The following is a 139,726-nucleotide window of genomic DNA, read 5'->3' on the forward strand; positions in this document are numbered from 1 at the left end:
CTTGTGTATATAGGTCTTTTCTCCAAATGCAAAGTCACGTTACAAGCCATTACACACTACTAAAAAGGCTGGACGGCTGAACATTTACTTGCTTCACTTATAGCGGCAGTAATAGCTACATTTTTCATTTGTCACTTGAGATTTTCTCACAATCGGGAGGGGGGGGGCGGGCAGAGATGGACTGAACAGGAGGGGATGGATTGAATCATGGATGGGTGCGTGTTACCGTCGAAAAAAACTTGCCGCAGTAGACCTTTGTTTTACCGTTGACGCTCAAATCTGAACAGGTGAGCAGCTGACGCCCACTCTGCGGCCGTGGCCACTCGCGTTGCATCACAAAAGTTGGCAGAACTATTTAGAGTAAAGCCCAGAGGCTTCAGCTTTGTACGTCCGTCGTCGTCCTCTTTCCATCCTCGCCACCCCATAAAACCCAAGCGCGCTCAAGGGAGTGCCTGGCCCTAAATCTCTCTTCCCCCCCCCCCCGAGATGTAGTGGGATCTAATGTGAGCGCTCATGTCTCTCGACGCCTGTTAACTCCTCCCCAGGAGACCCGGTACCAGCTGCTGCAGCTGCGGCCGGCCCAGCGGGCCTCCTGGATCGGCTACGCCATCGCCTACCACCTCCTGGAGGACTACGAGATGGCTGCCAAAATCATCGAGGAGTTCAGGAAAACGCAACAGGTGGGACCGGTGGGACCCGTGTGCCCCCCCCGCACGGCGAAAGCAACTCGCGCTCGGAAAGCGCTTTGAAGGAACGAAGCCGTATGTCCATAGCCCTGGAGTACATCAACGCCGCCACCGATGTCGTAACAAACCGACTGATTTGGGTTATCCTCTAGAACAGTGGTTCTCAAACTTTTTCTACTAGTATACCCCCTCTTGGAGTATATAGAGTATTTATTCTTTCAGCGGAGTACCCCCTTCACTAGAACAAAACAGTTTAAATAAATGATGTAATGTGCGTTCTATTTGGCAGTGTAAACATTAACATTAAAAGGGTGAAAATACTCACAACTTGGTGAGAAACATGGGCCTGTGCGTCATGCAACTTTTTGCTAATTTAAAGCTCCAAAGTTACCCCTGCAGAACTCCAAAGTACCCCCAGGGGTTCCCCCATTTGAGAACCACTGCCCTAGAATTCTCGACATCAATGTACAAAATACTGTTATCAGCAAACAAAGAGGTCTTGCAGTCCTCCCTCTCTACAGATTTGTTAAACACAACCCACGTACGCACTTGCCGCCTGTTCTCTGGCGTGCTTCTGATAAGGCCTGCCTGCATCCTGTCTTTATGCCGTCGGCACGGCAACGGGGAATACAGTTCGGAGGGCTGTGGTGGCACCTTTCCTGTCAACTGCAGTCTACCCCCTGACGCCGTGGCTGTTTGGATGTAGATCAACGACCGTCTAAATATAGACGTGGCTCCGTAACGGTACACATGTCTGAAGGCTTCACCGAAAGTCAGGCATTCAGGAAAAAGCTGTCATGCAGACAACAAACCAAAAGTCTGGCGAGGGATTTCTGCAAAGTTGCTCTTTTGTGCGGCACACTGCCACACACACATCCTCTTCTCTTAAGCCTTTCACTAAATACGTTAAAGTATAATCGATAACCTGAGAGGTAAACAGTTTAACATTGACCGGATGCCAATAAACAAAGTGTCCGTATTAACATGTAAACACACATTCATGAATGCAGTGTACTCATGTATCGTACAATTCATAACCCAAACGGACTGCATTTATACAGCGCTTTTCTAACCAGTGCCCACCCAAGGCGCTTAACAATATTGCTTAATATTCACCCATTCATGCACACATTCGCACACCGACGGCGGTGTCCACCACGCGAGGGCGACAGCCAGCTCGTCGGGAGCAGTCAGGGTGAGGTGCCTCGCTCAGGGACACCTCGACAATCGAACAAGCCACCTTCCGGTCACCGGCCAACCCGCTCTACCTCCTGGGCCACATGCTGCCTGCGAAACGAATGAAGGGGATCTCCTGTAACCTCTGTGTCTGTCTGTCTGTCTGTCTGTGTCGTGGTGGTCCAGACGTCTCCGGACAAGGTGGACTACGAGTACAGCGAGCTGCTGCTGTACCAGAACCAGGTGCTGCGGGAGGCCGGCCTGAACAAGGAGGCCCTGGAGCACCTCTCCAACTACGAGAAGCAGATCTGTGACAAGCTGGCGGTGGAAGAGACCCGAGGTGGGTCCCCGTTCCCCGTTCCCCCCCCCCCCCCCGCTGGTCCCTCGGCAACGCAGGGATCGGACTGCACACCGTTTTAGGCGTTCTTTTGTCTTTCTCGATCGGCCTCACCGTGCTGGCACCGCTATATTGATTTCTTTCTTCTGACAAATGCAATATTTGAAGTCCCTTTGGACTCTGCTAAAGCGTCTGCTAAATGCCCTTAATGTAAAGTGTACGTCTTGTAGGAGTTTTCAAACAATGCGGAAACACTCAATTTGACCCCACTATCCCAACGTTTTGAAATCTCATGCAACGCTGTTAACGGCAAAATCTGGTACGACTTGGTCCGTATTCCTGTCGTCTGATCCCGGCATAAGACTCTTAATCTTAGCCAGTGGGGTCTGTCACACACGCTCCCTGCAGATGTGTTTTCCTTTTTCACCGAGTGCATGCAGACTGGCCGTATTGATCCGTAAGCTCTACGATGACGTGGGCTTCAGTGTGACCCCAATCAATATTTTGGCTTTGTTTGACCACCTTTTCTCTCTCCAGTGGTGAAAACACCTTGCAGGATGGATCTCCTTCATCACTATTTTTAAGCAGGCTGTAAGCACATAATTGCATAATCTAGAACTAGATTATTTACACCTATAATCTATAATTATAATACATTTGTATTCTCGTAGTTAAGCGTCCATGCATCAATGTTTTTCCGACTTGGTAGCTCGAACGCACGTAGGCCGGAGATTACGCAGCACTGCACACTGCACATGTTTGCGATGATCTCCGCCTGTGTAGTAAATTAGTGATGTATCGGATCGGCACCGATATGGCACCGATACCCGATATTGTATTTTAGGCCGCATCGGAGGAATTTCCGATACGGCTATCGATATCGGAACAACTCTAGCGATTACTCAGACCTCCTGCTCCGTGCCGGTACGCTGAGATGCGTCGGCAGTGAAGAGCAGCTCCAGTGTGCTCACCTCCTCCTCCTCCTCCTCCTCCTCCTCCTCCTCCTCCCTGTCTCTCGTAGGGGAGCTGCTGTTGAGGCTGGAGCGCATGGAGGAAGCCACAAAGGTTTACCGCCACCTGCAGGAGAGGAACCCGGAGAACTGGTGCTACTACCACGGCCTGGAGAAGTCCTTGAAAGCAGGTACGGCACATCCACGCACATAGACACGTGTTGCCTTCTCCACGGCATCGCGTTTGTATTGGAATGTTAATCATTTGTGTCCGGCAAGACTTCATTGGCGAGAATATTAAAATATAATCCTAATTGATATCGATCTTTTGTTTTGATTTCGATTTTCCATTTTACGGGTTAAGATGTAGAAATATTTTTGCTATTTCTTGTGTTTTTTCAGAAACGGTTGACGAGAAACGGAAAATCTACGAGGAAGCGTGGGAGCAGTATCCCAAAGGACTGGTTCCCCGCAGACTACCCCTCAACTTCCTGTCTGGTGCGGCCAATCAGATGCTCCGAACCCTTTTCCCATCAGGCCCTTAGGCTAAACCCTTTTCCCATCAGGCCCTTAAGCTAAACCCTTTTCCCAACAGGCCCTTAGGTTAAACTCTCTATTCCCAACAGGCCCTTAAGTTAAACTCTATTCCCAAGCTTACGCTGTCCGTCCCTCTGTCGGTCCGTCTCTCTGTCCAGGCGTGAAGTTCCGGGAGTGTCTGGACCGGTACCTGAGGCTGAACTTCAGTAAAGGATGTCCGCCCGTCTTCACCACCCTCAAGTCCCTCTACCACGACAAAGAGAAGGTGCGTTTACCATCGGCCGCCTCAGTTACCTGGGGATGAAGAACTTACTTTTCAGGACGCTTCGGACAGCAAAATATTTGATTTAATGTATAGAAATTCCTTTTCAATTGACTAGTCATTATATAAATAGGGTTTTTATCATCTGTATAGAATGGTATATTATGATTGGCATTTCCACGACACCTGGTCACAATGTTTATTTCTTGCAACCATGCTACTCCCATACAGCCGTGGGGACCCACATGACCTTTGACCCTGTCACCTCCTCTCTAGGTCGCAATAATTGAAGAGTTGGTGGTTGGCTATGAAACCTCATTAAAGGGCTGTCGAATGTTCAACCAGAATGGTGAGTAGAAGAGCAACAGCCTTTTTTTTTTAAGACTATTTTCTGCATTTTATGTTCATGTTTTAATGTACGTACTTATTGTATGTTTGTACGTCCTGGTACTTGATGTACATACTTGTTCTATCTTATATGTCCTTGCACTTAAAAATAGTATCTGGCATTGTGTGGCGAATTATCCTAGCTATTTTTGTTTTATACAGGGAATGGGTACAATTACAATTAGGGCATTTAGCAGATGCCTTTATCCAAAGCGACTTACATCGGTTAATACACACATTGACACACCGACGGCAGTCAACCATGCAAGGCGACAGCCAGCTTGTCAGGAGCAGTTAGGGTTAAGTGTCTCGGTCAGGGACACATCAACAGTCGGCTAGGAGGAGCTGGGGATTGAACTAGCAACCTTTCGGATACAAGACAACTGCTCTACCTCCTGAGCTAAGCCGACCCTAAACCTAGGTATTTGTTAGCCTTAGACTAAAGCCCAGAAGCTTCAGCTGGTTGCTTGGTTCTATGAGCATCCTTACTGTACCGACAGCGACACATAATTTCTCTTTTGACCAATGTACTTATTGTGAGTCGCTTTGGATAAAAGCGTCTACTAAATGTAAATGTCTACACGGTCAACATTTGAGATTTTTTCCAAGCTGTCCTCTGATTGGCTGTTCCAGACGGCGGTAAGGAAGAGCCCCCGACAACGCTCCTGTGGGTGCAGTACTTCCTGGCGCAGCACTACAACATGGTGGGCCAGCAGACACTAGCCCTGGAGTACATCAACGCCGCCATCGAGAGCACGCCCACGCTCATAGAGCTGTTCGTCATCAAGGCCAAGATCTACAAGGTACCGCTCGCCCAGACGGCTCGCACGCGACCAGGCATAGAGTTGCTCCGATACCGGTATCAATGCCAGTATCGGATGTTTCAGCCGTTGGAAGGATCGTGCGAGATGTATATGTTTCAGAAAGCTGAGGGTTCACGTGGGCTGTGTGTCGGATGATTTCGCTTGTTGATGAACCATGACTAGAGTTGTTCCGATACCAGTATCGGAGGTCTTTGCGATACCAGTATTGGAGGTCGTTCCGATACCAGTATCGGAGGTGGTTCCGATGCCAGTATCGGAGGTCGTTCCGAAACCAGTATCGGAGGTCGCTCTGATACAGCTTAAAATGCAGTATCGGAAGTTCCTCGGATCCTGGCTAAAATGCAGTATCAAGTCTATGCGCCGATCCGATACCTTCATGTGACCAGGTAATTTACTACACAGTCAAAGAACATCAAATGTGGTGTTATGCTGCGTTTGTTAATGGGCAGAGGTGGAAACGTGTCAACTCCGACCTGCATGCTCTGAGCTGGCAACTCGGAAAAACATTGATGCATGGACGCATAACTACAAGAATACAAATGTATTATAATAATTATAGATAATAAATGTAAATTATCTAGATCACATTTAGTATTATCACAGTAAGTGAACCAACTATACATAGCTGTCGTCGTAAGAGAACCCTTCACTAAGAACAAGTAATATTAGTAGTTACAATGCTAGATGCTGTATCAGTAAATACTCGGAATCGGCCGATACTAAACTTCAGGAGTCGGAATTGGTATCGGGAGGGGAAAAAATGCAGGCCTAATAGAGTCCAGGCGTGGTGCCAGAATTCAGGCTTGAGCTTGGCCATGTATGTTGTCAAGAAAAGTGAAAATAGGTGAGCGGTGCCTTTTTAAAATGTCTAGTCAACACGTCAACCTACCTGACCTTTTGATTGACAAGTCTTCCACCAACTAGGCGTAGTCTTTATAAGGAAGTCTTTTACCTTTGTATGTTTGCACTGAGGATGGTCTGAATGGGACTGAGAACGTTTTGCACGCACTTTGGGTAGCACGTTACACTTTTATGCAATAAAAACGTACTGTTGCATCGGCTACATGGTGTGCGAGTTCCAGTCCTTTAATTGTCAAGAAAGGCAATTCTCTATTGTGTCTTCGAATGTATTTGATAATTTCAGGCACCGATAATTTCACTTCCTATCAGCCCTGAAAATGGTATCGGAACATCTCTACACGCAACAACGTAACCGCGGCCTCGATCGCGAGTACAACGCCCCCCCCCCCCTCCTCCGAATGTTGTGTGGTGACCTCTGACCCCTCTCCTCAGCACGCCGGGAACATCAAGGAGGCTGCCCAGTGGATGGACGAGGCCCAGGCGCTGGACACGGCCGACCGCTTCATCAACTCCAAGTGTGCCAAGTACATGCTGAAGGCCGGCCTGGTGAAGGAGGCCGAGGAGATGTGCTCCAAGTTCACCCGGGTGAGAGTCGGGGTCCCGCTGCTGGCCGCGCGTGAGACGCTTACGAGGGCACGCCTTGGATTAAGGCATTAGAGGGGTCGATGCTGCCGAAAGACAGCCCACCGTACAGATTCAGGGTTGTGTTTTATTTCACCTCGTCAGGTACACAAGAGTTAAGTTCTTGGGCTTGGTACCTCGACAGTCACATTACGGAGAAGCGATACTACAAGATGAAGATGACAAAATAAAAAATGAGTTAAAATATGTAAAGGATAAGGAGCAGCATCGCAAACAAGTAGTAGAGAAACTAAATAAGTAGAGAAACTAAAAAGGTGATGATAATAAAGTGTAAAGTGTCTAGACTAAACCGTCCTTTTATTGGGATAATTGTGAAACTGATATGTTTTTCGACAAACGAAAAATATTATTTATTTTTTCGATGAACAGAAAATATTATCATGTATCATTCATAATTAAATACATTTTGATTTGTATACAAAATGCCAATGAAATTTTTGTCAAAATAATGGGAATCAAGGTCCGTGTTTATAACCCTGGATCGGCTTTGTCAATGCCCGTAGGAGGGAGCGTCCGCGGTGGAGAACCTGAACGAGATGCAGTGCATGTGGTTCCAGACGGAGTGCGCCCTGGCCTACAAGGGCATGAACAAGTATGGAGACGCCCTGAAGAAGTGCCACGAGATCGAGAGGGTAAGGGAAAAACCCCCGCTCTCCTCATTAGGCCTGAACGAGGGGAGAGCTAGAGAGCACGAGACCGTTATAGGCGAAGGATTCCCTTTTATATTCGGTCTAAACCAACGCTGAAGAGCCTGGCATCGGCCGTCAAATTGGGAGTCAACCTGCCTGCTTTCATTCCTGCATTTAGCAGTCCCTCCAGAAAAACGTGATTATGCGATTGCATAATTCAACGCATAATCAGCCAAAGTCCGCATATTCATGCAGGGGCCGTATTTTTTCAAATATGCCACACTTTCACCGCATAAATTGCAGATTTCCGTGCAAAATATGCGGGGCTTGCATGATTTCATAATCCCCGCATTTTCGTTGCAAAAAAGTCACATATATCTTGGCAGAAATTTGAAAAATGTTGCGTTTACTTCACACAAGAGCAGCCATTTCCCCCTGTTGCCATGGGAACGTTATGAAGTGAAGTAATTACGCGACGTGAACGTGAAAGTTCCCGCAATTTTTGCAAGTTCCCGCAATTTCATCGCATAAAATTGCATAAACATGCCGCATATTTCATCGCATTTTTTAAGAAAACGTGCCGCATAATCAAGGATTTTTGGCAATCACAACAATCACAAAAAAACGCCGCATTTTTCCTGAGGGACTGATTTAGCTTGGCTCCAGTCTGTAATACACAACGGATCCTCTAACAATTGTCTCCTGTGGTGAATGTTGCTTATCTAGCCATCATAGGTCTAGGTGGACGTATGAAATCACCCCTTTTAATATTTTAGGTCTGGTCCTGCCTAACCCTCCTCAACTCTTCCCCCCCGCTCCCCGTCCACAGCATTTTGTGGAGATCACGGACGACCAGTTTGACTTCCACACGTACTGCATGCGTAAGATGACGCTGCGCTCGTACGTGGACCTGCTGAAGCTGGAGGACCTGCTGCGGCAGCACCCCTTCTACTACAAGGCGGCGCGCACCGCCATCCAGATCTACCTGGGGCTCCACGACAACCCGCTGACCGACGACAGCAAGGAGATGCAGGCCGACACAGGTACACCCCCCCCCACCCGTTGGAGTAGACCCCCGCCACTCAGACTTAGGGCTGGGCGATTAAACGAAATTCGATCTCGATTTCGATTTTGGCGTCAAACGATCACAAAATTAACATCATCGAGTTTTCGATTTATTAATTTTATTTTTATTTTTTAAATGTTTTATAGAAAGTGCAGAACAGCTGGATACATATCTGTACATTATTTTAGATTTGAACATTTTCTTTTGGACTATTTTGTGTATTTTTTAAGGCGAAATTTCAAAGTTCTCAGTGGCAAAGTGTTTTTGAGAGAGACACGCTGAATAAATGCATCATGTTTTCGAACTCAAAGTAATCGTTTGAATAATCGTGATTTCAATATTGACCCAAATAATCGTGATTATGATATTATTACATAATCAAGCAGCCCTACTCAGACTCTCTTCTTCTGTGGCAGACCAGTTTATTATTTTTCTAATATACCAGTTCATAGAAATCTGCACAGAAAAAACTTTGAGATCACGCTTTGACTTCCAATTACGTCAAACATTATCCCTTGTAGTAGCATCTGTTGTGGACACTTTGGGGAACAGGGTGAGATCTGCTCTGAGATCTGTTGGTGGCCCTATGGTCGATGAGATCTACAGAGTATCCCTAGGCTGATGCTGTGAGCTCAAAGAGATAGTGGTGTGTGGCATATGGAGGTTGTATATCCTCTAAGGCTGTTTTACGGCTCAATAATTATATAAGAAATATTATCGCAATCTAAATATGGCCTGGTGCAATACATCCAAATTGCAGGAGCGGGGATTTAATAAGGGTACAATATGTAAATGGATAACACCATTATAAATTAAGTGCTCTAGTGCTGCTGAGATGACCTGACCTACAATTATTTTTCATCATGTCACATCATGTTAAAAAAAAAATCCCTTCAATTTTAAATTGTGTCCAAAAAATGATCATTCCCTTATAAGAGTTGCTCTTATTGCTATCACTTTATCTGTCAAAATAATTGCAACAGAATAATTTTTACCTTTTATCTTTCAGTACTACCCTTTTCAGGACATGGGTTTGTCTTATGTAAGAAGCATGAGAAACTCCTCTTACAAGGGCTTGATTCAATTTTATTTGGATAGCCATTAATCACCGGTAGAGTCTCCAAGGGCTTAACAGGCTGTATATTTATGACACCCCCCTGACCTCCCAGAGGGCAAGAAAAAAACTCCCTTAATCAGCAAGGAAGAGATCTAGAGAAGGAACGCACAGTGGGGCATCCCTCCTTCAGGGGATGATCAGGAGGGCAATGGGGGCCACAATTGACTTGCATACATACAGGCAAAACATTTTAAATCTGTGATGGGGTGCTGGCCGGTCAACAGTAAGGAGAGTTCAGGCATTCAGTCGTACTAACCAGGTTGATGAGGGTGTACAACTGTGAAGGGAAGACAGGCTCTTGTCACTGTACAGACATGAGACCAACACCACCAGCAGCAGCAGCACTAACAGGTGGTTCTTCCCTGCCACTCCAGCCAACCTGTCGGACAAGGAGCTGAAGAAGCTGAGGAACAAGCAGAGGCGGGCCCAGAAGAAGGCCCAGCTGGAGGAGGAGAAGAAGACCGCCGAGAAGGAGAAGCAGCTGAAGAACCAGAAGAAGAAGAAGGAGGACGACGACGAGGAGATCGGAGGTCCCAAGGAGGAGCTCATCCCCGACAAGCTGGCCAAGGTGGGTGTGTGTTTGTGGAGCGCAGTTGATAAGCCATCAATGGCTACACCGGGGCGGCAGTGGCTCAGGATGTAGAGCGGGTAGACTTGTAACCGGAAGGTTGCTAGTTCGAGCCCCGGCCCCTCCTCCTCCTAGAGTGTCGAGGTGTCCCTGAGCAAGGCACCTCAGCATAACTGCTCCAGGCTAGCTGGCCGTCGCCCGGCGTGGTTGACACCGCCGTTCTGTGTGTGAATGTGTGCATGAATGGGTGAACGTTAGGCAGTATTGTAAAGCGCCTTGAGTGGCCGCTGGTTAGAAAAGCGCAGTTTAAATGCAGTCCATTTACCATTTACAGTGTTTTGGCCACTTCTTGGAAACGGTTTCCACCGTGAATCTGTGTGGAGGTCCGTTCCATAACACTATGCTGTGATCTGTTTGCAGGTAGAGAATCCCTTGGAAGAGGCGGTGAAGTTCTTGACGCCACTGAAGCACCTGGTGAGGGACAAGATCGACACGCATCTGCTGGCCTTCGAGATCTACTTCAGGAAAGGTACCAGACTTTTCTTTTTTTACCCATCTGAACTTGTCTGGAGCGCAGGCTCCATTAAGTCAGTGTTTGCCCTTGGGGGTCCAACCATTACTACCATTTAAATAAATGAGGTTGCGCTCATTTCAATGTTTCCGGCATTAATGCGTAACTTCGTAAGCATTCGGGCAGATTCACATCCACAAGGCCTCACCAGGGTTCCAGGTCTGAGAGTAGGGCTTAGTATTATTATTACTGCACTGCAAAAACATGTAAATACTTTGGAACTGCTCGAGCTTTTACTGAGATGTCTGGTTTGTTTTAAAGACTCCACCGGAACAGCGCTATGCTGCTATCCATCTCCGTTTGAACATCGTCACTTTATATAACCTGTGCCTTCAGTCACTCGCCCAGGTTCCGTTCCCTCTTCTGAAGGGAATCCGCTGACTGTAACTCTTGTGGTGTCTTCCTCCCCCTTCAGAAAAGTACCTGCTGATGCTCCAGTCTGTAAAGAGGGCCGTGGCCATCGACCGGGACAACCCCTGGCTACACCAGTGTCTAGTGCGCTTCTTCAAAGGAGGTGAGGGGGAAGGCTTTGCCTTGACTGACTCCCCCGCTGAAAGGTGCTGGGTTCGATTGCCCCACAGTCTACCCCCTGGGGGTCCTTGGGCATTGATGCCGCACCCCTGTGACACAGATCCGAAACCAACACCTACTGTGCTTTGGATGAAAGGCTTTGCTAAACGACAGCACAGCCCTGCCAGCGCCACACTCTGCTTGAAGCCCCGTACATGTAGGGCAAGTTATCGTTTCAGGTACTCGACAGCTCTGTTCGTATTTAATAAGGTGTGTGTGTGTGTGTGTGTGTGTGTGTGTGTTGCAGTGTCGGAGAGCACAGACCTCCCTGTGGCCGTGCGCACGGTGCTGAAGCAGGAGATCACTCGGCTGTTCGGCGACAGCAACGCCAGCAGCTTCAACCAGGAATACCTCTCCAAGCACTCCAGCTCCATACCCCACCGGGTGGCTGGTAGGTGTCTCACTCACTCTAACAGTCTCACTCTCTCACTCACCCACTCACTCACTCTAACACAGTCTCACTCACTCACTCTTAATGCAGTCTCACTCTCACTCACTCACTCTAACACAGTCTCACTCTCACTCACTCACTCTAACACAGTCTCACTCTCTCCCTTACTCACTCTAACACACACTTATTTACACACGCTCACTTGCTCACTCACTCACTCTTAGACACTCACTCACTCTTTAACACACACTCACTCACTCTCATACGCGTTCTAATGCTCACCCTCTCTAACACACTCACTCACTGTCTAACACACACTCACTCACTCTCATATGCGTTCTAATGCTCACTCACTCTAACACACCCTCACTCGTTCTATAACTACTAGGATTGAGTGAACAGTGCCTTGGTCGTTCTCATTAACCTGCTGTATCCATTCTCCCGTTAGCTGCTAAGATGATGGTCTACATGGACCCCTCGACTGAAACCAAAGCGATGGAGCTGGCCACTGCCATTGACGAGTCCCTCGTCAACAGAACCATCGTGGTGCGTCTGCATGTCCACACACACACGACACACAATACACAACAAACTGCACACAACGCACCGACAATCGCTACCAGACTTCGGGATTCGTTCAGTTCAATAGAGAATCAGAAAGACAAAAGTATAGGTTTATAGCAATGCAATGTTAATGACTGAGGATGATTGTATGTCCTGGCACTAAAATAGTACACAGCATCGTGTAGTGTCTTATCCTAGCTATCTTTTGTTTTATACGGGGAATGAGTTAACCTAACAATTGTTGGCGCTTGCCCCTTGGTTCTATGAACATCCTTACTGTACCGACAGTGATATAATGCTGTTTCTTTCTTCTCACAAATGTCCTTATTGTAAGTCTCTTTGGATAAAAGCGTCTGCTAAATGCCCCATTAATGTAAATGTGTAATCAACGTTCTCTGTTGAACACCCAGTCCAATGTCTGACTCTATCTACAGCTGGCATGTCGTAGCTCTGGGTGTCACAACAACAGAGTGGGAGTAAATGACTGTGAGGGCTTGCGTTCGACTTCTTGTTGCAGCACAACTAACCAAACAGGAATCTCTAAACGCAGATGTCCCCTGAGGCAATAGGCTTTACCAGAGCTCTGTGGGGGGGGGGGGGGCGAACATTTTGAGGAATCAACTGCATGCTGGGTTGAGTTTGGAAGGATAAATCCAACGGTTGAGTTAGCGTTTTCGAATGTGGGCGGATCATGTGGGTCACGAAACGGTAGCAGCTATCGGGATATTGGTGGATATTCGCAGATTTATATTTAGAATAAAAAGCTAGAATACTGGAAAGAGCGTCCGATGAAATACTTGCATATTGTTTCGCCTATTAACCTCTTCATCCCGAGAGGACCCAGATCCGGGCCACCTTATTACTTCACATGCACAGCGATCTTCCTTAGATTCCATATTATAGCACTATTATCATGCACTTCTGCACTCAATCTGCCAGCTCTCCTTCCTACCTCACGTACAGCATACAAAAGGTGCAAGCATACATTAAGTACATTAAGTGCCAGGACGTACAGAATACGATGTGTGTGTGTGTGTGTGTGTGTGTGTGTGTGTGTGTGTGTGTGTGTGTGTGTGTGTGTGTGTGTGTGTGTGTGTGTGTGTGGGGCTAGGGGGGAGGCTATGCAAAGTGTAGATGACCTCTGAACGAGGGAGTGTTCTGCGGACGCGGGAGAGCGGCTCTGCGGTCCTGACGTCGGCAGGGAGCCCGTTCCACCGTGTAAACGATCATGTCCTCACCCCCCCCCCCCCCCCCCCCCCCCCCCCCCCCCCCCCCCCCAGATCTGCACGGACGTGCTGGAGAGCCTCGGCAACGGCGTGCTGGGCGACTGCAAGGAGCGCGCCGAGGCGTACCGCACCGCGTGCCACAAGCTGTACCCCTACACGCTGGCCTTCATGCCCCCCGGCTACGAGGAGAACGCCAAGATGGCCAACGGCGACACCGGCATGGAGACGGAGGAGCTGACCAATGAGATGTGAGCGACGGGTGCTGGCGCCGGGTGCTGGCGGCGGCGGCGGAGGAGGAGGAGGAGCACGTTTTTCTTTTACAGCCTGGCACTGAGCCTTGGGGTCCACCGACCGATGGCCGTTAGGAGGAGGAGGAGGAGGAGGAGGAAGCTGAAGAGATGTCGCTGCTCTCTGGCTCGGCTGGAAAGGGTGGACCCCCGGGAACGCTTGGCTCTTTTTCACGTGGTGAAATTCAGGACTGTGTGTGTATCTGTGTGTGCGTGTGTGTGTGTGTGTGTGTGTGTGCGCGCGTGTGTGCGATGTGTGTTTGTGTGTGTGCGTGTGTGTGTTTGAACAAAATGGGAGGGGGGGGAGAAAGAGAGAGGGATGTGACAAAACAGCTATTTGATTTTTTTTTTGTTTTTTGCTTTATTTTTTTATTAGTTATTTTTTAAAAATAGCGCGTACAAACACACTGAATATCGGGGGGGCGGGGTGGGGTGACAGACAGCTGACGTGACGAATGAGGAGGATCTCGCGGTCTTTGCCCTCGGGAGATCCAGAACCACCAGAACTGCAGCCACTACTTCTGAGTCAGCTTTAACAACACTTCCAGACACACAGACACCCACACACACACACAGAGACACACGCACACAAACTCTACTGCGACCAGTGTTCCCTGCATTTTAAAAAAAGAACGTGTTATTTATAAAGGAAAAGAACAAACAATACTGTACTCTCTGGGACAATGGAGCCCCAGGTCTCCAGGGGGAGAAGACTCGTGGTTACTGAGGGTCCAAACCCCAACCAGCGCGGACACACAGCCGTAAGGAAGGGGTCTGGCGCCCCCTAGGTGTGGTGCACGGTAGCACGGACAGGCCTGCAAGAATACTGCCCGTTGGTGGCTGTGTCCCACTACTGACATGCGTATGGCCGTGCCCCTCCCACCTTCGTCACCTTCCCACCGTTCCTTGGTCCAGCGTGTACTTGGGAGGGGGGGGTCTGACTCTGTAGATCTGTGTTTATTTTTCACCAGAGCTATACTCCATGGAGCATAGCTTCTTGTGTACCGGCACTGCACACGTGGAGAGGGGGGGATTTGGGAGGGGGCGGGGGGGAGTGTGTCGTGCTTACTTCCACACTGTCACTGCTGCCATGTGTTTGTTCTGTTTATTTGGGGTTGTGTTCGTTTTTTTTTTTTTTAGATCTAAAAGGGTTGGATAGATCTGAGCAATACTACAGACACTGTGTAGTCCATAATGGAATGAATAAACTCATGTACTTGATGCTTATGATTTCTTTATCCGTGTAAAATGGATTGGACGGAAGAGTCTCTTCAGGATGAGCGGCGTTGTTCTCTTGAGTCTGTTGTACAAAGTCTTTGTTACCAAATTTAATTTTTAATTGAGTGCATGAAAACGACCTCGCATCTCCCCATACCCCCCTCAGAGGCCCTGTGAAAGATGAGCCCGCACTCCATCCCATCCCCGACGTTCTGTTGCCCACGGTTACAGAGGATACGAGTCTACAAGTAGCACCATGAACCCACCCCCCATGTCTGTCTGTCTAGGCCCCGCCCCTCAACGTCTCCTGTTCTTTTGAGATTTTTTCCCTTTTTAATCTGTCCTTTTTATTTTTCCTCTTAATTTTTTTGATTCTAATGTGAAGGGTGAAATCTGGGATGGCGTTGTATGATTTCTCTGATTTTTTTTTTTTTATATTAAACCGGACAAAACTACTTTTTTTTTTTCTTTTCATGATTTAGCTATTCCGTTGTCTCCTGCAAATTCATCTCGTCATGTTTATTCCTGACTTCCATGGATTTTAATCTGAAATCGATTACTAAATTATCAGTCATGGCATATTCATCGGTTTTAAAAACAATCAAGATTACATTCAAAATTTGACTTGCGCCTATGCAATAATCAGGAATAGATGCCAAACGTTACAAATACATTAAACACAAAAGTAAACCCTTCATCTGAACAAATATTTAACAGGAAGCGTTTCGTTCATCATGACTCCAGCAGCCAATGGGAAGAGTGTACATGATGCGCAGGTGTGCGTCTTTTGAGTCTGAATATCAATTAACGATAATTTACGACCAAGTCCTGCCCTACCCACACAACAAAAAGTAGGCTAAAGATGATGACATTGTGAGTCACAGCCATGAAATAAACGCCATGCTACAATACAATTCAAAGTAATATAAGCCTATTTTCCTTAATCTCTTTTGAGACTAACTATTCTCGGGTTAGTTTTTTTTAACTGCTATGGAGATATCTTCTGAGATCATGCTTTCCTGTGACTCCTTTCAAATCCACTTTTTCCTTCTGCAATACATTTTCGATAACCATCCCTGACATGCATGACCTCTTTCCATCTAGAATTGGAACACAATTGTTCATAACCTCCCTATGGCGGCTGGACTTCAGTCCCACAGAGGTTCATCGAATCTCAACATACTAAAGAAACCAGCCTCATCGTCGCTTCAACACCCCCAGTCACCACATATTAACACCTACCAGATATTCCCCAACTAGTTAACTAGGCCTACTGGAAACTTTGATACTGTGGCGTTGTTGGAGGATCAGTTGTGTAAACCATTTCAGAATAAACACATTTTTGGTTCATTTTTTGCGAGCTTTAAGTATGAGTTTTTGATTCATTAGGAGTCATTAACACTGAAGTCAAACCCCCACCAAAATCCAAATGTCTTCTGCTGAATGCAAATTTCAAATATAGGACTTGTAAAATGTAAATATGGGGCTTGTAATGTAAACGTGATGCTTCTCATGTGTCTCATAGGTCGGTGTGACGTGAAAACACCTTGAGGGGTAGACTGTGATGACGTTAAATATTGCACATTAGTCTAAACATATGCATTTAAGTTGGGAGGCAGTGGGAGTCCCCTCCCACTACTAGATCCAGCCCCACCCTCACCACTTGCAATCGTCTCCTTGCAGTCGAGGGACGGAGTGCCAACTCCTCCACAACTTAGTTTTGTCTGCACCTCAGCCAACTCAGCTGGGAAAGAGAAACCGACCACGCTTCAATAGTTATTTTTATCACACACATTTTCGTCTTAAGAAGAATGGAGTCGTCGCTGGAGTTCTCCAACTCGTTCAGCGGCGCGTCCTCGTCGCTGCCCGCCCGCAGCAGGACCTTTAAGGTGATCGTGATCGGGGACTCCGGGGTCGGGAAGACCTGCCTCACGCACCGCTTCTGCGCCGGGGAGTTCCCCTGCCGACCCGACGCCACCATCGGGGTGGACTTCCGAGAGAGGATCGTCGACATCGATGGAGAGAGAGTTAAGGTAAACGAACCAAAAAAGAAACAAACTTGTGATTTGATATGTCACTTAATTTGCAAGGTGCCATGTAAGGCGTAATTTTGCATCCATTGACCTTTCTTGTTTGGTTTACAAGCCTTTACTTTATATTCAAGGTATGCTCTGTGAGAGGGGAAGTAAGTAAGTACATCCTTGGCCAACAGCTGGTTATGTTTTGCAATAGAATGTTAGCCGTAGTTTTGCATACATCCACCTTTTTGGTTGTTTTACAAGCGTTTACTTGGTGTCAAAGTTCACCGTTTGGTCAAAGGGCTCTTCGCCAACAGAGAGTGTGACATTGGTGAGAAGATGCAATAAAATAATCTGAAAACTTTGTATTTATAATTTTCTGGAGGCGATTACTTCGGTGCTCCATACTCGGTGTGTGCAAACAAGCCTTCCCAAAGTGTTGGGCTTTTGATTACTTTTGATTACATAAATAGAGTGCAACTGGAAACGAAAACACGTGGGTGTGCTGTGTATGCATGAGAATGCATAATGGTGCTGTTCTTCACGATGTTTGGTAAAAAGCACATGATGGAGGAAGTAAGTCATACACACAGAGGAAGCACTTTTTTACTTCCAGGTTTACATGGAGGGAAAAGGGGGGGTTGAATTAAAAGGACAATATTGACTCAGATTGACCCAAACGGTTGGTATGTAAATGGAAACCAAGTATTTGTTCATAGTGGGACCCGAGGCCTTGTGCGATACAAAATGTTTTATCCTGGTAGCCTGTATCAATGATCTGGTGGCAGAAAAAACGGCGTTAAACTGTGTGTGTGTGTGTGTGTGTGTGGTGTGTGCGTGCGTGCGTGTGTGTGAGGATTGGTCTGGCCAAGCTTTTGTTTACACGTTTGTGTACAGTCAGCCAACAAACATATTGTACATTGCGTGCCCGTACGGCTATTTAAACGTGTCAAATATATCACTTAAAGGAAAACAGACCTATTCATCATAGAGACCTATGCATATTGACGTGTGTGTTTGTGTTTGTGTGTTTCTGTTTGTGTGTGTGTGTGCACACTATGTGGTTGAGTCCAACATTTAAAAACAAAATCGTCTCATCTTCCCCCCCCCCCCCCCCCACAGCTCCAGATGTGGGACACAGCTGGGCAGGAACGCTTCAGGAAGTCCATGGTGCAGCACTACTACCGGAACGTCCATGCGGTGCTCTTCGTCTACGACGTCACCTACCCGGCCAGCTTCAGCGGCTTGCCCACCTGGGTGGAGGAGTGCCGGCAGAACTCCCTGGGCCAGGACATCCCCAGGTGAGCGTCTGACCTACGCTGCAGTTACGCTGTTGGACTGTTCATTTTACCGCCACCAGGCTGCTGCGGAATGAGATTATATTATGTTCGGCTTGAAAGATGAGTAACGGCAACACACTGAGGCCGGCATGTGGCTCAGGAGGTGGAGCGGGTCGGCTGGTGACCGGAAGGTTGCTGGTTCGATCCCCGGCTCCTCCTAGCTGGGTGTCGAGGTGTCCCCGAGCGAGGCGCCTCAGCATAACTGCTCCCAACGAGCTGGCTGTCGCCTTACATGGCTGACTCCGCCGTCGGTGTGTGTTACTGTGTGCATGAATGGGTGAATGTTAGGCGATATTGTGAAGCGCTTTGAGTGGCCACGGGTTAGAAAACTGGATATAAATGCAGTCCATTTACCATTTATATTTTACCACCACCAGGCAGCTGTGAAGGAGATGACGTTATATTTGACTTGAACTGTAACAAGACAATGAAACGGCAAGACATTTAAATTGACATCAGGGGCATTTAGCAGACGCTTTTATCCAGAACCACTTACAATATGTATCATGTGTCCTTCATGAAATGAATAACCTGTGCAGAGATGAGGAATCTTTTGTGATTTCTTGTAAAACGTCAAAAACATTTTTAATCGGCGATGGGCGGCTGGCCGGTTAACTGTAATGAGAGTCCCGGCTTTCAGTCGTAGTCACTGCGATCCGCCAGGCATCCGGTCGCAGTCACGGTCACCGCAACCCACTCCAACGGACGGACTAACGAATTCTGGGGGCCGCTCTCCTCCCAAGGTTCCTGGTGGGAAGCAAGGTGGACCTGCGTAGGCCGGGGGGGGACAGCCAGGTGAGCCGGGAGCAGGCGCTGAGGTTCTCCCAGACGCACAACATGACTCTGTTCGAGACCTCCGCCAAGAACCCCCAGGCCAGCAGCTGCAGCGCGGGGAGTCGGGGGCGGAGCGGGGCCCCGGAGGAGCCCTACCACCAGGACACGGTGGAGTCCATCGTGACGGCCGTGGCCGCCCGGCTGCGGAGGCACAGGAGGCTGCCGGAACAACTGCACTCCAAGGGAGGGAACAGCTCTTTTAAGATCCCGGCGGACAAGAAACCTCTGGAGAAGGGGCGCTGGGCGTGCACCTGCTGAGAGTGAGAGAGAGTGAGAGTGTGTGTGTGAGAGTGAGTGTGTGTGTGAGAGTGAGTGAGTGTGTGTCTGAAGGAGAGGGAGGGAGTGTGTGTGAAGGAGAGTGAGTGTGTGTGTGTGTGAGTGAGTGAGTGTGTGTGTGTGAAGGAGATTGAATGTGTGTGTGAAGGAGATTGAGTGTGTGTGAGTGTGTGTGAAGGAGAGTGAGTGTGTGTGTGTGAAGGAGAGTGAGTGTGTGTGTGTGAAAGTGAGTGTGTGTGTGAAAGTGAGTGAGAGTGAGTGAGTGTGTGTGTGTGAAGGAGATTGAATGTGTGTGTGAAGGAGATTGAGTGTGTGTGAGTGTGTGTGAAGGAGAGTGAGTGTGTGTGTGTGAAAGTGAGTGTGTGTGTGAGAGTGTGTGAGTGAGTGAGTGAGTGTATGTATGTGTGTGTCTAAGAGTGAGTGAGTGTGCGTCGAAGAATCTTAATTTGTAATGATTTCAAATGAAATGTTGTACTGTGATTTTTAGCTTTTAAATATTGACGTTATTAACTTTTTTATGTTTATTTTTTTCCGTTTTTCCATGCTCTGTGTAAAATAAAATACCATGTATACGTGTATAAAACATATCTCTTCTTCTCCATCATGTCGCTCAATAGCACGACTGCAATAAGTGAGAAATCCAAGGCCCCAGGTTCTATGGCTTTCTGTATGACCCCGATGCGAGCTCCACTAAACACATTCTAACAAATGCAACAGAGCACTTGTTGCTGTGGCTTTTAAAAAGAGCTTCGTACGAGACTGCCGGCTTGTCGGAAACCAACCTCCAACTATCCTATATGTTTGTATATAAGTAAACGTGACGGTTTTACAGAGGATTTCTTACATCCTCCGTCAAAATGTTTGTCATTCAGGGAAAAATAGACAATAAAGGTTTATATTGTTGCAATGCTGCCGAGGCAGAGCATCAACTGACGCTCATTAAGTGAGATGCTTCACATTTCCTCGAGCGCGGAGACGTCAGCCGGCGTCGTAGTCTGAGCGGCCCGCCGGTTCGGTCTGAGCGGAGAGGAGTTCTGCGAAGTCATGCATGCTTGTGCATCGCTGCAGTGGGAGATGCAGACGGTATCACATGTGTTTTCTGTGAGTGTGTCTGTCCGGCGGATGATTAAGGGTGGTCACATGACAACGTCACACTTCCCAATGTGGCACACGATGCCGTGCAGTACGTGACGTGTGTGTGTGTATGTGCACATGTGGTATGAGGCTGCAGTAAGTTAGCACAGGGCCGTCACATTCACCAGCTAACTGGTAAAGTTTTCCTCCCTCCTTCCTTCCTGCTGGTCTTCTTTTTAGAGCAATTGGTCTGCATTTACAAACATGGGTTTTTCCTTTTTAATTTGTGTAATTCTTATTTTAATAAGTAATTATGTGTGTATGTTGGGGGGGGGCGATAAGTAAGTGTGTGTGTGTGTGTGGGGTGTGTGTGTGTGTGTGTGCGCGTGTGTGTTTGTGTGTGTGTGTGTGTGCGTGTGTTTTGGGGGGCGGGACAACTAATCTAGCAAGGAGGCGCTCCCTGGTGTACCTTATTCCTACAGATAGGGGGCGCCAGATATCACAGGATAGAGGGTGTGTGTCTGTAGGTCTGTCTGATAGGCTTACATTAGAATATGAACAGCATTAAAATGGTAAAATGAGCAAATAAGATGTTAAGAAGGTAAAGAAAAGTCTACCATCAACAATCACTAATAATGAAAGAAATGCTAAACATTAAGATTAAAGCCGAAAGGGAAATAACAGTTTAGAAATAGAATCCATATTTGTGTTATTCTTAACCGTTATCTCTCCTTCCACTATTACCTATTTATCTAACATGTAATTAGTATAAAGTGAAATATGAATTGTATTTAACAGACATTGAGTGGCATTTCCATAAAATATAGTAACGTGGGTCTGATGTTGTGATCTGCGTTGCATGCTGCTCTCTGATTGGCTATATAGAGTCACAGGTGCGCCAATTGGGTGTGGAGCCAATGAGGGCACAGTTAGACAAAATACCGACCGAAAATGCAAACAAAAATAAAACATTAACAATACAAACATGAAAAAAACATATATGCACGAAGTATTGAATATATGCATTGTTTTCCAAAAAGTTTTCCTCTTGATTTTGCATCGTTGATAAACTTTTAGTTGTAATGTCTCCTTAGGGGATGGGCAGATGACGTAGGGGCGGAGGGGGGTACATAGGGAGGCATCGTACATTTCGTTCCATTCACTTCACCTCTCACTCAGCGAACCTCCTGCAGCCAGCGACCACGCTTCTCCTCGACTCCACACACTGAACCCAGCAAACATGTTCTGCAGGCGGGCATTGCAGCGATTCGGACCCCTGACGCAAAGGGCAGCCAATCCGTCGGTCAGAAATGGTGAGTAATGCACTGTGCAAAGCTGCCGCTGTTTATTGCGATTGGTTAATTAAGCAGCGTGGAAGATGCAATGGGCAATTGAGCCATGCATTTGGCATATTAATGCTCGTAAATTTCTATCAAATTTGAACGATATATATTTTAAAGTAGACCACTTGGAATTGTTGCAATGTAATTGCTTTACGCGTGTAAAGTGACTGTTTACAACTGAATGTAGATGTTTAGAAGTGGTGCTACGTTCCAACTAAAAGGAGGTGTGTCCTAGCGCTTCGGGAACACCGAGTTCTGCACAAAATGTTTCCAACGCCTGCAGAGTTCAGTTTAATCATTTAAGCATTTCTAATGTGTTTCAGATGAATTCAGTAATTTGGGTTGGGTAATTGAATATTGAGGCCTGGCTTTCTATCTAATGCGACCAATAATCTGAAGTTCAAGTTCTTTGTCTATACAATATAGGCCTCATGCAAAGTAACATTAGGCCTAATGCAAAGAAACGGTAGCCCTAGCCTTTTGGAGGTGAGAGTCAATCCATACATTGAATTTTAAAATGCATTCATGAAAGTGTAGTTTGCAGCCTACAGGGAATATGAAGTGGACTTCACTCCACGTTGCACGTTAACCTGCCCGCACGCTGTCTAGAGGTCGCCCCCCTGTGCCCCCTGCTGTGTGCAAGCTCCTGCCCCCCTGCTGTCTCAGAAGATGGCAACCTATGTGACGTAATTTAACGGGCCCTATAGGTTCTGCTCAGCTGTCTGCGCGCAGTATATCCAGCCGTTGCATAACGCAAGACAAACTGCCTCTTCCAGCTCTGCTCTGGCCCTGCCTCCCAGTCAGTGTTCCTGCGAACTCTTCCACGTACAAACTTTTTTCTTTTTTTACAGCATTTTCTTGTGCGCCACTTGTTGTGGGTAATTTAATTGGTGTATAGTATTGCACACGTCGACTTGTATGCAAAGTGCTGATAATTGGAATTGAGGGCAACCCTTTTGGCAGCCTCTTGTTTAAATTGACTGACAAGCTTTCAAATTCGTTTTTTTTTTTTTTGTTTTGCTCTACGTTAACCTTGTCTCAGGGATTAGATGATTACCCTTTATAAATACTCCACTTGGCCATGGCCGTGGTTACACTGCTGAGTCACAGGAATTAGTACAGTAAACGCATGCAGTGGCTTCTAACGTTGCTCCCTCGGAATCTGTGACACTTGTTCTTTGCATTCCTGGTGACAGAGAAAGAGCAGGTGCTTTACTGGCCTGTACATTGTGTTCTGTCATGCTTTGCATGATAGCATACATGGGGGACACGTGACCTTCTACACGCATAGAACATGCTTAAAAACACCATGTATCTATATTGGACTGACCTGTCAATGTGAGGCAATAAAACAATTATTTGAGCTGCTGTTGAAGCCTAAGACATTATGGTCTGCACATTGCAACTTATGTGCTGTACATGCCAATTACTGCAGGTGTGGGCAGCAGGCTTTGGTGTGACTGTGTTGACCAGTCTAGGTAAACAATCGCGTGGGTTTGGATCTTCCAAGAGATTACACAATGGCGTGGTTGTATTTATGGCGTGCTCCCCATGCACCACTGGCAATCAGATTAAATCTGATCACTCGGCACACAGGCTGCGTGTTGTTTCGTAGCACAACACACGGAACCATGTGGGCCAGCATAAGTCGGTGGAAGCGCCTTCCTCTCACCTTCACCTGGTTCGTGTTTGGTCTCAAAGTGCAGCATGCCTTGTCTGTAGTGCAGGGGTTCAGTTACTTAAACCTGTGGAAGTCAAGCCCTGCCACTAATGATGGATAGTTCTTGTTTTGAGACGTGTAGGTCTAAATAGCTCACATCAGGAAGTGTGCGTGTTTGTGTTTCTGCGTGTGTTTACATGGGGTGGAGGGAGGATATAATTGGGGACAATTCTGTGTTGTGCTTGGCTGCTCGCAAATCTTTCCGTCTCCTGTGTGTCCAACAAGAGGGCACTGTAAGAGGATTATGGGATGGGGGCTGTGTTGACTCCGAAGCGATGCACTCTCATTTTGTTATGTATACCAAGGTCTGACCATGGGAACTGAAATGTAAAGGACAGGTTTCTGATGGTCCATAAATCTAGCATCACATATTTTTGCTTTGAATTCCAAAATACTAAAATGTGTCTGAAATCGCTACCTTGGAAGAATCCATTTGAAGAATCCATCCATTCAACTGTTCATCCATGACAGAACAGATTGTGTCAGGAATGCTAATCCTTGTAATGTGTTCATATTAATCATCTAATTCTTGATCTTATCTCTCCTCTCAGCGGTTCCCGTGCGACACATGGCCTTCGGCATCCCCGGCTCGTCCAACATGGCGTACTTTGTCATGTGTGGAGGCGGCCTCACAGCGGCCATGGTCTATGTAAGCATCACATCAGTTCTGCTAAAACTCCATCACCTAGTTGCGAGTAGTGTTTCTAAATGAGTCTGTTTTGGTATGCAAACTTTTTCCGGCTCATGTATAATTATGAAGAATAGGTTTGAATTATGCACACAAACCCAAGGTGCTGTCTAACTAGTGTAATGGTGTTAATGTGTTGTGCAAACATGAATCTTGTCGCCTTTCTCTCATGCTCTAGTGCCGTTAAAGTGAATCCAAGGTCCATCAATCGTGGCCTAAACATTCATAGAACGCTCGGTTCAATTTGATTCCTGTTGGTCACCATCTGACGTTTACATGTGCTGTTAGGGTTGTCTATACATTAGATAAAGTTGGCATAAGGGTCACACAAAAATTATAATAGGTTGGTATGACTGATCACCCTTGATGAGTGTCAACAATGACCTTTTTGTAAAATGGTTCTAGTTTCCCTAAACCCAAGCATGTCCTGCTCCCAGTAAACGACACTTTGAGCAGGGCTCGACCAACATGAAGCGTTTATTAGCCATCTCTCTCTCTCTACAGCCTTTGAGTTTTGCTCAAGCTTGTCTGGTGAGAATAACTAGTTACGTCATCGGGCAGACATTTGAGCAGCATGTGCTTCAATGCTTGCTTGGTGATCTTACCTATTGTAGTGTTTGAATGTGAGATGTAAATAATAGTATGTATCTGTGCACCTGAACAGGCCTACAAGACAGTGAACGGAGACAGCGAGAGGTACAACGACAGACTGGCAGAGATTGCCGCCCCAAAAGAAGGTGAGTGAACAGTCATCAATCTCTTGGTCATATTTTGGTGAGGTAAGCTTTTTGTTACGTTCTGAACCAAATCTCACCAATGTTTGACGCAATAATATCCAGTCGTACTTTGTATTGAAAAGGAACAAAAAAATAAGCATGAAAGGGCTATCTCTCTTCCATGTTTACTCTACGTGCTGTAGGAACCCAATTGGCATGCAGCACAAAAGCTTCTTATCAGAGATGCGTGTGACGAAATTGTATTAAAGAGTTTCCAACATTTCGAAAAACTTGCGGGTGAAAAGAATCCCCTAAAATGGTTTGAGACCGATGAGGTGCTCATCTCTCACGCGCTGGCAGGTTAAACCGCCCACATACCGGGCTTGCTAGACTGGGCACCTTGAATAGATTAGTCTGGCCTGTCTGATCTGCTCTGCATCAGCCGTCTGTTTGTCAATGGACTCAGTCTGGGGCCGCAGGGAGACTGGCTCTGTGCCCCGACCAGCTAAGTAGTTGTGGGCCCGACACACTCTAAAATAGCTGGGAGACTGGTTGAACTGGTCAAAATTAGAGCTGAAATCCCCTATTGACTTAAATTCAAGCTTTTGAAGCCACAGGAGTTACTTGTGTAGGTTGCAAGTTAACTTGCCATTATGATGGTGACCCTCAAGGTATACTTTGTGACAAATAAAGAAACTTTATAAAAATGTAAAATTAGTTGAATACTGCAATGTGAATTCAGTCTCAAACATTCTTTTTTTTCTATCCCACTCAGTTGACTTTTAATCTATGAGTTCAAGCTTGCGTCTCACTTTAATTGAATATTTCAGTTGAACATGATGGAGACTGGTTGTAGTTCCACCTGCTGCCTTCACTTTCAATCATTTTTCATACTTTATTACGTGACCCGCTTATTTTGGCTTCGGTCAAGGCAAATTAGCTTCACTTAAGCTGAGAGTTAACAGTTTAAACTGTTTAATTCTCTCAATCAGTAATGATCCGTTGCGGCTTAGTAGTTGAGAGGATTATCATTTGACCCTCAGTGTTTGATCCTTGTCACCCTTAGGCGATTAGTATGCATGGTGACTGACTGCAACGTGTTGGTTTATGTCAAGTCAACGAAAGCAAATTTTCCAGACGCTAGCAACCTGTTGCTGACGCTAAAGTTCTTGGCCGTTGTCAGTACAACATTCCCATAAGCAAAGATCTGTTAGGTGGAACTTTGCTACTGGAATAAAGTAATGTGTCTTTAATTTAATGTGCTAATTAGTTTGGCTAGTGCCTCCAAAGTTTACAAAATGGTTTCATAAAAATATAGATCCATATCGATCGTTAATGCTAGCGACTAACAAAACTCTTAGATATTTGATATATTTGGATTATACCTAGCGGGGTTTCAATGGCTCAATTGATACAAAATCAGAGGGTTAACTTTCCGAAATACCCAGTTCCTCATCTCGCCACTTGTTTTCTCCTTCCTTAGCAGCTCCAGAGGCTGAGCCCACACCAGTAGCTCCAGAACCCGCCGTCGAGGCCGTCGCAGTAGAGGCCGTGGCCGTCGAGGCCGTCGCCGTCGAGGCTGAACCCGCAGCAGTGGAAGAGGCGGTGCCCGCCGCCGTCGAGGTGGTAGTGGAGGCTCCAGCGGCCGAGGCTGTGTCGGAGACCGCCGCCGAACCCGCCCTGGAGGTCGTTGCCGTTGAGGCCGTCGCCGTGGAGGAGGCCATTCCTGAAGCAGCCGCTGTCGTTGAAGAGGTAGCGCCGGCGGAGTCGGTCGTGGAGTCCGCTGAGCCCGCGGTGGAAGAGGCCGCCCCCGCCGCCACAGAGGTGGCTGACTCGGTCGAGGTCGTCGCAGAGGCAGCTCCGGTGGCAGTGGAGGAGGCGGCCGCCCCAGTGGAGAGTGAGGGTACAGTGGTAGTAGAGGACACCCCTAGCCCTGTTGAGGTCGCCCCCGAGGCCGAAGCCGCCGCTACCGTCGTAGCAGCAGCCTAAAGCTCTGGCCTCCCCCAGTAGTGCTGTAGTTAGCTGTGCTGTGTTTTCCTAAACTCTCTTCCCAACAAAGATGGAGTGGGGAGGGGAGTCCCAAGAGCAAGGGGCAACTTGTAGTCACGCACGCCGAAATGCATGCCCGCTGCTGAGATTCTGTCTGGTAAAAGGGCCATTTGAATGCCTCACTCTCGAACATCTTTTAAAAAGATGGTTTCAAGTACTTTACTGATTTAAGTCTGTGCCTTACTATGGGCCGAGGACGAAGGCCTACTACCCCCTGTTGTCTTTGAAGTTGTTGGGAGTTGTGAGTTATGTTCCTTTGCAATAGGAGTCTTAAGCCAACCCAAATGCCAGTTCCTAGTGTTATCTGAACTGGTTCACTGATGGGAGGGTGTAAAACTTCGTTTTAGATGATATTTCATTGTTCATAAATGTGTATTCCTGAGTCATGTTTAACTTGCAATTAGTTCAACGTCTGTCAGTTATTCTGTTTGAATAGCAATCACATTTTCTAGAATGATTCACTCCAATTTGAATATGATTGTTCATTTCATTAATCATCCAGCATCATCACCCCTCATTCTCAATCTTCGTTGCATTTTTGTACTTGGAACTTTGACATGCTAAGTGGATGATGAGGAAGTTATTCAATAAAGAATTGCAAATAATTGTGGTCTTAAATTGCTTAGTTTCAAATTGGTTTAACCTCTTTCTGATCACCTAATGCCTTCCCTTAAAATCCAAGTTTGAGGTTTTCATCAACTCTTTTGAAATCGTCAACCTGGGATTTGATTTAGATTTTTGCAAACGACGGCATGGGAATTCTAAAATGTATGCATTATACTTCTGGATTTTGGAGCTTTGTGTTCTGCTTGTTGTGCCTCAATTATACATACGCATAATGGCTCAATTAACTTAAGTAATACAGATGCCACCATGTTATGCCTGTACATTAAGCAATAATTGACTTTTTTTCATATATACAAGGCCCTAAACCACATGAATTTCTGTTGCATAAACTGACAGCCATTTTAGGTCAGACAGGCTTTGTCTGAGGTTGTGTAGGGTTAAATTGCAGCATTGCACTTTAAATCATGCCAGTCAATTTCAGACGGGCATTCCTCCCTTTCTCCTCCCCCAGGCTTCCTCCCAGGTCTTATCACTGCTGTGAGGGCCTGGGCCGGCTCTACAGCTGAGATCGCGGCCGCTTCTGTGGCTGAGAAAAGCGCCGTGGATGTTCTCCGGCCCGTGCAAGAAAACAATCGGGTCCTACAGGCATCAAAAGTCCTTGTAGAACAGCAGGAAGTAGATGCTGAAGGTGCTCTTAACGTTGAGATGCCTGCCGACGCAACTGGTCTCTCGGGAGTTGCAGGAACTCCCTATGCGGAGGAGGTGAGACCCGAGGAGGTTACAGCGCCAACGGTGGAGGAGGCGGTGGTATCGGAATCTGAAGCCCCTTCAGAGGAGGAGGCTCCGGCGGGGAAGGAGTCTCAGCCAGAAGAAACAGACGAGGCTGAAGAGCCCGCTGTCGAGGAGGCCCTGGACCTCGTAGCATCCTCTCAGGGAGAGGCCGGAACTCTGGCCGGGGACGAAGCTCCAGCAGTCCCCGAAAAGGAGGCCCCTAGGGAGGAGGGGCCCGACGAGACGGGAGCGTTGGGAGAGGAGTCTGCGCTGATCGGGGAGGCGACGGGCCACCCGGCAGAGGCAGACTCCGGATCCGATGTGGAGATTATTCAAGCTGTTGTTGAGCCACTGTTGACATCGGAGGCCCCAGTGAAGGATGCCGGGCATTGCGTATCCTGCCACGCTTCTGATAACGCCGGAGAGGGAGTGGCGCCACCTGCTGGGTTTGAAATAGAAGTGCAGCAAGTGGTCGACGGTGACAGTGGGGAATCCATGGATTTAGCAGAAGCTACTGAGGGAGTGTCTGCTGTGGACGGACAACGTAAGATGGACACACATATGTTGCACACATGGTTTTCTGTGATGATAGGAAGCCTTTTTGGGCACCTTCGTATACAACCTGATGCATTCACATTCGGAGACAAATCCAAGTGATTGGACCATTTTCCTCAATCACCTATCACATTATGCGCATTGGTTATAACACATTAAAGAGTTCCAAAGTTTTTATAAATAACAAGTCGGTTGTAGGACTCAAGTCGAAATAGTTTAGGGGGACAGAGACTTTAATATGAATTAAATGGAGCAGAAAAAATGATTACACATGTCTTATAAAGATCCACTCATTGTCAAATGTTCACGGTATCTAACATTAGCCCTTCATTGGTATAATTGATTATCCCACCTATCCTTCTCTTGTGTTTTGCAGTGGCTGAGAGTTTGACGTTGGTGTCAGCCGAGTCGTGAGAGCAGGGGGGTGAAGTTATCTCCCCTGACCGGTCCTCTTTCCATGATGGGTCCAGCTTGGTGGAAAAACTGAGATATGCTTCTTTAGTTATCGTCTGCCTCATAGCATAATTGCCGAAGTCATATTAAGGCCACATTGTGATATTTAACCGAGCTCTACCATGGACCTATAAAGAAACGCTACTCTCCTAATGCTGTCGATTCCCTGTGCCTCATTGGCTATATCCTAAGCCAATCAGAGCGCTTTTTACATTCCATATTCACTATCTGCCTAAGTCATTGACTTGGGCATTTTTGACACTAAATACAACATTAACCTTAAAATCTGACTTAGGAATTATGCTATGAGGCTAAGGACATAAGGTTGAATGGTATCCTTACTTTCCTCATGCTGGCCCTGTTGTGTTGATGGGAGGGCATCTTGTTATGGTTTTACCACATCTTCAACATGTTAACACATTAACACATATTTTTGTGATAGATTGAATATTATATAATGCAGTTTATTTTCAAAAGTAGACGTTGGTGTCAGGTCAAAAAGTGTTACATTTCGATTCATATTCTAAGAAATAAGAAATTGAAGGTAATTTATATATATATTTATCATATAAATACAATGTATATATCCAAATACAGTATATGTTTATTATTGTATTATTTATTATAGATTTGTTTTTCGTTAATATTACATTGTGAAATATATGCCTAATAGCTTGGCGTCACATATGTTTGTGTTGAATAATATACTTTTATATATTTGAAGTAATCGAATAGACCTATTAAATGTCAAGGATGAATCTGAATTTCATTACTAATGCAGTCATCTTAACTTCTTTGGATTGAGGTCTATAGGACCATGGCCTATATTTTTGTATATAATTTGGGAAGGTTTAATAAACAATACCATTGTGAAATTAAATGTGAGATATAACGTCACCTCCTTCGTTTAATCTTTCATACCAATGACAATCTCAAGGGCAGGCCTACGTAGAATCAAATTATATGAAATATTTGATATGAAAGGTTTATGAAGCAGATATAAATGGATCAAAGAAACGAGAGAGGACACGTTAAGATACAAAGGTTAAGGAATTGCATCCTAGATTCATAGATGTCGTTTTCAATTGGTGGACTATTGATTGACAAACAATAAGCCATTACCGGAACCACAAAGTCATTTACATTCAGGGCATTTAGCAGACGCTTTTATCAGAAGCGACTTAGAATAAATTTATTCGTCAAAATAATTAAGATTAACGTGTCCATCATTTTCCATGCATGTCCACTGAGAACAACGGGAATCAATGATGGAAATATAGCAGGAAACCGTGTTACAAAGAAACGTCTACAACGCGCTAGAGACGTGGGGGCCCAGGGTACTATAATAAAGACCTTATAATGACTTGTGCGTGGTGACGTCACGACTGTCGCTCACCGGGATGAGCGTGTCACTGATCACTGACTGCAGTGACCTGGATCGATCATCTCTCACCAGAGGACCTCCTCCTCCCCCGCCTCAAACGTGCATACTTTACATGCTGAGGGGGTTAGTGATACCGTTTCAACCACAGCCTTCCTCCTCGTTGTTGTAAAGTCCTTCCAGGGCACTCCCTAGGAGGCGATGTCGCGGTCTTTATACTCAGAGATCACCCTGGTGTGGACGATTCGGTTCGATTCCCGGTGGCTAGGCTAGCTCCTGACAGCTCAAGGGTTGAACCTCGACGACCTCGGAGATTAAAAGTTTGAAGCGCTGAGACTCCAGAGTAAAAGGGATTTTCAAAGTAAAAGGCGAGGGTGAGTTCACGCATCACTACACACCATAGTTCAACCCGTCACTAGCTCCGTCTGTTCTGCCTGTAATATATAAAATGTCGATAATATATCGATTCCTGCCCTGGTAAGGCTTAGGCTACGTTAATGTCCCCAGTCCACTCTGTCGCTTAAACCAGGGTTCCCAACCCGCGGTCCGCGGACCGGAGTCCGTTAGACTCGTTAGAACCGGGCCTTGAAATATTTCTAGAAAAGCAAAAAATAAATAATAATAATTTGTGTTTGCACTACTTTTGTGTTTATTTAGGTTTCAGGTGACTTTTCTTGTGTTTCTCTTACAAACCGTATTTGTTTTTATGTTATTGGATTGTTGAAGGGAGCCTGAGAATTAAGCATTTCATTGCTGTTGCTTTAATTGTTGTGAATAGGAAAAATAAACCATCTTAGTAAACAGCATGATGCATCTTAAAATGAAGGCATTAAAACTGACTATCGGTCCTCCAAATTTGTTTATGAATATGCTGGTCCATATAACAAAAAAGGTTGGGACCCCATGGTTTAAACTGTAGTTGATCTGAGTCCATGCGGTGAGTGACATGTTTGCTCTGTGTGTTGACCCAGAGATGTGTGTGTGTGTTTGCGTGGTTTATTTATTTATTACTGTGTCACTGTCCTCTGACTTTCAGTACGATGTTCATCTCATTGGTTTGCTACCGATTGTTTGACCTGATGTCCAAAGTGTTTAACATAATGTGGTTTAAACACATATTCCACACTTTCCTAGCGCAGGACCCCTGCAGTCAGACCTTTATTCTGTTTATAATGGACCTTTGATCTTCAAACGGGCCAGAGGAGCCAGTCTGGACACAATGAGGTGACTTTGTAGAAGCCAAGCCAAAATAAAACAGTGACTGAGCAGTTGAGTACAACCTTAGTTGCAGCAGTTCAATCCAAAGACCATGAATGTTGGTTAAAGTGCTTGAAGTTATGCTGACACACATGACAGAGTTTTCTTGTGGGGACAATGTTTGTTACAGAATAAGCCTGACATTTTGCCATTCAAAACCGTGTCCGAGCATGACTGTGGGTGACTGTGAGGCCTTTGTTATAGTCGTTCTGCTTTTCTCAGCTCACGTTATAAGCAAGGAGTGGTAAAGTGACTCCTATGATTCACTATGTTATATTTGATTAGAACCTTTGCTATATTGCACGTTTGTTTGTGTGGTTACAAGCTAGTACTTGGGATGGAAAGGGAAGGTGTGTGTGTGTGTGTGTGTGTGTGTGTGTGTGTGTGTGTGTGTGTGTGTGTGTGTGTGTGTGTGTGTGTGTGTGTGTTCCACTAATATTATTAAGGTGGGTCAAAGTAAATTACTCTTAAATTCACATTTGGGATTCTTTTAATAGCAACTTGCCAGTGAAATTGAGCAGTGAGCGTTGAAGCCAAATGCCACATGTTGGTGAATCTTTAAGTATGTTAATATGTGATGTTGGTTGTTTCATTACTATTGGTCGAGCCAAACGGTAGGGCGGGACAACAGTCCTCAGTCTCTTGAAACAAAAGCTCTGTTGTCAAATGAACATGTGATTTGGTGTGGGTGTGTGTGTGTTCCTGCACACACACACACACACACACACACACACACTTAGTGTCATGTGATCCGAGGGCAGGGCTAAAGCTCAGAGAAGTGCTGAGTTTCTCTCAGAGGTTCCTTACACCGCATGGAGTGAGTAGGCAGACAGCGTTCAGTCAGGCATCAGGGCTGGAGGATAGTGACTGCTGGAGGACAGACAGACAGACAGACAGACAGACGGATAGCTACGCTAAGGTCTGAGGCAATGTGTGGGAAGCTGCACGCCACAAACGACAACCTCTAACAGAGAGAAGGAAAGATCAGTGTCGGCATGGAGTTGAAAAAGGATTTCCTCCACTCCCCTCACTCTCACACAGTCTCTCCCTGCCATGGTTTTTATGGGATGTATTCTCTGCTGGAGGACCGGCCACCGAGCACGGCCTCGACTCAGCAGGTCTCCGGAGGAAGCGTGGCCTCGTCGGGGGAAAGTTTGCTCGACGGCGAGATGATTTGGCAGTTTCCAGTGTGGTCATGAGGCTCTGTGACTCACACACACACACACACACACACACAAACACTCGGAGCAACAACATTCACCATCCTGCTCTGCTGTCCGCCCTCCTTCACCCCCGGTAAGAACCGAGCCAAACTACAGTCTTCAGGGCTTCTTATCAACCTCGTCTTTTCCGCCTCACGACCCCACTATCCAAGGCTTCGGGTTTACTGCTTGATGAGAACGTTTGACATAATGACCAGTGACTGATGGGTTAGTGTGATACCGAGGTGCAAGGGTCACACGCATGCGGGTGAGTCTCACTCCTTGTCTCCTTATCCATTCATTGTTGTTAAGTTAGCCGTTTGCCCAGTTAGCCCAAATGTGAGTGTTTGCGTTCTACCGGTTCCTACAGTGGTTTGTGTGCAGCCCTGTCGCCCATCCGGTTCGACCTGTTAGCATGCATCTGAAAAGACGTTGCTATTGAAAGTCCACACTCTTTATGAAAAACACGTGTGTTCGGGATTTCCTCGTTTCTGTTCTCCTTTTACTGAATGCTTATTTGATAAAGATGGGGGTGGGGGGGGGGGGGGGGGGGGGGGGATATTTGTAGCGATATGCACCACAAAGCAAATGTCTGTCTGTCTGTCTGTCTGTCTGTCTGTCTGTCTACCTTCCTTCCATCTTTTACTGAGTGCTTATTTGTGCACGATATAGATGGGGGTTAAAGAAATGAAAGGACAATAATAAGCATTTGTTAAGACAGATATGCACCCCAAATCACACATTAGCATGTCTGTCTGTCTTTCTTTCTTCCTTCCATCGTTCCTTTGGAGCAGGCCAATACCCGACTCCATTGTGATGAGCGTCTCGGGAACAACGACACAACCGCGTTCATTGTTGTTGTGCCACGTCTGCTGTTGGCAATCGGTTGGCACAATGTGACACCTGACTTCATACTGTGGTGCACACACAAACACACACACACACCATCCTCAGTGTGGGTTAGGTCAAACGACAGTGGGTGTGGTGGAATGGTGGCTCCCTCCAGGCTCCTAATGTGAATATGGATGTCTTTGTTGTGATTTGTAGTCTTAGCATACCGTAACCTAACCTGTTGGACCTGGATTTCCAAATGTCCGATAAACATTAGTAAAATACATATTTTTAACATTGGTGTAGGGAGCTGTCGTATCAAATCTAGACATGCCTTTGTGGTTGCGTACTTTGTCAAGATTATTTTCTCATGATCTGTCGCTTGTGAATATTCTTTCCCTGAACCTGCTGCTACTTTACAGCCAGTCGAGTCAGTTTTATGTCCACTCGATCTCCACACCCCGTTCTGCTGGGAAGGGCGTGTTCTGGTTAGTCAACATGTTTTGGTAGCTTTGCTATTAACATCATGCTATGCTATCATTTCATTTTGCTCAATGCAGTTGGGCCAATATAGGCCAAAACCTCTACAGAAACGCCTTGTGCACAGTCGATTCAGACGCACACCTAAACCCACACAAAAAGCCCTCTTCCTATTAAAAGAGCGTACAGTTCAATAGATCTGTGGCGTCTGATGTGTGTGACTAAATAATTAAACGGAGGGGCTATTCTGGAACCGATCCGCTCCCTCGCAGAGAAGGAAATACCGGCTCAGCCCGACACATAAATTAACCAGCGTTCAGAATTAGAGTGGGACTCGACCCCGCACCCACCTGGCCATGCTGTGCTTTGGTGATAGACTCCCTCATTCGCTTTTTGTCTCATTTTCAGCGTCTTATCCGTCTAACCTCCCCTGCTCCTAGCTCCCAGGTCCGGCCCCCTCTTGCCCGCCTAAACAGCCCAGAGACAGATCAAACCTATTTCCTGTGCCACTGTTGTCATGATTTCTACCCTTCTGTGTTGTAGTTTCGTTGGACTTGTATGTGTATGCTCTTAATTCATATATACTGCCTTTTCTGTAAAAGGGACACAATTATGGAACTCCACTGCCGGACCACTTGAGCATTTGACACCTTCAAAAGAAAAACAAAATTGTGGCTAATTCAACAACAATCTTGTTCGCATACTTAGTTTTTTACAATGTGCTCTCTCTGTATGTCTTCTTTTTTTTTCATTTTATTTTTAATAATGTTAATCTGGATTATTATTTTCAACCAAAAGTGTCGGAAATTAGCTTTGGCTAATAACACTATGACGCAAACGTCAGATGACTGGCTCCAGCTGATCTATGTTTCTGTATCTGTCTTCAAATAAACCTTGAATATTTATGAGGGCATCTGTGTGGCTGGTTGTTGTTGGTTGATCCATCTGGTTTCCTGTTAGTCACTCATCTTCCCATGTTGGCAGACTGGCCCTTCCTGGAGACGGGGTAAGGCGCTTGGGACCTTGGGAGAGAGGGACAGAGCTAGGCGGGGTGGAATGTTAGTTTCCTGTGCTTCGAGGAAGGTTGCTCTGTCTTCTTACGAATAAGAAGGGGTGTGTGAGTCTGTTGTTATCTCACTGTTTGATTCATGGGGTCATGAGTCTTGTTTCAGTACATAGAGGTGCTAATTTCAAGATCTTATCCAGTCTTTTGTGCAAGGAGAAAAGAAGAGGTGTGGCAAATTACGGCATGAAAGCCGACTAAAGTGTGTATTAGATTAGGTTATTATATTAAGAAAAGGTTACATCAACTGATTCTAATAATGTAAACACACAAAGGCAACCCTTACTAAATAAATACAAATATGAAAGGTTTGTTTTGGGAGGTTGTGAAATGATTAGGAATCAAGGAAGATAAGAATCTGGATTCTTAAATGAATACATCTTTTCCAACCCCTACAAACAAGGCCAGTTTGTTCAGATGTAGATCTCACTTCCTGATATTCACAGGTGTCACATGGCAAGGAGGTATGGCCATGTAGGCAGGTCATTCAAGGAAAAAGGAAAAAACGAATGAAAGCACATACACCATGATCACCAGAAGAAGGGTTGAAGCTGTGCTTGCGAACACTGTTTGCCTCCTTGTTTTTCTTGGGGGACAAGTCAAGATGCATCAATGTGCACACCAGTTTCAATGGATCGTTTTTACCACCCAACTTGTGTACCAGATATGTTGACTATATGGGTGACTGAATGAATATAGGTTACCCTGACATGCACAAATTATTGTGGCAATTTCCTTGATCGAAGAAGACTCAGATGAGTTGAATGAGATCAGATTTTTATTGCGGGTAATGCTGCTGTTGTCCCTTGGATTTCTCTGGATCAACGCTCAAAGTGTGTGAGGAAGTACAAGATACTTAGAGACTTGTCTTCCATCTCATGATTAGAATTCCAAAATGTGTTTAAGTTATCAGGATCTACATTACTCCGCTGTCACAGCCCTATCTAACACGTCCCATATATTAAAATGTGTAGATGTGGGTATGGACGTCTGTATATATTCAACGTTTCCAATTCACTACGCCTATCAATGCTTGGATTTTGCTAACCCGAGCTTCATTGGTACATAACATTGGTGGGTGTGGAAATTCTCTCTCTGTGTTAACATGGGAGTGAACCAGTGTCTCTGGTTTCCCCCCCGATGCAAAACACATGACATCCCTGCATGTGACGAGGGGCACATGACCTTGGCATTCAAGGTACAGCCCTTGTGTCTATAGGGGCTCACTCTGAACAGACATAAAGGATTTTTTCACATCTAGTGTTGTGTCTGACTTGCATCTGAATTTGAATGTGATTCGTCGGTCAGAAATGTGACCGTGTGTCTTTAAATGTCCACTCCCAGGCCTGGCTCAACTCTCCAGAGAGCCACAAGGTGGAGCCGCTAGGTCAAACTCCAGCGTGGGTGGTGTCCTCTAGGGTCCTGGGTGGAGGGTGACGGGGGAAACCCCCGGCGGAGCATGCTACAACCATGGAGGAACAAGGTGGAGGTAGGAAGGAACACACACACACACACACACACACACACACACACACACACACACACACACACACACACACACACACACACACACACACACACACACACACACACACGCACACGCACACCGTTCTACTCATTTGGTTAACACATTGACTGTACAAAGCCCAGAGTCTTAAAGTATTTAGCATTTTGAACCGGCATATGACTTCCATAATGAAGGAGCTGATCTGATTCAGAGTCGACTGTACCGGTCGACACAACAGCGTTATCCAATCTCTGATGTACTTGAGTGGAGAACTAGATGGAGACTTAACGGACACAGTAGATACCAGAGCTCTCTCCACTGTCTGCCAGATTAGTCATCAGATACCAAATGTAATTCCATGGCTGCTCTGTCATCCCATCTGCCATCCATCCCTCCCTCCGCTCATTTTCTCTTTCATTTGTCCTCCCCCTCCAGTCAGGGCCCAGCCCGCTGGGGATCCAGGGGGGGGCCAGGGGCCAACGCTGCTGGGGGCCCTCTGGGGGCCCTCTGGGGGCCAGCCCTGCAGGGGGTGCGGAGCCCGGCCGTCTGATGGGGGTGTTCCGTGGACTTGATGCAGGGAAGTGTCCGAAGATGACGCAGGTTAGATTCTCCTCTTGCTTTCTCGTTTGCACCGACTTTTTGATTGCCATCCGTCCCTGATTTGTGTTTTCTCTGATCTATCGGGGGTGTCGCCGACGGAACAAAATCTGGGGAACTTCCACATAATCTAGGTGGTGTACTTTTTAATTTGATGGAATACGTTTAAGGTTGCTCTTGTGTAATATTGATTTTATGTAATATGAATCCTTTTTTTCCAATGGTGTTTGAGCTGTTCTCGGGCGGGGGGGGAGGGGGTTCTGTTTACCTGTGTACTGGCACTGCAGTATGGTTTGGGCATGGGAGTTCAAAACTGTGTGGTGTGAAGAGTTTGGCGTTTACATACAATTTCTTTTGCATATGCAATGTGTGATCTATTATTCACTGGTGCAGCTCAGCAAAGTGATTTTTTATTTTATTTTTAAATGTTGCCGTTTTTATAACTTGAGGGGAAATGACCGAAGTGGTGTCAGGAGGATAGTTTGCTCTGTAACTGAGTTCCATGCAGTGGAGGCAGTGGCACATGCTTGTTATTATGAGGCCAATATAAGCAGTAAGGCTAACTTAACGCATATAGGAATTACCCATGTGTGGGTAATGGAATGTATACTTTACCTTTTTATTTGATACTTTCCCTAAACTGCAATTTAAATGTAGAATTTTCACAGCCTGTGCTGACTTGTCATCAAATAAACATTCTTCAAAACTGATTTGACAGAAAATGGTTAGTAGCAGTACTGAATGGCAAACAACTGGCGTTACCTCCGCCTGGCCGACGCCGCCACCTAGTGGACATTCTGGAGTACTCCTATATCGTTATGAAACTGGAGGCCTACTTTATTTTGATCAATGACAATGGCACTTCCTGTTGGAAATCAATTGATGCTGGATCAGTTTTGATTGGCAATCCCAAAATATTGTTATGCGACTGAATTATGGAGGAAAAGCAAGTAGCAAGTATTAAAGCAGGCAAGGAATCTAGTATGCATAGTTGGGATTTTGTTTTCGATACATTTTCCTTGTTATTAGTAGGAAGAAAAGCCAGCATTTGATTTCCTGGGTAAAGCAGTCGTATCTATTTGTGTTTTAGCTTCCTATTATTGTTATGATTAAGAAACATCTGTACTAAAGTGACAGAACATGGAAAATGGGACCATAAAGGTCATCTTGAAAATAGCTGGAAAATTACACAATCCTGTCTTTTCTCCTCAAAGCAAAATTCATGAAGACCAGTTGTTAAAGGTTTAAGTTGGTTGTTTGAATGAAAATGCAGCACATTAGTAACCAATGTGCTTTTACCTTGCATTAATCGACGGTATACGTTATCCATATTTTATCTACTTTCTTGTTTTGATTCTTATCACGCTATTGGTTCCCTTTTCAGATTCTGATTTTCTGATTTGTTTCGGTATACATGTTAGACTTTGATATTTGCCCTTTTGACAACTTCTTTATGAGACTTTTGGTTCAAATTGATATCATTGACCAAAATATCATTGATGAATTCAAAACAAACAATACTATGACCTAAATGACCCGAGGTTAAAATAAGCGAACCAATTAATAATGCAAGGCTAAATGTGCTGTTTGTGATGTGAACAAAACGTTTCAGTATTACATTTTATATAAAAAAATATCTCAAGAGTTAGCAATGCCTCTTTAAAGTTATAATACTTATGTCTGTAAAATAATATTGCAGTGTAGTTATATAACCTCATCTATAATTATACGGTTGTAGAAATTCTTTGCTTTAAGGTCAAAGTACCCTGGCCCCTATAGAGAAACTTATTACATTTTTTAATAACACACAGAGACCAATGTGGTCAAGAACAAGTCGCAAAGTGGTGTTGACCTTCTGACGCAGATAATTGCTTCACTTCAGATCTTATCACGCATCTCTAGTTCCCTAAAAGGATTCCTCTCTTCCTGTGTGTGTTTGTTGACGTCCTTCCACGCAAGAAGTAGAGCGCTGCAAGGATTTCCTGTGTAGGGCGGCGGAAGGATACCACTCTGCCGACGCACTCCGGCCGAATCCGAGGAGATTTCCCTGAGCGGCGGAGTGATCCGAGCAGTTCCAAGTCAATGTGGATCCGCAGCCAGGGAGAACATGGCGACTTCACTGCATGAGGGGCCCGCAAACCAACTCGATCTGCTCATCAGAGCAGGTAATACACTTACAACCACGAAAAGCCTTTCTCGGAATACTATTTCCAAACTATTCTCGATGTTTCCTCCCGCTACCGGGTAGTTTTTAAGTGGCCGAGAGGCAATCAGGAAGTGCTCACCTTGGTGGCTGCAGCCTGCATGGCGCTGCTCCGCGGTCACTTTAAAAGCCGGTTTTAAAACGTTACCTTGCTCCGATGTCTCAACGGACTGCACCTTTAGAGAGGGTTTTGCACGGTCTTTCATTTGCATAGAAGGATCAGCCATTATAGCCCCCCGTGTGCGCCGGGATGAGGGTTTAGAAGTGGCATGGGGAACCAGGAAGTGTAAGGATGTTGTCTTTCCTGCGTCTTTGCCACGCTGTCTGAGTCGGAAGGACATGTGCATTTATTTTTATAAACCTTTCTCTAGCGGTGGTCTCTTGTGTCGTCCTAAATCATCCCTCTAAGAGTTATTATGCTCATCTTTCTGTCTGCTATGGTTGCGTTTGTTGAACTTTGTCGTGGCATTTTGTTTCATCCTTGGTAGATATCCCCCCCAGCCCCCCCCCCCCCCCCGAATAATAAGGGTATTAATTGGCATTAATTAAATCAGTGTGTCCTCATGTGGATATGAGGTATTACATTTAATCTGAATTATTTGGTGTCAATGTGTTTATTCTTAGCCCGGTGGATTTAACGTTATTCTAACGGCGTTGTCCCGTCGATTATCGCAACAAGTCGAAAAAAGTCATTCTATTTATATTTGGCGGGGTATCTTTTTCTAAAATATTCAGTAAAGTGCGAAGTTTTGTCTTTGTTTAACTCCAAATTGATCAACCTTTCACTAAATCTATAGCGGAAGCATTGTTATGCATTAAGGGGCGGGACGTGCCTGTGATTGAGGGCGCCAGTGGGCCAATGCCGTGAGACAGGCGGGATAAGGCCGAGTCAGAGCGAATCGTTTTCTTTCGGAGGCGGGCTTTTGACGGTAAAACGAGCAAATCCCGTGAGGCGGAGGCGTTGAGTGACGGGGAATTGTGAACGTCTTTGACGAGAACTGGAGGGAAAGGATGAAGAATGTAAACACGGAAGTCGTACTACCGCCGCACTACTTTCTGTGGCGCTTGCTTCTATTCTTGGCACGCTGCTCCCTAAGCAGCACAATATTGTGGTTTTATTTTGTGCATTTACTCATAATTAATAATACTTAATTGTGTATTATTAATAATCTCTTTCAATCTTCACTGCTCATACAATTATTTATAGATATAGTTATCTATATGTACCATGAAGCCATCCACCCTAATTAAAATGTTTAAATGTAAACCGCTGCCCTTTACTATATATGGCTGAATCCCCCCCCCAGACTGCTGACGGCCTAAGCTCTCTTTTGTATCGGTGGTGTCTACCAAAGCACCCCCTTTTTTTTATTTTATGTCCGATAGGGTCCCTGCTTGGCTGTTGCCTAGGGTGTGATGGTGGTCTGTGTCTGGTCTAAAGATAGCCCTCTGCTCTTTCCTATGCGATGCGTGGTCCCTCACTCAGATAGCCAAACATGGACAAGGTAGCGTGTAAGGAGATAGTGTGTCCCCCCCACCGCTAGTGAGTGACAACGACAGCAGGTGCCCTGGCTTCTCTCAGCTGGGGCCAAATGGCCTGTTTGCATTTCTATCACCATAGATTCTCCTTGACTTCCTCCCTGTTCTGATTCCAATGGTGGAGTAGTTACATGAAAGTGGTAGATTACATCAGCAGTTGATTACCTCTTAGTATTTTTGTTTGTTGTTGTTGAATAAACGTGGTACTTTTTGTTTTTCCTTGAACATTATGTATTATAATCCAGCGCTATACTTTATTTAAGTCCTCCTGTTCACCTACTTATAATAATTGTATTTTAACCAACCATATTGTTGTATTGAATTTAATCATTATTATTATTATTTTTGTTGTGGAACCTTATACAGTTTCACATAAGGTATACCAATGGCGAATGTTCAAATTACTTTTAATCAAATTAATTTGAATGAAAAGCACAAATGCAATGCATTATCGGCATTGCATGTTGCAATGAACGTATCTTCACGTCGGCACTTAAACCCCATCAGGAGGTGCTTCGTAGGCCACTCATGCTTGTTTGCAGTTGACAGCGTCCGAAGTCAGCCATCTAAACGTGCTGAACCCGACGTGTGTTTCAGTGGAGGCGTCTGTCCATGGCAGCCGACTCCTCTGCTCGGACAAGACCATCGAGGCTGCGGAGGCTCTGCTACACATGGACTCTCCCTCCAGCCTCAGGGGAGACCGCAGTCCAGGTACGCACGCACACACACACACCCATGCACACACGCGAGCGCAGTTTGTGGTACGGCTTTACAATCACAACATTGACCATGTTGTCACTGTAAATGTTCAGTAAAGAAACAACGGCCATGAGGCTTCCCCTGCTTTACCTGTTTTTCCTTCACTGAGGACTCTGACTATTCCAAAGGACAAACACAAGTGTATTTTATTTATTGAACGAGAGAAGAAGAAACAAAGTTCGGATGACCCACAACCTGCATTACCCGTCACGATGGACGACTTAATTTGTTTAGCTGAAGTGTCGGATCACATCACCTGGTCCTTACAGCTTTCTGTACCTCATCCCCCGCTGTCTTGGGATCAGTGGCTCTCAAACTTTTCAGTGTACTAGTGAATCCCCTCTCAAATATTATTTTGGCCGAGTACCCACCTCAGCGGCATCAAACATTTTCGGGGAAAAATATACTCTCAATTTAGTGAGAAACGTGGGCCTGTGCCTCATGCAACTGTTGCCTAATTTCTCCCCACAAGATAAGCCCAAAGCCAGGGGATGGTCAGAGCATGTAGAGGTGAATCCCAATAAAATACACTACCGTTGGGGTCACCCAGTCCTTTTCATGTTTTCAGCGGTGCTAACATAATTGCACAAGGGTTTTCTATTCATCAATTAGCCTTTTAAGACGATTTTCTAAACAATGTACCATTATAACGCAGGAGTGAAATAGTTAGCTTTATTTGTGTATTCCCCCCCTCCACCCCAGATGCGTTTGTCCCGCCGTGCGTCGCCACGCCGGACTTCCTGCACGCCGCCATGCGGCCCGACATGATGACGGAGACGGAGGTGGAGGTGTCCACCGAGGACTGCTGCGAGGAGGAGGAGGAGGAGGAGGAGGAAGATGAAGAGGAGGAGGAGGAGGAAGAGATGGCGATGCAGGAGGAGCCCGAGCCAGAACCCGTGAGGAAGAGGAAAGGTAGAGGAGAAAGGACCCCCCCCCCCCCGCCCTCTTCCCATATCTTTGTATTATCTAGAGCACCATCTAGTGGTGTAACCACTGATGTGGTTGTTTCTGATGTTGACTGATGTTATTTCTCTCCTGGTAGCGGGACGAAAGGCCAAGTCGGCTAACGGCAGCGGCTCCCCGGACCTCGGCATCAAGAAGAAGCCAAGAGAAGGAAAAGGTACGCATCGTATTGCCTGTGTTAAGGTGCTAAGGCCTACTTAATCAAAGTGTGTCCATACATTCAATATTGCAGCACTCAAGTTAAGTGGGGTTCCCAAGCTAGCTCTCCCAGAAAGATAAATGGTGAATGGACTGCATTGATGAAGCGCTTTTCTAACCAGTGGCCCAAGTAACTCGTGCTTTACAACATCGCCTCAGATTCACCCGTTCATGCACACATTCACACACATACGTGTGGAGTCAACAACCAGCTCATCAGGAGCCGTTTGGGTGATGTGTCTTGCTCAGGGACACCTCGACACTCTGAATATGAATCAGAGGCGCTAGGGCGTTGAACTAGCAACCTTCAGGTTAACATTAATCCCGCTCTCCCCCCTGAGCCACACGCCGCCCTAAGCAGGACTGTTCTACTAGTTAGGGTTAGAGTAGTTGCATTGAAGAGTTCCAAGGGCTATGTGAGCGTCTCGCTTCATGTCGTCCTCCTGTCCCCCTCTCTGTCTACCCAGCGGGCAGCACCACCTACCTGTGGGAGTTCCTGCTGGAGCTGCTGCAGGACAAGAACACCTGCCCCCGCTTCATCAAGTGGACCCAGAGGGAGAAGGGCATCTTCAAGCTGGTGGACTCCAAGGCCGTGTCCAAGCTGTGGGGCAAACACAAGAACAAGCCCGACATGAACTACGAGACCATGGGCCGAGCGCTACGGTAGGGCTGGGCGGTTAATCTAACTTTGGTCGCGATTTCGATTTTACCGTCAAAACGATCACAATTTTCGATCACAAAAAGGGCAGAACAGCTGGATACATATCTTTATATTATTATAGATTTTATGTTGGATCATTTTGTGTATTTTCTTAAGGCGAAGTTTCAAAGTTCTCAGTTACAATTTTTTTTTCCGGGGAGACATGCTGAATAAATGCAACATGTTTATATACTCAAAAATAATCGTTTGAATATTCGTGATTTCAATATTGACCAAAATAATCGGGATTATGATTTTTCCCATAATTAAGCAGCCCTACCCTACGGTATGAACAGGTCTGGAGGGGGACAAGGGGGTCCAGGAATACATTTACATTTGGCAGACGCTTTTATCAAAAGCGACGATTTGTCTGAGCAAAGGGAAACCGTATATATCGCTGTCGGTACAGTAAGGATGTTCATTCCCCCCCCCCCCCCCCAGTCTCCCCCCTCTCTTGAACCAAGTGCCAAGCACCTTTGTTTGGTTATTCCATTCCCCGTATGCCAAAAATATAGTTAGGATAGAATGCTGCATGATGCTAAGTTCTATTTTTAAGTGCAAGGATGTAGAATGTACAATGCAATTTTTAAGTGTGTATGTCATTGCCCCACAAATTATTTCAGTTCCTGATTATAACTTTGGTCTTGGGCGGCATTTGACTCAGGAGGTAGAGCGGGTTGGCTGGTAATCGGTAGGTTGCTAGTTCGATCCCTGGCTCTTCCTAGAGCGTCGAGGTGTCCTTGAGCAAGGGACCTCCCCCTAACTGCTCCCGACGAGCTGGCTGTCGTCTTGCATGGTTGACTCCGCCGTCGGTGTGTGAATGTGTGCATGAATGGGTGAACATTAGGCAATGTGGTAAAGCGCTTCGAGTGGCCACTGGTCAGAAAAGCGCAGTATAAATGCGGTCCGTTTACCATGAACTTCCCTCCCCTTCCCTCTCGCTCTCTTCTAGGTACTACTACCAGCGGGGCATCCTGGCCAAGGTGGAGGGCCAGAGGCTGGTCTACCAGTTCAAGGAGATGCCCAAGGACATCGTGATCATCGACGACGACCACGGCGACGGCCAAGCCGCCGAACTCGTCGCCTTCTCCCCGGCGCCGGCGGCGTACGAGCGCGTCTCCCCCCCGACGGACATGCTGCTCCAGGTGAAGGAGGTCTCCTCCTCCAGCAGCAAGAAGCCCAACATCCTGAGGGGCGGCGGCCGGGCGGGCGGCGCCGGCGCCACGGCGACGGCGGCGGCACACACCCCCGTCGCCGGGGACAACAAGGCGGCGCTGGGCGGGGGAGGAGCGGTGGCGATGGCGGCCGGCGTCCCCAGGATCGTGACGGTGTCCGGCGCGGACGGGAGCCAGATCCAGCACTCGCACACGGCCATCGTCCCCACGGCCTCGGGGCCCAGGTCAGTGAGCTGTACCCGGGACGGGGACGTTGGAACTTATTCAGGTTTAACAATCGTATGTTTTATTCCAAGACGGCGGCGGTGGTTTAAAAAATAAATAAATAAAGGGGGCCGCGTGTGAAAAATAAAATTGAGTCTTTTCGGATTTTGAGAAGACGGGCCCCTGGATGTTCAAAGCCCATACCTACGTTAACATTAAGGGCGTTTATCAGACCCTTTATCCAAAGCTTACAATAAGTACATTTGTCAGAAGAAGGAGAATCAACAATATATATATATATAAAGATATATATAGATATATATAATATATCCTTACTGTCGGTACAGTAAGGATGTTCATAGAACTTACTTTCACCAGGTTAACCCATTCCCCGTATCCAGCAGAGATAGCTAGGATAAGACGCTACACGATGCTAAGTACTATTTTTAAGTGCCAGGACGTACACCATACAACAAGTGCATACATTAAGGGCCAGAACACCTCTTCTTATCCATTCCCTAACGGCGGTTATAAACCACAAGTGGGGTGGACATAATCGTAAAACAATCGATAGTCTTCCAGTGCGCTCCCTTAAGGTCGGCATGGGACACGCTCTCTGATTGGTTGAAAGTCGCTCACTGTACTGGTCGCGTCTCTGTGCGTCTCCCCGGGCGACAGGACGGTGAGGGTGGCCATGCAGATGCCCGTCGTCATGACGACGTCCATGGGCCAGAAGATCTCGACGATGAGCATGGGCCGGGGGCCCGGGACCCCCGGACACCCCACCCTCCTGACCAACGCCTCCCCCATCGGCACGGCGACCGGCAGCAGTGGACCCTCCCAGCAGAAGGTGAGGAAGCCCCGCCCACGCCCGGCGCGCTGGTCCCGGTGCCTGAAGGGTGCCGTAGGTTCGATTCCCAAAGGGGCAGCAAAGAGCAGACTGACGCAGGATTCCTCAACTAAACCACCGAAGGATGCATCCCCTTCCTCTCGGCTCCCTCCCTCCCTCCCTCCCTCCCTCCCTCCCTCCCTACATTTCTATGCCCTTTGAGAAGTGTTGCATTCAACACTTTTCGCCCCGACGGTTCAGAAATGAGCTGGGAGGGGTTTCATCTCCAAATCAGCTGATACAGAGGCAGCTGCGGGCTACTTGAGAGATAGATTGAATGGTAAATGGACTGCGTTTATACAGCGCTCTTCTAACCAGTGGCCGCTCAAAAGCGCTTTACAATTATTAACATTCACACATTCACACACTGACGGCGGTGTCAGCCATGCTAAGTTACAGCCAGCTCGTCTGGAGCAGTCAGGGTGAGGCGTCTTGCTCAGAGACCCCTCGACAGACAGGAAGAGCCGGGATCGAACAAGCAACCCTCCGCTTACCAGCCAACCCACTCTACCCCCCCCCTCCATAGGTCATGATCCAGACCCTCCCCACCATGGTTCCGGCCACGGCGGAGAACGGCGACAAGATCACCGTGCAGCTGGCCAAGATCATCACCATCCCCTGCCAGCTGCAGGCGCCCGGTAGCTGCGCCGGGGGGCGGCACTCCCAGGCCGGCATCAGCCTCTTTGGGGGCCCGCTCACCGTGCGCGCCCTGGCCCCCGTCAACATGGGCCCCAGCGCGCAGGTGGTGCGGCTGGCCGTGCCCTCCCAGGGCCACCCGCAGACTCTGGTGTCCACGGCGGGCGGGGGCGTGGCGGGGGGCGTGGTCACCGTGTCCACGGCCAGCCAGACCGTCCAGGCCCCCCCACACATTATCAGCGGCATCATCAAGGCCGCCGACCTGGTGATGGGGTATCGGGCCCCCGGGGGCCTGAAGGCGGGGTCCGTCCAGGCGCCGGCTGCGGCGGCGGCCCCCCAGCAAGCGTCCGAGGGGGAGAGGAAGACGAAGGAGGTGGTCTTCGTCCAGAGCATCGTAAAGGCAGAGGAGGTCGATTGTCCAGTGTGAGTGTGAGTCTGGTTGTGTGTGTGTGTGTGTGTGTGTGTTTGTTTGAGTGTGTGCGTGTGTTTGTGAGGGGGGGCAGCAGCAGCAGGTGTCTGTTTCGTAGTGATTCGTGCGAGTGTGTATGCATTTGCATCGATCGAGATCTTCTCTTTCAACATCTCAATCGTCTGGGAGCCGCCCCCCCACACACACACTCTAAACTAGGGCCCGACCGATTCATCGGCCTGCCGATTTAATCGGCCGATTATAGCCTTTTTGAAAATAACATCTGCCAAAAGACGCCGATTACAACCGATTCTTTTTCTTTTTTTTTGAAATGTTATTGCGCTTAGTATCCAGCAGCGTGCGCTCCTACTCCATTCTACTTAAGAAAGGCTCTCAGTCTCACCCACCGCACTTATTTTTGGACACAACACCCGAGCGCATGTAGCTTGAATGTGCTGAGCTCATTGGATAAACCGAGCAGAGTTTCCCCCCACGGTAAGTTTATAACTAGTTTGTGTAATGAACAATTGGTCCTTTTAAACGTGTAGGTCATGCTTAAAAAAAGGAAAAGTACACCTAACCCCCCACTACCCTTCAAATACAGTAAAGCTAACCTAGCCTTGCTAACTAGCAACTTTAGCCAGGGTAAAAAAGAGGAGATTGAATTCTACCGTACAACATGAAAACACGCTCGCTCAGGCAGCTGCGCGCTCACCTCACCAATGTACACAAGACGCGTTGTTTGAGCATGTTGTGCCTGTTTTTCTTTAGGTCCGAGGCCATGTTAATTTGTTATACTGTAGACTCTAACGGTGAGACCATACTGCTCAGTGCGCACGTGTTAGTCACTGCTCACGAGCGCAGCACATTGGGAGGTACAGATGTCAGATAAGACTCATAGCAAGGTTTGGGACTACTTCACCAAGGGGCCTACTGGTGAAGCAGTTTGTAATGCTTTTTTTTTTTATATATAATCGGCCGATTAAATCGTTATCGTAATTTTTCTATCGGCACTCAAAAATCAATATCGGTCGGGCCCTACTCTAAACCAGACGTTGATGTAACCAGCAACAGTCTCCGAGACTGAAGCCCCCCCCCCCCAAAGCTCTTGGACCTTGCTCCACCAACCCCCCCTTCCACCACCTTTTGAACCTCCAGTTTTTTTTTTTACCACAGACTCAATTCTACAGTAAACAGGCAGCCTAGGAACTGATGGGGACACGGTGTACAACATCGCTAAGCTAACGGGACCAAACAGAATCACTACAGTTCTGCCCATTTCACCCTGACAAACAATGTCCTGAGTGAGGGGGGGAGAGAGAGAGAGAGAGAGGGGGAGACTGGGGGGGGGGGGAGTGAAATGTAACACTACAATAAGAGGTGAAATAGTTGGAGCCAGCCAAAATGTCGACTGACACGCAAAGAACAAACAATGAGCATAGTTTGCGAGGCCGTTGGGTCGTTGTACAGAAAAAGTTTGGTTTTGGCCAAATGTTGAAACCAGCATATTATTGTTTGTAAGCCTTCTCTGAAACCGCCCGCAGATTGACTGGCCTGCACTGCCGAAGCCCCGCAGACGTTTCAGAGAAGCAAGAGCCAACTTAAACTTTGTGTGCACGTGTGTATATATTATATATCTGCTATACAATGTACAACTTACGATAACAGAAAACAGCCTTAGTTTAATTTGACCCTTTTCCATGTACTGTCTGTACAGTATTGTTTCCTTCATGACTTGTACCAAGCACAGTATTAGTACTGACTCCAGTTTTTGTTTTAGTTTGGACAAATCCATCTTCTTTCTTTCTAACAAGGAGACAAAACACCCCGTAGAATCTCGCCACTTAGTTTATCCGCGCTCGGTGTGGATCGACCACCCACGTTTGGATTATTTAGGGTTAACAATGATATGATTTATTTCATGACGGCGGTGGTTTAAAAAAAAAAAGAAGCGAAATTTAGCCTTTTTGAACTTTGCAAAGACAGGCCCCTGGATGTATTAAGCTTATTTGTTTATCGGACGACCACTAAAATGATTAACGCCAGCGTAAGAACCAGCTGACGTTTACCTCCTTCAGAGGGGAGGGCTTTTGTACCTTGTTTAGACTCAGTCCTTTAACATTTTCTTTTTTTGTTTCGTTTTCCTCTCCTTTTTTGCAATCTTAAAAAACAAAATCTGGATATGAGAGAAAGATGTTCAGACTGAACTGTTTGTATATTCAACATTTGAAGTATATTCTATTTTGTTGTACTCTTGTTTCAAAGTGTATTCATGTAGATTTTAATGATATAAAGACATTTGAATCCTTAATTCCTGTTTTTATTGATTTGTTAATACTACAGGATACCTTGTGTGAGTGAAGTCTTGTCAGACTTGACAAGGACAATCCCAGTAACTTATAAAACTAGTTTAAATATAACATGAGGAAATGCTGGCCAAATATTGCACCAAACTTAACTTTTCTGTTCCATTGAAATCCAGAAAGAAACCAAATAGGTAAAATCAATGATTGTATATGTCGTCAAACCAGTACGTCTTAATGGTTTAAAAACGTAAAGATGGTTTCTCAAAAATTTGACTCACAGAATGTGTTTGATTTTAACCTCTGTTTACTCAGCTGTAAGGGGGGGGAAATGTATTCCTTTCGGTAGAGGAGGGTTGAGACAGACCACCAGGGGGTAGCCTACCATGTTGGGGTGGTCTTATAACACATAACCAAACGCAGATGAAGCACGGAGCGGTTCCAGTGTCTGGGACCCCAGGGGACCCGTTCCCTAGGCTGGGAGGCTGGGCTTGCTCAAAAGTAGAAGGTACGTATTTAATCATGGCTGTACTCACCGGATCACTTCATCGCTCGTTATTTTATTAAATCATTTCATTACATTGAACTGCCCCGCCATTGGCTATTTCCATACCACTGCAATCATTTCCTTCACACAGGGTGGGGACTGTCCCTATGTCTCAATTATATTGAAATCGCCATCTGGAGGAAATCCCTGATGAGCCATGACTTTGTACTTCCCCCCCCACCCCCTCCTCCCAGCTGTCTGATCAGTCAGGTGTTCGCCGATTTCCCTCCCCCCCCCCCCCCAGCTGTCTGATCAGTCAGGTGTTCGCCGATTCCCTCCCCCAGCAGTCTGATCAGTCAGGTGTTCAGCGTTCCTCCTTGAAGCTGAAGTCGCAGATCAGCGAGAGGTGGTCAGACGGGTAGTGGAAGGACGGCAGCCGGTCCGGCCCGATCTGCTCCCCGGTGGGCAGGTCCAGCACGGCGTCCACCTGCAGGGAGTCCCGGCCGTACCAGATGTAGTCCAGCGTGCTGCAGCACTCGCCGCTCGGGCGGACCTTCCACGTCGTGTACGGCGGCTCCGTGGAGCCGTCCCGGCTCAGCTTCTTGTAGGCCGAGTCCAAGCGCAGCGGGGACGAGGCGAAGCGCCGGTACACGTCCTCCGACGGCACCGCGTTGAAATCGCCGCACACGATCAGGGAGGGGGCGGCGTCCGGGGGGTCCGCGGTCCCGGGAGGGTGCCTGTGGTTGTGGAGGAGGGTCTGGAGGTGGGCCAGTAGGTCCGAGCCCTGGGCGCTGCGGAGGCGCTCCCAGCCGCTGCGGGCCTTGAGGTGGGTCACCGCCACCAGCACGCACTTGGCCGTGGTGCGGCAGCGGAGCTTCGTCACCACGGCGACCTGTGCCAAGGACGGAAAAGATGACCAGGGGAGGCAAACCGTCAAAGGGGTTGATTAGTTCACATGAGAGGCCTATGAAAGAGCATTAGGGCCACATTTCAATTTTTGATTTAGTTCTTAATCAAAAGTCAGAACTCAAAAAAAAAGAATCGCATGTGGCCCTAATCCTCTTCCGTAGAGGCCTATATAAAATCAGTCACAAATTTAAAACATGGAACTAACGTTTACGAGGAAGGGGTCGCACACGCACACACACATGTAGAGATAGACCCACACGCTTGTTTAGTCATACATTCTGTGCAAAAGGTACACAGTGACTTCCCTGAATACTAGTGACACTCACATGAATACACACACACACAGACACACAGACAGTGAATCACAATCACGCTTTTCCAAAGTCTGTCTAATCCGCAGTACTGTGTCATTCCTTGAAAATTGGTTTGAGTTACCATGCCTTATGCTCTAATTGATTTAGACTCATCACACACACACACACACACACACACCTGATTGGTCGGAATCAGCATGGCGGAGAGACGCACGCTCACGCTCTCGAGGAGCTCGAAGCGCGATTGGTCGAAGAAGAGCGCGCAGCCGTCTGGGCCGTTGTTGCCCTGGACGTCCAGACACGGCGACCAGGGCTTGGGGAAGAAGTGGCCGGCGTAGCCCAGGCTGCGCAGCACCGGCTGGAAGGTGTCGTAGTAGTGGTCCACCTCTTGCAGACACAGGATGTGGGGCTTGTAGGTGAGGATCTCCTCCAGGATGAGGTACTTCCTCTCGGACCAGCTCAGCGCCTCCAGGGGGCAGCGGACGAAGCAGTCGGCCCCCTCCCCGAGAGCTTAAGGAGATGAGGGGGTAAAACGTCAAGCTGTGTGTTTTAGGAAGACCTGTGCCCCCCGCCCCGACGAACATCAGCACGGCCTGAGGCCTCTGATATAGCTTTTATAGTATTATGTGTCTCGGTTTCTTCTTTCTGTTTTTTGCTTTATTTGACAGAACGTGCACACGGACACACACACATGGGCACGCCACACACACGCACACACACGGGCCCGAACACACACAACCACACGGGCACACAACACACCAACAAGGAAGCACGCACTCACACACAAACATGGCAGGGCAAGAACCCACCTGCATCCATCCAAAACCACTCACACACATACACGCAGAAAGCTGTGCGTCCCTCCCCCCCCCCCGAGTGTGGCCCTCAGACAGCGTCTCCGCGTGGGGCCGTGGACTCACCTTGGGCCAGTATGTTCCACTGCAGCACCCTGATTGGCCCTCTGGGGCCCCGCTGCCCGTCCCCGCAGTGGACCAGGTGCCTGTGGAAGCGCGGAGGCCGGCCCCTGAGGGCCTCCTCACACTCCCGGAGCAGCTTCTGCTCCAGGGGGTCAGAGTCAAGCTGAGACGCCCCCTGGGTGTCCTAGGAGGGGGGGACAGGAGGTCGAGCCATCGTCATTGAACCTGTGAGGCGGCAGGTGGCTCAGCAGGTGGAGGGGGTTGGCTGGTAACCCGAAGGTTGCCGGTTCGATCCCCCGGCTCCTCCTAGCTGAGTGTCGAGGTGTCCCTGAGCGAGACGCCTCACCCTGACTGCGCCCGACGAGCCGGCTGTCGCCTTGTCTTGTTGACTCCGCCGCCGGTGTGTGAATGTGTGCATGAATGGGTAAGTGCAATATTGTAAAGTGCTTTGGGTGGCTACTGGTTTGAAAGCGCTGTATAAATGCAGTCCATTTACCATTGAGGTGATTGGCACTTGGTTCTATGAACATCCTTACTGTACCGACGGAGATATATTGTTGTTTCTCTTTTTTCTGACAAATGTACTTATTGTAAGACATTTTGGATGTAAGCATCTGCTAAATGGCCTTAATGTAAATTAAACCGCTTGTTTTAGTGTTCAAAGATGTAATTCATTGATGTGTTGGCTGCCTTTCATGCATTACTCAAACGTTTCTCAAAAATGTACTCGAGGTTGGATATGTTGTGAAGAATTGAGTTGTGTTTTCGTGATTCTGTAGGAATTACACCCTGGCGTTGAGCTTGTTCCCCAGGTAATCGTATTATTAATATAGTGTGTAGACCAAAGATTGTCATGACATTCCCTCACATATAAGACATTTGACAGAGTGGAGCTATCCTTACTGTGCCGACAGCGATATACTGTTGTTTCTCCTTCTTCTGACAAATGTACTTTTTGTAAGTCTGCTAAATGCCTTCAATGTCAATGTAAGCTATGAGTGAGGTCATACCTTGCATAAAGATGGTTGTGGCTCTCTCTCAGGGGGGGGATTCTGTCGGGCGAGGTGGGCTGGCGTGAGGGGGAGGGAACGACCTCCGCCGCCGAGGTTGCTGTACAGTCTGGTGGCCCCCCCACCCATGGGACACCCTGGAACAGAAGAGGGAGGGGTCATGGCAGGTCCGGTATGTGTGCTTTATCTCATTATCGCTTTGCTGCACAAAATTAACTCGAAGTACCGCTCAATAATGACCTCGCCCGGCTATAAACTCCCTTAAGTCACACCCACAACTGCATGAGTCCACCTGAGTATTCATTAATACATGGACTAAACCTGTGCATGGTTTTTCATTATTGACATATTAAACATATTATTTCCATGACTAAAGATTGACCGAAGGAGTATTGCATTGACCCGAGTGAGTGATGATTTCCTGGGCACATTTTTACAAGCGGTTTCCTGACGTACGTTTTTCATCCGGTGAGCTATTCAAGATAAGATCCGTGTTGAAATCCTTTTGACGTTACAAAACGCGGCCCATGATGACATAAGTGTTAGCAGACTTTTGATCTACTGCCACCAACCAAGATGGACGGAAGGAAGGAGATGCAATATTTCCCATTTCAAATCTTTGGTAAAATATTGTGACGTTTTTTTGAGAACTTTTACTGTTATCTACTGTTAACTTACTTGTATTTATATTATTTCAAAAGGAAAGTTAGAACGAACATCGGCATGCAATGTCATTTCAAATAGATATATTTTCAGTATGGGGACTTTATCAATGTAGCTTTTATAGCATTATGTGTTAACATGAACAGTCAGTTTTTTTTTTTCCTCTTCTGTATTTTACCGGCCACATTTAAAGAGCCGTACTGGCACTCAATGTCCAAAATGTTTATTAGCTGACTGTACACAAACTTGTAAACAAAAGCTTGGCTGCATGAACACACACACACACACACACACACATGGGCACGAACACACACACACACACACACACACACACACACACACACACACACACACACACACACACACACCTATTAATCAAGTGGACACTTTAAATGCCACGCTCTATTACATAACCGCTCCATTAAACAATATTTAACAATCTAGACGCATAGTTCCGTTCAGTTCAGTTCAGTTCACATAACTCTTTAGTAATTCTATACAAGCCCCGACAAATACATCTCTTCCATTCCATTCACACTTCCCTCTCGGCGTATCCAACCTACTGAACCCTGAAAACATCTCGTCTATTAAAGTAAACAAGCACACAGGGACCCGAGGGAACCTAGAACACACCACACACACGGGTAGGTCAAACCAGAAGCCTGTCTCCCCTTACGTCCGACGAACAACCCTCTCACTCACCCATAGTTTCCATGTGGCTCCCGATCACTATCGCTTTGACGCTACAGGTGGCAAAAACACACCAGAATATCAAGTGGCCGGGTCCCAGTGCGGTGCTTTTTGTTGTCGTCACACACCGACCGGTTTGTTCTGTTGCAAGTGGAATGACTGGCTGACACACAGATGTGGTGTCGCCACACTGAGGGGCTGTGTGTGTGTGTCTGTGTGCTCATGTGCTCTGAAACGGACACAGTGTTTACTGTTCGCTGTGAGAGGGTGGAGGGAGAGGGAGTGTGAGAGAGAGGTAGGTAGAGGGAGAGCAAGAAAGAGTGAGGGGGAGAGAGAGAGAGAGAGAGAGAGCGAGAGGGAGAGGGGGAGGGGGAGAGAGAGGTAGGTAGAGGGAGAGCAAGAAAGAGTGAGGGGGAGAGCGAGAGAGAGAGAGAGAGAGAGCGAGAGGGGGAGGGGGAGAGCGAGGGGGAGAGGAAGGGAGGATTAGGTTGTGCAGACGTCACAGAGCCATATGGGTTTTGACAGAGGTCATAGGCTGGCAGCGTTTTGGCAGGGTGCTCTCTGCATTACTCTGGTCTGTGCTGTGCTCTCCCTCTCTCTCTCTCTCACACACACACACACACACACACACACACACACACACACACACACACACACACACACACACACACACACACACACACACACACACACACACACACACACACAGTGAATCAAAATCACACTTTTCCGAAGTCTGTGTCTAATCAGTAGCACTGTATCATTCCTTGAAAAATGGTGATGAACCATGCCTTACGCTCTAATTGATTTTACACTCTTTCTAAGAAGAACCTTTGTCGGCAATTAGATATTTCCCAATTCATCGGTAACATAACAAACAAAGACACGCACACGCTTACACAGACACAGACACACACACATACAATATAACAGTGAATCATAGGAGCCACTTTACCACCCCTTGCTTATCACGTTAGCCGCGAAAAGCAGAACGACTGCACCAAAGGCCTCACAGTGACACACATTCATGCTGAGACATGGTTTTGAATGGCAAAACCAAAAAATAGACACACACACACACATCTCTATTCTAATGAATACAAAAAGACCCAAACACTTGTTTAGTGATAAATTGCGCACAGGATATATAACTAAACAAGTGCTTGTGTCGATCTTTCACTTTGTGGGTGTGGGTGTGTCACACACACACACAAACACATTAGACACAAACACCCATTTCCTAGTAAATCGGTTTGATGCCCCACGCTATAAGCTAGTTGATTTATGACTCATTTCAAGGAGGATACCGGGTACGCAATTTCATCTCTTTATCCCAAATAACATAATCAAATTATTCATATGACTCATTTTTAAGCACGAAAACAACTTTTTTGGAAGGGACAGTTGAACTCAACCTTTCCCAATCTGTTATATAAGCCAAAGGTCCCATTGAAACAATATACCATTTTTTTAATACTGTCATAAATGGAAAAATAAATAGAAAACGGTCTATCTTTACAGATTGTCTTGCATGCAGAACGTGAATTGGTTCAAATGTGGTATTGTTATGTCACGTTTTTCTTATACTGTACACTTGGGAATCCATTACCTGTTCTGTTATTTTGTAAAGAAAGTGATAAAAGAAAAGAAAGAAAGAAAGATAGATGGATCACGTGTATTTCTCTGTGCTTGATTAGTCTGCCTTTCTTTGGTATTAAGTGTCTCCTCCACTGTTGACCTTCAGATTGTATTCCTGCCACTTGAGCTGCTTTGCCGTGGCATTTTAACGTCTCCACTCGCTGTCCTCACACACACAAACCCACACAACTCTGTTGAAAACAGCCATCTAAAACGCACATGTAAGAAAGAGTGTGAGTACATTTCATGTTTGCCAAAGGAGCAAAGACCACTCCCATTAAATAATAAACAGTCATCTGACAAACCCTTTACGTCACTCTAAAGTCTATACAAAACATTCTTGTTGTGCATCAAACTAATTAAATCGTGTAGGTAGGTATAAATAGTATCAGAAGTTATATGAAATACAAAATAATACATACAGAGAAAGATTTTTTTTAAAAAAGGAACAATATTGCTTGCCAAATAAAGATGCTAACTATTGACCGCACAGAGCTATTAAAGAGATTCAAGATATGAACCAAGAGACAAAACATGAAGTGGGATCAACAAGCAAAGTGCTGCTGTCTGTCAGCCCTTACCACAACAGACTGCTGCCTTCCTCTGAGCTCCCTGCTCCCCAGCAGCTGTCTCCTCACACCACCATCTCTATCTTCAGCACATGGCAGTGCATAGGGTTGCATGTGCGTGACGTTAAAGTCTATATAGGTCGCGTTTGTGGGTTTGTGTTTGTATTGAGTCTATTACCTGTCTCTTTGTGTGTGTGTGTGGGTGGGTGGGTGTGTGTGTGTGTGTGTGTGTGTGCAACTCTGTCGTCCAACAGCTGCAGAGCAAGGTCACGGTAGCACAGCGGCGACAATATACCTGAAGAGTGCCATCTTCTGGTTGGAGCCCGGTACTGATGAAAGGGTTTCGATTTAGATTAGATTAGATGAACTTCAATATCCGTTTACACAGAAATTTGTCTTGCATTGCACATCTCTTCAATCCTCATAGAAAGACATTAAAACAGCACATATAAACATTTACACAACATTTATGAGTCCAAGAGTCCATACACACAGACAAATCCATAAGAGTCAGGGGTCTCACAGTCCAATAAATTAAAGGCCACAGATGTCTCTGGGGTGTGTGAAATGATATTGGGAGTGTGTAGTGTGTTTGCATGTGAGATGTATTTGGAGGCTGCATTACTTTTCTCTGTTGGTTGAGCAATGATACGGAATGAGGGAGAAAAGAGTGTTTTTATTTGTTTCTCCTGCAGCTAGGCATTCTAAAGCGTCTTCAAGGATGGCAGGAGCTGATATTCCTTATTTAAGACGTGAGAGGGGTCCAAAGCAATCTTGTCTGCCATCCTGAGGACGTGCTTAGTTCAGCTGTCAAAGAAAACCTCCATTGTGTGGCCCACCAGCTTTGAGCAAATGCTCAGAAGTCTTAGTATCCTGTTTTTTAACTGGACTAATTGGCCACAGAACTAAACTGCCATCCCCATACTGCAGTATGCTTTGTATTGTGGATGTAAAGAATTGATGTAGGATGTCCTTACTGGCTCCAAAGGATCTAAATCTTCTCAGAAAATAAATTCTCTGTTGGACCTTGTTGCAAATGTAATCCACATGCTGTGACCAGGGGAAGACACTATCCACACATACCCCTAGATATTTGAAGGATGCTGACTGTTTTATGGGTTTGTCATGAATTATGACTGTAGCGGGTGTGTTGAACTGTGCCAAAAACGACCTCCTCTGTTTTGATGGGATTCATTGTGAGGGCATTTTGCTCTCCCCATTGGACCAATCTCTTCACACTCTCATAGTAGAGGTCAGGCTGCATCTCCTCTGCCATCAGGGCCACCAGTGCCGTATCATCCGAAATTTTGCTGAGGTATTGATCAGGGTGCAATCGTTGGTATAGATTGGAAAAGCAGTAGTGAGCTCACACATCCTTGTGGTACTTCACTGCTTGTTTTGACCAGGGGGGAGAGCGTGTTGTTAACTCTGACCAGCTGTTGCCTACGGATGCGGAAAGAGTGGTACCAATGAATAAGGTATGGATTAATGTCCACCTGTTGCATTTTGGAGAGAAGTAAATCCAGTTTGATGGTGTTGAAAGTAGAGTAATCAATAAACCGTACTCTAGCATATGGTTTGTGATGCGGTAAATCCATGTGTTTTAGGACAAGGTGTGTAAGTGTAGCGACAATACCTACGGTATTTATCTAAAGGCGGTCTCATAATGCAAGTCTTTGCATCTTTTGTACGCCTGTTTTGAATATATATTTGCGAAAGGGAAAACATAGGGTGTGATTATGGGAGACATGTTTATGAGAACTAATAGTTTAAATGCAGAAAATAGTCATTTGAAATGTTTAAAAGATGCATTTCAATTATGAAAAAAACATCTAAATATAATTCAAGGCATTTATTATACATCATATTGCTTTAGGATCCGATACAAATCTTCATAAGGTATGCGTCTTTGAGGTCGGGGAAAGTTGCACGAAATGAAATGTAAACACAAACACACATTTACACCCATACAATGTAACACACACATTGAACCATAACAGAAAGTGGTGTCCTGTTTACAACACCATTCTCTATAATAACTATCGTCTAGTAGCCTAGTTTACTGATGTGCAGCAGCTGCTGTCGCACTCGTTCAGCGATGCTCTCAAAGTGAGCGCTTCTGGTCCCCAGGCGCCCCAGGAGCGCCCCGAACGCCGCCACCAGGGGCCGTTCTCCGTCACACCCCTCCCGCGTCACGGCCAGGTCCTCTCCCCAGGCCTGCGGCAGCCGCCCCGACATCGCCTGCTCCTGCTCTCGCCTGGCCACGATGGTCCTCCCGTGCCTCTCCGTGGCGCTCCTGGCGCTGGCCATGTCCTCCTTCATCCTCAGCACGCTGAGCCGCAGCCTGGAGTTCTCCAGGCGCACCGTCTCCAGCCGACGCCCGCCGTCCCGGATCCTGGCCTCCACCGCCAGGAGCTCCGAGGCCTGGCTGACCATCAGCCCCCTGTGGCGGGCCCGCCCGGCCTCCAGCCCGGCCTTCATCTCGTCCCGGGGCCCCAGCAGGACGGCCGTCTCCCCCCGGAGCCCCGCCGCGGAGACCTCCAGGCGTGCCTTCTCCTCGTTCTGCCCCGCGATGAGAAGCTCCAGCCCCTGGACCGAGGCCTCCTCCCGGCGGTGGCGGGCCTCCGCCTGGCTCAGAGCGGCCTCCTTCTCCTCCAGCTCCCTCTCCTTCGCCTCGCTCTCCGTCTGGAGCTGCCTGCTCTCCCCGGCGAGCCGCTCCATCTCCTCGCGGTACTCCGTCTCCATCTGGACAAAGTCGCGCTCGGCGCGGCTCAGCCGACCGGTCAGGGCGTCCACCTCGTCGTTGGACGCCAGCTCCCGCCGCATCGCCACCTCCTCCAGGCACAGGCTCCCGTGTTTCTCTCTTGCGATGCGTATGGCTGCGGTCGCCCTGTCGACGTGCGCCTCCTGCGCCTTCCTCGCCTCCTCCTGCAGGAGCCCCTGCTCCCGCTTCTCCACCTCCGCCTCGCCCAGGTTCCACTGCTCCGTCCCCAGCCGGCTGCGCGCCTTCTCCTGGTCCTCCTGGTGGAGGCCCACGTTGAGGAGGTTGCTCTCCAGCAGCCGGCCCGTCTCCACCTCCATCACGCGCGCCTGCGCGCTGTGCCGGGAGATGGACGCCAGCTGCTCCTCCAGCCGGCGGGTGGTGCTCTCCAGGCGCTCGGACACGGTGAGGTGGACGGCCCGCATCTCGTTCTCCTCCCGCCGCTGGACCCTGGCGCGCTCCTCGGCGGCGGCCAGGGTCCTCCGGTGGACCACCCCGGCTGCCGTCCCCTCCTCTATCTCCTGCTCCAGCAGGACGAGGTCCTCCTGGAGCCGCTGGCTGGCGGCCTCGTAGTGGCGGCGCAGCTCGCGCAGCTCCCGCTCGGCGCTCTCCACCTGGCGGCCGGCCTCCTGGTGGCCGGCCGCCGCCTCCTTCAGCTGCACCTCGTGCAAGCCGCGCGACGCCGTGAGCCGCTCCACGGTGCGCTCCAGCTTGGCCCCGTGCTGCGTCAAGTCGGCCAGCTGGTCGTCCCGGTCCATGCGCAAGTTGTTGAAATGGCTCAGCTTCTTCTGCCTCCGGGCGTTCTCCCGCTTCTGCTTCAGCACGGTCTTGGCCACCCGCTCTAGCTCGGCCATGAGGCCGTTCTTGGTGGCGTCGAACGCCTCGCTCTCCCGCGCCATGTCGCGCTCCAGGGATGATTTGCTCTCCTGCGCGGCGGCGACGCAGCCTCTGAGGTCCGCCACCTTGTCCAGAGACCGCTGCAGCTGGGCCTGAGCGCTGTGCTTCAGGCAGATCCGGTGGTTGAGGACGGCCGTGTCGCTCTCGTGTTTGGCCCTCACCCGGTCCCTCTCGGGGACCAGCAGGCGGTTCTGTCTGAGGATCTCCTCCTGTCGGTCCGCCGTGGCTAACTGACGATCTGCAGTGCTGTTGAGTTCGGCGTGCAGGTCCGCTATCTCCTTGGCGTTGGACTCCCTGGCCGCGGTCACGTCGGCCGTGATGTCCTTGCTGATTTTATCTTGGAACTTGTGAATCTGGTGTCTGACTTTGCCGTTCTCTATGGTCTCCACCTCCAGCTGCTCGTGGACTGAGCGCCTGGACGTCTCCAGCTTGGTGGCAGCAGCTGCTATCTCCTTTAAATGATGGCTGGCCTCAGTGTTGAACGGCACCTTCTCCTCCTTGAACTGCCTCTCCAGTTCCCCTAAATGCTGCAGAGCCATCATCACGGCGGGGAAATCGGGCACCAAACACGAAGCCATCCTCCCGTGTTCAGCTTTTTACGCACGTATCGTTCAGTTGTAGCGAAATGTATCAAGTTACCAGGGCAACGTCACTCCCCGGCGGTGACGAAAGCAGCCTACGGCGAGCCAGTGCGGCCAAAAACGCGAAGTCGTACCGTGTAGCTGTTGGTGTTTCCCGCACAGGGCTAGCAGTAAGTAGCTGCAGCACAAAAAAAAAACGATCATGGATCTCATCCCCAAACCCAACTGCAAGTCCACCGTGTGGCAGTTCTTCGGCCTGATCCCGGACGAAGATGGGAAACCCCTGGATCCCTGCAACCCCATATGTCGTCTGTGCCGGAGGATCGTTCACAGCAAGAACGGGAGCACGACCAACCTGAGGGCGCACCTGAGGACCCGCCACCGGAAGATGCTGGTGGCTCAGCCACGCGGTTAGTACGAACAAGGTGGTGGGACTGGTCGTTGTTGTTGGCATGCTTTATGATACAGAGTTTCACCATGCACCAGGGATGTGCAGGCTGAGGAATAAAAGGAAACGATTTGGAAGTGGTTGTTGTGTCATGCTCCAACTTTGGGATGCTGTTCGATGCAGATGCCAGCCAGATACATTTTGGGAACGTTTCTATCAGCCTACCAGCAACCAAGACTTTAAAACATTATAAAAAACATAAGCATGGTCAGGATAGATTGAACCAGAATGAAATCATGCGATGAATGCAAAGCATGCACTATACACTCTTTGTGTGTGTGGTATAACATTACACCACTACGATGGGTCGATAACCCTAGGCACCCGTGCCACCACTGGCACGTGGCAGCATAATCATTTGCACACTTAAAAAAAGAATCTCCTTTTTTTTAAAAATTATTATTATTATTATTAAAAAAATTCACCGCACAATACGGCAGCATAATTATAACTACCGATTTTGTTTGCACTTTATTCTGTTTTGGTCATTTCCTCCCAGTGCAAATATGATTAAATGAGTTACTGAAAGCATTTTCCTGAAATGGGATCAATTGAGAAGACAATATTTAAAATATTGTTGCAAGTGGCCTGTTTGCATCGCCTTCACATGGTTTTGCAAAGCTGTACATGTCTTAAAGATATTGATGTGGATGGTTCCAACATTCTCATCTATTCTTGTTTTTTACATTTCTCAAAGTGCAAATATGTTTTTGAATGAGTTTCTGAGAGTGGTGTTTTAAGATGGGACATATGTAATTATAATTTGTAAGCCCATGTAGCAAATATAACAACAAAAAAAACATTTAAAACGTTGATGCATGATTGGGGACTACATGGAAATAATACAATTCCAGGTCTTCTGGAAATGGTTTTGGTCGCTGTGTCATAATTCAAAAAGTGTGATACATGTTAAATAATGGTAATTTAGACATCAGTCTGACATGTATCAGGTCTTATCTTCTCTTACTGCCCTTTATGCCTACTGGCATGTAGGGCAGCAACAAAGGATCTCCACTCCTGTCTGTGTTGGGCGAGCTTTTGGATAGAACTCCAGGTCTGCTTCATGGCTTTCAGTTCTTTCTCCACTGTTCGACGCCAGGTTTCTTTAGGTCGTCCTCTCTTTCGCTTGCCTTCAGGTGTCCAGTGTAGGGCGGTTCTTGTAATGTAATCCTGTTCTTTTCGCATGATGTGTCCAATCCATCTCCACCGCCTTCTTGTAATGATGGTCTATATACTTTCTTGGTTTATCCGAGCAAGTAATTGCTGGTTGGAGATGGTGTTAGGGCAGAAGATACGTATGATTATTCTGAGGTTTCTTGTGTGGAATGCAGAGATCTTGGAAAGGTTTCTCTCTGTCATGCTTCTGCATTCAGAGCTGTATAATAAGGTGGAGAGAACACTGTTCTTGTATAACTTGAGTTTGGTGTTGATGCTATACTTCGTGGACTTCCACACATTGTTCATCATTCTGAATGTGGTTCTTGCCTTGTTGAGTCGGCTTTTGATGTCATTGCCTGTTCCTCCATCATATCTCTTATCATATCCATCAGTGCTTCCCAGATATGAAAACTCTTCTGTTGTGGGTATATTTACTCCATTTATTTGTATAGGTGGGGGATTTTGTGTGTTTAAGGTCATCACCTCTGTTTTCTTCAGGCTTATGTTCAGTCCTATTTGTTGTGCAAATCTGTTGACACAGGATGTTTTTTCTTGTATATGTAGGTGTGTATGGGAAACCAGTGCCAAGACGTCTGCAAAGTCTAGATCTTCAAGTGTTGTAAATAGTGTTCATCTGATGCTTCTAGGTTGATCTTCGCTTGTTCTTCGCATCACCCAGCCTATGACGGTATTGAAGAGTAATGCGGACATCACGCATCCTTGCCTCACTCCAGTCTTGACTTCAAAAGTGTGGTTGCTGTGTCCTGCTTGGCATGTGAAGTTGGTGTAAAAACCCTTTATGATGAGGATGATTTCTTGTGAAATCCCATACAAACGTAGAATGCACCATAAACTGTCCCTGTGTATGCTTTCTCGAATCTACAAATTTAAGATACAGCTGTCTTTGCCATTCTGTGCACTTCTCTATAATGTTGCACAGAGTGAATATTTGGTCGGCCCACCCTCTTCCTTTCCGAAACCCTGCTTTTTCTCTTCTGAGCTGCTTGTCTATTGCATTTGAAATTCTTTGTATTATGACTTTTGATTCTACCTGGAATTGACAAAAGGGTAATTCCACGCCAGTTGTCGCAGTTCTTTAGATGGCTGAAACTATTTCTTTTTCTTGTGGTGGTGCAGTGTTAACATCAAAGACAGTCTCAGGTTCCTGTATCTCTGCTTCTGCTGTTGGTGGGGGTCTGTTAGGACCTCGCTGAAGTGTTCAGCCCACCTTGCCCCTACTTCTGCCTATGATGTAAGAGTTTGCCCTTGTTTGTCAGTGATCGGCATATCTATAGCTCTGTGGTACCTACCGCAGACTATTCTGGTGATTATGTAGACCTTACCTTGCTCTCCCTTGTCTGCCTGGTCTGCAAGACTGTTTATATAATTTCTCTTGTTTTCTCTTGCCATCCTCATAACTGTTCTGGTGGTTTCCCTATATTGTTGCTTGTATTTATCTTATACCTTTCTGACTTGGCGTCCGTTAATTTCTTTTTAAGGGCTCTCCTATCTGCTATGACTTTCCAGGTGTCTGCTGTAATCCACTCTTTTCTGTTCCGTTGCTTTATTCCCAGGCAGACTACACTGCTGTTGGAGGAAGCCGTTTTGATCTGGTCCCATTTAGTGTTGGCATCATCAGGTCCTTTTTGCGTTTTGTCACTCGTGTCTGCCAGAGCTTGGAATCTGTTTTTCAGCTGTAGTATGAAAGCGGCCTTCACTTTGGGGTCATGTCATTTCTCCCCGTCAAAATGTTGCTGTCCTGTTATCTTCTTCCCAGCTCTCCTTAATTTTAACTTAAGCACTGCTGTGACGAGGTGATGGTCGCTGCCGACATCAGCTCCTCTCCTGACTCTTAACATCCAAGAGTGATCGTCTCCAGGTGCCGTTGATCATTAGATGGTCTGTCTGGTTCCTGTCTCTTCCATTAGGGGTACACCAGGGGAGTTTGTGGATGTCGGTATGTGGGAATAGGGTACCTCCGATGACAGGGTTGTAAGTGGTACATAACTCTAACAGCCTCTCTCCATTTTCATTCATGATGCCACAGCCCTCCCTCCCCATGGCCCTGTCATAGTTTTTGTTATTGCTGCCTACTTTTGCATTTAAATCGCCCATTATTATCTTCATATCATGTTGTGGAGTTTCTTCTAATTCTGCTTGGAGGTGATCATAGGATAGGTCATTGGTTATTTCATCCCTGTCATTTGTCGGTGCATAACATTGGATGATTGTGATGTTAATGTGTTCCCCCCCACAACCTGACTTTCATGAGCCTGCTGTTTACAGGTTTCCATTCCATCAGACATTTCTCCATTTGTTTTTTTAAGGATGATGGCTACCCCTTCATGATGTTGGTTGTCATCCCTTCCGGAGTACAGGACAGTATCTCCTGTGTTGGTTTTGTGTCTGCCTGTTCCTGTCCACCTACTATCACTTATTCCGAGAATATGCAGGTTGTAATTTCTCATTTCTGCTGGTACTTGAGCGAGTTTACTTGTTTGGTACAAGGTTCGCACACTCCAGAATCCAATCCTGGTCTTGCATTTTGTGTTGAGGGCACCCACCTTCTTGTCAGTAGCTTCCTCACGGCGTTCACTACTGACATTCATTCTATTATCTTTCGATAACTCTGGAGGCCCATTGTACACAGCAGTGTTTTTTTTTCCTGTATTGCTGTTTCCGTAACAATACTTTTTCTACGGGACTGGGTGGTTAGCCCTGTGCCCGACCCCCAACCGGGGGGACCAGTGGATTGCCCTTTGTCAGACCCCTACCCCTGGACCTGACCGACTTGGGTGACCCTACCAGGAGCCTGAGCTCCTGTCGGTATAGCTCTTGGGGTCATTGAGGCACGCAAGCCCCCACACCACAACAAGGGGACACATCAGGTACATGGAGAAATCTCATTCAGGGTTCAAACACATCCTGGTAAACCTGGATGTAAAAAAGTTGTTTTCCAATCATCGAAAGAACTGTTGGACCATGACCAAATTGTTCAAATGTCCTGCAACAGAGGCTGGAACATGTCAAGGAAAAGTGTAGTTAAGCTGCAAAAAAGCTATTTCTTGTTCATGCTACACTCAGCCGCCAACCAAAAGCTCCACTTTTTACAAAGTTTACTTAACATTGCTTGCTTCATAACTTGAGCCTGGGAGAAGAGAGAGAGAGAGAGAGGAATTGGCCTATCTTAAACAGGAAGCATTATTTGAGATGATGTTTGTCGCTGATTAAAATAATGATAAGTTTGTCTATCATATATTCTACTCATTCGAAAGGGAATAGGGTGGCCATTACTGACAGTTGATACAGTGAGATATGAACCTCTGTGAGCACAGAAAGCTTATGGAAAAGATATATAAGGGGCTATTCAATTACCTGTTTGTAGCCCACAATAATAATACAAAAAAGTGTGTTTATAGCCCACATTAATAATACAAAAAAGTGTGTTTAACGTATGTTTTATGGAACCATAATAATTTAAACATTAAAACGCCAATGTAAGTTTTATATTTATAGTTTTAATTTGTGGTATCGCAAACACAATACCAACAAATATTAGGACACCAACAATAATCATGATTAATCTTTATTTACAAACCTGGGAAACATGACTTTTCACACCAGACTTGTAACCTGAAGGTTGCTAGTTCGATCCCCAGCTCCTCCTAGCCGAGTGTCGAGGTGTCCCTGAGCACGAAGCCTCACCCTGACTACTCCTGACGATCTGGCTGTCGCCTTGTATGGTTGACACCGCCGTCGGTGTGCGTGAATGAGTGAGGCAATGTGTGAGGCAATACTGTGCAGAGCTTTGAGTGGCCGCCCCCATTTACCTATCACCTATTCATCTACAGTCAGTCAAACTCTACTAACAACACAAAAACCCTTGTATCTTCAGATTTCCCCGTTCTGGATTCCGGTTCGGAGAACCCCTTGAAGGACGCTCCGAGTCCGAGTCCGAGTCCCCTGACCGCCCCGAACCAGAACTACGTCTCGGACGCCTCCATTCCACCGGGGGAGCCCTGGCTGGAGGTGGGGCCCTCGCGGGCAGCCCTCTCCCTCCCCTTCTGCCTCAACCTGTGGCTGGAGCCCGAGCCCAGCGATGTGGCGTCCCCTGGGGCCTCGTCGAAGGAGTGGGTGGTGGAGATGGGGGTCCACGCCAAGCTTCACCTCCAGGAGGGCCTGATCTTCGGGCCCTTTGTGGGGGAGCTGGTTCGAGGGGCGCCGCGAACCACTCTCAGCCATGCCTGGATCGTGAGTATCAGACGGTCTGAGGAGAACGGCTAGTCGCATGATTATGAATTATGTCCTCGCAGGGTCTCTGTTTCTTATTTGATGAGAACCAGTGGGGCAGCATGTGTCTCAGGAAGTAGAGCGGGTTGGCTGGTAAACGGAAGCTAGTTTGCACACCTAAAAAAACAAAAAAGTCATTGAACTAGCAACGGGATCGAACTAGCAACCAGCAACTTGGTTGCTAGTTCGATCCCCGGCTTCTTTCTAGCTGTGTCCTTTCTCGTGCCTTGCTCGTGGTGTCCCTGAGCAAGGCACCTCACCCTGACTGCTCCCGTCGAGCTGCCGCCTTGCACGGGTGACACCGCCGTCGGTGTGTGAATGCGTGCATGAATGGGTGAATGTTAGGCAATGTTGTTAAGCAGTTTCAGTGGCCACTGGTTAGAAAAGCGCTAGAAAATGCAGTCCATTGAGCATTTAACCATATCTGCTTTGGGAAATACTTGTCTTTGGACGGCTTTGTGAATTAAATCAGTTCTGCCCGCTCTGTTTGAGTTTAACTAACCGTACGTTTTGCTCACATCTCCAGATTAGGGACGAATCAGAGTTCTACTACGTAGATGCTTCAGATGAAAACAAATCCAACTGGATGAGGTGAGACATTCAGATTGGCTTCAGCAACACTGCCCACCTGTCTGAGTAACTCTTTCTTCTCCATCTTCAAAAATGCAATGTATTAATATTCCTAGTATGTAAAGATTAACTATTAATGAATCATATGCACCCTGTTATTGGTGGAGGGGGGGGGGTGAAGGATAGTCTAGTGTTTCTGGGTGTTCGGTCCCAATCCGAAAGGTCATGGTTTGAACCCCGATGTCTGCATTCTACCGGCGGACATATAGACATCCTTGAGCAAAATGCCCAACCCTTGAGCAAAATGACATATCCTATTTAAACTTCACTGTAAGTTACTTTAGACACTTTGAAGTTAATCAGACTAAACATCACATTGTTTCAGGTACGTCTCATATGCCGCTAAGGAGGAGGATCACAACCTGATTGTGATCCAGCTCAACCAGCAGATCTACTACAAGACCTCAAAGCCGATCGCCGAGGGCGGAGAGCTCAAGGTCCGCATCGGAGAGGACTACGCTGCTGTTCTGTGCCTGGGTGAGCGGCAGACGTGTGCTTCAATGCCTCTGTCTCGATAGATGGATGGACATTTCTTTGTTACAGCAGCAAAGCAGCAGTTGAAGTTTGAGGATATAATACAATAAAAATATAAAGTAGTGCTAGGGAAAACAAAAATAGAGGCTAAAGCAAATGCAAAAGTAAGGACAAACAGAACAAACAGTATAAATTATAAAGTGCCAGTAATTAAAGTCTGTCAGTGCAGTGTAGAAAACAAAGAGAGTCTTTGTATTACTTGGGGAAAGAAGCACCACCAGTTCATAGAGGTTCACAGAAGTTGGAAGCATCATTCTGTTACATAATTATAACTTTCTCTCATTCCTGCCTTCCAGATCCCGGCGACACGAGGTGCGACTTCGGGAAGAAGGAGAGCATCCTGCGTCTCTACCTGGACGTCCAGCTGGTGACCTTAGAGGAGCCGAGCTCCTCGCTGTGTTTCAACCACGGCCAGCTCCAGGACGCCATGCCCGTCATCCACAAGGTGACCAGCACCTCCATGCCCGACTCGGCCCTCGACTCCGGCCCCGCCGCCGGGTACGGGCCCGCTTACCTTCACGAAGAGTACAACTTTTTCCCCGGGACGGAGAACCTGATGAACCATCCGACTCAGGGCCACAGCAGACTCTGGTACTTCTACGGCTTCAGGCCCGACCCCAGCGGTCAGCCCCTGGACTGGAGCACGGCAGTGTGTAAGCTCTGTGGGAACCAGGTCGCCTTGGGGGACACAGTGAGCCACCTGAACGACAAACACCAGATCAGTTCGCATCGGTTCATCAGGGGCCAGAGGATCCGGAACACTCTATATGGTAATGCGTTCATTGTGATAACTTTACTTCTTATCTTTGTTGTGATACGTTGTACTCCTCAGCTCAGGTCTAAAGGTCTTAAGAGAGGTTGTCGTTATGTACAGCCCATTTTTGTAATTGTGAAAATGTCCCTGTACTAAATTAATGTAATTAATCGTTTTATTTCGGTGACCTTAAAGGTCCATTATTACACCAGCAGGTGTGAGTGTGGTTAGCCGTTACAAGCCATTTTTTTTAAATCTGCCACTTCTGACATCACAAGTGGGTGTCTCCACCTAGATGTGTGCTGAATAGATCAGTCTACCAGCCTACCCAGTAGGCTGTAGCAAACGTTGCCCATCTATCCGTCATGCATTTGGCTGGACATGCCCACTTGTGATGTCAGAAGAAGCAGATTTTCGAAACGGCTTGTGACGGCTAATCACACTCACACCCGGTGGTATAATGTGTCACCTTTTAACCTTAACTTATTTGTTTTGCTTATTGCAGTAGGTCGGCCATCACTACTGTATCAACACCTTTTCTAACTCGAGGTCTCGCCTCACTGTGATCCACAGCTCAGAAGTCCACGGCTCTGACCCCAGCCCGCAGCGGCTCCCCTGACTGGGCCTCCACGCCCCCCTTCATCCTCAGACCTCCGGCCACGGACACTCTGACCAGCGCCATCTGCAACTTCCTGATCCGGGACCTCTACCAGCCGGCCATGGTGGAAGGGCAAGGTTTCAAGGAGTTGATCCAGACCCTCCTGCCGTCCTACAAAGACCTGCCCACTGCCCACACCCTGGAGGCCCTCCTGAAGGACCGCCACGCCAAGAAGGAGAAACGTCTGCGCCAGCTCCTGAGGTGTGCAACAGCGAGCCAAGACGAGGAAGAAAACACGTTTGACTACACGCCGCAGTCGGAGACCCAGGGGACGTCGTTTCGTCATCCGACGGACGCGCCTCGTCTGGTGACCCTGAGCGTGGACGTCTGGCGGCATGTCTGGCTTGGGGACACCAGCAGGCACGCCACGCTCTGGGTTCACTATATCGACGCAAACTTTGATCCTAAGAACTGGGCGCTGACCACCCAAAGGCTGACGGAGACGGAAGGTGTGGTGGCCCAGGTGAAGACGACGGCCTTGGAGTGGGGAATCCCTCACTCCCACCTGGTCCTGCTCGGAGGAGACACGGTGGAGCACGGCGCCTTGGGGCTGATAAGACCCGAACAAAGTGGCGAGCCGGACGGACGGGACCCCGGCCCCAGTCCAACCATCCCCTGCTTCTTCACCGCCGTGCAAGGCTGCATCGAAGAAGTGATGTCGTTGCCCATCATATCGGAAACCCTGAGAATGTTCCGAGACGTCCTTGCGGGAATGTTCACACACCTGAAGAGCAACCCGTTCCACTCTCAAATCGAGCTGCTGCTGCTCAAGATAGCGTCGGGGGAACAAGCTCTTTTAAAGTCATGGGCTCACAGCCCGCCCAGCTGGAAAAGCCTCTTCACTGTGATTAGCATTCTCAACAAACACAGGAAGCTGCTCTCTGAGCTGATAAAGCTGGAGACCGGCACCATCATCAAACACGAACACCCCGTCGAGAGGCACTCCAACGCGGGCGGCGGTGCGGTTCTTGGCGAGTCCGAATGGAAGGTTCTACAGGAGCTCTGCTCAGTGCTGAAGCCCATGGACGTCGCCTGTCAGACCCTCGCCAAGGAGGACTTCCCCTGCCTCTCTCTGATCAAGCCCATCCTCATCGGCCTGCTCACACGCCACCTTGTGTCCCAGCCCGGCGAGGCGATGCCCCTCACCAAGGGGGTGAAGCTGAGGATGAGGGAGAGGCTGGCAGCCTGCTACGAGGACCCCGCGGTGAACCGGATTCTGTGCGTGGCGTGCTCTCTGGACCCCCAGTTCCGTCACCTGGGGTTCATGGAGGCCAAGGTAACGTTTGGAAATAATGACGTTTCTTTGCTTGTTTCAAAGTCAAAGTCTGCCGCAATTTCCTGCATCCATTTCTTCACATGTAACAGAAGAAAAAAGACCTTTCGCACTATCCCACTGAGAAAGAGATAAAATCCACAGGCACAACAGATAAAGACGGGACATATCCTGACACTAAAGTAAACAATTAAGTGCACAACCGATGAAGGCATTTACTAATCTGAAAATAAACAATAAAATATAACATTGCAAGAAACATTAATAGCAGCAAAAGATATATTGTATGATATATTGTAATAGTGCAAAATATATATATTGTAAAATCTATATTTTAGTAATATCAGTCAGTCATATCATTGGAATCGAGGGCCATTTAATTTTCCCACCACCTCATCACATCTCATATGCCTCCCCTCCAGGATAAAACCGCCACACACAATTGGCTGAAGGAGGAGGCGGTCAAGATGATGAAGGAGGACCAGAGGGGGCGGAGCGCCTCCGGCGAGCACAGCGGCCACATCAAGAGAAGCCCCTCCCTCTCCTCCTCCGACTCCTACGACCACCAGCCGCGGCGGAGCAAGCGCATCAAGAACGCCCCGCCCGTCAGCTTCACGGGCTGTGACGACGCCGAGGACATGGACAGCGACGGGGAGGAAGGGGCGGGCCTGGAGAAGGACTCGACGGAGGCGGAGCCCCAGGGCGCTCTCTCCGGGATGCAGTTCCTGCTGGGCGACCTGCTGGGCTCCCCCCCCGCGGCGGGGACGGCGGCGCAGGCGGAGGAGGAGGCGGTGGACATGGAGCTGAGCCTCTTCACGGCCGACAAGAGGCCCTCCTCCGGGGTGGAGCCGCTGCAGTGGTGGAAGGCCAAGGCGGGGCAGTTTCCCCTGCTGGCGACCGTGGCACGGGCGTACCTGGCGGCCCCTGGCGTCGCGGGCAGCGCCACGGTGGGCTTTGCGACGGACGGCGGCGTCGCCAACAAGAGGAGGGATATACCGCCGGAGAGCCTGGCGGAGATGTTGTTCTTGCATCATCACCACATGACCACACTGGCGGATTGAGGGTACTTTGAGAATCGGGAAATGAGGCAAAAAAACGACCATGGTGTTGAAGATGCAACGCCTGCCTTGTGGGAAGGATGTCCTTTTGAACTGACTGTTAACTGTGAACTGACTGCTAGGATTTCAGACCCTGATGTCTTGATCTCATTATGCCCATATATACCCTGGAGATTAATTTTACTTTTTTGTTTAGCTTCGCCTTACTGCCATTTAGGCTTCTTTTAGCCGCCGTTTAGGTTTCTTTTAGCCGCCGTTTAGGTTTCTTTTAGCCGCCGTTTAGGTTTCTTTTAGCCGCCGTTTAGGCTTCTTTTAGCCGCCGTTTAGGTTTCTTTTAGCCGCCGTTTAGGTTACTTTTAGCCGTCGTTTAGGTTTCTTTTAGCCGTCAAAAGGTCAGAATCAGTGGTCCAGGGTGCCTGAAATGTATTGACACCACCTTCCCTCTGTGGGGGGTCTGATATGGTCAATGACACCATTAGTACTTAGGTAGTTTAATTTTGTATTGCGTTTTGGGGAAAAAACATTTTATCTGTTTTATGTTGTATTTGTGAAACTTTCCAAACCTTTTACCCAACCTCGTTCCCTTCCTGCGCCTTTATCCTCATTAGGACTACTGGGATCTTTGCACATGTGCATTAGAAAGGAAGTTAAATGGGTTTGGGAAGTTCTTGAAGCAAGTCATGGTGATGATTTTCAAAGAGGATGAGCTTTACTTTGTTAAAGAATCTTGGATTACTGTAAATCTAAACATTGCATTCAAGCAATGCTCACTGGTATTCTGTCTTTAACGCCTTCTTAAAGGAATGCTCCTTTGTTTCTCAATCCGCCCAGCAGCCCAATCGACTGAGTAAGCATTTGACAGAATTAGCGGAAATCAGGACTGGGGTGAAATGGGCTAGGTCAGTGATGGTAGAATACACCATTCTGCAATTTCACTGGTCTCTTTGCGGAATGTGAATCTTATTCCCAAAAATGAGGTAGTTCATCATTCGTACATGTGAACGTCACAGGCCTGCGCAGAGAATAGTTTTAGTGCTGTGCAAAAAAACAAACAAAAATGAACTATTCGAGAAACTGGACTGGTTTATTTTACCCTCACTTCACTGATGCTACTGGTCGCTACCATAGGCTTTTCTCTAACTTGGTTGAATCGAGCACTTGGCTTGTTGAGAAAGAAGTTAAGACAATTCCAAAATGTATTACCTCTTTTGTATTTTTACGATCCTGTCAGTAATTAGTCTTATATTATTTACAACATTAGGCTACTAAGGAGATGATAGTATTGAAGTGATACGAGAATATATTTTTGTTGTTACAAAAAACTTTATTAAACTCTGTACTCAAATAACAAATAAAACACACAAAAAATAATGTATTTACAAGAATTAATCATTTTTCTTTGGAAATCGACTTACAATACAGTACAAACGACATATTGGTATATTGATCTTATTAGTTTGGCTTGTTCTGGCTGTACCAAGATATTTGTGAAAAACTTGCTATAAATTAGGGTAAAAACCAGGACCATATAACATGCATAAAAAACATGCATCCCCCCTCTACGACTTTGACTCCGTTAAAAGACCCAGATTGACCGGCGGTCTTTCTGTCTCTCGACTCAGTCGTCTGCAGTGGAGGAATACGTTCAGGGGATGGATGAAGACTAGCAGCATAAGGAAAGTCAACGCAATATCCACCTGAAACACAACACAAACACAATTATTTCACTCCATAATGCACATTACGCACTTATTGTATGTTGTTCGTCCTGGCACTTAAAAATAGAGCTAACCCTAACCTTGTTTCTATGAACATCCTAAACGTACAGCGATATATATTTTTGTTTCTCCTTCTGACAAATGTAGTTATTGTAAGTCGCTATGGATAAAAGCGTCTTCTAAATGCCCTTAATCTAAATGCTAATGCTTTTACTAGAAAGTTTTTATACACAGATTGGTGCTAAAATTCAAGATTTTAAACTTTTGTGTCAACCAAGCATTATTGATAACCGTGAAAAGGTGTATTCTTACGTAAAAAGGGTCCCCGTGGAGTGAGTTCTTGACCAGAGTGAAACAGGGGTACTGGAGGAGGGAGATTAGGGCTGACAGGCTCATCACCGTGCCGTACAGCTTACCGAAGTGACACGCTGGAAACCTGAGGGCCACGCAAAGGGTAGAGGCTTTAATGTGTATGCATGTGTGTATGTACGTGTGTATGCGTGTATGCATGTGTTTGTAACTTTGTGAGTATGTGTGTATGCGTGTGTTTGTAACTTTGTATGCATGAACGTGTATGTGTGTATTCATGCGTGTGAATGAGTGTGTGTGTGTGAGAGAGGTGCTGAGTCAACGAGGGAAAATCGTCACACGCATGCACACACACTCTTTCTACCAATGAGCTGCTACAAACACACACACACACACTCTTTCAACCAACAAGCTGCTAGTACCCCCCCCAACACTCACGCGATGCTGATGAAGGCGGCATGGCCGCCGTACAGGAAGGAGCGGTTCAGCACCTGCAGGCCGAAGGTCAGGTACTGCAGCGGCATCACGGGCACCGTGGCGCACACGGAGAACAGCAGGCACTGCAGCGCCGTCACGAACAGGGACACCACCGCCGAGCGCAGGTCTACCTCCCGCTCCGTCTCACCTGGCGGGGGAGGTGGGGGCGAGAGAATAGGGCTGGGCCATTAATCGACTTTCGACCTCGATTTCGATTTTAGCGTCAAAACGATCACAAAACTAATATAACCGGGTTTTTCGATTCTTATTTTATTTTTTTATTAAATGTTTTATAGAAAGTGCAGAACAGTTGGATACATATCTGTACGTTATTTTAGATTTGAACATTTTTCTATTTGACCATTTTGTGTATTTTTTAATGTCGAAATTTCAAAGCTCTCAGTTACAAAGTATCTTTGGGAGAGACATGCTGAATAAATACATCATGTTTTCAAACTCAAAAATAATCGTTTGAATAATCGTGATTTCAATATTGACCAAAATAATCGTGATTATGATTTTTCCCATAATCGAGCATCCCTAGGAGAGGCGGTCAGTCGGGGGGGCGTGGTGAGTAGGCGGGACAGCTTTTCAAGACACTCAAAGAGGCTTTACAGTGAAGGGGGGGACCTCACTCACCACCACCAGTGTGTAGCACCCACTGGGTGATGCACGGCAGCCAATCGGCGCCAGAACGCTCACCACACACCAGCTTGAGGTGGAGAGTGAGGGAATTAAGGAGTCAGCCAATGATACAGGAGGGTGATTAGGGGGCCAGATTGAATGAGCCTGGTTGGGCAGTTTTAGCCAGGACACCGGGGAAACCCCCTACTCTTTGCGATAAGTGCCCTAGGATCTTTTATGACCTCAGTGAGTCAGGACCTCGGTTTTACGTCTCCTCCGAAGGACGGGTAGTTGTCAGGGTAAGGGTCTTTGAACCCTCCCAGCATCAAAGGGTGTACCCCAATGTCTGGCGGGGGTGTGAGAGGGTGGGACAGCTGGGAAGGGGATGTTTGGAGGGTCTCTGTAAGGGTCTCTGAATGCTCTCAGCTTGAAGGGGTCCAGCCCAGTGTCTGCGGTCTTCGTGTCGGCATCAGGGATGTTTGGAGGATGTTGCTTATAGCTGCTAAAGGTCTCTGAACCCTCATAGTATGAAAGGATGTACCCCAATAGCTACCTGTCGGCATCCCTGATACCGACGGGTAGACTGCAGAAGTTGGGGTACACTCATCTATGAGATGACACAGATGCAAAAAGAACTACTATATATATTATTATAGTATTACTATTTATACTACGACAGCATATACCAATTTAGAGTAGCACGCACGCACTCGCTCACTCGCACTGAGAAGAACAAGAAGCTGCCGGGAAACTATCGCCACTCTGAACGGGTTCTTCAAATGGGTTGTTCTGCTATTTTGGCCGAGCTGCCACCAACCGTCTATTTTTATATGCTTTAGAAAAATGTAATTGACGATTTGCAGACACACGCACACGCACACACGCACACGCACACACACACACACACACACACACACATACACTTACACACACACACCCTTAGTGTACCTGGGGCCCGGGGTTTTCCTTTGTTTCTGTCTAGGAGGACACCATTCCAGGGGGCACACAGGATTCCACAGAGCTGGGTGATGGCGAAGGCGTTGGTGTACTGGCTCACTGAGAGGGCCGGCACAGCAGACCCATATCAAACCGAGGCACACAAGGAAGACTTTAGATTGCAGAAGTCGGGTTAGAGAATATAGATTCTGAGAAAAAAGAGGGCATTTCTTGACATAGCTGAAGGATCGGAAGAGAGTTAAGGAAGTAGATGTGTTTGAGGTTTGATTTACAAGCAGTCATTGAGGTGTTGCTGCGCTGTCTCTACAACAGAGACAACGCAGCGATATCAACATGAGTAGTTCTAACTGGGGAGACGGGGAAATCCGCGAGCTGCTGACCATCATGGGAGTGAAGGTCATACAGCCGCATTTAACAAAGACGTTCAACGATGGTGCGATCTACGAGAAAGACGCAGAGGAACGTTTCTTACGGGGCTTTTGTCGGGATAAAAAACAAGTGGTCAGCAAAATAAAGAATATGCCTGTTGACTGCACCTGTCTCCATATTAGACCATTTTATTCAAGACTGCTCCCTGCAAACGTTTGACCAATCAGTGCATCACTTCCCTCTTCCCATCTACCTTGCCTGTCAATCACATCCCTGTCCCAACAGAGAGGATTTCATGACGAGGAGGGGGCCTTCTGGGTTCTTTCTCTCTCTCTCTCTCTCTCTCTCTCTCTCTCTCTCACGTCCTTGTTTTACCTAGGGCGGGGTCGTTGTTGGAGAGGCGGTTCAGGGTGGTGTTCAGCGTGCCGATGAACAGGTAGTGCCGGAGCTGCATGAGGGACAGCCACAGCAGGTGCCAAAGGAAGAACCAGGACTGCACACAGCTCCGGAAGCTAGGCACTGCGGCGGAGCATAGGTCACACGTTAAGGTACAGTGAGGATGGAGTCTGGCACTTAAAAATAGTACTTTGTGCACTGTGTAGAATTGTTTTTGAGGATAACTGCACCAATGAAATACCTTTTTCTTCAGAGACGTTCTCAAGTTGTCCCTGTGCGTCCGCTGTCTTGTCGAGCTCTGCCAACTCGGTTGCCGTGGCTACATGCCCCATCTTCTCGGCCTCCTCCTTGTCGCGAGCGTCAGACTTTCCGAATCTCAGTCTACATGGAAATATGTAGACATTTTCTAACTGATCTGCGAGATGCGGTGGTGATTCCTTTTGAACATCTGTACCTTGTCATAAACTTTATATAAACTACCCTTCAAAAGTTTGGGGTCACCCAGACAATTTCATGTTTTCCATGAAAACTCACACTTTTATTAAAAAGTTTTCAGCTGCCTAACATGATTGGGTTTTCTAATCATCAATTATAATAATAAATAATAATAATATTTTTATTTAAAGGTTCCTTTCTCGGCACTCAAGGACACCGTACCGAGGTACACAAAAGTCATTGGGAGGGAACAAAATTAAGAAAGAAAGAAAGAAAATTGTAATAACACAGACATAGTAATTGGCATCAGGTGGAATAGGCAGTTTTGAACAGATGGGTTTTGAGATGTGATTTGAAAAGTGGAAATGAATCGATGTTTCTGAGTTCGGGTGGTAAAGCATTCCAGAGACCGGGAGCAGGGCGGCTGAATGCTCTGTGCCCCGTGGTGGTGAGACAGGCAGAGGGTACAGACAGGTGCACGGAGGAAGAGGATCAGAGGGAGCGGGAGGGATGTGGGTACGTGGACGAGGTCGGACAGATATGGGGCAGCGAGGTTGTGGATGGCCTTAAATGTAAACAGGAGGGCTTTGAATTTGAGACGGAACTGAACCGGGAGCCAGTGGAGCTGCTGGAGGACAGGGGTGATGTGGTGAATGGATGGGGTTCGTGTTATACAGCGGGCAGCCGAATTCTGGACCAGTTGGAGCTTATGGAGGGATTTGTTGAGGGAGGCCGAGAAGGATAGAGTTGCAATTATCTATACGGGAGGTGACGAGGCTGTGGACAAGGATGGCGGCAGTGTGGGGGGTCGGGGAAGGGCGGAGGCGATTGATGTTTTGTAGGTGGAAGTAGGCAGACCGGGAGATGTTATTGATGCTAACTGTTGGAGGAGGGTGCAACAGTGGAATTATCTATGGTGATTGAAGGGGAAGGAGATAGATGATGAAGAGGGGGGGCCCCAGGACAGAGCCCTTGGGCACACCTGAAGTGACGGGGGAGGGGATGGATTTGAAGGACTTCAGTTGGATGAACTGAGTGCGGCCAGATAGGTATGATTTGAACCATTCTAACGGAGGGTGGGTGATGGCAATGGAAGCTAGCCTGTTGAGGAGGGTGGCGTGACAGAGTGTTTCAAAGGCTGAACTCAGGCCGAGGAGGGTGAGGATGGTGAGGAGTCCAGAATCAGCTGCCATTAGGAGGTCGTCGGTTATCTTGACGAGTGCTGTTTCAGTGCTATGGAGTGGGCGGAAACCGGACTGGAACTGATCATATAGGTTATTGTGGGATAGGTGAGAATGGAGTTGGGAGGCAACTGTTTTTTCAAGGATTTTAGAGATGAATGGATGATTGGAAATTGGACGGAAATTGTTGAAGTTGGAGGGGTCGGCACCAGGTTTTTTCAGTATCGGTGTAATAGCCGCGGTTTTGGAGGTTGTAGGGAAAGTTCCAGTGGTGAGAGAGGAGTGGATGATGGCAGAAATGAGGGGGGCCAGAGAAGGGAGGCAGGCTTTAGCTAGTTGTGTGGGGAGGGGGTCCAGTTGACAAGTGGATGGTTGGGGTATTTGGAGGAGTTCTGTGATTTCTGAGAGAGTGGGGAGCTGGAAGGAGGAGAGTGAGAGTGACGATGGGTGAAAGTCTGCCGAGATGCTGAGGTGAGGGATTAATCCAAGGTTCTGGTGGATATTCTTGATTTTTGAAGTGATTAGCAATTAGCCTTTTAACACGATTAGCTAAACAATATACCATTAGAACACAGAATTGATGGTTGCTGGAAATGGGCCTCTGTACACCTGTGTAGATATTCCATTAAAAATCATCAGTTTCCAGCTAAATAGTCATTTACCACATTAACAATGTCTAGACTGTATTGCTGATTAATTTAATGTTATCTTAATTGAAAAAAACAGTGCTTTCTTTAAAAAATAAGGACATTTTTAAGTGACCCCAAACTTTTGAAAGCTTGTGTAACAGTGTATACAGTAGATTTGAGCAGGTCTCACCCGTAGCTGTAGTCACTGGGAGGGCTGTAGGGGATGTGTGTTCTGGGCATCAACAGGAAGGTCCTGAGAAGGTGTATGATGCTGCAGAAGGACAAGGCCAGGAAGGAGGTCCGGATAGAGATGTTCTGCTCATACAGAACCTGGATAACAGACAGAAATAACCGTTGTTACACTTGCAAGGAAACACAAATTGCCTGTTGCATACAGTTTAAGTATTATTCCAGAATAGATTGAGCATGGCAATGCTCCCTGCCGACGTCAGGACCGCAGAGTCGCTCACCGGCTTCGGCAAAAGACTCAAGACTCACTTGTTCAGAGTTCCCCTAGACTCTGCAGACTGTTAATCATTTCAGCTTTGTTCCTATTCCTTGTATGGTCTTATCTAACACCTTTCGACCCTGTTAACCTTGATTAACCGTGATTTCTTAACATAAAGAAATCACCACGACAATCACGTATCAGATGTATCAGAAATGACAAGAATGAACAACAGCAGTCCAGCTTTAACAAGCATATATCCGATGTGTAGAGCTTTGAAGCAGCTTTTTATTAATTTGGGAAGGTATACTTAGAAATATAACAAGCAATTCGGTTGTAAAGATGCAGGAGGATTATGAAGATGCATTGACTGGAAATCTTGCCCTATCTTCATAGATCACATGCTGCCTAGATACATAACAATTCTTGGTAGCCTTTATGAAGGACTGACCATCAAGTGGCTGTCTGACCAGCAAGCTATAACGCTCAACTGATAAGCTGTGTTTGCCCAGTAGTGTCATATAGAAAAAACACTCATATGTATCTCCAGGCATAAAAGGCTGGGTGCATAAGTCCTTTATTTTAGGGCTGCTCGATTATGGTAAAAATCATAATCATGATTATTTTGGTTAATATTGAGTTGTATGTATGTAGAGTTAGAAAACATGATGCATTCATTCAGCATTTCTCGCCAAAAAAACCCTTTGTAACTGAGAACTTACAAAGAATTTAAAAAAAATACACAAAATGTTGAAATTGAAAATAATGCGCAAATGTATCCAGCTGTTATATTTCTATAGAACATTTAATGAATAAGATATACTTTTCTTTTTTAAATAAATAAATAAAAATACGGTCCAACGTGATTATATTAGTTTGGAGATCGTTCGGCCCAAATTTGATTAATTGTACAGCCCTACTTTATTTATACCTAAAATTCATTAAGGTAACCTTAACCTTAACGATGAGGAAGACTGCGGAGGAGGAGTCGAAGGCCCCGTTGTAGATGGTGATGATGGTGGAACGATGGGCAGAAAACAGGTTGCCGATCTTCATCAAAAGCAGACAGTCAGACAGACAGACAGACAGAAAGTTAAAAGCTGCACTGTCTTACGGTGAGCTACACTACCGTTCAAAAGTTTGGGGTCACTTAGAATTGTCCTTATTTTTTAAATAAAATAACAGTTTTTTTCAATAAAGATAACATTAAATTCACCAGAAATACAGCCTAGACATTGTTAATGTGGTAAATGACTATTCTAGCTGGAAACTGCTGATTTTTATGGAATATCTACATCGGTGTACAGAGGCCCATTTCCATCAACCATCACCCCTGGGTTCTAATGTTACATTGTCTAATCTTGCTAAAAGGCTAATTGATGATTAGAAAACCCTTGTGCAATTGTGTTTTCATGGAAAACATGCAATTGTCTAGGTGATCCCAAACTTTTAACAAAAGCATTTGCTCTTATCAAAAACAATGTGTGCATGGTTGTACGCAGTAGCGACTGAATGGTGGGTTCACCTGCATGTTTGTTAGGAGGAGGATTATCCCTCCAACTGCAAGGCAGGGAAAGGCCACAAACAGCAGCATAGAGTATGCTAGAAGGGAGAGGAACAGAAAATAAAGATAAGTAAACACAGGCAACATTGTAACACCAAACGCTCCCCCTCTGTATAGCGAACGGCTCTTCGAGGTCACTACGCTGTTCAAATAGTTACTCAGTTGTTCAATATTAATGATACATTAACTGATTTCAATTGCATTGAAGGGGAAAGGGGATGGAACTGTTTGTTTTCTTGTTTTCTGTTTTTGTACCAAAGTTTGCATCCTACCTGCACTAGAGAAGGCCATGATCAGAGTTCCAATGGCATACAGGGATCTGGAGGGTAGAAGAAAGGTTTATAATGTATTTACTTCGATTGAAGCACATTTGATCTTGTTTGACCGGATCATAATAACAAGAAGCCAGACCCTGAGCATCAATTAAATGAGCATTATCTTAGGAAAACAAGTGAGCAATTTGAACCGTTAAGGTATTATGTGTAGTTTATATAATCCGATTTTCACAATCTATTGGTCCTTTTTTGTAAACATTTTATTACACACTACTATCACCCAGGGCCCTAACGTGAAATGTACCATTCCACAGTGACCACATGACACAATAACAAGCATATCTGTGTTTGACATCTCTATTTACACCACCTTTGAACGTTCATAATAGAGAGATTGGTTCAAGAACTCACATTCCTAGAAGTCTGGTTACCATGGTACCGAAGCGATCAAACAGGTAGCCGTTTGGCAGACTCAGAAAGGCGATGAGGAACGAGGCGATGGTAAAGATCAGAGAGAAGTGCTCATCTTGCTCACTGCAGTCTAGAGAAGAGACAGAGAGAGAGATGGAGAGAGACAGAGAGAGAATTGGAGAGAGACAGATTGACAGAGCCAAAGAGCGACAGATAATGCATAATGCATTATCCCAAAGAGCAGTTCTGCTATCCAGGTAAGCAGTGCAATCTCCATTCTCCACTCTCAAATGCAAAACACATTCAAATTGAAGACTGTATAAATTTGGTGGAAGCGATGTCCCTCACCTGTATAGCTCGTGTTGTTTGCGGTCGTGCCGTTGACACACATTTGACTGAAGTACCCATCTTGTTTCAGCACAAATACAAGAGAGGCAAACCCAAACACCAAGCCGGCAAAACCGAGGCACTCTACTATCCCCGTGGTCAGAGTCAACCCGTAGAGAATCCTGTTCCCTCCCCCGCATCGTTGCATGTTTCACTCTTCACAGCCCGCCCGGTGAGTCGAAAAGGAGGATTTTCTGCAGGTCGTCCAGGAGCAAACAAAATCTGAGCGCTATTCGACGAGCACTTTATAGGACAGGGCGGGATTTACATCCACGGCAAGGCATGTTCCTCTTTCACAGCTCCACTACTTCCTATGCATGTTGAAGGGCTCTGTTGTATAATATATAGGATGTAGAAGAAGATCAGATAACATAGGTTCAATGACCATGGTCTAAAGGCCCAGTGGGTCCCTTTGTATAACATATGTAAGTGTTAGAGTGTGTGTGTCAGGAGCCAGGGGGACAGACGCAGTGTAATCCAGATTAGTTCAGAGCAATCTGTCTCTACGTACACACAACATGTCACATATGGTCGCCCGGATCTGTGTTTAACATAGAGATAGGGCTACTTACTGAAGGGTTTATTCCATTCTGTTACTATGAGCTCAGTAGGCTGTTTGGGCTAATTTCCACTTTAGTAGTAGGCCTACTGAAGGCCTACTTTAAGTTAAATTTGAGAATGTAAACTTTTTTTTATGGATTTGTTAGACAGAAATCTACAATGGGCCTATTTTATAAAATTATGTTTCACATGGTTTGAAAAATAACTTTGGACAAGATTGGGGTTATGGGGTACACCGTTATTTCTAGAGTTCCTTTCTTTTTTGCAACTAGCGTGTGTGAACGAGAATGTCAGGGAGAAAGAGTGCTATGAGGAGATGAATGAACGGAACGATATTTAAATTTAAAAATCGCAAAAAAAAAGAAAAAAGAAGCGGAATCAATTTGGCGCTCGGTGTTGATTCTGTGGCGCCGCGCCACACATTGGTCTATGTATGGGAAACAAAGAAAATCAAAAGCAGCTCACCAATTCCTGATGAAGGTTCATCCCCTAGCGCAGTGGTATTCACTATTTTTTTCAGGAGAGCCGCACTGACAGGACGACGTCAACAGGAGAGCCATTTTTACCATTTTTAAGTATCAAAAGCTATAAATCCAGTCATAAATAAGTATGCCTGCTTAATAATATGTCCTCCCTGAATCAGTGTTTCCCATAGAATTTTGCGAAACTGTGGAGGGAACCCGGTCCTTAGCGGGGTCCGGGGGCATGCTCCCCCGGAAGAAAATTTGGTACCTTTTAACCTGCAATGCATCAATCTGGTGCACTTTGAGAGCAAAATTAAGACTTGTGTGACTGTGTGCTATTTTCTGGAATAATGTGGAGACACTGGGTCACATAACATGGAAGCTATTGAAGAATAAGTTTATAAGAATAAGTCCATCCAAAGAGCACATTCTCTCTTGTTATGCAGGAAAACCGCCAATCTGGCAACCCCACTGTCAGCGTAGAGCCGAGCAAGTTTAAAAATATTTTCTAGACAAGGCTATATTTCCACCTTTTAATGCCGCTGTTGATTTATTTTTTAAATAATTGTTTGTATTGTTGTTTTAAATATCTGTATTCACTGGATGATCATATCACTGTATATTTTTACCGCCATGCGAGCCGCAAATAGAGGCTTGGCGAGCCGCATGTGGCTTGCGAGCCGCGCAATGAGTAATACTGCCCTAGCGGAAAATAGGCAGTATGCCTGGAGGTGGTGGACATCCTCTGACCTCCCTGGATGAATCTGTGGAGGTCTTGGATCATTCGTATCATGGTCTTTTGCTGGTCCATCAGGATTTGTTTGTTAACCAACAGGTCACGCAGAAGAGCGGAAAAATAAAAAAAGCAACATTAAATAGGCTTATAAAAAGGCAGTTTTAAATCCTCAACGCATGTATTTTTGTATGTACATTCATTTTTATTTATTTATTTATTTATGTATGTATTTATTTATTTATCTATTAATTTGCCCAGCTACCTATCCATCCATCTATTTATCTATTCTATTCCAAGGATATATACTCATATATATAGTGAATATATCACTCATATATCAAGTGAAGGCTGGAGGAGTGTAACACATTAATCGTTACTTCCACACATTTGATCACAGCCTCTGATAGCATGATGGCCGTGCTGAGACCCTGTCCCTGGACTGACAGACTAGCCCTGATAAGGTGTCCCTACCATCTCCACCTCTGACCCTGACTCTGCCATGTCACCTCCACCATAACTCGTGCCAATTGCTTGGCGAAGGGTTGACCTGAAGGTGGGCGTAAAATATATATATATTTTAAACACCTATGAATTGTTATTATTTCAACTTTCAACTTAATTTTCAATTGTGATTGCCTAGTTTATTGGTGAACAACAATTTACATATTTTATCATCTATCGTCTCCACTAAAAAAAGCAACTTTTAAATTACATTTTATTTAAAACTAAAGACTTCAATTACTTCTGCAATTCTACTACCTGAAAATCCTGAGGCTCCTCATTGGTCGCAGGGACCTCATAACACCCACTCTGTGTGGGCTGCGCTATTATGAAGCGCCTTATGTTGGACGGTCCAGAGATCGTAGGGGCCAGTCGGACGTGTCTACTTTGCCTTTATTAGAGACAGACAAAACAAAAGACAAATATATGAGTCCATAAAGAGACTGGCTTTGCCCAATTATGTTGGAACAAAAGGCACTTTGAGATGCATAAAAGTCATACTTGATTTATCTTTTGGGTCTGCGGTCTGTTGTTGGGCCTTCGGCCTCTGATAAAGTTGTTATGAAGTTATACCTACATTATAAGGTAGGCCTGACAGGACCAGCATCACAGCTCCTCATCAACATGTAGCCTACACGTGTTTCCATCGTCGCTGGTCCAACACACGCTCCCATCTAAAACCAGGTAGACAGGATGGGTGCTTCATACCAGTCGGTGATCTTCTGGGTTAACTGGTGGAGCCATCGTCACAGATTTGTGCGAGCAGCACGCGGGAGATCCACCCACGACTCTATTCTGGGATTTCTGATTTTAATCTCAAAATGTGGAACTTTACCTTAGAATTTTGACTTTATTCTCAGATTTCTGACTTTAAACTCATCTATTCTCCCCCCCCCCACATGTGGTCCCAGGGCCGTCGGACTGTGGGTACAAGGTACACAGTTGTGAGGGGCCCAAGGCAGAGGGGGGCCCATGAAAAAAAAAAGTATGTCTTTATAATTTTCTACCATCCCCTAGTGGTAGGAGCCGCACACTGCGCTCAGCGGAAAACTGCCTGGCTGGTAGGGGGATTTCTAGGTTTTTGAAATATCTGAGGCTTAGCCCAGAGGGAAAGGGAAAATGCGGGCGTGTCGCGCGGTAAAAAAATTTGCATGCTTTATTGCGCATGCATATTTTTCATAATGCTTTACCTAAATACAAAAAATATGCAGTTTATTAGCTTTAAATAGTAAAATGAATATAAGTGAGACAGACCTTACCTATTTATATTTATATATATATATATATGACTGGGGATAGGTTAGGTTAATCCACCTGAGGTGGTAAACAGTCTGGTTATGTTTTTAAACCGTTTATTCTCTTGCCAGAAGGTCTATCTAGAAGGACTAAGATACTTTATTATGAGATGCCCTGGAATCCCCTTGTTTGTTTCTAGTGTAAAGCAAGCTAAAACATTTTTTTTTTAAACAGCCTAGTGACGCCACTGATTTATTCATATTAATATTGTTAGATATTATTGAATATTAATGAAAATGGTCCATTTAGTAAGTATATTTGAATGAGTCGCATTACAAATTTCTTATTGAATATATTTTATATATTTTATATGTAACTTCATTCACCTTAGTAGCCGCTAGGTGGCAGTATAACACACTAAATAAGAGCCCCCTACCGTCTGGTCAAAGTTCCCCTTGGCGTGGAAAAATTATATAAATAGAATATAAGATATATTCTGTAAAAGAAATCCACATAAAAAGCAGACGAATAACATCAGATTAATTACCTTTTGAATCGTCAAAAATAACACAGGAAAAGGCGCATAATGCATCAGGAGTAATCATCCACGTAAACTTATTCATATTTTTAAAAATATCCACCGCTACCATTTCAAGTCCCTGAGTAAAATATTAAATGGTGCATTATATGCATATTACACCCATGATCCATGCGTTTTATTCCCCAAATCCCAGCAGTGCTGGGGATGTGCCGCCCCTCCCCTCCCACCCAGCGACGAGCCAGGAAGAGCGCAGCGGAGACCAGTGAACAACAAGCCGAAGGGAGGACGATATCAACCACCTAGGTAGGCTCGTCTACCCACAAATCTCTTTTAATAATAATAATCCACTTTGTCAGACCGCACGCCTTCCTAAAGGTGGCACGGATCGCGTCGTGGAGGAATAACGTGCGTCGGTCGCTCCGGTTCCCCAGCGGTGGGATTAAAGTCTGCTGCTGGGAGGCGAGGAGGAGGCAGACGGGCCTCACGCTACACCCGACTCCACTACCCGTGGACACCTTAAACTAAACCGTGAATCCTCCTCTCTCGGCACCGGGTCTGTGTCGGTACCGGGGGAAGCGGTGCGCGTTCGCCGCCACGCCAAAACGCGCACGTTTGACGCACATTGAGGTGAAAAGAGCTGGTGTTGTTATAGCGCGATGCTACAAGCTAAGCGGGCTAGCAGTGGTGTCTACTTCATAGGTGATGGGCGAAGAAGTTATCGGAAAGCCCTGTTGGGGGTGTGTGTGTGTGAGTGTCTCTATTAATGTGTGTGCGTGTGTGTTTGTGTGTCTCTTAATGTGTGTGTGAGTGTGTGTGTGTGTGTGTGTGTGTGTGTGTGTGTGTGCGCGCGCGCGCAGGTCGAATCTGTTTTGTAGCACGGCTCTCCTATGTGCACGTTTCTGGTAACTGTGTGTGTGTGTGTGTGTGTGTTGAATGCGCACTGCATGGCGTGTGTGCTTGTGTCGCATCGCGGGCAACGCTGCTGTTAAAGTTTGGTGTGGCAGCGCTGTAGTGTCCTGTCCCGCAACGCGCACCCTGTCCCGCAGCTGTCCCGCAGCGCGGACGGTTACGGCTCGGTGACCCTTGTGCTTCATAAACTCGGCACGAGTTGGTCCGACAGGTACACGGAAGTGAGTCTCAGCGCACTAATCAGTTACTTGATGTGTTCAAACTGCCAACCCTTTGTGGAGGGCAGTGACGATCGATTGGGCTCCGATCGGCAGCACTCGTAAGACTCTATGTTTTTTTTTATTCTATATGGTTGTGGTTGTTCATTGTCTGGTGTTGTCAGACCTACGCCCATTTTACCTTTCCGTTTCTTTTGATGTGGGCTGCTCGGCTCGGATACGTGTGTGGGGGGGGCCGGACCTGTTCCGTGAGTTTAGCCCATGGGGTGTGGCAGGGTGGAAGGCGTTGGAAGTTGCCTAATTTTACACATTCCCATGTTTAGAGGTTTTCCTACTCGCATTTCTTCTTAACGTGAGGTTACGAAGAGCTTTTCGTGGGAAGGCTGCGACAGAGGGCTTGATTATGTATTGTTTTTAAAGTTAGTCTCTCTGTCTGCAGGGCTTTGTATACAGGGTGGACCTGTAGTCTATCGTTTGTATCTATTGTCATTCCCAGGCAGCCTGTATATGAGAATGAGAACGAGCCACTACTTGTCCCTTTTATCGCACAGAGATGCCTATCTTTGACCTGCTCTCGCTGGATTTTAGCACAGCTCTAAACAAAATAGCTTTTTATTTCTCAACCGCTTTCTGACGTTGCCTGTAGTGTGGAGTGGGGTGGTGAGTCCAGCCAGTTGTTCCAGCGAGGGGTATCATTTCTGCCGTAATAACGGGCTTCCAGAGCCCAGCGTGGGTGTGTCCCCAACGGACAGGCGGATGTGTCTTTTTCTGGGAGACTTTTTATATATATATGTGGGTCTCGCTCTCTCGCTCGCTCTCTTACTCCCTCCCTCTCTCTCCCCCCCTCTGTGTGTATGTGTCTCACTCTGCCTCTCACTCACTCACTCACTCACTCACTCACTCACTCCCTATTTGTCTGTGTATGTGTGTCACTCTGTGTCACTCTCTCTCTATCTCTCTGTCTCTCTGTTTCTGCTCATAGGGCCAGAGGACTATGAGAGGCTATTAGACCCCCCTTTTGAATTAGCTTCGGTCCACCCGGCTCACACTGTTGTATAACCTGCTTCCCGGTAAACCACGGGGTCACTCCAGGAACGCACACGCCCTCTCGCCGTGGCAACCGGGTCGGTGTCGAACCGACTCCCTTTGCGTCCGACCTAATCGGTTGACAGTTGGCACGCGTTTTGATAGAAAGTCGGTAACCGTCCGCCACCGCCTCTCGTAGCTCGGGCTCTGCGAGCCACGTTTGGGAGGGGGGGCACGGTAATCCAAAATCAGAGGCAGTGGCGGTTGGACAAAAGCCAACACACACACACACACACACACACACACACACACACACACACACACACACACACACACACACACACACACACACACACACACACACACACACACACACACACACACAGGCCACTCTCTACATCTGTTGGACCATTCAAATGCAGCTGAGTCAGCGGAGCGCTGACCGCGCTGCCCGAGCCTATTCACCATAGCTGGTTGATCCTCAGCTGTGTGCTGGAACATAATGCAGGCCTGCCCGCTATGGCCGGCCCCAGCTCCCTTTAATGTGGCAGGCACGGCCCTGGCAGCCTGCGATAATGGTGTAACACAACACCCGAACCCACGCTGGGAGCTGAAGGCCGTACGTGTGGACGGCGGCACTGAGATCGTATCCCGAATCTCAACAGAAGGGATGGGATGCCTGTGCGTTGTGGCCGGTTTTTCGTGGGATGCGTACGTGTGTGCGCTTGCCCTCTCAGTCTGTGTACTGGCGCCGATCGTAAGGAGCTTAGTGGGGCTTTGGTTTGATGGACATAATTCAGTGTAAAACCTAATGACTCTTCCGTTAAGTTGATGATGGGTTTAGGACAGCAAGCCATTTAAAGAGCCATATCCATGTCAGAAGTTGGACTGACCGTTGCGGGAGAGCCATTGATCTCTTTTTAGCACTCAGTGCCGGAAACGAGTTTGTGCCCTTTTCAATATCAGCAAGGCACTGGTTTCCCATGCATATTTGGTGGCCCATGTGGTGCAGTGGTTTGCATTGTCTCACAGCTTGCAGCTGCACCAAGTGCTTTTGGTCATACCCGACTGGGAGCCGTTCTGTGTGCAGTGTGCTTGCTGTCCTTGTACTTTTTCTGGGTTTCCTACCAAGTCCCCTAGCTACTTTGCACTCTATTAAGGCCAAGTTGTTTTGATGATGTTGTTCGTGTCACAATTACATTTTGTAGTTGCTGCAGTATTGATTCGTGAGCTTCGCTTGTTCTCCTGCTTTGGACTCTCGCTTTGGATAAAGCTGTCTTAATGTCCACAGCTCTTCCACCTCTTGTTGTTAGTATTGAAACTGGACAGGATACCTTCTGTGCTTGTGAAAGGCCTCATCTGTTGTTATGTGTGATAGGACATATTGCCTATTCAGCACCATGCATGAATCGCGTTGATTATATCCTCTGTTTTTTTAACAACATAAGGTAAGCCGTCACCTAGAATGACACCTAACACTGGCCAAATGTGCATGCGTGCATGCGTGAGTGTGCGTGCGTGTTTGTGTAATTGCTGCTAATCTCTGTTTCGAGGGAAGGTGTCAGGTTTGTCAGGATTTTCCTTTCAGACCCAGGCTCGGACCAAAACGTGTACCACATTCGTATCGGGACACCCGTTTCAGTTTTCCACCTGAAACAACATCTTTCCAAGTTATTTTTCTTCTTCGTCCAAGCGTGCTGGAGGTAATTGGCAGGCCTTCTGGTCGGCTCCCCTTCTACACCTCCTGAGAAATGAACCGGGCCGGGGTGACTCGTTGTTGTCTAGTGGGAGAGAGTAAAGCGCTTGTTATCGGGGCCGCGTCTTACAGCTGAGGCAGGATGTGACATGCCATAACTCCCTGTGGAATGTAGGAGAATGGCGTTTTGGGAAAATGCATGCCGGTGTGTTGCTCTGTCTTGTTTGTGTTTGTGGTTGTACGTGTCACTTTCTATGAAGGTTGATTACGTCGGGTCAATAGGAAACGGGAAGGGCCGGATCATGTTTATCGGAACCGTTAGAAAACGCACACAGTCGCTGCTCACCGTGTGTGTGATTTGTTTGTGATTTTAGAGGATGTCCGTCATGTGAGACAAATTTAAACGTGTGTGTACAAGAGACTAGCAGGGAGGGGAGGTGCCTTCTCTTAGTAGCTGTAAAGATGAATATGTGGACTTTGAAACTGAGTATAATCGTCTGATTCGTCCTTCACGACGAATGCGCTGCCTGTATTTGGATTGTAAATCACAGAAGACAGAAGCAGGTTAGTCTTTGACACCATATACTCTGTCAGAGACAGTGTCTACTCCTCCCAAACTTTTTGTATGATTCATATAGTAACGGATGTTTGAGTGAAGCCAGGAGAGAAGGGAACTGTGGTTAAATCTCCCAGAAAAACGAGGCAATACATACGCATCCTAATACCATACCACAGTATTACCACGGTTTCCTGTCTTTTCATATACGTGTACACTGTGCAAATCCAATGATTGGAGCTAGGCTTTAGCTCTAGTGTTAAGAGGGGAAATGGAGCCATTACACGCCATGCGGTCAACAACACGATGAGTTTAAGCAGAGGACACTTTGTTGGGTGTCCGGAATACAACCGGACCACGGACGAGTTCAACACTTTTAAAGTTACGGTTTAGAGAGGAAGAAAGCCGCTCAGATTACGCTAGTTATACTCCCACTGAATACCTTGATATTCCTATCAATGTGTTATTGAATTGGAATGGCCCTGGCTATGCCTACTTGTGAGCGTGCTCCCGTGCCAGAGGGAGAATTCTGTATTTAATATAGCCTTGTGTTTCTTTTGGTATGAAACAGACCCCAAAGAAACACGACTTTATTTAGTTTTCTAACAGCCCCCTCCTTGTTCCTTTGTTTTGTACTTCAGAGTACCGGTTATCTCCTATTGGTCCAATACAATGCAGGAGGTTATAAAAACACATTAAGTAGCACACAGACCCATATCAAACATGGAACAATAAAGAAAAGATCTTTTTCATGCAACCGAGATTTCCTCAATGGGTAAACATGGTTTATAAATCAATGCTTGTTGTACAATGACCTTATGATAATCATACGGAAGAGGATTAGGGCCACACATAAAAAAAAATATGTTCTGACTTTATTCTCAGAATTCTGACTTTAAACTCAGAATTCTGACAATCTCAGAATTCTGTCTTTAATCTCAGAATTCTGAGAAAAAAGTCAGAATACTGACTTTAAAGTCAGGATGACTTTATAAAAACTGGCACCAAAACAACACATGTTCCAGCTTCACTCACCTTTTGGTGAATGAAACTGGGACATCTTCTGGAACCCCTCGAACCCGCAAGAAGTCGCTAAGGGAAGACATCTTGGCACCAGTAGGCTAGGGCTACTGGTTACTCTGCTCCTGGTTTCTTCCTACTTCATAAAGCAAAGTGTCTCTCCCACGGAGGTTGGTCCTTACAGGTAGTTCTGAGTTTAAAGTCAGAATCCTGACTTTAATCTCAGAATTCTGAGAAAAAAGTCAGAACTTTATTTTTTTTTTATGAGTGGCCCTAATCCTCTTCCGTATAATCACCTATATTATCCAGCTAAAAAAACATTAGGCCAGGGACTATTTATTTAGTCTCCCAATATGATATCTCTCGCTCGCCTGCGTCATAAACGAGCTCTCTATCAAACCTCGCCCTGGTGGGATCCTAGTGTTTGAAAGGTCATCTCGCCTGTGACCTCAAAGCTTGTTATGCTGTGACTGTAATGGTTATTGATCTGCGAATGCTGCGAACAGGAACATGCGCCCATCTTTTCATACTTAAACCTACACTTTTGGTGTAGGAACATCCAAACGTCGCCTCTCTCTAGCTGTATCCGCTGAGCTTACATTCTGGCCTTGGGATGGTTACGTATGTGACGAATGTATGAAGTAGGAGGCCTGATGCCCACCATCTCCTCCGTATGCCACAGGGCTTGTTGGTTTTGTGTCGCGCAGACTTGGTGCATTTTTGTTCCCAAAATAATTTGTGTAATACCGGGTGTTTCGCTCCGTGTTCCCTTCTGGCCCTCTCTCTCTGTCTCTGTCTCTGTCTCTCTCCTTCCTCTTTCTCTCTCATGCTCTTGCTGTCACTCTACTTCTCTTTCACTCTCTCCATCACTCCCTCTCTTTGCATCTCTCTCTCTGTCTGGAACGATGAGAGAAGTGTTAATAAGCTCACAAGATCGCAGGGAGGATCGCTGTGAATAGGGCCTTTTTTTATCCTTCGCTCCTCTCTCCCTCCTCCGAGCTGTCTTCACTCTGCATATCGCACACCATCACCAGTGTGATTGATTCCCGTGAAAGATAATTATGTTACATTTCCAGGCAGAGCACTTATTGCCTTGAAATTGAATGTGCTCATCGTCAGACGACTCCTGGAGTTCAGCTATTGTTTGGACGGGAGTGCCTCCTGTTCTCTTCCTCATCCTCTTCCTCTTCCTCATTATGATGTCACATCCTGCGTGTTCGTCTCTCTTCATCACCCATCTTCACGTGTCTCCGGTCGCTTCAAGACGAGCCTCCATGTTTTCCTTTCCTCTCGTCCTCCTCTGCTCTCCTCTCCTTCGAGACCTCCCCATCCTGTGACCTCACCTCTCCTCCATTTGAATCCAGCGACTTCCAACTCTCTTTCAAACTCGTCCTTCTTCCCACCTCTTTGAAACATCTGCATCATCATCTTCAGCACCTCTCGCACAACGTGCGAGCGAAACGTGCACAGAACTCTCGACAAACTCCCGCCCGTCTCTCCGTGGCCCGTGTCCGTCTCCCGCTGTCTTCACGGTCCCTTCGCCTTCTCTGCTCGGGGGGGGTGAACCTCTCTCCTGCCTGCGGTCATCACCTCCCCGGGGAAGGGCCTCTGTCCTCCCTTCTCCTTCTCTGCTCGGCGGGGGTGAACCTCTCTCCTGCCCGCGGTCATCCCCCGGTGTCAGACGGTGCCCTGGCCTCTGTCCTCACTTCTCTGTGGTGCTGTGGTGGTTAACCCTGTCCTGTCTCCTGTCCTGTGCTGTCCTGTCCTGTGCTTGCTCCCAGCGTGTGAATGGAGCAGTGTGCGAGCACCGCCTCCCTTCTGGCCTCCGTGCGGGAGCAGGAGAGGCAGTTTGAGATGCTGAGCCGGGCCTTGGAGGACGAGCGCAGGTCGTGCGCGGGCACCCTGCCACGCCCCCTGCCCCCCGCCATGCAGGTAACGCTAGAAACCCTCCGAGCGCCGCCGCCGCCCCCCACCGCCTCTCTACCGGTCGGAGGGACGCCTCTGTCCGTGTGCCGGTGGTCATCCGCTGTTCTGTCGTCGTCATCATCATCCTCCTCATCATCCTCATCTCCGCCTTCATCAACCCATCGCGCCGGGTAGCCAGCCGCCATGCGACGTTTAGAAACCCTTCTTTGGGGCTTTTGAGTTGGATGGGATGCTTGTGGTTCACTTGAATTCCCCCGACCTCTTTTACTATCGCTCAGATCTCGTAGTTCCTCACAGGATGCTGATTGGTCAGGACCCCCTGCGGTTCGGCCACAAGCGCATAACTTGAAGCCTGGCCAAGAGGGATTCTCGAGCTGCCTCGCGGTGTGCTCTGATACCAGACACCAGGTTCAATCCCCGACCCACCTGCATGCTTCCTGATGCCTCACCCTAAACCGGCTCAATAGTGATGACTCGTGTCTGAGTTCACCATAAAGTGTGGACAACAGGAGTCTCGTAAACCGGACCGGATGGTAAATAGAATCACGAGCCAATTCACTGGACGACCAGACGCTCTTCTGTCTTTACCCCAGTGGGGGGGTCACTGAATCGAGACCTTTACCCTCCTCACCCTGTCCTCCTCTGAGGCGCCCCAGTGGCTCACCGGGTAGAGAGCGTACCATCAGGGCTTTGTCCTGATCGCAGCGACCAGGGTTCGATTCCTTCCCGGGATGATTTGCTGCATGTCCTCCCCTCCTATCTCCCATGCCTTCCTGTCCATCTCACACAAATAGTTCTTTAAAAAACAACAACCCCTGTCCTCCATCGATGAGCGAGAGTCCCAACCGTCCGTCCACCCGTCTCTGATACCCGCGGCCGTGCCCTGTGACCGTAACTCCCGCCCTCACCCCCCTCTGCTTCCAAAGCCCGCTGGAATACTCTGGATTGCATGCTGAGCGGCCTCTCTCGATCTCCAGATAGCTGCATTGTTTTCCCCTCTTTTCACCAGCACTCTCTTTTGTTGCGGCGCGGTTTTCATTGTCACCAATGTTGCCCGTGAGCCTCGCGGTCCCATCCCGAAAACGTACAATCGTGTTTATATTCAAGGCATGGAAAACAACCTTGTTCTAACTTAACACCGTGGATTTGATGTGGTCACATCGAGGTTGAGAATAGATTGTTTTCTCTGCTAGCCAAGCATGAACTCCCTGGTTCTTCACCGCTCCCTTTTCCCATATCAGGCCTGAGTCACCTGCCCTTCGGAAAGAAGGAATGACATCATACTCCTCATTTACCTACATGCGAAGCACACACACACACACACACACACACACACACACACACACACACACACACACACACACACACACACACACACACACACACACACACACACACACACACACACACACACACACACACACCTCTACCTGTGGGTCTGTTTACTAATGAGCATTGGGTTGATACATGCACTCTGAGCCTGTAGGCTCTTCCCTGGTATTCTTTAAAGTAGTGGCTCATCTCTGTGTGTCTTCATTCTCTTTTGTACACACAAACGTACGCAAGCAAGCTCATGCACACCCATTAAGACACACACATTAAGGCAAACAAACAAATTAAGTCCCACATACACATGTTAACACACACACACACACATATTAACACACGTATTAACACACACACACACACACACATACACACACTCTCATTAAGAGACACACACACACACTCATAAAGAGACACACACCAACGCATTAAGACACACACACACACACACACACACATAAAGACACACATAAAGACACACACACACACACATAAAGACACACACAAATGAAGACAAAGAAACACACATTAAGAAACACATCAACACACACTACACTACCCAGGCCTGGTCCTGGTTATTGTTAGTCTTCTTGGCTGATTGGCAGCCGGCTCAGAACACAGCCAGCTTGGTCAGATGGTTTGGGGTGAAACTCAGAGGCCAGGCCAGCAATGTGTCTAAGGCCTGGTTCTTATCTCACTTGTGTGTTTGTGTGTGTTTACATAGCCCTGGGGCTTTCGGCATGCCTCCTGCACTCGCTCACTCATTCACTCCCTTGGTCGCCCTCACTCTCTCTCTCACAGGCAGCCTAACGCCACCATCTCCCCTCTTCACTGACAGGTTCCCACATGCGGTGATCTGCGCAGCAGTCTCTCTCCTGCTTTCGCCGTGTGCGTGGGAAGAGTTAAACTGGTCTCTCGCTCTCTCTCTCGCTCTCCCCCTTTCTCTCTCTCTCTCTCTCTCTCTCTCTCTCTCTCTCTCTCTCTCTCTCTCTCTCTCTCTCTCTCTCTCTCGCGCTCTCCCCCTCTCTCGCGCTCTCCCCCTCTCTCTCTCTCTCTCTTCCCTCCCCCCATTGATGTTATGAGGTCTTCGCTGGTGGCATCAGAGAGAGAGACCAAAAAAGAGCTATTTTGTGTCCAAACCGACCACAGAACTTGTGATGGTGGAGATCTGTCTGCTGGCCCCTTCTGATCCGTTGCTAAGCAATCCCCCCACCGTGTTCTGATTCTAGAGAGATTTTTGGTGGAGATATTACAGAGACGCCCCTGTGGTGAGATGGGGAACTGTCCCTGTGGGGCGTCTGACTCACGCTAGGACGTTTTCCTACGATACGGTTCATGTCCGTCAACCGCTTTGTTATCATCGTTCTTATTATTAAGGAATATTATTATTTAGACAATGAATCAACTTTGCCCAGGCATTCATTCATTAATTAATTAATTCATTCATGCATGCCTTCGGTCATCTGCTCTCTGTTGTTATTATTGACCTTGTGTTTTAATGCGTGTCCACAAACCACAAAGGTGGCTGGAGTTGCATTAGCTTATGGGCAGGTTTTAAATTATTTAGTATGTGTGTCTCTCTTAATGTGTGTGTGTGTGCGTGTTTGTGTCTCTCTCTCTCTTAATGTGTGTTGGTCTGAGTGAGTGAGTGCGTGTGTGTCTCTCTTAATGTGTGTTTGTGCGTTTTTGTGTGTCTGTGTGTGTGTGTGTGTGCGTGTACGTGTGTGGGACACCGCATGACCCGTCAGACCGGCTTCACGCCGTGTTTGTGTGTGAATCTGAGACGGATGGAGGGCCCAACCCATGCCTGCATTAGCCTTTATCTCGGAGCGCGTCTCCCTAGCCACTTCCACCACTCACAAGAGTCTCATTTCAATATGGAAACGACACACACCACCGCCCAGAAGTTCTACCACTCCAGAGACACGCCTGCAGTCATTCTTGGTTCATGAGTCGTCAGTAATTCAGTTAGCTTAGTTCTAGAGCGATAAAGCATTCGTAGCAACCCAAGTAGGCCTCGTCATACATTAAGGGTAGCCGTTGATAACGGTTGTTAACCGGACTGCCTCGCTGTGCAAATACTCATATACCTGCTGGGCACACTATGAACCCCTACACGAGGCCGCCACATAGCTGTGTGACTCAGGATCACGACGAATGAATCGGTGAACTCACGGTCCACGCCTGATGTGGTTCACACTCACCATCGTGTTCGTCAGTCCAATTTTTGAGGACATAGAACTCCTGACGCTTCCTGGTTGCATGTTCACCTGCCGCACATTTCAATCGCCAGTCTGCCCGTCCTCTGTGTCGATCACATCGGTCTTCATCCATTCATCTCTGCATGTGGCCGCTCCTCCATCTCTGTGTGTTTGTTCCTCAGTGCCAGGACCAGCTTGTGTGTGTCTGCTAACGTTCTTCCCCCCCACCTCTCCCGTGCGTGTAGAACGGCCGTGTACCCTGTGATGCGGACATAGAGAGGCTCACTCTGAACGAGAGTTACATCAACGGAACACATCACGTAAGCTGACCGCCGGGATCACTGTCTGTAATGTTGTACATTGAAGGTTGTATCAGTGATGTCGGGTGACGTCACTTCTGTTGGTATTTGAAGCGAGATCCCAAACAAACAGAGCCAGCTCGCCCCTCCCTTCGGCGTTAGTTGCATCCAGTAAAAACGATCATGAACGTAGTGCAAAACCCCACAACACTCGACCCTTGTCGGTGATTGGTTGGAATACAACTTATTTTTGTTTTGAGTGGTTGGTAGTACCATTTGTTGATGTATTGTTAGACGATCCTACATTGATACATCACAATATATGTCCAAAGATGAATACAAAGTGACTGTGAAAAGTTGAAGTGCTGGATTCCAGTCTTTATTCGTGGTCCAAACTGAGTTTTTCCAGTTTCACAGAACTACGATGAAAACAGATTCATGAGTAGAAATTAAGCAGCGATGCTGGGAGCCGGGTAAATCGGTTTCGAGTGCCATATTTTATTAATTAAAGCAAATCAATATTTGGCGCCGGCGTAGTGGTTCTCCCACGACAGTGAGACTCGTCATGTGTTCGGATCGCGGGCTGGGTGGTGAACATACTGATTCTTGGGCGACTCAATGGCTTACACCACTGAAACGCTAACCACGTAGACGTTACGCCCCGGATCGACCCAGGTCAGATTCTGACCTGCGTTCCTACGCGAGGAACGTAGAATGTCGTTTCCTCTCTCTTTCAACACGCGTTCCTGTCTCTTTCCACTCTGCAGTCCGTAAAGACATTATATGCCAAACATAAAGATTATCATTTCATACTTTATTTTTTTAATTTACTTCATATTTGAGAGGTTTGAATCCCTGCTGTGACCTAAACGTGTGTGTGTGTGTGTGTGTGTGTGTGTGTGTGTGTGTGTGTGTGTGTGTGTGTGTGTGTGTGTGTGTGTGTGTGTGTGTGCAGTTCAGGATGGAGCCTGCTCAGGTGATGCAGGAGTCGTTCACGGTGGAGGAAGACCCCCAGGAATCTTCGCCAGTGGTCTCCGTGGAGACCAATGAAGACGGAACAACGCGGCGCACCGAAACCACGGTGAGGACATGACTGACCATGTTCATGTTGACCCCTTCACCTGTATTCTCTGACCTCTAACCTTTCCTGTATTCTCTGACCTTTAACCTTTCCTGTATTCTCTGACCTCTGACCTTTCCTGTATTCTCTGACCTCTAACCTTTCCTGTATTCTCTGACCTCTAACCTTTCCTGTATTCTCTGACCTCTAACCTTTCCTGTATTCTCTGACCTCTAACCTCTTCTGTATTCTCTGACCTCTAACCTTTCCTGTATTCTCTGACCTCTAACCTCTTCTGTATTCTCTGACCTCTAACCTTTCCTGTATTCTCTGACCTCTAACCTTTCCTGTATTCTCCGACCTCTAACCTTTCCTGTATTCTCTGACCTCTAACCTTTCCTGTATTCTCTGACCTCTAACCTTCCCGACGGTCCACGTCACATTAAGACACACAGAGACATGCACACGCACACACACTGTGTGACTTCTGCTTGAGTCACTATGGTGTTGTGATGATACCCACTTTACCTTTTTTACTTTTTACTTCTTAACTTAATTCTCTGACTTCCTGATCATTTTTGATCAATACCACTGTTTAATTTACACTCTCTTCCAAAGTGACTTGCAGTATGCTCTATTATTGTATTTGTATCATGTTTTTTTACATGCGTTGTTGTTAATGAGTAGGTTGCAGTTTTCTTTCAAAGGAATCACTACAGTTAAGTGGAAATTGGGATTTAAGCCTTTTCCAAACCCCATTTTTATTTTTATTTATTTATTTATTTATTTACAAAATCGTCCAAACAACATGTGACCCCTCGGTCATGAACCAGACCCACTCCTCCGTCCCTCCCCCCTAACTGACCTCCCCCCCCCCCCCCCCCCCCCCCCCCCCCCCCCCCCCTCTCCCTCCACCAGGTGAAGAAGATGGTGAAGACCACCACCACCAGGACGGTCATGCCCTCCATGTCCGACACCATGTCCCTGGACGGCGGGGGCTCGGTCACAGGCGGGGGGTACCCCCAGCCCATGTCCTACCGGCCGCCACCCGGGGGGCCCGACTACCCCACCTACACCGTCCCCCGGAACTACCACTACGGCCCCCCCGGGGGCGGCGGCTATGAGGACTACCGCGGACCACCCCCCACCGACAACTACACCAGCCTGAGCAGAGGGGCGCGCATGGACGACCGCTACAGGTATCTGCCGGGGAAACGTTTGTGTGTAAAGTGTGTGTTTTACGTTCTCGCACTTTTGGTTTGTCTTCTCCCGAACCCCGGATGGCGGCGCTCTCTCTCCTGCCTTCCCCCCCCCCCCCCCCCTGTGTGTGGGAAGGGTCCCACTGCTGGACTGGTCTCTCTCTCTGTCTCTCTCTGTCTCTGTCTCTCTCTCTGTCTCTCTGTCTCACTCTGTCTCTCTCTGTCTCTGTCTCTCTCTCTCTCTGTCTCTCTCTGTCTCTGTCTCTCTGTCTCTCTCTGTGTCTCTCTGTCTCACTCTCTGTCTCTGTCTCTCTCTGTCTGTCTTTGTCTCTCTCTGTCTTTCTGTTTCACTCTGTCTCTCTCTGTCTTTCTGTTTCACTCTGTCTCTCTCTGTCTCTGTCTCACTCTGTCTCTTTCTGTCTCTGTCTCTCTCTGTCTCTGTCTCTCTCTGTCTCTGTCTCTCTTTGTCTCTGTCTCTCTCTGTCTCTGTCTCTCTCTGTCTCTGTCTCTCTGTCTCTGTCTCACTCTCTCGGTCTCCCTCTCTCTGTCTTTCTCTCAGTCTCTCTCTGTCTCTCTCTGTCTTTGTCTCTCTTTGTCTCTGTCTCTCTCTGTCTCTCTTTGTCTCTGTCTCTCTGTCTCTGTCTCTCTCTGTTTCTCTTTGACTGTCTCTCTCTGTCTTTCTCTCTCTGTCTCTCTGTCTCTGTCTCTCTCTGTGTCTCTTTGTCTCTGTCTCTGTCTCTCTCTTTGTCTCTGTCTCTCTCTCTCTCTGTCTCTCTCTCTCTCTGTCTCTGTCTCTCTTTGTCTCTGACTCTCTCTGTCTCTGTCTCTCTGTCTCTGTCTCTGTCGTCTGTTTATCTATCTGTTTCCCTGTCTCTCTGCCTCTGTCCGTCAACCATTCAATGACATTAATGGAGGCCTGCCGAGGTCAGACACAAGTAGATCCTTTTCAGTTGACTTGTGCAATGCCAACGGCTGTTGGCATTGCACAAGTCGACGTGTGCTTGCGTGATCTCGTCGTTATTTTTAATGACATCTTCGAAATCTACGAATAATAAGGCTTGGGAATCCTCCACGACTTCAAAGACCTCCCAAAGCCTCTCTCCCTCTCTGTCTTTGTTGCGTTGCGTCTCTGTCCGTAACGTGTTCGGTGTTGTGGATTCAAGACTCACTTCAGAGTTCACATAGATTCCCCCCACCCTTTCCCACACCCCACTTACGCACTGATTGTATGCTGTACATCCTGGCACTTAATGTATGCACTTATTTTATGTTGTACGTCCTGGCACTTAAAAATAGTACTTAGCATTGTGTAGTGTCTTATCCTAGCTATCATCGTTGCATACAGGGAATGGGTTAACCTAGTGACCGTTAGTGGTTCTATGAACATCCTTAATGTACCGACAGAGATATATTGTTGTTTCTCTTTCTTCTGACAAATGTACTTACTGTAAGTCGCTTTTGATAAAAGCGTCTGTTAAATGCCCCAAATGGAAAGGGAAACGTTGTACATGTTCTGCCCGGTGTGGTTAACCGTCCCGTCCCGTCCCCCAGACCCGTCCACCCAGAAGGCTACAGGACACTGGACCCCAGCTACAGAGCGGCCAGCAGGAACCAGTTGGACCCCTATGCTGCCCAGCCTCAGGTGAGTGACCCTGGACGTACCAGGTGTACCAGCCACCCGGCCGCGGAATGCCTTGGGGGCGCGCCAACGGAACGGAGATAACGTTATCTGGTGCCAGATTAGAGAGGAAGCAGTTGGTCCCCCGAAGAGAAGGAAAAATCAAAGTCGGATCTGTTCACGGTTGTAGTTCTCCCTTGGTCCGAGCACTGCTGGCCCGTTTTCTTCCGCTGCAGAAAGAATGACTGACCTAATGTTTTCGTCTATCTTGTACCAAGGACGTATACATATTGAATCACGTCTGGCTCAGAGCTCAATCGAAACCCTAGTTAGAAATTGACGACGCGTCTTTGTTTGTGTCTTAGTTTCTTTGTGTTTGTGTGTGTGTGTGTGTGTGTGTGTGTGTTTGTCCTTTGTTTCTATGTGTGTGTGTTTGTTTTTTCCTCTATATGTGTGTTTCTTTTTGTGTGTGTGGGTTTGTTTCTTTGTGTGTGTGTGTGTGTCTGTGTGTTTGTTTCTGTGTTTATTCAAAAGACTTGATTCCACAAAAGACTCAATACTCAATTATTCAGAGTTCACCTAGGCTCTGCATACCCCCCCACGTCCTTTCACTTTAAAACAGTACTTGGCATTGTGTAGCATCTTATTCTATCTATCTTTGTTGCGTACGGGGAACTGGTTGACCTTGCGATTGTAAGTGCTTGGCACTATATTGTTGTTTCACTTTCTTCTGACAATTGTACTTATGTCAGTCGCTGTGGATAAAAGCGTCTGCTATACGCCCTCATTGTATTGCATTGTGTGTGTGTGTGTGTGTGTGTGTGTGTGTGTGTGTGTGTGTGTGTGTGTGTGTGTGTGTGTGTGTGTGTGTGTGTGTGTGTGTGTGTGTGTGTGTGTAGGTGGGCCGTATGGGCAGTGCGTTGGAGCTCTCCGGCATGCAGCGCTTCGTCCCGGAGCCCTACGGCCTGGAGGACGACCAGCGCAGCATGGGCTACGACGAGCCCGACTACGGGATGGGCATGCCGGCCATCCACTACAGCACCGTGCCCCGCAACCACAACGTCTACACCCCCCAGGGACCACCGCGCAGGACCGGGTGAGAGCCCCCCACCTGCAGACGTCTCCGTCGGCTTAGTGGGAAGTAATGTGGGTAGTGCGAGGGTTTGGGTTCTCGACCCCAAGATCAAAGGCTATTGGTTCCATCCCAAAGGTTATGGGTTCCATCCCAAAGGCTATTGGTTCCATCTCATAGGTTATGGGTTCCATCCCAAAGGCTATGGGTTCCATCCCAAAGGCTATGGGTTCCATCCCAAAGGCTATGGGTTCCATCCCAAAGGTTATGGGTTCCATCCCAAAGGCGATAGGTTCCATCCCAAAGGTTATGGGTTCCATCCCAAGCACCTGTAATCTAGCTGTTACCCATGAGCTGGAGATAAATGAGTCTTTAATGTTTGATTGAAAATGTCATACATTTTCCTTGCATGTTGTAGTTGAACCTGTTGAAAATCAATGAGTCTATGAATCGTTAATAATTTATAAGAGGCAAAATTCTGTTTTTGTTTTATTAAACACTTCATGCTCCACGTTAGTTATGTGAAACAATTATTCATGAAGCACAAACAATTCAAAGGAACAGAAAAGGAGATCATTTTGTTTCGAAGTTACTGATCATCCCATGACCTCATGTTGGTTTACTATTTGTATTTTTTTTAATGTTATTGCTTTGTTTGTGGAAAAGGTTCAAAAACAAAAAGTCCTGAAAATAATTGGTGCGTAAGAGCCATATCGTCAGCCAGTACCCTTCTAACCCGTTACTTAACGTTGATCAATCGATAAATGATTCATCACCACCATCACTGGTCGGGGAAGGGGGATGCCTTCAAGGCCTCACGTCCCCGACATCAGAACACAGACTGAACACGCCCTCCTCCTCCTCCTCCTCCTCCTCCTCCTCCTCCTCCTCCTCCTCCCTCCCTCCCTCCTAGGAGCTACGAGGGGCAGCTGGACGGGGCCTCCGACATGTACTACTGGGGCCAGGGGGCCCCCATGGCCCAGGGCGAGCGCGGCAGCATGGCGTCCCTGGACAGCACCCTGCGGAAGGGCCCCGGCCCCGGGGGCTGGCGTCAGCCGGAGCTCCCGGAGGTCATCGCCATGCTCAACTACAGGCTGGACCCGGTCAAGAGCAACGCCGCCGCCTTCCTGCAGCACCTCACCTTCAAGAACGACAAGGTGGGCCCAGCGTGGGCGTGGAGCGCTGGGGTTTCATGGGAGGGGCTTGGGGTTTTCCCAGGGGAACATCCCCCGAGTGTGGGTGGATGTTTGTAGATGTCCCACTGTGTGTGTGTGTGTGTGTGTGTGTGTGTGTGTGTGGGGGGGGGGGGTTCTGTGTGTGTGTGTGTGTTTGTGTGTGTGTGTGTGTGTGTGTGTTTCTTTCTGTTTGTGTACGTTGGTGTTTGTTTCTGTGTGTATTTGTGTGTTTCTTGCGTATGGTTTGATGTTTGTAGTTGTCCCACTTTATGAAAGAAAAACATGACGGCTTACCCCAGGACGTACAGCGGGTCGGTTGGTAACCAGAAGGTTGCTAGGTCGATCCCTAGCTGAGTGCCGAGGTGTCCCTGAGCAAGGCGCCTCACCCTAACTGCTCCCGACGAGCTGGCTGTCGCCCTGCGTGGTCGACACCGCCGTCGATGTGAGAATGAACCGTTGGAAGCTATTTCGGTGAAAGCGTCAAATGCCAAATGCCCTCAATGAGGAATAGCAAAGCCACGAGACTGGGGGGGATGAGTATCGATTGATGTAATGAAAGAGGGCCTTGTGGTGAGAGGGAGGACGTGCGATCGCTGAACTGTTCTCCTTCTCCTCCCCAGATGAAGACCGAGGTGCGTCGAATGAAGGGCATCCCGGCTCTGGTGTCGATGCTGGACAACCCCAACAAAGAGGTCTGTCTCTCCGTTCCCCGTCCTCTTCTGCTATCCAGCTCTTCGAGTCTGTTGTGTTTCTTGTGGTTTTTTTCTTCGGGTCAGAGTCCCCGATTTACTTTCACCTTCAACACTTGACCCCCTCTGTGACCGAATGCCCCCACTGGGACTTATGGTTCAGGGTTGGCACTTGGGGCACCTAAACAGTACTTAGCATCTTGCAGCATCTCATCCTATCTATCTTTGTTGTTAACGGAGAATGGGTCAGCCCAGCGATTGTTAGGGCTTGGCCCTTGGTTCTATGAACATCCTTACTGTACCGACAGAGATATATTGTTGTTTCTCCGTTTTCTCTGACGAACGTACTCATTGTAAATCTCTTCGGATAAAAGCGTCTGCTAAACGCCCTGAATGTAAAATGTTACGTGTGTGAATCCCTCGCGGTTCTCACCGTGGTCTGACATCTCGTTCCAGGTCCACCACGCGGCGTGCGGAGCGCTGAAGAACATCTCCTACGGCCGAGACGCCGAGAACAAGATCGCCATCAAGAACTGCGACGGCGTGCCCGCCCTGGTACGGCTGCTGAGGAAGACCCACGACCAGGACCTCACCGACACCATCACCGGTACGTCTCCCCCGCGCGCACGACGACGCACTGAATCCACACTCTCTACATAAATACACACACTTCCAACGGCCCGTCGCCCGCATGCACACACAACTCTGACGCCTGTGCGCACGCACTCAAAAGCACACATCCTCGTCCACTTCCTGGAAGTGGATCAGGAAGTGAGGTCATGAGGACATTCCAGTCTTCCAAATGTCAGAGCCATTGTCAACGAGGATTTTAGCATGTAGCCCTGAAACAGCAGTGATGCTGGGTACACACAAGGATTGGTGAGGCCTTCACACAACAGAGTGATCTGTAGCACCACAAGCCAATCGGGGCTTTACTGAAAAGGGACAGAAGGGGGAAGTCAGGTACAAAGTCGGGCTAACTATCCTGTAGTGTGTACCCAGCGTCGGCAAGTAAGAAGTCAATGCTAACACCAGCAGACACTTTCACCTCATCCTGTATACTTGCTGGTAGACTTGTAACCGCAAGGTTGCTAGTTCGACGTGTCGAGGTGTCCCTGAGCAAGGCACCTCACCCTGACTGCTCCCGACGAGCTGGCTGTCGCCCTGCGTGGTTGACGCCGCCGTCGGTGTGCGAATGTGTGCATGAACCGTTGTAAGTCGCTTTGGATAGAAGCGACTTACAACTTGGCCAAGTCGTAAGTAACCCCCCCCCGGTCCTCTTTAGGCACGCTGTGGAACCTGTCGTCCCACGACTCGGTGAAGATGGAGATCGTGGACCACGCGTTGCACGCCCTGTCCGACGAGGTGATGGTGCCGCGCTCGGGCTGGGAGCGGAGCACCAACGGAGCGGGAGGCGGCGAGGAGAACTGCAAGCCCCGACACCTGGAGTGGGAGACGGCGCTCACCAATACGGCCGGCTGTCTGAGGCGAGAGGGGGGGGAGGGGAGAGAGAGAGAGAGAGAGAGAGAGAGAGAGAGAGAGAGAGAGAGAGAGAGAGAGAGAGAGAGAGAGAGAGAGAGAGAGAGAGAGAGAGAGAGAGAGAGAGAGAGAGAGAGAGAGAGAGAGAGAGAGAGAGAGAGAGAGAGAGAGAGAGAACCGAAAGTCCAAAAGAGCATTTGGCACCGTCATGTGTTTCCGTCGACGTGGGGGGGTGGGGGTTCCGGCAGAGTGGGTGAGTGCTGGAGGAGGTGAAGTGAAGACGGAGTGTCATGGGATGGATGAGATTGATCCGGGGGAGTCAGAGACCGGGGAGCAAGACCGGGGGGGGGGGGGGAACGGTTGCTGGTCTCGTGTGGGAGGAGTCCGAGGGAGATTTGAAAATAAGCAGCAGAGATAAGAGCGGTGGACAAAGGGCCATTGACTCACATAGTGTAAACACACACTGTGCGACTCTGTGGCCTGTAGTCCCTACGCTGGTGCAGCCCCAGTACCGGTCAGAAAGACCAGTGGTTTTATACGTCGTGGTGGGAAACACAGCCTCCTCTCCATAAACGTATAGTTCCATGCCAGCTGTAGATCGTCGGCGCTCCCACACTCATTCACAGGATCTTCCCTGTGAATGAAACCCGTTTTCACCACGCACCGGACTTAGTTATGTAACCCCGGAGTATGTTAATCATTCCCGGAGTGCGAGTAATGGGAGACCGCCGTCGATTCCCTTATCTCGGTGAAACAACACCAGCTCTCCCACGTACTTTCACATCCGACGTATGCGAGGGAGGGAGGATGAAAACGTAACTCTGCTGGGGGGGGGGGGGAAAGTGTCCAGGCAGAGTGTGCTTGGACTGGCGTCCACGACCACCCCCCCGCGGCGCTGAGACAATGCGCCGGGGCTATTGTGCAGGAAGGCGTGTCCGTCTACAGGCCTGAACTGGGAAGAAGTAGGCTAGAGTCCCTTTCCACCGCGGTACTTCCTGCCTGCCGGCCGGCTCCTTTCTCTCCCAGCAACGGCGTTGTTTTTGACGCGGTCACGGCTCAACTTCCACCTCGTATCTCTCTTCAGACCGGTAATCTCGTTTGGGCGTAGGAACGAACGAACGCGTGTCTCTGAGTTACTCATCTCCTCGCCCCAACTTTCTTTGCCAAGCGCCCCTTTTTAGCCCTCTTTTATTAACAATTGGAATCCACACACACTCTCATACGAACTTCGACACACACACACACACACACACACACACACACACACACACACACACACACACACACACACACACACACACACACACACACACACACACACACACACACACTCACTTCGACAGACACACACACACACTTCGACACACACACACACACACACACACACACACACACACACACACACACACAGCCCTAGCTACCACACACTAACCATGACACGCACTACACTGCGCTTTGTGTCGTGCGCATTGTGTACCGAAAACCACCGGCCACACCCCCGGTGATTATAACCACTTCTTTTATTTTCCACTGTCCGGCCCCTTCGCTCTAATCTCTTCCTCATTCCAACACCCCCTTCATCTTCTCTCTGTGTCTCTGCTAATCCTTTGACCCCCCCCCCCCCCTTCTTCCTCATTAGGAATGTGAGTTCTGAGCGGAGCGAGGCCAGGAGGAAGCTGAGGGAATGCACAGGATTGGTGGACTCGCTGATGTACATCGTCCAGTCACAGATTGAGTGTAAACATGTGGACAACAAGGTGGGGGTCGGCCGCTTTGCCGTTTTATTTGTTTACGGTTTGGCAATTAGCGACATGCTATCCGCTTAGACGTGAGTTATTCAGTGCGGCCTTCTGCTGAGTCAGCAGAAGAGGCTTTAGGGACGCCCGCTCCAACTCTATTCAGCGCCGCTAACAAGAAGCTTATTGTCAGCGGCGGGGCTAAGGTCCAAGGGTCAGAGCAATTTGATGGCGGCCATAAAGCGATGGCGTCTGAGAAAGAGAGGGAAATGCAGAAGCATTGTAAATGACTGTGTGGTGAGCTCTGTGTCGCAACGTCGTTGAAAGGCACTTCATTGAAATTGAAACTGTACCGACCAGTGCCATCCCAAACACCCAAACACTGGTGGTTTCTAAGCAGCCCCTCGCATTATCATGCTAATCACCTCTCCATTTATTTCTCTCTCCGTCTGTCTGTCTGTCTCTGTCCTCCCCTCTCCCTCTGTGTGTCCCCAGTTGATAGAGAACAGCGTGTGCCTGCTAAGGAACCTGTCCTATCACGTGCACCGGGAGATCCCGGGCTGTGAGCGCTACCAGGAGGCCCTGCCCATCAACCAGGGCCCGGCCCCCAGTGCCCAGAAGGCGGGCTGCTTCAGCTCGCGCAAGGGCAAAGGTCTGTCCGTCTGCCCGCCATCACTCGTCCTCCGCTCTCCGCGTGTTTCTCTCTCTCTCTCTCTCTCTCTCTCTCTCTCTCTCTCTCTCTCTCTACGTGAGAGAGTAAATAGGTCAGTGTGTAGATGATTACAAGCCACCAGGAGCGATAAAGCCATCTAAACCTGCAGTGCCGGTCGAGCTTCGCGACGAAATAAAAAAACACCCAATGGCTTGAAATATTATGGTGCTTTGTTGGGCTCAGTGTGTTGTGTTGGTGTGTATGCACGTATATCTACACACACACACACACACACACACACACACACACACACACACACACACACACACACACACACACACACACACACACACCGACACACACAAACACACACAGAGGGGCGGTCAATGGAATGTGAAGTATTTAGGTGACTCTGGGAATGTGCATCCTCTCATCTGCTGGGCCTTTTGTTTGCGTTTCACTCAGACTATTGATCTGAATCGCTAAACCACACGTCTTTTGTCACCATTAGAATCGTTCAGAGGTTTCTTTTGTTTTTCCCCCTGCACATTGCAACCAGTACTGGGTGCACACAAATTGCCAATTCTCCATTTAGTTTTTTTTTAACTCCTCTAATCTTTATGGATGCCAGCAGATAGTGTAATTTGATTTAGCTCAGACTGAGGATTGAAGGCAATGTTTCATCGGCAGTAGACAGGTGCTGTCTGGCTGGTTCTGTTGCCCAACACGCCATGCTTTTGCCAAATAACTGTGGGACAGTTTCACTTTTAGTTCTTTGTCATGCTTATCAAAGGATAAACGTTTTTGTTTCGTGCCAAATCTCTCAAAATAAATCCCAATAGCTGAACAAGGCCTGTCTAAGCCAGTAACTGTAGAAGACTTTTACTGCTCGACCTTCGGCAGTCACATGTGTGTGCTTTAGACCTGGTTTGCCGTTCTTGGCCTCCATACCTGGCATGCCCCTGGCTGCTTTTGTCTGTGTGGTTCAGAAGTGCCCTCCATGATTGAGCAATTATTAAGAGGGTTGGCTGGTTTCATGGCTGTTCTCCTCTCACTTAAAAACATCTCTCTCTCTTCCTCCTTTCCTGCCATCTTCCTCTTCCCTCTCCATCCCCTTTTACTTCCCTAACTCTCTCTACCTCTACCTCTCTCTCTCTCTCTCTCTCTCTCTCTCTCTCTCTCTCTCTCTCTCTCTCTCTCTCTCTCTGTTCCTATCTCTCTCCCTCTTTCTATGGGGCTGGGGCTACAGAGGAGTGGTTTTCCAAAGGTAAGCTCTTGCTTCTTTATGACATGCGCTTTGCTTGCTCCAACCTGCTCGTTGTTTCTTGCTCCAACCTGCTCGTTGTTTCACTGTAGACCAGTCAACACTAACATAGCTACTCGTTCTGCTACGACCCGCACGCACTAACTCCCCCCCACCCAGGCACAGGTTTGGGTATTTATAGTTCCTTGTTATAATATCCATGTACTTTTTTGTGTGTCGTTTCTCTGGTGTACGTCTCGGTCAAGTGTGCACGCCTCCTTTTTTTTAGCCCGTCTTACTCTCCGTCTCACTCAACACTGGCTGGAGTTCACTCCCACGGTGGAACCGGTGTCAAACGTTCTCCAGAATGTTCCTCTGAAGTATGCTTGTTTCGGTTGTGACCCCAGGTAAACAGGACGAAGACGGGACCGCCGACATGATTGACATTCCCAAGAGGACCACTCCAGCTAAAGGTAGGGACAGCAGTCCCCAGCTGCCAATCGCCTCTCAGGCCAACGACAAACACACTAAACACGTTTGAAACATCAACTGTCATTTCAATTTAGTCCAAAATTACGTCCTTTAAATAGCTGTGAGGAATCACAGGGTATCTCACGATACGATACATGGCCCAAGATACCGATAATATAGCGATATCGCCTTCTGCAATTATCGATATATTGTTTGACAATCCTTTAACGATACATCACGATTGATGTCTAACAATGAATTCAAAATTATGTTAAAGTGCTGCATTTCTGTTTTTATTCATGATCCAAAATAAGTTACTCTTCTTTGGATCGTTAACTTCAGTTCAACTTTCACTCATTCATGTGGAAATCTGTTTAGAGCACCTTATTTTATTAATAAAAATATCTGTGTCGGGCTATAGTTCCTGTCTTACTTTTCAGGAATAAGCATAAAAATGAAAAATACATTCTTAAAAGATATGTATATATATATAATTTTTTTTTAATAGAAAAATATACAGATATTTGGCATCGCACAAGGAAGGGCAACGATATACCTCAACCAACCTTTCTTTATCCATCTCCCCCTCCATCCCTTACCCCACCTGTGCCCCCCCCCACCCCCCCCCCCCCCCCCCAGGCTACGAGCTGCTGTTCCAACCAGAGGTGGTGCGGATCTACACCTCCCTGTTGAAGGAGTCCCAGAACCCCATCGTGCTGGAGGCTTCGGCCGGGGCGGTGCAGAACGTCTGCGCGGGGCGCTGGACTGTGAGTTAACCTCCTCCCTCCCCTCCCTTCCCCGCTGTCCTGTGCAACGAAACAAACTCGCATTCCTCCTCTCCTCAGGACAATCAGTGGGTCAGAAGGCAGAAATCGGGCACAAAATGGGGCTGATTATATTGAAGTGTGCACCCAGCGTTGGCAAGTAAGACGTCAACCACCAGCAGCAGCAACACTTTCACCTCATCTTTGTAAAAATGCTAAACACGCACGCAGAAGCAACCTCGACACCTCGGGGCCGGGAAGATCGGAGGATTCTTCTGCAATCCGTGGTCGAAACGCACGCATGTTGAGCGCAACTTGAAGATAAACTATTTATTATTACAGTTTAATAATTGAGCGGGCCCTTTTATCCAGAGTGACTTGAGGCGCGAGCGAGGGGCAGGCAATGGGTGGGAGAGGGCTTCCTCGACGACGCCACAGATAGTCGTCTGTAGGGAGGCTGTGAGTTCACACCAGGTCCATTCCGCCTGGGAGTCAGGCAGCCCGGCCCCTACACTGTCCTACTCCCTAAGCCGGTGTTCTAAGATGGAATCCAGTAATTGGATAGAAGCATGAAAACGTTCTTCTGAGTCCAAGTCACGCTGGTCCCCACACCAGGCATTTTGTTGTGAAGTGACACACTCCAACAATCGGTTCTTTTATGAGCTACACGACACAAAACACCTTCCCCTTCCTCCCCTGTGGCACGAAACTGGACTGAAACCCACTCTCTCTGTGTGTGTCCCTCTCTCTCTGTCTCTCTCTCTCTCCCTGTGTGTCTCTCTCTCTCTGTGTCTCTCTCTGTCTCTCTCTCTCCCTGTGTGTCTCTCTGTGTCTCTCTCTCTCTCCCTGTGTGTCTCTCTCTCTTTGTCTCTCTCTCTCTCCCTGTGTGTCTCTCTCTCTCCGTGTGTCTCTCTCTCTGTGTGTCTCTCTCTCTCTGTCTCTCTCTCTCTCCCTGTGTGTCTCTCTGTGTCTCTCTCTCTCTCCCTGTGTGTCTCTCTCTCTTTGTCTCTCTCTCTCTCCCTGTGTGTCTCTCTCTCTGTGTCTCTCTCCCTGTGTGTCTCTCTCTTTCCCTGTGTGTCTCTCTCTCTGTGTGTCCCTCTGTCTTTCTCTCTCTGTCTGGCTCTCTGTCTGTCTGTCTGTCTCTCTCTCTCTCCTTCTCCCCTGTCTCTCTCTCCCTCTCTCTCCCTCTCTCCCTCTCTCCCTCTCTCTCTCCCTCTCTCCCTCTCTCTCTCTCTAGTACGGCCGGTACATCCGCGCCCTCCTTCGCCAGGAGAAGGGTCTGCCCATGATGACAGAGCTGCTGGCCCACAGCAACGACCGCGTGGTGCGGGCCATGTCCGGAGCCCTCCGCAACCTGGCCATCGACGCCCGCAACCGGGACCTCCTAGGTACGGAGCCCCCCTCCCCCCAGCCTCACTGTTCGTCTCCAAGAGCCGGTGTACTCGCCTTATCGCCGCTACCTCTGAGCAAGGGGGCCCGGAGTTTCAGACACCATGGGTCAAAAACAAATAGATGTCGCAGACTGGACTTCGATTAAACCAGCTCCCCCGCCGAAAACAACCCTTATTAAATGTTTAAATGTAATATATATGAATAATTAAATGAATAAAGACTTTAATAAAAGCTTGGTAAAGTCATAATAACAATAATAATACTACTAATAATAATAATACACCTGTTACCAAATCATTGTAAGCGGCAACAAACTCCAGAGCATTTCACCAATCAACACGATCAGACAACCAGAACACACACACACACACACACGCGCACACACAGAAACGCACACACAAAAACACACACACACACAAAAAAAAACAAACCAGAATCAAACTTCGTTCCGCCCTTAACGTCCGAGCGTCCTCCCTCCCCCCCAGGGAAACACGCCGTGCCCCACCTGGTGGCCAACCTGCCGGGCGGCGGCCAGAGCCAGCCGGTGCGGGCGCTGTCGGAGGAGACGGTGGTCTCGGTGCTCAGCACGCTTCACGAGGTGCTGGGCTCCAGCCTGGAGGCGGCCAAGACCCTCAGGGCCTCGCAGGGCATCGAGAGGCTGGTCCTCATCAACAAGGACGGGTAGGTCCGGGCGGGGGGGGGGGCACAGCCTCAGGACAGGGTGTCTATAGAGACACCCTTCATTTGACTGTATCAGATACACCCCCCCATGACGGGTCATTGTTATATATATATATATATATATATATATATATATATATATATATATATATATATATATATATTGGACCCCTCCATGACAGTTTATTGTGATTATGTCAGTGTCACATTGTCTATACCCTTCATGTCAGTTCATCGTTAGTAATACCCTTTATGTCAGTCTTTCATATATATACTCTTTATGTCAATATATCATCTAATGTTGTGCCATCAATGCAACAAGGTGACAGCTCATTCACAGATTCAAATAGTTCTCTTCTCCTCCTTATTCTACTGCTTTCCAAGTAGCTGGCCGTGTTTCTTGTAATGTTATCGGAATTTAACACTGTTTTTCTATTTTAGTATTTTGTTGCGTTAACAACTGCATTTCCCTACGGGGAGAAATAAGTGTTATCTGATCTCATTGGAGGAGAAGGATGACTGTGTGTCTAGTGTCTGTTCGTGTGAGGAAGTGTGTGTGTGTCACATGTGGGACAAAGTGCAAAAAATGTGTTCCGCTAATGAGCATGCAAACACAAAAATGTTTGTGGTAAGATGAAGAATTTCACTAAACAAGAATTTGTTTTACATATGTTTGGTTAGCGACTAGTCTGCCTTCAGCAGACTCTTTTAACCAAAGGGCCCTACCCTGAATCTTTCATATTCATGAATGCGTAGACAGGGGTTCGGCTTTGCTTCCTGCCCAGAGATGTTCAAAAAGAGTGGAGTTTCTGGTTGGAAGTCAGAACGTTTGCGTGTGGGAGTCAGAGCAGCAGTAGCTCAGGAAGTAGGGCGGGTTGGCTGGTAACCGGAAGGTTGCTAGTTCGATCCCCGGCTCCTAGCTGGGTGTCGAGGTGTCCCTGAGCGAGACGCCTCCCCCTCTCTGCTCCTGTCGAGCTGGCTGTCGCCCTGCGTGGGTGACTCTGCCGTCGGTGTGTGAATCAATGGTTGAGTGTTGCTTTGAATAAAAGCATCAGCAAAATCATCTAAATGTAAATGTGAGATGAGTCCAACCCCTAGACTTGGGTAGCCCCCGCCCATTCTGCCGGCGATTTGAGTTCGCCCTGCAGAAGGGTATGGAGTAGAGCAATACATTTCTTTCTGGTTTCGATACGCTTTAGCGGGAGCCAATCCCCGAGCTGGCTTTTCCCCCTGGCGCGCTATTGTCTGGTTTAACACAACGACGACAGGGAAGCGACGGCAAGCAGCCAATCGCGTACAGCGTCGTTTGAACTCGGCCCGTCGATCACGCCTCTCGTGCTGAAGGAAATGACGGCAGCTTCCCCGGACCACCGTGCAACCTACGATTGCGCTTGGTCCGGCAACAGCCAGACTATCCAACCCCCCTAAACACTAGGCCACTCCTTTCCCCCCCAGGAACCGCTCTGAGCGGGAGGTGCGTGGGGCCGGGCTGGTGCTTCAGACGGTGTGGGGCTACAAGGAGCTGCGCCGCACCCTGGAGAAGGACGGCTGGAAGAAGACGGACTTCATGGTGAGCCTGAGCCCGCCCACCAACAGCACGAGGGCCAACGGCTCGTACGAGGACAGCACGCTGCCGCTCATAGAGAAAGGTACGCCCGGGGGTTTGTGTCTGGGGGTCTGGAATGGAGGGGCTCTGTGAACGGGGGTCTATGTCTGGGGGTCTGTGTTTTGGGGTCTGGGGGTCTGTGATGAAGGCAGGCCAGAAGAGGAAAGGACACAGGGGACATCTTATCCTGTCTCTGTTGTATACGGGGAACGGGTTAACCTAGTGATTGTTAGTGCTTGGCACTTGGTTCTATGAACATCCTTACTGACAAATTGTATGTACGTATTGTAAGTTGCTTTTGAAAAAAGCTTCTGCTAAATGCCCTTAACGTAAAATGTAGAGGGAAGAACGTTTAGAACAGGGATGGGGACAGCATTTGACCAGCTCAAATTGTGATGGGGATGTTTAGACCATGCTCTTCCTGTGGGGTTAAGGCGCCTCACACTGATTCCTTAAGGTAATGGCCGTCTTCAGTTTGGAAAGCATAGACGTAACCATGTTGGTGTTCAAATCTCTTCTGTTACTGGGAGCCAGAACAATTGCATGAGATGTTGATTCAGAGAAGGCCTCTCATTTATTTGATGGGCGATATTAACACATTCTTGTTGCAATTTAGGAGCAAAAGGGGACCCAGAGAGAGACATGATTCCTATGAATGACTTGGGACCAGGTGAATACACGCACTCACTCAATCACTCTTGAATGAGGAATATGCATTAGCCGTGCTATAATAATTGGACTGGTGTTTGCAATCTCAGGATGGCAAAACGCCAGACAAATCTTCCCATGGTCTGTTGAAGGCAGATTATTCTTCTTTCCAGTAACCAATGCATATGCTGTTCTAACCACATAATGTTTTACAGACTCTTAAACCCCATATTTAATTTGCGTAAGGACAGGTTTGACTATGGATTAAACATGTAGTTTGTGTGTATATAAATCCAACATGGACACATTGTGTAGAGATGTATTCAAATCCATTAAGACTCACCAAGAAGCCTCCAAGCTGTCAGTGGTGGGTGTGGAACAGCAGGTTTGGTTTCCCATGTTAAAACACAGGCCTTCCCTCTCCATCTAGACGCCTACTCCACAATTGACCAAAGAGGGAGAAGGAATACCCTGGATGACACCCTCGGACCTGCTGATAAATCTGCACAGGTACACACACACACCCATGCCTCGGCAAACATACAGACGCACGGTTAAACACACACATGTTCTCTCTCTCTCTCTCTCTCTCTCTCTCTCTCTCTCTCTCTCTCTCTCTCTCTCTCTCTCTCTCTCTCTCTCTCTCTCTCTCTCTCTCTCTCTCTCTCTCTCTCTCTCTCTCTCTCTCTCTCTCTCTCTCACAAATAGGCATAGTTTATTGAATATACACACGCACGCAGACACACACACACACACAGATGCACAAACAACCACACATGCGTAAACATGCTCACTTTTCAAATAGTTGCCTGTAAGCCAAAATATGTATAGTTTATTGAATATATATATATACACACAGATGCACACAGACACACACACACAGAGTAAAATGTGACACTGGAGGATAAATCTCCACACAGACTGCATGAGCAGGCGTGTTTGAAGAACAGATTGTAGGCGGTTTCCCCAACCTCACCCCGCCCCCTTTTGACTCCATCACCCAGCTCTACACCCGGCGTAACCTCAAACTAATCTAACCCTTGTCACCCTTCCTTTCCCAGCCCCCACCCCAATACCCCCAGTCTGAAACTTCCCTCCATGGAGTCTGAAGAGTCCCACCTATGGTTGTTTTTTTGCGTAACTGTCCTCCTAAAGCCGATTTTCCCGTATGAACTCGGGACAATGTGCAGGGTATTAGGCCCAGGCATTGTCCAGGGTTGCCCTCTCACACGTGCAATACACAACAACAGAAGGTTTTCCGTGTCAGGGTTGCGGGGCGTGTGTGAAAGGGGCTGATGTGACTTTACGCGCTCTGGCTCTCTCTGTCCTTTCCGCCCGCTCACTAAATGACTAACTCTCTCTTTTTGCTCGCACACCTCTTCTTAGGGAGGGATGTATGGGGAGAGGCAGGCCAGTTTGCCTCTTCTGGATTCTTATGATGGTTAGGCTCCCCCCACTGTAACACTGCATGTGAACGCATGGTATGTGTCCCGCCCCCCACCAGTTCTGTCACTCAACAGGCTGCATGGCTTTAACCAGTAGTCTGTGTGTGTGTGTGTGTGTGTGTGTGTGTGTGTGTGTGTGTGTGTGTGTGTGTGTGCTTGTTGTTTTTGTCACCTGCTATCTTCCAACGCATAGATTTCATCTTGTTGTAAAATGTACTTGTTATGATTTGATGTTAATTGGAAGACAAATGGTTTGTATTCGAGTCATTTTGTATTTCTTCATTAATAATTCATAACTCATGATTGAATAATAACGTGAATCTTTTCTTGGTCTTCCTCCAGAAAAACTGATTGTGTGCATCACTAGACGCCAGCCACCTGCCACGTACTGCCCGTGCTAAACTAAAACAACCGGGGGACCACAGCCACTACAGCTACTATCACTACTACCACGACCACTACACTACAGACCGCAACCTTAACACCACTTCCTAAACCAGTCTCTCTCGGTGTCTCTCTTAACTTCACCCCCCGTTCCGGGGACCATCTCTCCCCCTCTCTCCCTCCTACCCTCACCCTCCCAGTTTACATTCCTCCATCGAACCTGAAAGACTGACGAAGTAAGCCACTGATTGAGCTCGGCCTCAAGACCGCTGGCTCCTCTACTCTTCCCCCTGTGGACTTTATGACATTATGACCACTTCAACTTCCTCTTCAACCCCCCCCCACCCCCAACCCCTGACCAAATCCACACCCACACTACCAAGAGCGACGCTTTGGAAGTCTAGACTTCATGGAGTTCAGGACGACCAAGCCTACACTACATTTGCCAAATTCATCAAAAGGGAACTATTTTGGAACGGCACCGAGGCAAACTTTGCAAAATAGGTGTTAGAAATTACTTTAAAAAATAACAAACGCTTGTGGTGAGTTTTGGTGTTGTTAAGGTTGATTTGTGAAACCGATTTCTACCCCTCCGATTCCGACGCGTGCGTATTGAGATATCTGTGATGCTTCGACTTCTTCTTTGACAGTGGTTGTTTTAACTTTTTGCTTCGCATAGTACTACAGTTAACAACATATTGCCAAACGAAACTGCTTCTGCTGCGATTGTTTTTACACTATTATATCCACAGGACTTTCTCTCCACACCCACAGACTCTTAAGTTGCAGTTACACTGAAAGGCATCTCACTCTTCATTATGCCTGTGGGGGAGAAAAACGTGAATTGGGTGTGAATTCTGCATTTTCTAAATGTTCTTGTCAATGAAAGACCAAAGGGGTAGAGATAATATTGGGAGCTTCGGAACAGCGCCCAGATTGAAATAGACTGCATAGGCCAGACACACAATTCTCTGCCTTATTAGATTAGCTTGTGAAGTCTGCCCTATGTGATAGATTTCTAATGATTTTATATCGCATAAGAACTGTTCTTCTGATTCTTGGGAGGGGTTGAAATGAATTTGATTGTTCAATGAGTGCATTTATTTTTTATCTGCAGATCTATATTATGAATGTGTAAATACGAGACTGACGCTTAACATAATGTCTGCGTGGGCTAACTGGATATACCTCCCTGGTTAACGAAAGGGGTCGATGGGTAACCAATCAGTATGTTCTGCTTCGTTGGAAGAGAGTGTGGAACTCTGTTCTATATTCCACGTGGTATTGGAATGTACAAGACTGTTTGTTAAAGGCTGTTTTTCAATGTCATAGACTTTTAAAAAAAAAAGAGAATAGAATTACACAAGGCTTGAGTTCAGTGGAACTGATTCCTGGATCTTGGCTTGTGGTAGACCACACCTTAAGCAGTACGTTGGAAAGGACGCGTTACACATAACGTGGGCCTGCCTGCGTTTCTTTAGTGCCGTGCCTGTTCTCTAGAGAAGACCGCATAATCTTAGTGTTGAGATGTAGATATTGAGTGAACAATTTAACTAAACAAAAAAGCACTAGGGGGTATAATGTATTTTTTTTTCTTTGTTTTATTTTCATTATGCCAATTAAACACTACAGAGTAATCCCCTTTCTACGCACAGAATTGTCCCCCCGCAGTTTTAAGGGTGAACTAAGATTGTAATTCAAGTGTAGACGACAGTATGGGTGACTTGCAGAGAGGAGCAGGGAGGGGGTATGAACATTAATTAGACTTTATTTCAACAAAAGTAGGCGTTCACCATCATTTTGATTATTTTGGATATAAGATGATTTAGAATAAAGCACATTCAAACACTACATACTATACAAGAGAATATTTGCAAATTTTGTTTTATCTATTGTTTTTATACTTTGATTTTGGTTTAATTTTGTTGGGTGCTTTGGGTGAATGCATATGCAATCCGTTTTTATGTTTGATAAAATGCATTTGTAGTTTATATATTTTAATTAAATACAACAAACCCTTAAATATATATAGATATCCATCTTTTCTCATTCATCGATTACTGTAACACTAATCAAAAGCTGATTCTGAAATAAACCTTAATTTCTTTACCATGGCCTTTAAAGTTGCACATTTTACATTCAAATTGAAATATGTAACTCTAAATACATTTTTATATATAAATAAAGGATGATTTTTCTGAGGTTTTTGTCGGCTCTTCATTTTTGATGATCACATATCTGTAAAGGTGTGCAATTGAGTGGCATCTAGAAGAACTACTTAGTAAAAAATATATATCTTATTTGAATTGGTGGATGATCCCATGAAATGAAGTTTGTGTGGGGGATGGGGGGGTACAGTCTGGAAACTCGCCGCTAGAGGCCGCCGAATTTTACATACTGCACCTCTTATTTTTGGCCGCCAGGTGTCGCTGTGTCACATTGCACACCTCATACATGTACTATGGGTGTGAGGAAATTTAACTGCACATTTTTCGAGAAGTATTGTTTGTGTTTTGCAAATACACAAAGTTACCAAATTTAGTACTGGCAAGCGATAACCACGGTAAGTTTAAGTTTTGAATTGAGCATGTGTTGCGCTAACTGCGTTAATCCAGCCGCTAATTAGCGCTTCAGTAAGGGACGTCGATAGCATGCGGTGGTGCTTCAGTGTTAATGTCGACTCTTCTTGTGTTTATCTCCACTTTATGCACATTCAACTTCAAATTCAAAAGTCTTTGTTGAAACTAATGATGATAAACAATTTAATTAATTCAATTATTCAGCTGTGTGTGTGTACGTACGTGTGCGTGTGTCTGAAGTTGACCCATCCAGTGGGAGTAACTACAAAAGTCATGTAAAGTTCATGCTCTCCATACGCTTCGTTGTCTACGACATTCAATTCCTAACTTTTCCATATACATTCTATAATAAAGTGGTTGAAACGTGAATATAACCTAAAACAACGGTCCCATTCACATATGTACATGGTTGTCACTGAAACAATCTAACGTTATTGATCACCTGAGAAGCAATTAATGAAGACCCATTTGATTGAAAAAAACTAGAATTGGATTGCATCTGTGATGGTCTTGCATTTTTCTGATTTTCCGATTCCTGTTTTCTAGTACCGGTGTGATGAGGTGTTACCGGCTACCGGGCTTTCAGAGTCGGTTGCTGCTCGAACTGCAGAGACAGCAGAACAACACGCTTTTCTGTGACACCCTTTTACAAACTGAAGGTACAAAGTGGGTTACATTTACATGTAGGGCATTTAGCAGATGCTAAATGCAAGTACATTTGTCAGAAGAAAGAGAAACAATCTAAGGGATTAACCTGGATGTCAGCACAGTAAGGATGTGTGCCAAGAACCAATAATTGTTATCTTAACCCATTCCCCGTATACCACAAAGGCAGCTAGGATAAGATGCTACACAATTCTAAGTACTGTTTTTAAGTGCAAGGATGTACAACGTACAATAGGTGCGTACATTAAGTGGGTCAGCTTAGCTCAGGAAGTAAAGCAGTTGTCTTGTAACCGAAAGGATCCCCAGCTCCTTCTAGCTAACTGCTCCTGACGAGCTGGCTGTCGCCTTGCATGGTTGACTGCCGTCGGTGTGTCCATGTGTGTATTAACTAGTGTTGACTCGTTCGCGAACGAATCAGTTCGAATGAACGAATCGTTAAGACGAACGAACTGAACTGGTTCCTCTCTCTCTCGTTCGTCTCGTTCGCCTCGTTCGTTCTCAGACTCGACTCCTCCCAGACCCACTAGTCGCTGACTCGCTGACAGTTCCTTCACTCACTGTGTGAGTGGTGAGGAGGGACCGACTGAGAGACGTCACGACTCACGAGAGCCAGCCAATCGTATTCTGTTCTAGGACTGAGTCTAGGACGCTCTCGTTGAATTTTTGTCAATGAGAGACAGAAATCAACAGGTTTAATGGGGAAAAAACAAATGGGCTTAGTGAGCGAGCTATCTATTATTCACATTGGCCATCTGTTGCATGGACGTATTTAAAGGATGCATTGTACATATTTATAGTTTGAAATTCGTCCCAGCCTTTATACCAGATTTTTCACAACCTACCAGCTCTCGTTGTGAAGACTAGTCACCGCGCAATTCGTTTCAATGGAAATCGCGACAGTATACTTTCAACATAAAGTGTACATATTTATCATTTGAAATTCTTCCCAGCCTTTATACCAGAAACTCTAGGGTCTATAGTGTTGCGACCCTGGGACATTTAAAGAGTTTGTTTGTTATGTGTTGCATTGTATTTCGTTGTCCGTTATGCCAGTTGTTCTCTGTGCATGCATTGGATGTTCTTCTTGTCAATCAGTGTGGGGGGCGAATCATCAGGTCAGCTGGGGGAGGGCCTTGGGAGAACAGGAGGGTGGGGGCTTGCACGTTGAAGGGACCGGGTTGGGGGGTTGCCCGGGTAACCGGTTGTTGTTAGTGTGGATTTTTGCCGTTGGTTACGGGTTTTCAGTGACTTGGTTTGTTATATTAAAGTTCCTTCAAGTACTTATGACTGGACATCGTTATGTCACCGGCGAGGTCATTACAATAGCGTATAACTGCGTTGTCTGATGACAGTTTAATGCATTTTTCACAATGAACCAGCTCTCGTTTTGAAGGCAGTGTTAATTTTGGCAGCTAGATTTAGTCTTTGGCTGCCAGGGTTCTGTTTATGGGAGCCTAAAACACCCGGGACACCCACCATCATTGCTAAATCAAGTCTATTATTTTGCTGATATGTCAAACATCCAATAATCAACTACACCCCCCATCCCGCTGCGTTTGGTTAAAGTTGTAATGTTGAGTATGAGAATGAGAACGAGGGAGGCGCTGAGTCTGAGCTGTTCATTCCATGATTCTACCGGAAACTCGACTGAACCGAAAACTCGACTGAACGAACGAACAAACGAGGGGCTGAGTCTGACTGACTCAGAGAACCGTGTATGATTCGATTCACCGCTACCGGAAACTCGACTGAACGAACGAACAAACGTTTCGCGAACGACTCCTCTTGGCGAACTGAACGACGCGAACTGGTTCGCGGAAACGAATCACTAAATCCAACCCTAGTATTAACCGATGTAAGTCGCTTTGGATAAAAGCATCTGCTATGCAGATGCTCCAGGTGAACTCTGGACAAGTGAGTATTGAGTCATTTGACTAAGAAGTGGGACCAACCCACTAAAAAGTGGGTTGCATATCGTTTAGAGGGTTAGGATTATGTCCAAAATGCCATAAAGAAGATGTGTTATCAGAGTGTGATCAATTAATCTATGATTGCAAAGTATCTAACATCATCATTTGGATTTGTCTTTCCCTCTCCTTTTCCTTATGCTCACTAAGGTGTCTCCGTCCCAGCTCATGGCTGCGTCCTGGCCGCCCTCAGTCCTTACCTGTCCTGCATACTCTCTGCTTCTCCTCAACCCCCCGCCGGCCAGCAGCGTAAAGTCAAGCTCCAGGCGGTCAACGCCCAGACCCTCCTGAAGCTGGTGGGCCTGCTGTACTCGGGTCTGCTGGAGGTGAACGAGCTCACAGACCGGGACGACGTGCTGGCGGCTGCCAACAGGCTGGGATTCGACCACCTCGTGGAGGGACAGGAGGTTGTGAGGGGGGCGGGGCAGGCCATCAGTTGGGAAGCCTTGCAGCTCGCCGAAGAACGGAAAGACAGGGAGAAACGTGTCACGTGCGACGCTGAGGTGCAGGTGGAGACGAGGCGCAGAAGGGACGCAGAGACTCAAATTGAGGGCACGGGTTCTGTCGACGCAGCGTCGCAGACGGCCAGAGCTCAAAGCGGTGTGTGGCACTCTTGGTCGTCCCGGGACGACGCCTCTCTCCGTGGGGAGCTCGGCCCCGGTTCCCCCACAGCCCTGTTGCATGAAGCGGGATTATCAAAGGGGGTAACCAAGACCGGCACCACTAAATCCCCCAGAAGCACCAGGGTGAGCAGCGAGCTGTCCTACCACATCCGGCCCAAACCGGCATCTCTGAAGGGGAACCATTGGAAGACAAGAAGCAGGGGGACGGCAGGTGGTGGGGGTAAGAAGCAGACGTCAGGAGGACAGTCGACTCAAATGAAAGGAAAGGAGATTAGGAAACGGAGAGCAAGGATGGGCGGAGGGTCTTGGAGCCCAAAGAGATTGTCGGCTGAGACCAGGGAGATCGCCACCAAGGTAATTGTTTTTCTATGTGTTGAAGGATATGCCGTCGTAGCGCTGGCCGATAAATCTATTTTTATGGTCAATAATCTTCTTTTTTTTTTTTAAAGAAAATCGATTATTGAAAAAAAAAAAAAGTGAGTGTTTAGAGTTTGGGGAAAGTCTGTGGTAACCACATGTTGCTTTTGTTAATCTATCTATTAAAATCGATAATCGGGTTTGGTTTAGAAATATCTGAGATTTTATTTTTAGGCCAAATGAGCCCCAGCCCTCGGCCTTCGCCGCTTTGATCGGTGAGGAGGTCAAAAGACTAGTCGGTTGATTTTACCACGCATGAAGTTCTACAATATCGATTGGCTCAAAGCATAATTGCCTACATTCTATTTTGGCCGTGTTGTGATATCTATCCTAACTCTACTCTCCTAACGTTGCGGATTCACTGTGCCTCATTGGCTGTATCCTAAGCCAATCAGAGTGCTTTTTACATTCCATAATCACTAGTGTGCCGAAGTTCTCTATTGGACGCTGAATACAAGATGAATCTTAATATAGGACTTTGGGGTTTATGCTATTGGGCTAACGAAATGTTAATGATATTTTACGCACAGCAGCTTTGCTGAATATCGTTCCATTTCTCTTTTTGATGAAGCGGATCTTTTAATACTAGATGTGTTAATTCATGTGTGGGGTATTTCATAATCAAAGAGCTGATAGTTCATCCATCCTTGCTTCCCTCTAGGTCAAACTGAGGAAGGTTCAGCAAGGAACCGGGTGGGAAGTGGTAAACATGCAGGACATGGACCAGAGGCGAAGCCTGAGGAGACGTCAGGGGATATTCGCTGCCCTCAAGAAGGTACATAGCGCGCTTTCGTTTTGTACAAGTTTGCAACTTAAACTCGCACGTGATGTGCAAATCTGCTGCCCTTTTTTGAAAGACTTTTGTTTCCAAGTCGTTTTTTCGCTGCCCTTAAACTGGCATTTGACTTTCATATCCGTTTTCGAAAGAATTTTGTCTCAAAAGCGAAAGATTTGATGGCTTGATGACCCTGTCCGAGGCTGCTTGTGTATATACAGTGGGGAGAACAAGTATTTGATACACTGCAGATTCCCACTTACAAAGCATGTAGAAGTCTATAATTTTTATCATAGGTACACTTCAACTGTGAGAGACGGAATCTTAAACAAAAATCTAGAAAATCACATTGTATGATTTTTAAGTAATTAATTTGCATATTATTGCATGACATAAGTATTTGATAAATCAGAAAAGCAGAACTTAATATTTGGTACAGAAACCTTTGTTTGCAATTACAGAGATCATACGTTTCCTGTAGTTCTTGACCAGGTTTGCACACACTGCAGCAGGGATTTTGGCCCACTCCTCCATACAGACCTTCTCCAGATCCTTCAGGTTTCGGGGCTGTCGCTGGGCAATACGGACTTTCAGCTCCCTCCAAAGATGTTCTATTGGGTTCTGGTTGGCTGTTCTTTGGTTGGCTGCTTGTGTATATATCTGATCTGTATGGTTCCCTTGCTGTCGTGGCACTTCCTAATTCTTCCTAGTTTAATTCCTCTTACCCGTATGTGTACCGCTTGTTGGAGTAAGTCTCACACAGCATTCGTAACGCGAGCAACGAGACAAGATGACTTTGTTTTAAATGTTTCATTAGAAAACACAAAATGATCATATCAAACGCACAGCCAAAAAAAAAGTGTTGCTTCGTACAGCATCTGACTCCAACTAACCAAAGTTACGTCCAGTCCTAGTTAATACTAAACAGTGACGTCAAACAAAATATAGACATGTTCTCCTCATTTATATATGACTAAATGATGCATTTTAGACTAATATAAACCTTGTTAATAATAATACAATTATCATTACAAATTATGAATTGTTTTTAAATTACTTTTTATTATTATCAATTAGTTCCTCTTTGGCTCCTACACTTGGGTTTTCAATCAAATAAACACAAACCTCTAACATTCTTTCTCTAGGATAGGGCCAAACTCCTGCGAACACAGGCAGAGGGGACCAAAGGGCCATCCGCCGCATCGACATCACAACCCAGTCCAGTTACTAAACAACACAAGAGCTCCTGCATGTCTCTGGGCCTCACCGTACAACCGCCCCGCACCGAGGTCTTCACAGACCTCCAGTCGCCCTCAAGCCCCTACTGCACCAAAGAGAGCAATGACTCCATGGCGACCTTGCTGTCCCAGGGCCAGTGCTCCGTGGAGGAAACGGACCAGGAGATAGAGAAGCTCCTGGAGGATGTCATGATGTGCCTGAACATACTGCCTTCCTCTGGCCTGGAGAAGGACGGCAACAGGTCGAGCTTTAAGTCGAACAGTGCAGCCATCCCCAGCACGCCACCCGCGCTGGAGTGGACAGTGAGGCAGGGAGAGGTGGACACAGCCGCTAGTGTGGTCGGCTCACAGGGGTACAAGATGCTGTGGGAAGACGCCTCGTCGAAAGACGCCTCGCCGAAAGACACAGGTAATCTATGTTTCGGGAATGTTTGTTCGTTTCTCGTTTTGTTTTGTGTCACACTTCATGGCATATTGTTATGCAAAGAAATATCATAATTATCATTATTAAGAGACTCATCTCGGGTCCAGGAGTTCAATGATATAGCCAAACTTTTGGGAGGGCTGACTGCTCAATGCCTTGGCCGTAATCCAGAATCTGTGAGGGGACATAGTTACACAGCGAAATGTTAGAAATGTTATTCCTTCACTTTTCAGTGCCTTATTCAATTGCTGTTACATTTTTCATTTCCCAGTCCTGCACAGCAAAAGCAGTTTCTGTTTGGTTCCTGTTGTGGCATCGACCGCCTCTGTGCATTGTGCAGAAACCTGGCCCCAAACGGAACGCCAGTCCAACCAGATTGCTCAGGCACAGTCCTCTCTGGCTCAGGAGCAGCCTGCAAGCAAAGACAGTTCGCCTAACGAAATCTTTTCCCAGTGCCATTCGCTCAATCACAGGGGGCAGGGAGATACGACGGACCAGAGCGCTCTCTGCTCTGAGCCTCTGGATTACCAAGACCGTCACACACTAAACGTGGCATCAATCGCGCCTGATACTGTTAACTCTGACAGTCAGCAGACTGACCAGCCGGCGTCTAAGGAATTAACCTGGATGTCAAGCACACTACATGCACTGCAGTTTCCTCTGAACTCGGGTTCGAAGGAGGAAACTAAACCTTCTGAACCTGAGGATCCGTCCAGGCTTGAGTCCATGGAGGACCTGGAGCTTTTGCAGTCTTTACGTCAGTCAACTGAAGTGATGCAGGAAAAAAGGAAGCCCCCTGTTAAAACGGTCTGTGTTAAGGCTGCAAAAGAGAAAATGCAATCTTCTGATAGAGAAGGTCTGACCGGAGCGATATCCCCATTTGGAAAAGCGTCAAAGAGAAAAGATCCACCATTGAAACAGTGTGATACGAAGGACAAACCAGTGACGTCAAAGAGAAAAAGGAAATGTGAAGCACACACAGATGACGCATCTGATCGTACCTTGGGGTACAAAGTGACCAGACATGGGGCTGGAGAGTTTAGTAAAATCTTTTTGAACGTGTGCTCAGTGAGTTTGTCCTGCAACAATGTCTTAAGCAAGAGAAGGATACTGAAGCAAGAACCTCCTGTTTTTAAAGAGCCACAGAAAGTGCTCGACACCACAGCTGTCGACAAAGGCTCTGAGAAATTGAAGGCTGACAAAACCATAACTGAGACTAGGAAAAGAAGCACTCCACGTGCCAGAAGTGCTTCTACAACCAAAGATAAGGCAGATGAGATTGTGGAGACTGTCCCAGTGATCAAGTGGAAGGTAGGGAGACCTCCGAAGATAAAGACTGTCCCTCACGATGCCAACCCGTCCATTGACAAGATTTTAGAAAGCGACAGGAAAACGAATGCGCTGGCCGAGATCGGAGAACAATGTGGACAAAACGAAGGAAAACTAAGAAGGAAATGCAGGGAGATCGTCCAGGATGTTCCGATTTCGAACAATGAAAAAGATAAGGCAGATGAGATTGTGGAGACTGTCCCAGTGATCAAATGGAAGGTAGGGAGACCTCCGAAGATAAAGACTGTCCCTCACAATGCCAACCCGTCCATTGGCAAGATTTTAGAAAGCGACAGGAAAACGAATGCGCTGGCCGAGATCGGAGAACAATGTGGACAAAACGAAAGAAAACTAAGAAGGAAATGCAGGGAGATCGTCCAGGATGTTCCGATTTTGAACAATGAAAAAGATAAGGCAGATGAGATTGTGGAGACTGTCCCAGTGATCAAATGGAAGGTAGGGAGACCTCCGAAGATAAAGACTGTCCCTCACGATGCCAACCCGTCCATTGGCAAGATTTTAGAAAGCGACAGGAAAACGAATGCGCTGGCCGAGATCAGAGAACAATGTGGACAAAACAAAGGAAAACTAAGAAGGAAATGCAGGGAGATCGTCCAGGATGTTCCGATTTCGAACAATGAAAAAGATAAGGCAGATGAGATTGTGGAGACTGTCCCATTGATCAAATGGAAGGTAGGGAGACCTCCGAAGATAAAGACTGTCCCTCACGATGCCAACCCGTCCATTGACAAGATTTTAGAAAGCGACAGGAAAACGAATGCGCTGGCCGAGATCGGAGAACAATGTGGACAAAACAAAGGAAAACTAAGAAGGAAATGCAGGGAGATCGTCCAGGATGTTCAGATTTCGAACGATGAGGTCCATGATGATGTGCCGAGTTCAGACACTGTTTCAGCCCCAGAGCCTCCTAGGGTGGCTGATGAACAGCTCTGCACCCAGCCGCATGATCCGAGTGAATCTGAGCCAAACGAGCACAGGGCAGGTTCAGAGAATACTCAGACCGAAGAGGGTAAGATGACAGGAACTCCTGAATCAAGACGTCCTCAGCTTTTGACGTCGTTTTACAACGACGTCAACAAAGTTGACGTCGTTGTAAAAGCTTCCCCAAGCCAATCTTCATCAATAGCAAGCAAAGTAGGTGATCAATGCATTGCCCAGCATCCAGGCCATTCTGCTGCATCGGACACTAATGGAAAACCAGATACAATACAGCCAAGACCTACAGTTGAACCTGTAATGGGACTCAAAAAGTCTGACAATGAACGTTGGGTTGAAGCAGATGACCTTTCTAGCAAGGATATCGGGTTTCACAGTAATAAAGGAGAAGAGACGAGGGGGGTGGAGATAGAAGAGATGGGTGAGGCGTTGCTTGATGGCGACGAGCGTTTGGTAGAGAGGCCTGATGAAGGTAAGATACATTACTGGTAGATTGTAGATTTTTACAGTTCCTTAAGTTTACCATCTGCCCTTAAAAAAGAAGCATTGATTTAATGGCTGGTAGGCATTTGCTTTAGATAACTATTTTACTAATCTTTACTATTTGATTGTGTCCACCTTTTCTTCTCATTCAGTTTCTGTTGAATTTATGCTTATTCAAATATAGAAATCAGCTACATTTAAAACTAGATTGCTGTTTTAATAGTCTGTTTTTTAAACCAGTTGTAATGCTGATCTCTACAATACAAATGTGTTTTTAAAGTGCTTTAAACACTGGTGGACCTTGTATTTGTCAATGATGGTGAAGACATGTGGATTCATGCTAAAATGATGCATGAGTAACATACATTCAGAAGTATTGCCTGACAGATTCAATTTGGCTAAGTAAAGTCGCACTATAAGTTTCAGCCCCTTGGCGGCAGACTTTCTGAATAGAAAAACGAAATAACAGTGTTTTCTCTACTCTAACTGGCAGTGCAACTGTGTAACCTAAACAGGCGTATCTCAAATTGCTTGAGAGGGGTTTTGGGAGTGTCTGTGGTAGTGGTGGTAGTGTTAGTGTAGGGCTGGCCGGCCAGCATTTCTTATTTATCGAATATGTCATAGGACAAGATTATACGGATAACATTGAAATCACTATCGATCAGCTTTGACTACTGGTATCTATGTCAAGGTTATTTTAAGACAGGTGCTAGCTGAAATGCGGTATATGGCGACTTTAAGAAACCACTATGAGGTCTAGCTTCTTTGATGCTGCTTCTTATTTTGACCTCTGTCTCTAGCATCGGATTCGGCCAATAGCACAGAGACGCCGCAAGCCCCTGTGGGGACCATCCCTTATTGGGTCCGCCCATCTCAGCAAAGCAACGTGACTACAACTTACTGCTCTCTGCCATCTGAGCCTCAAAACAGAAGGAGTCCAGACATCGAGGGATCGAGACATTCCCAGGAAGATGAGATGGAGGTGGATATTCTCCTGTGTTCCCCAGACAAAGGCCGAAGGCCGATGGAATTTGGAGGAAGAGTTATCGTAGACACATCAGAGGATGAGGACGAGGAAGAGCTGGAAGAGATTGATGTGATGGGGATTTAGATAGTAGCTGTTTGGAATATATATCAATGTTGCCTATATGGAGGCATACCTTTTTTTTATTTTTTTATGTACTCCTCCACTCAGAGTAATCAATCTCTATTGCTGTGTAATTTTGACTACTTTGTTAATCTATTTCATTGACGGAATACTTGAATGGTTTATTGAAAGTGCTGTGTATTTGCCTTTTAATTTCAGTCCATATGTTTGATTCTTTACTTTATGTAGATGTTGGGATGTATTATATTTGGGAGACATATTAGTTGCATGTCCATAGAAAACGTGTCTATATAAGTTACAACAATGTGGTTTTCCTAACATAACATTATTCAATACTTGTTTAGAATTTGAGGTAAAAGTAAAAACAAATTATGCTGCCAAATGTGATGGCCAAGCGTCAACATTTTTGTTGAGTTATTGTACTGCATTTATAAATGTTATATTTTTCTTTTAAAATGCAAAGCTTTGTGTGATTTTTGTATAACGTTGTGTAACGTCATCAGTTTTTTTTCGTGCCGGGTGAGTTTGAACGTAACTTTATTGACACCGGAAGTGAGTCCGCTACTCAGTTGGCCGGGTGGAAACTGCACGTGTTTTTCTATTAACGTTTGAAGGTTACTCAATAAGCATTTCACGCTTCTCTTGCTTTTGAGTATACTCATTTTAAACATCTGCGTAAGGCGAATAGGACATTAAAGCGCAGACATGGACCCGATGAAGGCACAGCAGCTGGCGGCGGAGCTGGAAGTGGAGATGATGGCTGACATGTACAACCGGTGAGGCTCTGGGACAAGGTTACTAACATAGCTAAGGCTGGTAGATACAAGACCAAATGCGTTGGTGCTGAATGACAGTTTAAAGCCTCGGGGCATGTGATTTTCATTGAAATACTTTGGTGAAATACATTGCATTTGGATGGCTGCAGCTGCATTCATAAAACTAGTAAAGGGAGATTGGATAGGTGACATGTCAATGCCGGCCAGAACCCCATCACCGATTTGAAATGTTTTGCCTGAATGTGATGTATGTCAATAATGTCACCCATTACACTCCTGATCATCGCTGAAGGAGGGATCCCCAACTCCGCGTTCCATCACAAGGTTTCTTCCTTATTAATTAGGGGAGTTTTGTCTTGCCCTCTGGGGGGCTAGGGTCAAGGGGGTCTCGTAAATATATGGCCTGTTAAGCCCTCTGACTACCTGTGTGTGGGGGCTATACAAAATGAATTCATAAAAAGAGTGAAGGGGGATTGGATAGGAGACATGTCAGTCATAATGCAGTGACTGAATGCAGATATTGGCTCGTAGCCCTCTGGGATTCGTGTGAAATATACGTTTAAAACTTATTTCCAAAGGAGATGTGTAAAACAATGGGCTGATTGAGCCTGTCGGGCATTAATCACAAACAGTACATGCTTTTTAGATTCCTTAATTGTACTATTCTAAGACTGCTTATTTTACAATGTCACTTACGCGTCTTTAATGTGTTGCATTGCACAAATCAGTCTTTATGAAATGCAATCCTCTTTATTCTTTCCCCATTTCTGTAAGATAATGACAACGTTTGAGAAAATATTGACAATGACATACAGTGAACACTGACAAGGAATCAAGCATATCATGACAGTGATAATCTCTACTGTAGTATGGAAGTAAGGAGCATTCACTATTGCATTACATTTTTAGGCTAGTCCTTTCCTCGTAGTAAGACAGTGTGGGACATCGTTCATTTGTTTATGTGGATGGGATTGGTAGCTTTACACTTATAATTAGACCTGCTTCCCTTTTCTTTTCATGAATGCAGACACAGACATGAAAGGGTTAACACAAAGTGGTGTCCCGTTTGAATGGCACTTAATTCAACACTGTTTACATTTTCTGTGTGTGCACAAGTGAGGTTTCTACCTCAATGCCATTTACCTCACTGGGGCGGTAGCAGTCCAGGACGTAGAGCGGGTTGACTGGTAACCGGAAGGTTGCTAGTTCAATCCCCGCTCCTCCTGTCTGAGTTTCGGTGTCCCTGAGCGAGGCGCCTCACCCTGACTGCTCCAGACGAGCCGGCTGTCGCCCTGCGTGGTCGACTCCGCCGCCATCGGTGTGTGAATGAATGAATGAATGGTTGTTAGTCGCTTTTGATAAAATCGGATAATTGACATGTAAATGTTCACTGTCCCCCGTCCAGGATGACCAACGCCTGCCATCGGAAGTGTGTACCCCCCCATTACAAGGAGGCCGAGCTGAGCAAGGGGGAAGCCGTGTGCCTTGACCGCTGCGTGGCCAAGTACCTGGACCTCCACGAGAAGCTGGGGCGAAAGCTGACCGAGCTCTCGGTGCAGGACGAGGAAGTCATGAGGAAAGCAGCCATCGGAAGTGACTAGACTGACAGATCGGTGTGTGTGTGAGTGTGCGCATGTGTGTTTGTATCTGTGTGAGAGCGGGTTGGAAGTTGGTGTGGGTCCCTGTGTGTCGGGTGATTGTGGTATTATCCCGAAGGTAACAGCGCATTGGGTTACAGCGCATTGGGTTACAGCGCATTCATCATTATTTAAGTTTCTGTTTAACTGACACTATACCTGTATACTTCTTTTTATTCCAGCTTTTCATGTGCAATTAAAAAGTGTATCTGTGTGTTGTATGGAAATGTACAAAAAAAAGCGTATATGAAAATTCTCATGGTTGCAGTCCATTCATTTTTATACCTGAGTCATCATGTCGTGTTTTTGTTTTCTACCCACTGGATGCAAATGTTGCACCATACCCCATTGATGCAGACAGTTTACATTGCTTATATGGAGTTGTCTGTAGTTAGTTATGTTCTCAAAACTGGGATGAATACATTGCTCATGTAAATATCTCACCATACTTCTGTTCAGACTGCTTGAGAAATTGTAGAAATCTGTCCTTCATCACTGGACCATTGCGGATGATATTTACATTTACATTTAGGGTATGATATTGCATTGATTTGTTGAGTTAAAGACGTGTGAAGTTTTTATCTGTTGAGCAGCAAGTATTATGTTGGGTTCTGTTTATCTACACATTGTCTCAAACAAATGTGAAAATAAAATACCACACATTTTTGGACTGTGATTTCCGTGGTGAAATATCTTATTAATATCCATGTAGGATCTACATTCTTGTGTGCTCATTTCTGCCCCAGGTACTGATATTCAGGCCTATATAGGTTAAAGTAGGAATCAGAATTACTTTTATTACATCTTGTTGTACAAAATAAGGGTATTAGGTTTGTTATATTAGGTTAAGTTATTCGGCTTGGTTCCTCAAAAGCTACATAGAAGCAACAATACAAGATGTAAGTAAATAAAGATTAGTACAAACAAAAATATGCAAAAAATAAGTATCAGCATAGATCACAATAATAAATAATAACAGTAAGAGAATCGTGGATTATATTAAATCAATGAAATAATTGGATTAACCGACAAAATGTTGTCTCTGTACCTTTAAGAACAGGGGGGAAGTGAAGCCTGCTTTAGAGTTTCGTTTCCCTCACCCGAGTTGTACTTAAGCTTTAACCTGACATTTGAAAAGGGGAACTGCAGACACGGGGTTCAGCTCATAGACATGCACTGTATTTAATGCTATTAATGTTGTCTTCTTGGTAAAGCCGTCTCAACTCTTACCACTAAAAAATGGTAAGTTCCTGTCATAATTTTTCATAATAACGATATAACTTTATAGTGTAAAACTCTAACGTTTGTATTATGTCGGCCGGTATTATATTGTTACAATAAAGTGGGATTACAGTTCAAATCATTAATAGGAATGACAATTTACAGCCTTGATAACCTGGGTTAATGTGTCATAGGCATGTTGCTCACAGAAAGGCATTCGTATTTATTTATTGGCGCCTATTATTTTTAAGCAAAAACCCTTGGATAGTTTGTAAATTTTTTTCTAAATGCTTTCCACCGATACATATTGTTTTGCGATGCATTTTAATTCCAACACTTGGGATTTATTTATAACGCTTAAGTCATGAGTTAACAATGTCTGCCACCAGATGGAGGCATCCGACACAGAAAACCTGATCCAAGAGGACGGGCTTCCCCCGGTCCTGCCCAACTACGGCGGCATGAACGAAGCCAAGGAGGGCACCATCAACGGCCAGGTAAACACTGGTCTGACCTCTTTATTATGTCTCCATCTGCATGGGATTAGGTCTATTTAAACTTGTTGGGTTGTAATGGAATGGAATATTCACTGCTCATTCCACCCGCAAACAAGTGTGTGTGTGTGTGTGTGTGTGTGTGTGTGTGTGTGTGTCTCTCTCTCTCTCTCTCTGAATGTGTGTGTGTGCGTGTGTGTGTGTGTGTGTGTGTGTGCATGTGTAAGATGGAGGAGTTCCTTGGCCCACAAGCAGAGTACGATGAAGAGGAGGAGGAGCGGAAGTACTATAGAAGGAAGAGGTTCGGGGTTATCAAGAACGTGGTGGCTGCCAGCGTTGGAGGCATGATAGTGTACAGTGTTTACATGGGTGCGTTTGCGTGCACACCGCCAACACATGCACACACACACACACACACACACACACACACACACACACACACACACACACACACACACGTCCCGCCTTCCGCCGCGGGTTGAATTGTGGAGATCAGAGTCTTGGCAGGTGCCAAAGGAAGCTAGAAATAACCAAAAAGGAGCCGACAAACAGTGGCAGGAACTAGAGAACCGTTGATCTGCCAAACGTTACACCAGCACACCAACACCAGGGAATGAGAGGATTGGGGCGGGACTGTCACAGGAACCCCTTCTTTAAGGACCCCCTTCTTTAAGGACCCCCCCCTGACGTCCCTACAGACCGTGGTGGAGGCTGGGTACCTGGGGAGAGCAGCTGGGGAGTGAGGCTGGAGAGTGAGGCTGGGGAGATAGGGAGTGAGGCTGGGGAGTGAGGCTGAGGAGCTAGGGAGTGAGGCTGGGTAGATAGGGAGTGAGGCTGAGAAGATGGGGAGTGAGGCTGGGTAGCTGGAGAGCGAGTGCCACAATGCTCTCCACGACACAGTCGACGAGGGGCTGTGAAGCTGAAAGCTGACCTGAACATGGATAATGGAAAGATCTCTGCCAGGTTCATTCTTTGGTCAGTTCCTTCTCACAGATTGTGTGTGGAGGTGAAATAAAATCCAAAGATCAGACTGATTAAAGGAAGCTTCACTTCATGAAGACATGCAGACAGAAGCAAACAAGGAACCCACAAACTAGGTTAAGAACTAGGGAAGTTAAATAGATACACAGGTGGACAGAATTACTCATTTACAGACGTTACACTAATAACACAAAGCAAAAAACGGTAATGAGGGGGTTTGGGGCGGGATCGTATTATACACATTTCTTTCTATATGGTTGCATGTGCAACAATAGGTGAAATTTGTTTTAATGCGTGTGTTTGTGTGTTTGCATGTGCATATGTGTGTGTGTGTGTATATACTTGTTTGTTTGTGTGTGTGTGTGTATGTACCTGTTTGTTTGTGTGTTTCTTTGTGTGTGTGTGTGTGTGTTTGTGTGTGTGTTTGTACTTGTTTGTTTGAGTGTGTGGGTGTGTGTGTATCTACTTGTTTGTTTGTGTGTGTGTGTGTGTGTGCGTGTGTACTTGTGTGCGTGCGTGCATATGTTTGTTTGTGTGTGTGTGTGTTTTAACTTGTGTGTGCGTGCGTGAATATGTTTGCTTGTTTGTGTGTGTTTGTGTGTGTGTACTTGTGTGTGCGTGCGTGCATATGTTTTTGTGTGTGTGTGTGTGTGTGTGTGTTTGTGTGTGTGTGTGTGTGTGTGTGTGTTTGTGTGTGTGTACTTGTGTGGGCGTGCGTGCATATGTTTTTGTGTGTGTATGTGTGCGTGTGTGTGTGTGTGTTTGTGTGTGTGTGTTTGTGTGTGTATGTGTGGGCTTGTGCGTCAACGTGCGTCTGTCTCCAGGCCTCCTGCAGATGCAGTTGATCCTGCATTATGACATCACATACCGGGAGGTGAAGTACAGCAACCTGGGACTGCAGGACATCGACCAGAAGATGCTGATGGGAATCAATGTGACACCAATCATAGGCCTGCTCTACACTCCCATCCTCATCAGGTGGGCAAAGGCACATCTCCCTTCATACACCCCGACAATGTACGACGAGAATATATCAACGTTTGCACACATCCCCCCATTTTAAATGTGCTCCTGTCTTCTATTTTAAATGTGCCCCTATTTTCTATCTTAAAGGCACCCACCAGGTGTGAATCGATGTTGATTAGTTGAGCCATTTCTTAATCGGCCCTGTCGTTAATTATGCATCGTTAGCCTCATGGCATAATTGCCTAAGTAATATTTTGGCCAAATTGTGATATCTAACCTAACTTTACTCTCCTAACGCTGCTGATTCACTGTGACTCATTGGCTTTATCCTAAACCAATCAAAGAGTGCTTTTTACACTCCATAATCACTACCTGCCCAAGTAATCTATTTGACTTCGGCATTTTTGACGCTAAATACAAGATGAACCTTAAAATATGACTTAGGCAATTATGCTATGAGGCTATCAACAGTATGATAGCTGACCAACCCACCAGCCTACCCAGTAGGCCGCACCAACTGGTGGGCCCATCCATCCATCATACATTGAAACAGCTTATAATGACTCGTACTCACACCTGGCAGTGATATAGGGGCTCTGTAATTCAATTACATTTTATTTGTATAGCGCTTAATCACAGGTATAGTCTCAAAGGACTTAACAGGCAGTGTGTTTATGACACCCCCCTGACTCTAGCCCCCCAGAGGGCAAGAAAAAAACTCCCTTAATTAGCAAGGAAGAAATCTAGAGAAGGAACGCAGAATGGGGGATCCCTCCTTCCAGGGATGATCAGGAGGGCAATGGGGGCCATCATTTACATACATACATGCATACATACATACATACATACATACATACATACATACATACATACATACATACATACATACATACATACAACACATTTTTTGTAATGGTCCATTCAACGTGCTTTTGACCCTGCGCTGGCTCCTCAGGTTCCTGGGCACCAAGTGGATGATGTTCCTGGCCTCGGGGATCTACGCCCTGTTCGTGTCGACCAACTACTGGGAGCGCTACTACACCCTGGTGCCGTCAGCCGTCGCCATCGGGGTCGCCATCGTTCCCTTGTGGGCCTCTCTGGGGAACTACATCACAAGGTGAGGCGTGTGTGTGTGTGTGGATGTTTGTTGGCGAGACAGTTTTTTATGAAGTGAAAGAGATCAATCCAAAAATAAGTAGAAGCGAAAGGCAGCGATTTGTTTATCAGATATATAGGTTGTTTTAATACTAAAATTAGAATGATTAACTTTATTTAGATAGCCCTTTTCAAGCTGATTCAGTGCAAGTGCCTTACGTATAATATAAGTATAATACATGACATCACAAAGGGCTCAGCATTAACTTTTAAAAGTGTTGGCCAGGCTGGAAACATGCCGTCAGAAACTGAAAATATGATTTTTAGTCACCTTATATTTTGAGTTATTAAGATATTATTAAGTCATATGTCATCTTAATGAAAATGAGATGATGAAAATGTGACATAAAATAATCTTTAAAAGATTTACAAGCTGTTCTAATCACTAAAATATGGCCTGATGTAGATCAATTCTAAAATCGTGGTTATAGAACATTTTCTAATAATAAATCGGTTCAATATCTGCATATTAGTCTTGACCTATGAATGCAGATAGGCATTCGTAGCAGGAATCATACTGATAATGAAAAATTATATCTATGTACAGTAATGGGGCTTCTGCCCCCTGAAAACTGTCAGTGAAGGGGAGGTTGGATGAACCAATGTTAAACCAAACGGAATTCCAACCAACTGTAGTCCAATGTGATTGGCTCTCTCGCTGACGGCGCTGTCAGCCACCCGACAGTAAACGAAGCTCCGTGGTGCACTGTGCTTTCACAACTCAACTTAGAGCGGGACGCACGCTTTGAACTTTTTCTGACTTCCTTCCGGAAGGGTTGCTGGTTCGATCCCTGGCTCCACCTAGCTAAGTGTCAAGGCGTCCCAGAGCAAACCACCTGACCCTAACTGCTCCTGACGAGCTGGCTGTCACCTCGCGTGGCGGACACCGCATTCGGTGTGGGAATGGTTGCATGAATGGCTGAATGTTAGGCAATTTTGCAAAGCTCTTTGGGACCACACCGGGGGCTGTGCTTTTCGTCCAGGCATCCATCCACACATGAGCGCCTGCTTCCAGGGAATTCGGTTGCCATCGATGACAACCGAACGCCCAAAAATCGGTTGGCGATTCAAATTGGTTGCCAATGGCAACCTGGCAACCGTAAACGGTGAGCCCTGCTAAACCAAACAAAACACAGAACAGACGCGGGGCAAGACAACAGAGAGAGACACAAGAGAGACGGACGAGTGCTGCGTTAGACTACTGTGACCATGTGGCAATAGATCAACAGATGAGGATAAATCTTTCAAATATAATATTAGAAAATCAAATGCAATTACAAATATTTAATAAATATAATTAAATAATATTTATAATAAATAATAACATAATAAATATATATGATGTAATGTATATGATATAAATATAAAATATGTGTAATTATATCGTATATTAAAGAGCCGGCAGACTGTGTAACTACTTCCTACTTGGTATTAGATGCAAAGAATTCAGACAATGCTGTTTTAAAGCCTCTAATAAAGGCTTAACAATTTGAATAGAAAATGTTGAGTGGTCAAACTCTTTGTAATTCATTTTTATTATCTCAGCACTGTTATTATTTCTGCTTTCATACAGTATGTTCACACACACGCGCGAACACACGCACGCACACACGTCATGGCAAGCTGACACCCTTTTTACGCTCTTTGTGATGAATATGTTTAATCTCAACTATGTTCTTTTTCACACACACACAAACACACACACACACACACACACACACACACACACACACCCCTACGCTCACCTTAACATCCCCAACCCCACATACTCACACCTACACCTACACACACAAACACACACACACACACACACACACACACACACACACACACACACACACATACACACACACACACAACTTAACATCCCCACCCCACACACACACACCTACACACAACCCCCCCCCCCCCCACACACACACACACACACTTACACACACACAAACAAACGCACACACTGAGCCAGGATGGCCCAGCAGTACTACGAGTTTGTGAACTACAAAGCCGAGCACGTGCAGGAGCAGAAGAAGTTGCCAAAAGGCGCCTGCCAGACGTACATCATCGTATTCCAGTCCATCTTCTACATCTTCTTCTTCGTGAGTCCTCCTGCATCTCTTATTCAACAGTGTGTGTTCCAGGCCTCTGGCGGAGGCTGGTATCCTCAGTCAATGGCGGTTGATGTAATTAGTTATGAGGAGCCTGAGGGAAAGAGGCAAGGCATCGTGGATGAAGGTTTGAAACCAGCACATTTTGGCAGGGAGTAGCCGATGCTGAGACCTGTGGTTTCCAGCCTTTGATTTAAGGCGTACCACTTAATGGTCATCAAGACCTTTTGCGGACCACCGCATATGCAAAAGGTAAATAATGCTGTAATGCCATTTATAGTTCCCCCCCTTTATACACACTGATTACAGCAAGAAGGCCATGAACAGGGGGAAACAGTAGAAGATGAAGAGTAAAGTCATTAAAGTCAGATTCAAGATGATGGTACTGGCATACAAGGCAGTCGATGGAACTGCCCCTGCCTACCTCCAAGCATTAGTAAAGCCACACACCCCAGCTCGATCCCTCCGCTCAACTACCTCAGCTGGACGTCTGGTCGCTAAGAGCAAGCAAAGGTCGATCAGCAAAGTCACAACTTTTCTCTGTTTTGGGACCTCAGTGGTGGAACGAGCTCCCTACCGAAGTCAGGACCGCAGAGTCGCTCACCAGCTTCCGCAAAAGACTCAAAACTCACCTGTTCAGAGTTCATCTCGACTCTGCATAGAAACCAATGCACAGCCACCATTGAATGTTGTACGTCCTGGCACTTGTACATTGCACTTATTCAAGGTACTTTATTGTGTAGCATCTACAGTAGCTGCTATCGTTGCTTTACACGGGGAATGGGTTAGCCTAGCGATTGTAATACTTGCACTTGGTTCTATGAACATCTTTACTGTACCGACAGCGATATATTGTTTCACTTCTTATGACAAATGTACTTATTGTAACAAATGCACTTATTGTAAGTCGCTTTGGATAAAAGCGTCTGCTAAATGCCCTAAATGTAAATGTAAATTAATGCTTATGCTCCAAGTGGGTTTTATTTAGCTAGCATGAATTAACACCAAACACAAATAGAAAACATATGAAGGAATGCACACAGCAACGCTGTGTCGAGAAAAAACAAAACAGAGGTGTCATTGTGCAAAAAAATCACCTACTCTGCTTTCTGTTCCCCATCAGCTGAGCATGGTGTTTGCAGAGTTCCCCCTGAGACTCTTTCTCCACGATTCTCTCCAGAACTACAACCACACCCTCTACAATGTCAAGCACTGTGGTAAATACTCACGCAGACCTCTTCTACTATCCGCGGGGGAACATGATTAAACCGCCAGGTAGTCTAGTCACACACTGCTGCTCATCTGGG

General features: G+C 46.9%; 10 protein-coding genes across 21 annotated transcripts in view; 8 read left to right on the forward strand and 2 right to left on the reverse strand.

Annotated features, from left to right (window-relative positions):
• The window catches only part of naa15b (N-alpha-acetyltransferase 15, NatA auxiliary subunit b), a 19,378-nt gene extending 5,667 nt beyond the window's left edge, over positions 1-13,711 (forward strand). Inside the window, exons 5-20 of the mRNA XM_079730504.1 lie at positions 546-680; positions 2,049-2,202; positions 3,221-3,340; positions 3,552-3,647; positions 3,845-3,951; positions 4,225-4,297; positions 4,969-5,138; positions 6,453-6,605; positions 7,166-7,294; positions 8,121-8,334; positions 9,849-10,042; positions 10,463-10,571; positions 11,029-11,127; positions 11,431-11,574; positions 12,023-12,120; positions 13,419-13,711. Of these exons, the coding sequence (XP_079586630.1) occupies positions 546-680; positions 2,049-2,202; positions 3,221-3,340; positions 3,552-3,647; positions 3,845-3,951; positions 4,225-4,297; positions 4,969-5,138; positions 6,453-6,605; positions 7,166-7,294; positions 8,121-8,334; positions 9,849-10,042; positions 10,463-10,571; positions 11,029-11,127; positions 11,431-11,574; positions 12,023-12,120; positions 13,419-13,616 (2,193 nt within the window). The 3' untranslated portion in view covers positions 13,617-13,711. The remainder of the gene's footprint in view (positions 1-545; positions 681-2,048; positions 2,203-3,220; positions 3,341-3,551; positions 3,648-3,844; positions 3,952-4,224; positions 4,298-4,968; positions 5,139-6,452; positions 6,606-7,165; positions 7,295-8,120; positions 8,335-9,848; positions 10,043-10,462; positions 10,572-11,028; positions 11,128-11,430; positions 11,575-12,022; positions 12,121-13,418) is intronic.
• Positions 13,712-16,621: 2,910 nt separating this feature from the next.
• LOC307071764 (ras-related protein Rab-33B-like) lies at positions 16,622-19,833 on the forward strand. The gene is made up of 3 exons (XM_079730842.1): positions 16,622-16,902; positions 18,010-18,188; positions 18,971-19,833. The coding sequence occupies exons 1-3, from the start codon at positions 16,681-16,683 to the stop codon at positions 19,317-19,319; spliced, it is 750 nt and encodes a 249-aa protein (XP_079586968.1). The 5' UTR covers positions 16,622-16,680; the 3' UTR covers positions 19,320-19,833.
• A 1,758-nt stretch (positions 19,834-21,591) lies between these two features.
• LOC307070471 (uncharacterized protein) lies at positions 21,592-27,476 on the forward strand. Of its 2 annotated transcripts, none has more exons than XM_079728951.1 (4): positions 21,592-21,724; positions 24,026-24,123; positions 24,827-24,899; positions 26,362-27,476. In XM_079728951.1, exons 1-4 carry the CDS (start codon positions 21,652-21,654, stop codon positions 26,865-26,867), a joined length of 750 nt encoding a protein of 249 aa, XP_079585077.1. In that variant the 5' UTR covers positions 21,592-21,651; the 3' UTR covers positions 26,868-27,476. The 2 variants fall into 2 exon arrangements, with proteins under 2 accessions (XP_079585077.1, XP_079585078.1); XM_079728952.1 differs by having other exon boundaries at positions 26,365-27,476.
• Positions 27,477-32,723: 5,247 nt separating this feature from the next.
• Positions 32,724-49,577, forward strand: LOC307071111 (ETS-related transcription factor Elf-2-like). Of its 5 annotated transcripts, none has more exons than XM_079730005.1 (11): positions 32,724-33,381; positions 36,832-36,976; positions 37,430-37,594; positions 39,554-39,756; positions 41,931-42,044; positions 42,795-43,004; positions 43,135-43,212; positions 43,721-43,916; positions 44,906-45,352; positions 46,011-46,182; positions 46,748-49,577. In XM_079730005.1, exons 4-11 carry the CDS (start codon positions 39,699-39,701, stop codon positions 47,282-47,284), a joined length of 1,812 nt encoding a protein of 603 aa, XP_079586131.1. In that variant the 5' UTR covers positions 32,724-33,381; positions 36,832-36,976; positions 37,430-37,594; positions 39,554-39,698; the 3' UTR covers positions 47,285-49,577. The 5 variants fall into 5 exon arrangements, with proteins under 5 accessions (XP_079586131.1, XP_079586133.1, XP_079586130.1 ...); XM_079730007.1 differs by having other exon boundaries at positions 32,724-33,207; positions 39,551-39,756; XM_079730004.1 differs by having other exon boundaries at positions 32,724-33,207.
• Positions 49,578-50,420: 843 nt separating this feature from the next.
• On the reverse strand, positions 50,421-54,675 carry LOC307071409 (nocturnin-like; the record flags this gene model as incomplete). Its single annotated transcript, XM_079730388.1, has 5 exons — positions 54,572-54,675; positions 53,207-53,343; positions 52,200-52,380; positions 51,458-51,789; positions 50,421-50,948 (listed from the first exon to the last, which is right to left on the reverse strand). Exons 1-5 carry the CDS (start codon positions 54,582-54,584, stop codon positions 50,421-50,423), a joined length of 1,191 nt encoding a protein of 396 aa, XP_079586514.1. The 5' UTR covers positions 54,585-54,675.
• A 6,465-nt stretch (positions 54,676-61,140) lies between these two features.
• LOC307091991 (E3 SUMO-protein ligase ZBED1-like) lies at positions 61,141-73,152 on the forward strand. Of its 2 annotated transcripts, XR_013812778.1 has the most exons (8): positions 61,141-61,415; positions 66,507-66,862; positions 67,428-67,492; positions 67,857-68,008; positions 68,362-68,835; positions 69,393-70,753; positions 71,173-72,047; positions 72,136-73,152. XR_013812778.1 is itself a non-coding variant. In XM_079758846.1 (7 exons), exons 1-7 carry the CDS (start codon positions 61,208-61,210, stop codon positions 71,809-71,811), a joined length of 3,255 nt encoding a protein of 1,084 aa, XP_079614972.1. In that variant the 5' UTR covers positions 61,141-61,207; the 3' UTR covers positions 71,812-73,152. The 2 variants fall into 2 exon arrangements, 1 of the variants encoding a protein (XP_079614972.1); XM_079758846.1 differs by having other exon boundaries at positions 71,173-73,152.
• Positions 73,153-73,322: 170 nt separating this feature from the next.
• On the reverse strand, positions 73,323-82,154 carry slc43a3a (solute carrier family 43 member 3a). Its single transcript, XM_079730599.1, has 12 exons — positions 81,950-82,154; positions 81,602-81,731; positions 81,188-81,234; positions 80,877-80,953; positions 80,309-80,401; positions 79,094-79,233; positions 76,900-77,039; positions 76,638-76,781; positions 75,885-75,992; positions 74,274-74,460; positions 73,839-73,962; positions 73,323-73,505 (listed from the first exon to the last, which is right to left on the reverse strand). Exons 1-12 carry the CDS (start codon positions 82,134-82,136, stop codon positions 73,368-73,370), a joined length of 1,515 nt encoding a protein of 504 aa, XP_079586725.1. The 5' UTR covers positions 82,137-82,154; the 3' UTR covers positions 73,323-73,367.
• Positions 82,155-86,243: 4,089 nt separating this feature from the next.
• On the forward strand, positions 86,244-118,720 carry ctnnd1 (catenin (cadherin-associated protein), delta 1). Of its 6 annotated transcripts, none has more exons than XM_079730197.1 (22): positions 86,265-86,330; positions 93,234-93,384; positions 97,151-97,225; positions 98,160-98,285; positions 99,183-99,463; positions 101,015-101,105; positions 101,981-102,177; positions 103,067-103,310; positions 103,949-104,020; positions 104,474-104,624; positions 105,303-105,504; positions 107,136-107,253; positions 107,728-107,884; positions 109,535-109,600; positions 110,238-110,365; positions 111,600-111,750; positions 112,240-112,435; positions 113,891-114,084; positions 114,658-114,711; positions 115,120-115,199; positions 115,751-115,813; positions 116,477-118,720. In XM_079730197.1, the coding sequence occupies exons 2-21, from the start codon at positions 93,241-93,243 to the stop codon at positions 115,796-115,798; spliced, it is 2,775 nt and encodes a 924-aa protein (XP_079586323.1). In that variant the 5' UTR covers positions 86,265-86,330; positions 93,234-93,240; the 3' UTR covers positions 115,799-115,813; positions 116,477-118,720. The 6 variants fall into 6 exon arrangements, with proteins under 6 accessions (XP_079586325.1, XP_079586323.1, XP_079586322.1 ...); XM_079730196.1 differs by lacking the exon at positions 115,751-115,813 and adding an exon at positions 116,076-116,170; XM_079730199.1 differs by lacking the exons at positions 93,234-93,384; positions 115,751-115,813 and adding an exon at positions 116,076-116,170 and having other exon boundaries at positions 86,244-86,330.
• Positions 118,721-129,650: 10,930 nt separating this feature from the next.
• On the forward strand, positions 129,651-132,097 carry timm10 (translocase of inner mitochondrial membrane 10 homolog (yeast)). The gene is made up of 2 exons (XM_079730648.1): positions 129,651-129,860; positions 131,266-132,097. The coding sequence occupies exons 1-2, from the start codon at positions 129,790-129,792 to the stop codon at positions 131,459-131,461; spliced, it is 267 nt and encodes an 88-aa protein (XP_079586774.1). The 5' UTR covers positions 129,651-129,789; the 3' UTR covers positions 131,462-132,097.
• A 506-nt stretch (positions 132,098-132,603) lies between these two features.
• The window catches only part of unc93b1 (unc-93 homolog B1, TLR signaling regulator), a 15,758-nt gene continuing 8,635 nt past the window's right edge, over positions 132,604-139,726 (forward strand). Inside the window, exons 1-7 of the mRNA XM_079730950.1 lie at positions 132,604-132,739; positions 133,108-133,215; positions 133,440-133,581; positions 135,018-135,171; positions 136,115-136,276; positions 138,281-138,410; positions 139,543-139,636. Of these exons, the coding sequence (XP_079587076.1) occupies positions 132,737-132,739; positions 133,108-133,215; positions 133,440-133,581; positions 135,018-135,171; positions 136,115-136,276; positions 138,281-138,410; positions 139,543-139,636 (793 nt within the window). The 5' untranslated portion in view covers positions 132,604-132,736. The remainder of the gene's footprint in view (positions 132,740-133,107; positions 133,216-133,439; positions 133,582-135,017; positions 135,172-136,114; positions 136,277-138,280; positions 138,411-139,542; positions 139,637-139,726) is intronic.

This window comes from Pollachius pollachius (assembly GCF_949987615.1).
Source record: "Pollachius pollachius genome assembly, chromosome: 2".
Taxonomy (NCBI): Eukaryota; Metazoa; Chordata; class Actinopteri; order Gadiformes; family Gadidae; genus Pollachius; species Pollachius pollachius.

What these genes read in the sequence shown, in the direction of transcription:
- slc43a3a (XM_079730599.1), bottom strand. Translation starts at nt 82,136, where the DNA reads ATGCAACGATGCGGGGGAGGGAACAGGATTCTCTACGGGTTGACTCTG. An exon ending in TCCTCCTAACAAACATGCAG is followed by an intron (nt 80,402 to 80,876) that starts GTGAACCCACCA and finishes CTTTTGATGAAG; the next exon opens with ATCGGCAACCTGTTTTCTGC. An exon ending in CCCAGTGACTACAGCTACGG is followed by an intron (nt 77,040 to 79,093) that starts GTGAGACCTGCT and finishes ATTTCCATGTAG; the next exon opens with ACTGAGATTCGGAAAGTCTG.
- LOC307071764 (XM_079730842.1), top strand. Translation starts at nt 16,681, where the DNA reads ATGGAGTCGTCGCTGGAGTTCTCCAACTCGTTCAGCGGCGCGTCCTCG. An exon ending in TCGATGGAGAGAGAGTTAAG is followed by an intron (nt 16,903 to 18,009) that starts GTAAACGAACCA and finishes CCCCCCCCACAG; the next exon opens with CTCCAGATGTGGGACACAGC. An exon ending in CTGGGCCAGGACATCCCCAG is followed by an intron (nt 18,189 to 18,970) that starts GTGAGCGTCTGA and finishes TCTCCTCCCAAG; the next exon opens with GTTCCTGGTGGGAAGCAAGG.
- LOC307091991 (XM_079758846.1), top strand. Translation starts at nt 61,208, where the DNA reads ATGGATCTCATCCCCAAACCCAACTGCAAGTCCACCGTGTGGCAGTTC. An exon ending in GCTGGTGGCTCAGCCACGCG is followed by an intron (nt 61,416 to 66,506) that starts GTTAGTACGAAC and finishes TTGTATCTTCAG; the next exon opens with ATTTCCCCGTTCTGGATTCC. An exon ending in CGCTGCTGTTCTGTGCCTGG is followed by an intron (nt 68,009 to 68,361) that starts GTGAGCGGCAGA and finishes CCTGCCTTCCAG; the next exon opens with ATCCCGGCGACACGAGGTGC.
- LOC307070471 (XM_079728951.1), top strand. Translation starts at nt 21,652, where the DNA reads ATGTTCTGCAGGCGGGCATTGCAGCGATTCGGACCCCTGACGCAAAGG. An exon ending in TCACAGCGGCCATGGTCTAT is followed by an intron (nt 24,124 to 24,826) that starts GTAAGCATCACA and finishes GCACCTGAACAG; the next exon opens with GCCTACAAGACAGTGAACGG. An exon ending in GATTGCCGCCCCAAAAGAAG is followed by an intron (nt 24,900 to 26,361) that starts GTGAGTGAACAG and finishes CTCCTTCCTTAG; the next exon opens with CAGCTCCAGAGGCTGAGCCC.
- timm10 (XM_079730648.1), top strand. Translation starts at nt 129,790, where the DNA reads ATGGACCCGATGAAGGCACAGCAGCTGGCGGCGGAGCTGGAAGTGGAG. An exon ending in ATGGCTGACATGTACAACCG is followed by an intron (nt 129,861 to 131,265) that starts GTGAGGCTCTGG and finishes TCCCCCGTCCAG; the next exon opens with GATGACCAACGCCTGCCATC.
- LOC307071111 (XM_079730005.1), top strand. Translation starts at nt 39,699, where the DNA reads ATGGCGACTTCACTGCATGAGGGGCCCGCAAACCAACTCGATCTGCTC. An exon ending in CAGGGGAGACCGCAGTCCAG is followed by an intron (nt 42,045 to 42,794) that starts GTACGCACGCAC and finishes CCTCCACCCCAG; the next exon opens with ATGCGTTTGTCCCGCCGTGC. An exon ending in GAAGCCAAGAGAAGGAAAAG is followed by an intron (nt 43,213 to 43,720) that starts GTACGCATCGTA and finishes CTGTCTACCCAG; the next exon opens with CGGGCAGCACCACCTACCTG.
- ctnnd1 (XM_079730196.1), top strand. Translation starts at nt 93,241, where the DNA reads ATGGAGCAGTGTGCGAGCACCGCCTCCCTTCTGGCCTCCGTGCGGGAG. An exon ending in GTCCTCATCAACAAGGACGG is followed by an intron (nt 112,436 to 113,890) that starts GTAGGTCCGGGC and finishes TTTCCCCCCCAG; the next exon opens with GAACCGCTCTGAGCGGGAGG. An exon ending in GCTGCCGCTCATAGAGAAAG is followed by an intron (nt 114,085 to 114,657) that starts GTACGCCCGGGG and finishes GTTGCAATTTAG; the next exon opens with GAGCAAAAGGGGACCCAGAG.